This window comes from Nothobranchius furzeri, chromosome 3, assembly GCF_043380555.1.
Source record: "Nothobranchius furzeri strain GRZ-AD chromosome 3, NfurGRZ-RIMD1, whole genome shotgun sequence".
Lineage (NCBI taxonomy): Eukaryota > Metazoa > Chordata > Actinopteri > Cyprinodontiformes > Nothobranchiidae > Nothobranchius > Nothobranchius furzeri.
Genome location: NC_091743.1, coordinates 29,154,476 through 29,298,654, shown reverse-complemented (window position 1 = coordinate 29,298,654; position 144,179 = coordinate 29,154,476).

Below are 144,179 nucleotides of genomic sequence, written 5' to 3'. Positions count from 1 at the left end.
ATGAAACGTTCAGATCACTTACAACTCAATAGATTCTACCTTCTTGTAACGTTTCAGCCTGATTGGACCTTGATTTCACACAAATGGGCACAGAAAGATGTGAAATTGTGCTTCGTGCAACATAACTCTGGGTGCCATTTAAAAACCATAAGTGCTAATGACTCCATTACTTTTTGTGGTTGTAGGGGCTGTTGGTTGGAGTACTCGAAAAAAAACCTGATCTCTCTAGGACATTCAGAAGCCAAGTTATAAGCCCACAAATGTGTAACTGGACTACTTCTTTAAAGTGACACCAGGCCCGGTGACCTTTGGGACATGGTTTGACCCCCTATAGGAATGTGCGATCATCATGAAACGTTCAGATCACTTACAACTCAATAGATTCTACCTTCTTGTAACGTTTCAGCCTGATTGGACCTTGCTTTCACACAAATGGACCCAGAATGATGTGAAATTGTGCTTTGTGCAACATAATTCTGGGTGCCATTTACAAACCATTAGTGCTAATGACTCCATTCCTATTTGTGGTTGTAGGGGCTGTTGAATGGAGTACACTAAAACAAACCTGACCTCTCTAGGACATTCAGAAGCCAAGTTATAAGCCCACAAAGTTGTAACTGGACTACTTCTTTAAAGTGACACCAGGCCCGGTGACCTTTGGGACATGGTTTGACCCCCTATAGGAATGTGCGATCATCATGAAACGTTCAGATCACTTACAACTCAATAGATTCTACCTTCTTGTAACGTTCAGCCTGATTGGACCTTGTTTTCACACAAATGGACCCAGAATGATGTGAAATTGTGCTTCGTGCAACATAATTCTGGGTGCCATTTACAAACCATAAGTGCTAATGACTCCATTCCTTTTATTGGTTGTAGGGGCTGTTGATTGGAGTACTCTGAAACAAACCTGACCTCTCTAGGACATTCAGAAGCCAAGTTATAAGCCCACAAAGGTGTAACTGGACTACTTCTTTAAATTGACACCAGAGCCGATGAACCTTTGGGACATGGTTTGACCCCCTTAGGAAAGTGCTATCATCATGAAACATTCAGATCACTTACAACTCAATAGATTCTACCTTCCTGTAACGTTTCAGCCTGATTGGACCTTGTTTTCACACAAATGAACCCAGAATGATGTGAAATTGTGCTTCGTGCAACATAATTCTGGGTGCCATTTAAAAACCATAAGTGCTAATGACTCCACTCCTTTTTGGGGTAAGGGGGCTGTTAATTGGAGTACTCTAAAACAAACCTGACCTCTCTAGGACATTCAGAAGCCAAGTTATAAGCCCACAAAGGTGTAACTGGACTACTTCTTTAAATTGACACCAGATCCGGTGACCTTTGGGACATGGTTTGACCCCCTTAGGAAAGTGCTATTGTCATGAAACGTTCAGATCAATTACAACTCAATAGATTCTACTTTTCTGTAACGTTTCAGCCTGATTGGACCTTGTTTTCACACAAATGAACCGAGAATGATGTGAAATTGTGCTTCGTGCAACATAATTCTGGGTGCCATTTAAAAACCATAAGTGCTAATGACTCCATGCCTTTTTTTGGTTGTAGGGGCTTGTGATTGGAGTATACTAAAACAAACCTGATCTCTCTAGGACATTCAGAAGCCAAGTTATAAGCCCACAAATGTGTAACTGGACTACTTCTTTAAAGTGACACCAGATCCGGTGACCTTTGGGGCATGGTTTGACCCCCTTAGGAAAGTGCTATCATCATGAAATGTTCAGATCACTTACAACTCAATAGATTCTACCTTCTTGTAACGTTTCAGCCTGATTGGACCTTGTTTTCACACAAATGAACCCAGAATGATGTGAAATTGTGCTTCGTGCAACATAATTCAGGGTGCCATTTAAAAACCATAAGTGCTAATAACTCCATTCCTTTATGGGGTAAGGGGGCTGTTAATTGGAGTACTCTAAAACAAACCTGACCTCTCTAGGACATTCAGAAGCCAAGTTATAAGCCCACAAAGGTGTAACTGGACTACTTCTTTAAATTGACACCAGATCCGGTGACCTTTGGGACATGGTTTGACCCACTTAGGAAAGTGCTATTATCATGAAACATTCAGATCAATTACAACTCAATAGATTCTACTTTTCTGTAACGTTTCAGCCTGATTGGACCTTGTTTTCACACAAATGAACGGAGAATGATGTGAAATTGTGCTTCGTGCAACATAATTCTGGGTGCCATTTAAAAACCATAAGTGCTAATGACTCCATGCCTTTTTTTGGTTGTAGGGGCTTTTGATTGGAGTATACTAAAACAAACCTGATCTCTCTAGGACATTCAGAAGCCAAGTTATAAGCCCACAAATGTGTAACTGGACTACTTCTTTAAAGTGACACCAGATCCGGTGACCTTTGGGGCATGGTTTGACCCCCTTAGGAAAGTGCTATCATCATGAAATGTTCAGATCACTTACAACTCAATAGATTCTACCTTCCTGTAACGGTTCAGCCTGATTGGACCTTGTTTTCACACAAATGGACCCAGAATGATGTGAAATTGTGCTTCGTGCAACGTAATTCTGGGTGCCATTTACAAACCATAAGGCTAATGACTCCATTCCTTTTTGTGGTTGTAGGGGCTGTTGATTGGAGTACACTAAAACAAACCTGACCTCTCTAGGACATTCAGAAGCCAAGTTATAAGCCCACAAAGGTGTAACTGGACTACTTCTTTAAAGTGACACCAGGCCCGGTGACCTTTGGGACATGGTTTGACCCCCTATAGGAATGTGCGATCATCATGAAACGTTCAGATAGCTTACAACTCAATAGATTCTACCTTCTTGTAACGTTTCAGCCTCATTGGACCTTGTTTTCACACAAATGGACCCAGAATGATGTGAAATTGTGCTTTGTGCAGCATAATTCTGGGTGCCATTTACAAATCATAACTGCTAATGACTCCATTCCTTTTTGTGGTTGTAGGGGCTGTTGATTGGAGTACACTAAAACAAACCTGACCTCTCTAGGACATTCAGAAGCCAAGTTATAAGCCCACAAAGTTGTAACTGGACTACTTCTTTAAAGTGACACCAGGCCCGGTGACCTTTCGGACATGGTTTGACCCCCTATAGGAATGTGCGATCATCATGATACGTTCATATCACTTACAACTCAATAGATTCTACCTTCTTGTAACGTTTCAGCCTGATTGGACCTTGTTTTCACACAAATGGACCCAGAAAGATGTGAAATTGTGCTTCGTGCAACATAATTCTGGGTGCCATTTACAAACCATAAGTGCTAATGACTCCATTCCTTTTAGTGGTTGTAGGGGCTGTTGATTGGAGTACTCTGAAACAAACCTGATCTCTCTAGGACATTCAGAAGCCAAGTTATAAGCCCACAAATGTGTAACTGGACTACTTCTTTAAATTGACACCAGATCCGGTGACCTTTGGGACATGGTTTGACCCCCTTAGGAAAGTGCTATTATCATGAAACGTTCAGGTCAATTACAACTCAATAGATTCTACTTTTCTGTAACGTTTCAGCCTGATTGGACCTTGTTTTCACACAAATGGACCCAGAATGATGTGAAATTGTGCTTCGTGCAACATAATTCTGGGTGCCATTTACAAACCATAAGTGCTAATAACTCCATTCCTTTTTGTGTTTGTAGGGGCTGTTGATTGGAGTACACTAAAACAAACCTGACCTCTCTAGGACATTCAGAAGCCAAGTTATAAGCCCACAAAGGTGTAACTGGACTACTTCTTTAAAGTGACACCAGGCCCGGTGACCTTTGGGACATGGTTTGACCCCCTATAGGAATGTGCGATCATCATGAAACGTTCAGATCACTTACAACTCAATAGATTCTACCTTCCTGTAACGTTTCAGCCTGATTGGACCTTGTTTTCACACAAATGGACCCAGAAAGATGTGAAATTGTGCTTCGTGCAACATAGTTCTGGGTGCCATTTACAAACCATAAGTGCTAATGACTCCATTCCTTTTTGTGGTTGTAGTGCCTGTTGATTGGAGTACACTAAAACAAACCTGACCACTCTAGGACATTCAGAAGAAACGTTATAAGCCCACAAATGTGTAACTGGACTACTTCTTTAAATTGACACCAGATCCGGTGACCTTTGGGACATGGTTTGACCCCCTTAGGAAAGTGCTATTATCATGAAACGTTCAGGTCAATTACAACTCAATATATTCTACTTTTCTGTAACGTTTCAGCCTGATTGGACCTTGTTTTCACACAAATGAACCCAGAATGATGTGAAATTGTGCTTCGTGCAACATAATTCTGGGTGCCATTTAAAAACCATAAGTGCTAATGACTCCATTCCTTTTAGTGGTAATGGGGGCTGTGGATTGGAGTACTCTAAAACAAACCTGACCTCTCTAGGACATTCAGAAGCCAAGTTATAAGCCCACAAAGGTGTAACTGGACTACTTCTTTAAAGTGACACCAGGCCCGGTGACCTTTGGGACATGGTTTTACCCCCTATAGGAATGTGCGATCATCATGAAACATTCAGATCACTTACAACTCAATAGATTCTACCTTCTTGTAACGTTTCAGCCTGATTGGACCTTGTTTTCACACAAATGGACCCAGAATGATGTGAAATTGTGCTTCGTGCAACATAATTCTGGGTGCCATTTAAAAACCATAAGTGCTAATGACTCCATTCCTTTTTGTGGTTGGAGGGGCTGTTGGTTGGAGTACATTAAAACAAACCTGATCTCTCTAGGACATTCAGAAGCCAAGTTATAACCCCACAAATGTGTAACTGGACTACTTCTTTAAATTGACACCAGATCCGGTGACCTTTGGGACATGGTTTGACCCCCTTAGGAATGTGCTATCATTAGGAAACGTTCAGATCACTTACAACTCAATAGATTCAACCTTCCTGTAACGTTTCAGCCTGATTGGACCTTGTTTTCACACAAATGAACCCAGAATGATGTGAAATTGTGCTTCGTGCAACATAATTCTGGGTGCCATTTAAAAACCATAAGTGCTAATGACTCCACTCCTTTTTGTGGTTGTAGGGGCTGTTGATTGGAGTATACTAAAACAAACCTGATCTCTCTAGGACATTCAGAAGCCAAGTTATAAGCCCACAAATGTGTAACTGGACTACTTCTTTAAGTTGACACCAGATCCGGTGACCTTTGGGACATGGTTTTACCCCCTTAGGAAAATGCTATCATCATGAAACGTTCAGATCACTTACAACTCAATAGATTCTACCTTCCTGTAACGTTTCAGCCTGATTGGACCTTGTTTTCACACAAATGAACCCAGAATGATGTGAAATTGTGCTTCGTGCAACATAATTCTGGGTGCCATTAAAAAACCATAAGTGCTAATGACTCCATTCCTTTTAGTGGTAATGGGGGCTGTGGATTGGAGTACTCTAAAACAAACCTGACCTCTCTAGGACATTCAGAAGCCAAGTTATAAGCCCACAAAGGTGTAACTGGACTACTTCTTTAAAGTGACACCAGGCCCGGTGACCTTTGGGACATGGTTTGACCCCCTATAGGAATGTGCGATCATCATGAAACGTTCAGATCACTTACAACTCAATAGATTCTACCTTCTTGTAACGTTTCAGCCTGATTGGACCTTGATTTCACACAAATGGACACAGAAAGATGTGAAATTGTGCTTCGCGCAACATAACTCTGGGTGCCATTTAAAAACCATAAGTGCTAATGACTCCATTACTTTTTGTGGTTGTAGGGGCTGTTGGTTGGAGTACTCGAAAAAAAACCTGATCTCTCTAGGACATTCAGAAGCCAAGTTATAAGCCCACAAATGTGTAACTGGACTACTTCTTTAAGTTGACACCAGATCCGGTGACCTTTGGGACATGGTTTTACCCCCTTAGGAAAATGCTATCATCATGAAACGTTCAGATCACTTACAACTCAATAGATTCTACCTTCCTGTAACGTTTCAGCCTGATTGGACCTTGTTTTCACACAAATGAACCCAGAATGATGTGAAATTGTGCTTCGTGCAAAATAATTCTGGGTGCCATTTAAAAACCATAAGTGCTAATGACTCCATTCCTTTTAGTGGTAATGGGGGCTGTGGATTGGAGTACTCTAAAACAAACCTGACCTCTCTAGGACATTCAGAAGCCAAGTTATAAGCCCACAAAGGTGTAACTGGACTACTTCTTTAAAGTGACACCAGGCCCGGTGACCTTTGGGACATGGTTTGACCCCCTATAGGAATGTGCGATCATCATGAAACGTTCAGATCACTTAAAACTCAATAGATTCTACCTTCTTGTAACGTTTCAGCCTGATTGGACCTTGATTTCACACAAATGGACACAGAAAGATGTGAAATTGTGCTTCGTGCAACATAACTCTGGGTGCCATTTAAAAACCATAAGTGCTAATGACTCCATTACTTTTTGTGGTTGTAGGGGCTGTTGGTTGGAGTACTCGAAAAAAAACCTGATCTCTCTAGGACATTCAGAAGCCAAGTTATAAGCCCACAAATGTGTAACTGGACTACTTCTTTAAAGTGACACCAGGCCCGGTGACCTTTGGGACATGGTTTGACCCCCTATAGGAATGTGCGATCATCATGAAACGTTCAGATCACTTACAACTCAATAGATTCTACCTTCTTGTAACGTTTCAGCCTGATTTGACCTTGCTTTCACACAAATGGACCCAGAATGATGTGAAATTGTGCTTTGTGCAACATAATTCTGGGTGCCATTTACAAACCATTAGTGCTAATGACTCCATTCCTATTTGTGGTTGTAGGGGCTGTTGAATGGAGTACACTAAAACAAACCTGACCTCTCTAGGACATTCAGAAGCCAAGTTATAAGCCCACAAAGTTGTAACTGGACTACTTCTTTAAAGTGACACCAGGCCCGGTGACCTTTGGGACATGGTTTGACCCCCTATAGGAATGTGCGATCATCATGAAACGTTCAGATCACTTACAACTCAATAGATTCTACCTTCTTGTAACGTTCAGCCTGATTGGACCTTGTTTTCACACAAATGGACCCAGAATGATGTGAAATTGTGCTTCGTGCAACATAATTCTGGGTGCCATTTACAAACCATAAGTGCTAATGACTCCATTCCTTTTATTGGTTGTAGGGGCTGTTGATTGGAGTACTCTGAAACAAACCTGACCTCTCTAGGACATTCAGAAGCCAAGTTATAAGCCCACAAAGGTGTAACTGGACTACTTCTTTAAATTGACACCAGATCCGATGAACCTTTGGGACATGGTTTGACCCCCTTAGGAAAGTGCTATCATCATGAAACATTCATATCACTTACAACTCAATAGATTCTACCTTCCTGTAACGTTTCAGCCTGATTGGACCTTGTTTTCACACAAATGAACCCAGAATGATGTGAAATTGTGCTTCGTGAAACATAATTCTGGGTGCCATTTAAAAACCATAAGTGCTAATGACTCCACTCCTTTTTGGGGTAAGGGGGCTGTTAATTGGAGTACTCTAAAACAAACCTGACCTCTCTAGGACATTCAGAAGCCAAGTTATAAGCCCACAAAGGTGTAACTGGACTACTTCTTTAAATTGACACCAGATCCGGTGACCTTTGGGACATGGTTTGACCCCCTTAGGAAAGTGCTATTGTCATGAAACGTTCAGATCAATTACAACTCAATAGATTCTACTTTTCTGTAACGTTTCAGCCTGATTGGACCTTGTTTTCACACAAATGAACCGAGAATGATGTGAAATTGTGCTTCGTTCAACATAATTCTGGGTGCCATTTAAAAACCATAAGTGCTAATGACTCCATGCCTTTTTTTGGTTGTAGGGGCTTGTGATTGGAGTATACTAAAACAAACCTGATCTCTCTAGGACATTCAGAAGCCAAGTTATAAGCCCACAAATGTGTAACTGGACTACTTCTTTAAAGTGACACCAGATCCGGTGACCTTTGGGGCATGGTTTGACCCCCTTAGGAAAGTGCTATCATCATGAAATGTTCAGATCACTTACAACTCAAAAGATTCTACCTTCTTGTAACGTTTCAGCCTGATTGGACCTTGTTTTCACACAAATGAACCCAGAATGATGTGAAATTGTGCTTCGTGCAACATAATTATGGGTGCCATTTAAAAACCATAAGTGCTAATAACTCCATTCCTTTATGGGGTAAGGGGGCTGTTAATTGGAGTACTCTAAAACAAACCTGACCTCTCTAGGACATTCAGAAGCCAAGTTATAAGCCCACAAAGGTGTAACTGGACTACTTCTTTAAATTGACACCAGATCCGGTGACCTTTGGGACATGGTTTGACCCCCTTAGGAAAGTGCTATTATCATGAAACATTCAGATCAATTACAACTCAATAGATTCTACTTTTCTGTAACGTTTCAGCCTGATTGGACCTTGTTTTCACACAAATGAACCGAGAATGATGTGAAATTGTGCTTCGTGCAACATAATTCTGGGTGCCATTTAAAAACCATAAGTGCTAATGACTCCATGCCTTTTTTTGGTTGTAGGGGCTTTTGATTGGAGTATACTAAAACAAACCTGATCTCTCTAGGACATTCAGAAGCCAAGTTATAAGCCCACAAATGTGTAACTGGAATACTTCTTTAAAGTGACACCAGATCCGGTGACCTTTGGGGCATGGTTTGACCCCCTTAGGAAAGTGCTATCATCATGAAATGTTCAGATCACTTACAACTCAATAGATTCTACCTTCCTGTAACGGTTCAGCCTGATTGGACCTTGTTTTCACACAAATGGACCCAGAATGATGTGAAATTGTGCTTCGTGCAACGTAATTCTGGGTGCCATTTACAAACCATAAGTGCTAATGACTCCATTCCTTTTTGTGGTTGTAGGGGCTGTTGATTGGAGTACACTAAAACAAACCTGACCTCTCTAGGACATTCAGAAGCCAAGTTATAAGCCCACAAAGGTGTAACTGGACTACTTCTTTAAAGTGACACCAGGCCCGGTGACCTTTGGGACATGGTTTGACCCCCTATAGGAATGTGCGATCATCATGAAACGTTCAGATAGCTTACAACTCAATAGATTCTACCTTCTTGTAACGTTTCAGCCTCATTGGACCTTGTTTTCACACAAATGGACCCAGAATGATGTGAAATTGTGCTTCGTGCAACATAATTCTGGGTGCCATTTACAAACCATGAGTGCTAATGACTCCATTCCTTTTAGTGGTTTTAGGGGCTGTTGATTGGAGTACTCTGAAACAAACCTGATCTCTCTAGGACATTCAGAAGCCAAGTTATAAGCCCACAAATGTGTAACTGGACTACTTCTTTAAATTGACACGAGATCCGGTGACCTTTGGGACATGGTTTGACCCCCTTAGGAAAGTGCCATTATCATGAAACGTTCAGATCAATTACAACTCAATAGATTCTACTTTTCTGTAACGTTTCAGCCTGATTGGACCTTGTTTTCACACAAATGAACCGAGAATGATGTGAAATTGTGCTTCGTGCAACATAATTCTGGGTGCCATTTAAAAACCATAAGTGCTAATGACTCCATTCCTTTTTTTGGTTGTAGGGGCTTTTGATTGGAGTATACTAAAACAAACCTGATCTCTCTAGGACATTCAGAAGCCAAGTTATAAGCCCACAAATGTGTAACTGGACTACTTCTTTAAATTGACACCAGATCCGGTGACCTTTGGGACATGGTTTGACCCCCTTAGGAAAGTGCTATCATCATGAAACGTTCAGATCACTTACAACTAAATAGATTCTACCTTCCTGTAACGTTTCAGCCTGATTGGACCTTGTTTTCACACAAATGGACCCAGAATGATGTGAAATTGTGCTTCGTGCAACATAATTCTGGGTGCCATTTACAAACCATAAGTGCTAATGACTCCATTCCTTTTTGTGGTTGTAGGGGCTGTTGATTGGAGTACACTAAAACAAACCTGACCTCTCTAGGACATTCAGAAGCCAAGTTATAAGCCCACAAAGGTGTAACTGGACTACTTCTTTAAAGTGACACCAGGCCCGGTGACCTTTGGGACATGGTTTGACCCCCTATAGGAATGTGCGATCATCATGAAACGTTCAGATCACTTACAACTAAATAGATTCTACCTTCCTGTAACGTTTCAGCCTGATTGGACCTTGTTTTCACACAAATGGACCCAGAATGATGTGAAATTGTGCTTCGTGCAACATAATTCTGGGTGCCATTTACAAACCATAAGTGCTAATGACTCCATTCCTTTTTGTGGTTGTAGGGGCTGTTGATTGGAGTACACTAAAACAAACCTGACCTCTCTAGGACATTCAGAAGAAATGTTATAAGCCCACAAAGGTGTAACTGGACTACTTCTTTGAAGTGACACCAGGCCCGGTGACCTTTGGGACATGGTTTGACCCCCTATAGGAATGTGCTATCATAATAAAACACAGGAATCATTTACAACTCAATAGATTCTACTTTTCTGTGACGTTTCAGCCTGATTGGACCTTGTTTTCACACAAATGGACCCAGAATGATGTGAAATTGTGCTTCGTTCAACATAATTCTGGGTGCCATTTAAAAACCATAAGTCCTAATGACTCCATTCCTTTTAGTGGTAATGGGGGCTGTGGATTGGAGTACTCTAAAACAAATCTGACCTCTCTAGGACATTCAGAAGCCAAGTTATAAGCCCACAAAGGTGTAACTGGACTACTTCTTTAAAGTGACACCAGGCCCGGTGACCTTTGGGACATGGTTTGACCCCCTATAGGAATGTGCGATCATCATGAAACGTTCAGATCATTTACAACTCAATAGATTCTACCTTCTTGTAACGTTTCAGCTTGATTGGACCTTGTTTTCACACAAATGGACCCAGAATGATGTGAAATTGTGCTTCGTGCAACATAATTCTGGGTGCCATTTAAAAACCATAAGTGCTAATGACTCCAATCCTTTTTGAGGTTGTAGGGGCTGTTGATTGGAGTACACTAAAACAAACCTGATCTCTCTAGGACATTCAGAAGCCAAGTTATAATCCCACAAATGTGTAACTGGACTACTTCTTTAAAGTGACACCAGTTCCGGTGACCTTTGGGACATGGTTTTACCCCCTATAGGAATGTGCGATCATCATGAAACGTTCAGATAACTTACAACTCAATAGATTCTACCTTCTTGCAACGTTTCAGCCTGATTGGACCTTGTTTTCACACAAATGAACCCAGAATGATGTGAAATTGTGCTTCGTGCAACATAATTCTGGGTGCCATTTAAAAACCATAAGTGCTAATGACTCCATTCCTTTTAGTGGTAATGGGGGCTGTGGATTGGAGTACTGTAAAACAAACCTGACCTCTCTAGGACATTCAGAAGCCAAGTTATAAGCCCACAAAGGTGTAACTGGACTACTTCTTTAAAGTGACACCAGGCCTGGTGACCTTTGGGACATGGTTTGACCCCCTATAGGAATGTACGATCATCATGAAACGTTCAGATCACTTACAACTCAATAGATTCTACCTTCTTGTAACGTTTCAGCCTGATTGGACCTTGTTTTCACACAAATGGACCCAGAAAGATGTGAAATTGTGCTTCGTGCAACATAACTCTGGGTGCCATTTAAAAACCATAAGTGCTAATGACTCCATTCCTTTTTGTGGTTTTAGGGGCTGTTGGTTGGAGTACATTAAAACAAACCTGATCTCTCTAGGACATTCAGAAGCCAAGTTATAAGCCCACAAATGTGTAACTGGACTACTTCTTTAAAGTGACACCAGGCCCGGTGACCTTTGGGACATGGTTTGACCCCCTATAGGAATGTGCGATCATCATGAAACGTTCAGATCACTTACAACTCAATAGATTCTACCTTCTTGTAACGTTTCAGTCTGATTGGACCTTGTTTTCACACAAATGGACCCAGAATGATGTGAAATTGTGCTTTGTGCAACATAATTCTGGGTGCCATTTACAAACCATAAGTGCTAATGACTCCATTCCTATTTGTGGTTGTAGGGGCTGTTGAATAGAGTACACTAAAACAAACCTGACCTCTCTAGGACATTCAGAAGCCAAGTTATAAGCCCACAAAGTTGTAACTGGACTACGTCTTTAAAGTGACACCAGGCCCGGTGACCTTTGGGACATGGTTTGACCCCCTATAGGAATGTGCGATCATCATGAAACGTTCAGATCACTTACAACTCAATAGATTCTACATTCTTGTAACGTTTCAGCCTGATTGGACCTTGTTTTCACACAAATGGACCCAGAATGATGTGAAATTGTGCTTCGTGCAACATAATTCTGGGTCCTAGAGAGATCAGGTTTGTTTTAGTATACTCCAATCAACAGCCCCTACAACCACAAAAAGGAATGGAGTCATTAGCACTTATGGTTTTTAAATGGCACCCAGAATTATGTTGCACGAAGCACAATTTCACATCATTCTGGGTTCATTTGTGTGAAAACAAGGTCCAATCAGGCTGAAACGTTACAGGAAGGTAGAATCTATTGCGTTGTAAGTGATCTGAACGTTTCATGATGATAGCACTTTCCTAAGGGGGTCAAACCATGTCCCAAAGGTCACAGGATCTGGTGTCGATTTAAAGAAGTAGTCCAGTTACACAATTGTGGGCTTAAACCTTGGCTTCTGAATGTCCTAGAGCGATCAGGTTTGTTTTAGTGTACTCCAATCAACAGCCCCTACAACCACAAAAAGGAATGGAGACATTAGCACTTATGGTTTTTAAATGGCACCGAGAATTATGTTGCACGAAGCACAATTTCACATCATTCTGGGTTCATTTGTGTAAAAACAAGGTCCAATCAGGCTGAAACAATACAGGAAGGTAGAATCTATTGAGTTGTAAGTGATCTGAATGTTTCAAGATGATCGCACATTCCTATAGGGGGTCAAACCATGTCCCAAAGGTCACCGGGCCTGGTGTCACTTTAAAGAAGTAGTCCAGTTACACCTTTGTGGGCTTATAACTTGGCTTCTGAATGTCCTATAGAGGTTAGTTTGTTTTAGTGTACTCCAATCAACAGCCCCTACAACCACAAAAAGGAATGCAGTCATTAGCACTTATGGTTTGTAAATGGCACCCAGAATTATGTTGCACGAAGCACAATTTCACATCATTCTGGGTCCATTTGTGTGAAAACAAGGTCCAATCAGGCTGAAACATTACAGGAATGTAGAATATATTAAGTTGTAAGTGATCTGAACGTTTCATGATGATAGCACTTCCCTAAGGGGGTCAAACCATGTCCCAAAGGTCACCAGATCTGGTGTCTAAAGAAGTAGTCCAGTTACACATTTGTGGGCTTATAACTTGGCTTCTGAATGTCCTATAGAGATCAGGTTTGTTTTAGTATACTCCAATCAACAGCCCCTACAACCACAAAAAGGAATGGAGTCATTAGCACTTATGGTTTTTAAATGGCACAAAGAATTATGTTGCACGAAGCACAATTTCACATCATTCTGGGTCCATTTGTGTGAAAACAAGGTCCAATCAGGCTGAAACGTTACAAGAAGGTAGAATCTATTGAGTTGTAAGTGATCTGAACGTTTCATGATGATCTCACATTCCTATAGGGGGTCAAACCATGTCCCAAAGGTCACCGGGCCTGGTTTCACTTTAAAGAAGTAGTCCAGTTACACCTTTGTTGGCTTATAACTTGGCTTCTGAATGTCCTAGAGAGGTCAGGTTTGTTTTAGTGTACTCCAATCAACAGCCCCTACAACCACAAAAAGGAATGGAGTCATTAGCACTTATGGTTTGTAAACGGCACCCAGAATTATGTTGCACGAAGCACAATTTCACATCATTCTGGGTCCATTTGTGTGAAAACAAGGTCCAATCAGGCTAAAACTTTACAGGAAGGTAGAATCTATTAAGTTGTAAGTGATCTGAACTTTTCATGATGATAGCACTTCCCTAAGGGGGTCAAACCATGTCCCAAAGGTCACCGGATCTGGTGTCTAAAGAAGTAGTCCAGTTACACATTTGTGGGCTTATAACTTGGCTTCTGAATGTCCTAGAGAGATCAGGTTTGTTTTAGTATACTCCAATCAACAGCCCCTACAACCACAAAAAGGAATGGAGTCATTAGCACTTATGGTTTTTAAATGGCACCCAGAATTATGTTGCACGAAGCACAATTTCACATCATTCTGGGTTCATTTGTGTGAAAACAAGGTCCAATCAGGCTGAAACGTTACAGGAAGGTAGAATCTATTGAGTTGTAAGTGATCTGAACGTTTCATGATGATAGCACCTTCCTAAGGGGGTCAAACCATGTCCCAAAGGTCACCGGATCTGGTGTCACTTTAAAGAAGTAGTCCAGTTACACATTTGTGGGCTTATAACTTGGCTTCTGAATGTCCTAGAGAGGTCAGGTTTGTTTTAGTGTACTCCAATCAACAGCCCCTACAACCACAAAAAGGAATGGAGTCATTAGCACTTATGGTTTGTAAATGGCACCCAGAATTATGTTGCACGAAGCACAATTTCACATCATTCTGGGTTCATTTGTGTGAAAACAAGGTCCAATCAGGCTGAAACGTTACAGGAAGGTAGAATCTATTTAGTTGTAAGTGATCTGAATGTTTCATGATGATAGCGCTTTCCTAAGGGGATCAAACCATGTCCCAAAGGTCACCGGATCTGGTGTCAATTTAAAGAAGTAGTCCAGTTACACATTTGTGGGCTTATAACTTGGCTTCTGAATGTCCTAGAGAGATCAGGTTTGTTTTAGTGTACTCCAATCAACAGCCCCTACAACCACAAAAGGAATGGAGTCATTAGCACTTATGGTTTGTAAATGGCACCCAGAATTATGTTGCACGAAGCACAATTTCACATCATTCTGGGTCCATTTGTGTGAAAAGAAGGTCCAATCAGGCTGAAACATTACAGGAAGGTAGAATCTATTAAGTTGTAAGTGATCTGAACGTTTCATGATGATAGCACTTCCCTAAGGGGGTCAAACTATGTCCCAAAGGTCACCGGATCTGGTGTCTAAAGAAGTAGTCCAGTTACACATTTGTGGGCTTATAACTTGGCTTCTGAATGTCCTAGAGAGATCAGGTTTGTTTTAGTATACTCCAATCAACAGCCCCTACAACCACAAAAAGGAATGGAGTCATTAGCACTTATGGTTTTTAAATGGCACCCAGAATTATGTTGCACGAAGCACAATTTCACATCATTCTGGGTCCATTTGTGTGAAAACAAGGTCCAATCAGGCTGAAACATTACAGGAAGGTAGAATATATTAAGTTGTAAGTGATCTGAACGTTTCATGATGATAGCACTTCCCTAAGGGGGTCAAACCATGTCCCAAAGGTCACCGGATCTGTTGTCTAAAGAAGTAGTCCAGTTACACATTTGTGGGCTTATAACTTGGCTTCTGAATGTCCTAGAGAGATCAGGTTTGTTTTAGTATACTCCAATCAACAGCCCCTAAAACCACAAAAAGGAATGGAGTCATTAGCACTTATGGTTTTTAAATGGCACCCAGAATAATGTTGCACGAAGCACAATTTCACATCATTCTGGGTCCATTTGTGTGAAAACAAGGTCCAATCAGGCTGAAACGTTACAAGAAGGTAGAATCTATTGAGTTGTAAGTGATCTGAACGTTTCATGATGATCTCACATTCCTATAGGGGGTAAAACCATGTCCCAAAGGTCACCGGGCCTGGTTTCACTTTAAAGAAGTAGTCCAGTTACACCTTTGTTGGCTTATAACTTGGCTTCTGAATGTCCTCGAGAGGTCAGGTTTGTTTTAGTGTACTCCAATCAACAGCCCCTACAACCACAAAAAGGAATGGAGTCATTAGCACTTATGGTTTGTAAACGGCACCCAGAATTATGTTGCACGAAGCACAATTTCACATCATTCTGGGTCCATTTGTGTGAAAACAAGGTCCAATCAGGCTAAAACGTTACAGGAAGGTAGAATCTATTGAGTTGTAAGTGATCTAAACGTTTCATGATGATAGCACTTTCCTAAGGGGGTCAAACCATGTCCCAAAGGTCACCGGATCTGGTGTCAATTTAAAGAAGTAGTCCAGTTACACATTTGTGGGCTTATAACTTGGCTTCTGAATGTCCTAGAGAGATCAGGTTTGTTTTAATGTACTCCAATCAACAGCCCCTACAACCACAAAAAGGAATGGAGTCATTAGCACTTATGGTTTGTAAATGGCACCCAGAATTATGTTGCACGAAGCACAATTTTACATCATTCTGGGTCCATTTGTGTGAAAACAAGGTCCAATCAGGCTGAAAAATTACAGGAAGGTAGAATCTATTAAGTTGTAAGTGATCTGAACGTTTCATGATGATAGCACTTCCCCAAGGGGGTCAAACCATGTCCCAAAGGTCACCGGATCTGGTGTCTAAAGATGTAGTCCAGTTACACATTTGTGGGCTTATAACTTGGCTTCTGAATGTCCTAGAGAGATCAGGTTTGTTTTAGTATACTCCAATCAACAGCCCCTACAACCACAAAAAGGAATGGAGTCATTAGCACTTATGGTTTTTAAATGGCACCCAGAATTATGTTGCACAAAGCACAATTTCACATCATTCTGGGTTCATTTGTGTGAAAACAAGGTCCAATCATGCTGAAACATTACAGGAAGGTAGAAACTTTTGAGTTGTAAATGATCCGAACGTTTCATGATGATAGAACTTTCCTAAGGGGGTCAAACCATGTCCCAAAGGTCACCGGATCTGGTGTCAATTTAAAGAAGTAGTCCAGTTACACATTTGTGGGCTTATAACTTGGCTTCTGAATGTCCTAGAGAGATCAGGTTTGTTTTAGTGTACTCCAATCAACAGCCCCTACAACCACAAAAAGGAATGCAGTCATTAGCACTTATGGTTTGTAAATGGCACCCAGAATTATGTTGCACGAAGCACAATTTTACATCATTCTGGGTCCATTTGTGTGAAAACAAGGTCCAATCAGGCTGAAACATTACAGGAAGGTAGAATATATTAAGTTGTAAGTGATCTGAACGTTTCATGATGATAGCACTTCCCTAAGGGGTTCAAACCATGTCCCAAAGGTCACCGGATCTGGTGTCAATTTAAAGAAGTAGTCCAGTTACACATTTGTGGGCTTATAACTTGGCTTCTGAATGTCCTAGAGAGGTCAGGTTTAATTTAGTGTACACCAATAAACAGCCCCTACAACCACAAAAAGGAATGGAGTCATTAGCACTTATGGTTTGTAAATGGCACCCAGAATTATGTTGCACGAAGCACAATTTCACATCATTCTGGGTCCATTTGTGTGAAAACAAGGTCCAATCAGGCTGAAACATTACAGGAAGGTAGAATCTATTAAGTTGTAAGTGATCTGAACGTTTCATGATGATAGCACTTCCCTAAGGGGGTCAAACCATGTCCCAAAGGTCACCGGTTCTGGTGTCTAAAGAAGTAGTCCAGTTACACATTTGTGGGCTTATAACTTGTTTTCTGAATGTCCTAGAGAGATCAGGTTTGTTTTAGTACTCCAATCAACAGCCCCTACAACCACAAAAAGGAATGGAGTCATTAGCACTTATGGTTTTTAAATGGCACCCAGAATTATGTTGCACGAAGCAAAATTTCACATCATTCTGGGTTCATTTGTGTGAAAACAAGGTCCAATCAGGCTGAAACGTTACAGGAAGGTAGAATCTATTGCGTTGTAAGTGATCTGAACGTTTCATGATGATAGCACTTTCCTAAGGCGGTCAAACCATGTCCCAAAGGTCACCAGATCTGGTATCAATTTAAAGAAGTAGTCCAGTTACACATTTGTGGGCTTAAACCTTGGCTTCTGAATGTCCTAGAGCGATCAGGTTTGTTTTAGTGTACTCCAATCAACAGCCCCTACAACCACAAAAAGGAATGGAGACATTAGCACTTATGGTTTTTAAATGGCACCCAGAATTATGTTGCACGAAGCACAATTTCACATCATTCTGGGTTCATTTGTGTAAAAACAATGTCCAATCAGGCTGAAACAATACAGGAAGGTAGAATCTATTGAGTTGTAAGTGATCTGAATGTTTCAAGATGATCACACATTCCTATAGGGGGTCAAACCATGTCCCAAAGGTCACCGGGCCTGGTGTCACTTTAAAGAAGTAGTCCAGTTACACCTTTGTGGGCTTATAACTTGGCTTCTGAATGTCCTAGAGAGGTTAGGTTTGTTTTAGTGTTCTCCAATCAAAAGCCCCTACAACCACAAAAAGGAATGGAGTGTGGGCTTATAACTTGGCTTCTGAATGTCCTAGAGCGATCAGGTTTGTTTTAGTGTACTCCAATCAACAGCCCCTACAACCACAAAAAGGAATGGAGTCATTAGCACTTATGGTTTTTAAATGGCACCCAGAATTATGTTGCACAAAGCACAATTTCACATCATTCTGGGTTCATTTGTGTGAAAACAAGGTCCAATCATGCTGAAACGTTACAGGAAGGTAGAATCTTTTGAGTTGTAAGTGATCTGAACGTTTCATGATGATAGAACTTTCCTAAGGGGGTCAAACCATGTCCCAAAGGTCACCGGATCTGGTGTCAATTTAAAGAAGTAGTCCAGTTACGCATTTGTGGGCTTATAACTTGGCTTCTGAATGTCCTAGAGGGATCAGGTTTGTTTTAGTGTACTCCAATCAACAGCCCCTACAACCACAAAAAGGAATGCAGTCATTAGCACTTATGGTTTGTAAATGGCACCCAGAATTATGTTGCACGAAGCACAATTTCACATCATTCTGGGTCCATTTGTGTGAAAACAAGGTCCAATCAGGCTGAAACATTACAGGAAGGTAGAATATATTAAGTTGTAAGTGATCTGAACGTTTCATGATGATAGCACTTCCCTAAGGGGGTCAAACCATGTCCCAAAGGTCACCGGATCTGGTGTCTAAAGAAGTAGTCCAGTTACACATTTGTGGGCTTATAACTTGGCTTCTGAATGTCCTAGAGAGATCAGGTTTGTTTTATTATACTCCAATCAACAGCCCCTACAACCACAAAAAGGAATGGAGTCATTAGCACTTATGGTTTTTAAATGGCACCCAGAATTATGTTGCACGAAGCACAATTTCACATCATTCTGAGTTCATTTGTGTGAAAACAAGGTCCAATCAGGCTGAAACGTTACAGGAAGGTAGAATCTATTGAGTTGTAAGTGATCTGAACATTTCATGATGATAGCACTTTCCTAAGGGGGTCAAACCATGTCCCAAAGGTCACCGGATCTGGTGTCAATTTAAAGAAGTAGTCCAGTTACACATTTGTGGGCTTATAACTTGGCTTCTGAATGTCCTAGAGAGATCAGGTTTGTTTTAGTGTACTCCAATCAACAGCCCGTACAACCACAAAAAGGAATGGAGTCATTAGCACTTACGGTTTTTAAATGGCACCCAGAATTATGTTGCATGAAGCACAATTTCACATCATTCTGGGTTCATTTGTGTGAAAACAAGGTCCAATCAGGCTGAAACGTTACAGGAAGGTAGAATCTACTGAGTTGTAAGTGATCTGAACGTTTCATGATGATAGCACTTTCCTTAGGGGGTCAAACCATGTCCCAAAGGTCACTGGATCTGGTGTCAATTTAAAGAAGTAGTCCAGTTACACATTTGTGGGCTTATAACTTGGCTTCTGAATGTCCTAGAGAGATCAGGTTTGTTTTAGTGTACTCCAATCAACAGCCCCTACAACCACAAAATGAATGGAGTCATTAGCACTTATGGTTTGTAAATGGCACCCAGAATTATGTTGCACGAAGCACAATTTCACATCATTCTGGGAACATTTGTGTGAAAACAAGGTCCAATCAGGCTCAAACATTACAGGAAGGTAGAATCTATTACGTTGTAAGTGATCTGAACGTTTCATGATGATAGCACTTCCCTAAGGGGGTCAAACAATGTCCCAAAGGTCACCGGATCTGGTGTCTAAAGAAGTAGTCCAGTTACACATTTGTGGGCTTATAACTTGGCTTCTGAATGTCCTAGAGAGATCAGGTTTGTTTTAGTATACTCCAATCAACAGCCCCTACAACCACAAAAAGGAATGGAGTCATTAGCACTTATGGTTTTTAAATGGCACCCAGAATTATGTTGCACGAAGCACAATTTCACATCATTCTGGGAACATTTGTGTGAAAACAAGGTCCAATCAGGCTCAAACATTACAGGAAGGTAGAATCTATTACGTTAAAAGTGATCTGAACGTTTCATGATGATAGCACTTTCCTAAGGGGGTCAAACCATGTCCCAAAGGTCACCGGATCTGGTGTCAATTTAAAGAAGTAGTCCAGTTACACATTTGTGGGCTTATAACTTGGCTTCTGAATGTCCTAGAGAGGTCAGGTTTAATTTAGTGTACTCCAATCAACAGCCCCTACAACCACAAAAAGGAATGGAGTCATTAGCACTTATGGTTTGTAAATGGCACCCAGAATTATGTTGCACGAAGCACAATTTCACATCATTCTGGGTCCATTTGTGTGATAACAAGGTCCAATCAGGCTGAAACATTACAGGAAGGTAGAATCTATTAAGTTGTAAGTGATCTGAACGTTTCATGATGATAGCACTTCCCTAAGGGGGTCAAACCATGTCCCAAAGGTCACCGGATCTGGTGTCTAAAGAAGAAGTCCAGTTACACATTTGTGGGCTTATAACTTGTTTTCTGAATGTCCTAGAGAGATCAGGTTTGTTTTAGTACTCCAATCAACAGCCCCTACAACCACAAAAAGGAATGGAGTCATTAGCACTTATGGTTTTTAAATGGCACCCAGAATTATGTTGCACAAAGCACAATTTCACATCATTCTGGGTTCATTTGTGTGAAAACAAGGTCCAATCAGGCTGAAACGTTACAGGAAGGTAGAATCTATTGCGTTGTAAGTGATCTGAACGTTTCATGATGATAGCACTTTCCTAAGGTGGTCAAACCATGTCCCAAAGGTCACCGGATCTGGTGTCAATTTAAAGAAGTAGTCCAGTTACACATTTGTGGGCTTAAACCTTGGCTTCTGAATGTCCTAGAGCGATCAGGTTTGTTTTAGTGTACTCCAATCAACAGCCCCTACAACCACAAAAAGGAATGGAGACATTAGCACTTATGGTTTTCAAATGGCACCCAGAATTATGTTGCACGAAGCACAATTTCACATCATTCTGGGTTCATTTGTGTAAAAACAATGTCCAATCAGGCTGAAACAATACAGGAAGGTAGAATCTATTGAGTTGTAAGTGATCTGAACGTTTCAAGATGATCGCACATTCCTATAGGGGGTCAAACCATGTCCCAAAGGTCACCGGGCCTGGTGTCACTTTAAAGAAGTAGTCCAGTTACACCTTTGTGGGCTTATAACTTGGCTTCTGAATGTCCTAGAGAGGTTAGGTTTGTTTTAGTGTACTCCAATCAAAAGCCCCTACAACCACAAAAAGGAATGGAGTCATTAGAACTTATGGTTTGTAAATGGCACCCAGAATTATGTTGCACGAAGCACAATTTCACATCATTCTGGGTTCATTTGTATGAAAACAAGGTCCAATCAGGCTGAAACGTTACAGGAAGGTAGAATCTATTATGTTGTAAGTGATCTGAACGTTTCATGATGATAGCACTTCCCTAAGGGGGTCAAACCATGTCCCAAAGGTCACCGGATCTGGTGTCTAAAGAAATAGTCCAGTTACACATTTGTGGGCTTATAACTTGGCTTCTGAATGTCCTAGAGAGATCAGGTTTGTTTTATTATACTCCAATCAACAGCCCCTACAACCACAAAAAGGAATGGAGTCATTAGCACTTATGGTTTTTAAATGGCACCCAGAATTATGTTGCACGAAGCACAATTTCACTTCATTCTGGGTCCATTTGTGTGAAAACAAGGTCCAATCAGGCTGAAACGCTACAAGAAGGTAGAATCAATTGAGTTGTAAGTGATTTGAACGTTTCATGATGATCGCACATTCCTATAGGGGGTCAAACCATGTCCCAAAGGTCACCGGGCCTGGTGTCACTTTAAAGAAGTAGTCCAGTTACACCTTTGTGGGCTTATAACTTGGCTTCTGAATGTCCTAGAGAGATCAGGTTTGTTTTATTATACTCCAATCAACAGCCCCTACAACCACAAAAAGGAATGGAGTCATTAGCACTTATGGTTTTTAAATGGCACCCAGAATTATGTTGCACGAAGCACAATTTCACATCATTCTGGGTTCATTTGTGTGAAAACAAGGTCCAATCAGGCTGAAACGTTACAGGAAGGTAGAATCTACTGAGTTGTAAGTGATCTGAACGTTTCATGATGATAGCACTTTCCTTAGGGGGTCAAACCATGTCCCAAAGGTCACTGGATCTGGTGTCAATTTAAAGAAGTAGTCCAGTTACACATTTGTGGGCTTATAACTTGGCTTCTGATTGTCCTAGAGAGATCAGGTTTGTTTTAGTGTACTCCAATCAACAGCCCCTACAACCACAAAATGAATGGAGTCATTAGCACTTATGGTTTGTAAATGGCACCCAGAATTATGTTGCACGAAGCACAATTTCACATCATTCTGGGAACATTTGTGTGAAAACAAGGTCCAATCAGGCTCAAACATTACAGAAAGGTAGAATCTATTAAGTTGTAAGTGATCTGAACGTTTCATGATGATAGCACTTTCCTAAGGGGGTCAAACCATGTCCCAAAGGTCACCGGATCTGGTGTCAATTTAAAGAAGTAGTCCAGTTACACATTTGTGGGCTTATAACTTGGCTTCTGAATGTCCTAGAGAGATCAGGTTTGTTTTATTATACTCCAATCAACAGCCCCTACAACCACAAAAAGGAATGGAGTCATTAGCACTTATGGTTTTTAAATGGCACCCAGAATTATGTTGCACGAAGCACAATTTCACATCATTCTGGGTTCATTTGTGTGAAAACAAGGTCCAATCAGGCTGAAACGTTACAGGAAGGTAGAATCTACTGAGTTGTAAGTGATCTGAACGTTTCATGATGATAGCACTTTCCTTAGGGGGTCAAACCATGTCCCAAAGGTCACTGGATCTGGTGTCAATTTAAAGAAGTAGTCCAGTTACACATTTGTGGGCTTATAACTTGGCTTCTGATTGTCCTAGAGAGATCAGGTTTGTTTTAGTGTACTCCAATCAACAGCCCCTACAACCACAAAATGAATGGAGTCATTAGCACTTATGGTTTGTAAATGGCACCCAGAATTATGTTGCACGAAGCACAATTTCACATCATTCTGGGAACATTTGTGTGAAAACAAGGTCCAATCAGGCTCAAACATTACAGGAAGGTAGAATCTATTAAGTTGTAAGTGATCTGAACGTTTCATGATGATAGCACTTCCCTAAGGGGGTCAAACAATGTCCCAAAGGTCACCGGATCTGGTGTCTAAAGAAGTAGTCCAGTTACACATTTGTGGGCTTATAACTTGGCTTCTGAATGTCCTAGAGAGATCAGGTTTGTTTTAGTATACTCCAATCAACAGCCCCTACAACCACAAAAAGGAATGGAGTCATTAGCACTTATGGTTTTTAAATGGCACCCAGAATTATGTTGCACGAAGCACAATTTCACATCATTCTGGGTTCATTTGTGTGAAAACAAGGTCCAATCAGGCTGAAACGTTACAGGAAGGTAGCATCTATTGTGTTGTATGTGATCTGCACGTTTCATGATGATAGCCCTTTCCTAAGGCGGTCAAACCATGTCCCAAAGGTCACCGGATCTGGTGTCAATTTAAAGAAGTAGTCCAGTTACACATTTGTGGGCTTAAACCTTGGCTTCTGAATGTCCTAGAGCGATCAGGTTTGTTTTAGTGTACTCCAATCAACAGCCCCTACAACCACAAAAAGGAATGGAGACATTAGCACTTATGGTTTTCAAATGGCACCCAGAATTATGTTGCACGAAGCACAATTTCACATCATTCTGGGTTCATTTGTGTAAAAACAATGTCCAATCAGGCTGAAACAATACAGGAAGGTAGAATCTATTGAGTTGTAAGTTATCTGAACGTTTCAAGATGATCGCACATTCCTATAGGGGGTCAAACCATGTCCCAAAGGTCACCGGGCCTGGTGTCACTTTAAAGAAGTAGTCCAGTTACACCTTTGTGGGCTTATAACTTGGCTTCTGAATGTCCTAGAGAGGTTAGGTTTGTTTTAGTGTACTCCAATCAAAAGCCCCTACAACCACAAAAAGGAATGGAGTCATTAGCACTTATGGTTTGTAAATGGCACCCAGAATTATGTTGCACGAAGCACAATTTCACATCATTCTGGGTTCATTTGTATGAAAACAAGGTCCAATCAGGCTGAAACGTTACAGGAAGGTAGAGTCTATTATGTTGTAAGTGATCTGAACGTTTCATGATGATAGCACTTCCCTAAGGGGGTCAAACCATGTCCCAAAGGTCACCGGATCTGGTGTCTAAAGAAGTAGTCCAGTTACACATTTGTGGGCTTATAACTTGGCTTCTGAATGTCCTAGAGAGATCAGGTTTGTTTTATTATACTCCAATCAACAGCCCCTACAACATCAAAAAGGAATGGAGTCATTAGCACTTATGGTTTTTAAATGGCACCCAGAATTATGTTGCACGAAGCACAATTTCACATCATTCTGGGTTCATTTGTGTTAAAACAAGGTCCAATCAGGCTGAAACGTTACAGGAAGGTAGAATCTATTGAGTTGTAAGTGATCTGAACGTTTCATGATGATAGCACTTTCCTAAGGGGGTCAAACCGTGTCCCAAAGGTCACCGGATGTGGTGTCAATTTAAAGAAGTAGTCCAGTTACACATTTGTGGGCTTATAACTTGGCTTCTGAATGTCCTAGAGAGATCAGGTTTGTTTTAGTGTACTCCAATCAACAGCCCGTACAACCACAAAAAGGAATGGAGTCATTAGCACTTACGGTTTTTAAATGGCACCCAGAATTATGTTGCATGAAGCACAATTTCACATCATTCTGGGTTCATTTGTGTGAAAACAAGGTCCAATCAGGCTGAAACGTTACAGGAAGGTAGAATCTATTGAGTTGTGAGTGATCTGAACGTTTCATGATGATAGCACTTTCCTAAGGGGGTCAAACCGTGTCCCAAAGGTCACCGGATCTGGTGTCAATTTAAAGAAGTAGTCCAGTTACACATTTGTGGGCTTATAACTTGGCTTCTGAATGTCCTAGAGAGATCAGGTTTGTTTTAGTATACTCCAATCAACAGCCCGTACAACCACAAAAAGGAATGGAGTCATTAGCACTTACGGTTTTTAAATGGCACCCAGAATTATGTTGCATGAAGCACAATTTCACATCATTCTGGGTTCATTTGTGTGAAAACAAGGTCCAATCAGGCTGAAACGTTACAGGAAGGTAGAATCTACTGAGTTGTAAGTGATCTGAACGTTTCATGATGATAGCACTTTCGTTAGGGGGTCAAACCATGTCCCAAAGGTCACTGGATCTGGTGTCAATTTAAAGAAGTAGTCCAGTTACACATTTGTGGGCTTATAACTTGGCTTCTGATTGTCCTAGAGAGATCAGGTTTGTTTTAGTGTACTCCAATCAACAGCCGCTACAACCACAAAATGAATGGAGTCATTAGCACTTATGGTTTGTAAATGGCACCCAGAATTATGTTGCACGAAGCACAATTTCACATCATTCTGGGAACATTTGTGTGAAAACAAGGTCCAATCAGGCTGAAACATTACAGGAAGGTAGAATCTATTAAGTTGTAAGTGATCTGAACGTTTCATGATGATAGCACTTCCCTAAGGGGGTCAAACAATGTCCCAAAGGTCACCGGATCTGGTGTCTAAAGAAGTAGTCCAGTTACACATTTGTGGGCTTATAACTTGGCTTCTGAATGTCCTAGAGAGATCAGGTTTGTTTTAGTATACTCCAATCAACAGCCCCTACAACCACAAAAAGGAATGGAGTCATTAGCACTTATGGTTTTTAAATGGCACCCAGAATTATGTTGCACGAAGCACAATTTCACATCATTCTGGGTTCATTTGTGTGAAAACAAGGTCCAATCAGGCTGAAACGTTACAGGAAGGTAGAATCTATTGAGTTGTAAGTGATCTGAACGTTTCATGATGACAGCACTTTCCTAAGGGGGTCAAACCATGTCCCAAAGGTCACCGGATCTGGTGTCAATTTAAAGAAGTAGTCCAGTTACACATTTGTGGGCTTATAACTTGGCTTCTGAATGTCCTAGAGAGGTAAGGATAATTTAGTGTACTCCAATCAACAGCCCCTACAACCACAAAAAGGAATGGAGTCATTAGCACTTATGGTTTGTAAATGGCACCCAGAATTATGTTGCACGAAGCACAATTTCACATCATTCTGGGTTCATTTGTGTGAAAACAAGGTCCAATCAGGCTGAAACGTTACAGGAAGGTAGAATCTATTGCGTTGTAAGTGATCTGAACGTTTCATGATGATAGCACTTTCCTAAGGCGGTCAAACCATGTCCCAAAGGTCACCGGATCTGGTGTCAATTTAAAGAAGTAGTCCAGTTACACATTTGTGGGCTTAAACCTTGGCTTCTGAATGTCCTAGAGCGATCAGGTTTGTTTTAGTGTACTCCAATCAACAGCCCCTACAACCACAAAAAGGAATGGAGACATTAGCACTTATGGTTTTTAAATGGCACCGAGAATTATGTTGCACGAAGCACAATTTCACATCATTCTGGGTTCATTTGTGTAAAAACAATGTCCAATCAGGCTGAAACAATTCAGGAAGGTAGAATCTATTGAGTTGTAAGTGATCTGAACGTTTCAAGATGATCGCACATTCCTATAGGGGGTCAAACCATGTCCCAAAGGTCACCGGGCCTGGTGTCACTTTAAAGAAGTAGTCCAGTTACACCTTTGTGGGCTTATAACTTGGCTTCTGAATGTCCTAGAGAGGTTAGGTTTGTTTTAGTGTACTCCAATCAACAGCCCCTACAACCACAAAAAGGAATGGAGTAATTAGCACTTATGGTTTTTAAATGGCACCCAGAATTATGTTGCACGAAGCACAATTTCACATCATTCTGGGTTCATTTGTGTGAAAACAAGGTCCAATCAGGCTGAAACGTTACAGGAAGGTAGAATCTTTTGAGTTGTAAGTGATCTGAACGTTTCATGATGATAGAACTTTCCTAAGGGGGTCAAACCATGTCCCAAAGGTCACCGGATCTGGTGTCAATTTAAAGAAGTAGTCCAGTTACACATTTGTGGGCTTATAACTTGGCTTCTGAATGTCCTAGAGAGATCAGGTTTGTTTTAGTGTACTCCAATCAACAGCCCCTACAACCACAAAAAGGAATGCAGTCATTAGCACTTATGGTTTGTAAATGGCACCCAGAATTATGTTGCACGAAGCACAATTTCACATCATTCCTGGTCCATTTGTGTGAAAACAAGGTCCAATCAGGCTGAAACATTACAGGAAGGTAGAATATATTAAGTTGTAAGTGATCTGAACGTTTCATGATGATAGCACTTCCCTAAGGGCGTCAAACCATGTCCCAAAGGTCACCGGATCTGGTGTCTAAAGAAGTAGTCCAGTTACACATTTGTGGGCTTATAACTTGGCTTCTGAATGTCCTAGAGAGATCAGGTTTGTTTTAGTATACTCCAATCAACAGCCCCTACAACCACAAAATGAATGGAGTCATTAGCACTTATGGTTTGTAAATGGCACCCAGAATTATGCTGCACGAAGCACAATTTCACATCATTCTGGGAACATTTGTGTGAAAACAAGGTCCAATCAGGCTGAAACATTACAGGAAGGTAGAATCTATTAAGTTGTAAGTGATCTGAACGTTTCATGATGATAGCACTTCCCTAAGGGGGTCAAACAATGTCCCAAAGGTCACCGGAACTGGTGTCTAAAGAAGTAGTCCAGTTACACATTTGTGGGCTTATAACTTGGCTTCTGAATGTCCTAGAGAGATCAGGTTTGTTTTAGTATACTCCAATCAACAGCCCCTACAACCACAAAAAGGAATGGAGTCATTAGCACTTATGGTTTTTAAATGGCACCCAGAATTATGTTGCACGAAGCACAATTTCACATCATTCTGGGTTCATTTGTGTGAAAACAAGGTCCAATCAGGCTGAAACGTTACAGGAAGGTAGAATCTATTGAGTTGTAAGTGATCTGAACGTTTCATGATGATAGCACTTTCCTAAGGGGGTCAAACCATGTCCCAAAGGTCACCGGATCTGGTGTCAATTTAAAGAAGTAGTCCAGTTACACATTTGTGGGCTTATAACTTGGCTTCTGAATGTCCTAGAGAGGTCAGGTTTAATTTAGTGTACTCCAATCAACAGCCCCTACAACCACAAAAAGGAATGGAGTCATTAGCACTTATGGTTTGTAAATGGCACCCAGAATTATGTTGCACGAAGCACAATTTCACATCATTCTGGGTCCATTTGTGTGAAAACAAGGTCCAATCAGGCTGAAACATTACAGGAAGGTAGAATCTATTAAGTTGTAAGTGATCTGAACGTTTCATGATGATAGCACTTCCCTAAGGGGGTCAAACCATGTCCCAAAGGTCACCGGATCTGGTGTCTAAAGAAGTAGTCCAGTTACACATTTGTGGGCTTATAACTTGTTTTCTGAATGTCCTAGAGAGATCAGGTTTGTTTTAGTACTCCAATAAACATTCCCTACAACCACAAAAAGGAATGGAGTCATTAGCACTTATGGTTTTTAAATGGCACCCAGATTTATGTTGCACGAAGCACAATTTAACATCATTCTGGGTTCATTTGTGTGAAAACAAGGTCCAATCAGGCTGAAACATTACAGGAAGGTAGAATCTATTGCGTTGTAAGTGATCTGAACGTTTCATGATGATAGCACTTTCCTAAGGCGGTCAAACCATGTCCCAAAGGTCACCGGATCTGGTGTCAATATAAAGAAGTAGTCCAGTTACACATTTGTGGGCTTAAACCTTGGCTTCTGAATGCCCTAGAGCGATCAGGTTTGTTTTAGTGTACTCCAATCAACAGCCCCTACAACCACAAAAAGGAATGGAGACATTAGCACTTATGGTTTGTAAATGGCACCCAGAATTATGTTGCACGAAGCACAATTTCACATCATTCTGGGTTCATTTGTATGAAAACAAGGTCCAATCAGGCTGAAACGTTACAGGAAGGTAGAATCTATTGAGTTGTAATTGATCTGAACGTTTCATGATGATGGCACTTTCCTAAGGGGGTCAAACCATGTCCCAAAGGTCACCGGATCTGGTGTCAATTTAAAGAAGTTGTCCAGTTACACATTTGTGGGCTTATAACTTGGCTTCTTAATGTCCTAGAGAGGTTAGGTTTGTTTTAGTGTACTCCAATCAACAGCCCCTACAACCACAAAAAGGAATGGAGTCATTAGCACTTATGGTTTGTAAATGGCACCCAGAATTTTGTTGAGCGAAGCACAATTTCACATCATTCTGGGTTCATTTGTGTGAAAACAAGGTCCAATCAGGCTGAAACGTTACAAGAAGGTAGAATCTATTGAGTTGTAAGTGATCTGAACGTTTCATGATGATAGCACTTTCCTAAGGGGGTCAAACCGTGTCCCAAAGGTCACCGGATGTGGTGTCAATTTAAAGAAGTAGTCCAGTTACACATTTGTGGGCTTATAACTTGGCTTCTGAATGTCCTAGAGAGATCAGGTTTGTTTTAGTGTACTCCAATCAACAGCCCGTACAACCACAAAAAGGAATGGAGTCATTAGCACTTACGGTTTTTAAATGGCACCCAGAATTATGTTGCATGAAGCACAATTTCACATCATTCTGGGTTCATTTGTGTGAAAACAAGGTCCAATCAGGCTGAAACGTTACAGGAAGGTAGAATCTATTGAGTTGTGAGTGATCTGAACGTTTCATGATGATAGCACTTTCCTAAGGGGGTCAAACCGTGTCCCAAAGGTCACCGGATCTGGTGTCAATTTAAAGAAGTAGTCCAGTTACACATTTGTGGGCTTATAACTTGGCTTCTGAATGTCCTAGAGAAATCAGGTTTGTTTTAGTGTACTCCAATCAACAGCCCGTACAACCACAAAAAGGAATGGAGTCATTAGCACTTACGGTTTTTAAATGGCACCCAGAATTATGTTGCATGAAGCACAATTTCACATCATTCTGGGTTCATTTGTGTGAAAACAAGGTCCAATCAGGCTGAAACGTTACAGGAAGGTAGAATCTACTGAGTTGTAAGTGATCTGAACGTTTCATGATGATAGCACTTTCGTTAGGGGGTCAAACCATGTCCCAAAGGTCACTGGATCTGGTGTCAATTTAAAGAAGTAGTCCAGTTACACATTTGTGGGCTTATAACTTGGCTTCTGATTGTCCTAGAGAGATCAGGTTTGTTTTAGTGTACTCCAATCAACAGCCCCTACAACCACAAAATGAATGGAGTCATTAGCACTTATGGTTTGTAAATGGCACCCAGAATTATGTTGCACGAAGCACAATTTCACATCATTCTGGGAACATTTGTGTGAAAACAAGGTCCAATCAGGCTGAAACATTACAGGAAGGTAGAATCTATTAAGTTGTAAGTGATCTGAACGTTTCATGATGATAGCACTTCCCTAAGGGGGTCAAACAATGTCCCAAAGGTCACCGGATCTGGTGTCTAAAGAAGTAGTCCAGTTACACATTTGTGGGCTTATAACTTGGCTTCTGAATGTCCTAGAGAGATCAGGTTTGTTTTAGTATACTCCAATCAACAGCCCCTACAACCACAAAAAGGAATGGAGTCATTAGCACTTATGGTTTTTAAATGGCACCCAGAATTATGTTGCACGAAGCACAATTTCACATCATTCTGGGTTCATTTGTGTGAAAACAAGGTCCAATCAGGCTGAAACGTTACAGGAAGGTAGAATCTATTGAGTTGTAAGTGATCTGAACGTTTCATGATGACAGCACTTTCCTAAGGGGGTCAAACCATGTCCCAAAGGTCACCGGATCTGGTGTCAATTTAAAGAAGTAGTCCAGTTACACATTTGTGGGCTTATAACTTGTCTTCTGAATGTCCTAGAGAGGTAAGGATAATTTAGTGTACTCCAATCAACAGCCCCTACAACCACAAAAAGGAATGGAGTCATTAGCACTTATGGTTTGTAAATGGCACCCAGAATTATGTTGCACGAAGCACAATTTCACATCATTCTGGGTTCATTTGTGTGAAAACAAGGTCCAATCAGGCTGAAACGTTACAGGAAGGTAGAATCTATTGCGTTGTAAGTGATCTGAACGTTTCATGATGATAGCACTTTCCTAAGGCGGTCAAACCATGTCCCAAAGGTCACCGGATCTGGTGTCAATTTAAAGAAGTAGTCCAGTTACACATTTGTGGGCTTAAACCTTGGCTTCTGAATGTCCTAGAGCGATCAGGTTTGTTTTAGTGTACTCCAATCAACAGCCCCTACAACCACAAAAAGGAATGGAGACATTAGCACTTATGGTTTTTAAATGGCACCGAGAATTATGTTGCACGAAGCACAATTTCACATCATTCTGGGTTCATTTGTGTAAAAACAATGTCCAATCAGGCTGAAACAATTCAGGAAGGTAGAATCTATTGAGTTGTAAGTGATCTGAACGTTTCAAGATGATCGCACATTCCTATAGGGGGTCAAACCATGTCCCAAAGGTCACCGGGCCTGGTGTCACTTTAAAGAAGTAGTCCAGTTACACCTTTGTGGGCTTATAACTTGGCTTCTGAATGTCCTAGAGAGGTTAGGTTTGTTTTAGTGTACTCCAATCAACAGCCCCTACAACCACAAAAAGGAATGGAGTAATTAGCACTTATGGTTTTTAAATGGCACCCAGAATTATGTTGCACGAAGCACAATTTCACATCATTCTGGGTTCATTTGTGTGAAAACAAGGTCCAATCAGGCTGAAACGTTACAGGAAGGTAGAATCTTTTGAGTTGTAAGTGATCTGAACGTTTCATGATGATAGAACTTTCCTAAGGGGGTCAAACCATGTCCCAAAGGTCACCGGATCTGGTGTCAATTTAAAGAAGTAGTCCAGTTACACATTTGTGGGCTTATAACTTGGCTTCTGAATGTCCTAGAGAGATCAGGTTTGTTTTAGTGTACTCCAATCAACAGCCCCTACAACCACAAAAAGGAATGCAGTCATTAGCACTTATGGTTTGTAAATGGCACCCAGAATTATGTTGCACAAAGCACAATTTCACATCATTCCTGGTCCATTTGTGTGAAAACAAGGTCCAATCAGGCTGAAACATTACAGGAAGGTAGAATATATTAAGTTGTAAGTGATCTGAACGTTTCATGATGATAGCACTTCCCTAAGGGCGTCAAACCATGTCCCAAAGGTCACCGGATCTGGTGTCTAAAGAAGTAGTCCAGTTACACATTTGTGGGCTTATAACTTGGCTTCTGAATGTCCTAGAGAGATCAGGTTTGTTTTAGTATACTCCAATCAACAGCCCCTACAACCACAAAATGAATGGAGTCATTAGCACTTATGGTTTGTAAATGGCACCCAGAATTATGCTGCACGAAGCACAATTTCACATCATTCTGGGAACATTTGTGTGAAAACAAGGTCCAATCAGGCTGAAACATTACAGGAAGGTAGAATCTATTAAGTTGTAAGTGATCTGAACGTTTCATGATGATAGCACTTCCCTAAGGGGGTCAAACCATGTCCCAAAGGTCACCGGATCTGGTGTCAATTTAAAGAAGTAGTCCAGTTACACATTTGTGGGCTTATAACTTGGCTTCTGAATGTCCTAGAGAGGTCAGGTTTAATTTAGTGTACTCCAATCAACAGCCCCTACAACCACAAAAAGGAATGGAGTCATTAGCACTTATGGTTTGTAAATGGCACCCAGAATTATGTTGCACGAAGCACAATTTCACATCATTCTGGGTCCATTTGTGTGAAAACAAGGTCCAATCAGGCTGAAACATTACAGGAAGGTAGAATCTATTAAGTTGTAAGTGATCTGAACGTTTCATGATGATAGCACTTCCCTAAGGGGGTCAAACCATGTCCCAAAGGTCACCGGATCTGGTGTCTAAAGAAGTAGTCCAGTTACACATTTGTGGGCTTATAACTTGTTTTCTGAATGTCCTAGAGAGATCAGGTTTGTTTTAGTACTCCAATAAACATTCCCTACAACCACAAAAAGGAATGGAGTCATTAGCACTTATGGTTTTTAAATGGCACCCAGATTTATGTTGCACGAAGCACAATTTAACATCATTCTGGGTTCATTTGTGTGAAAACAAGGTCCAATCAGGCTGAAACGTTACAGGAAGGTAGAATCTATTGCGTTGTAAGTGATCTGAACGTTTCATGATGATAGCACTTTCCTAAGGCGGTCAAACCATGTCCCAAAGGTCACCGGATCTGGTGTCAATATAAAGAAGTTGTCCAGTTACACATTTGTGGGCTTATAACTTGGCTTCTTAATGTCCTAGAGAGGTTAGGTTTGTTTTAGTGTACTCCAATCAACAGCCCCTACAACCACAAAAAGGAATGGAGTCATTAGCACTTATGGTTTGTAAATGGCACCCAGAATTTTGTTGAGCGAAGCACAATTTCACATCATTCTGGGTTCATTTGTGTGAAAACAAGGTCCAATCAGGCTGAAACGTTACAAGAAGGTAGAATCTATTGAGTTGTAAGTGATCTGAACGTTTCATGATGATAGCAATTTCCAAAAGGGGGTCAAACCATGTCCCAAAGGTCACCGGATCTGGTGTCAATTTAAAGAAGTAGTCCAGTTACACATTTGTGGGCTTAAACCTTGGCTTCTGAATGTCCTAGAGAGATCAGGTTTGTTTTAGTGTACTCCAATCAACAGCCCCTACAACCACAAAAAGGAATGGAGACATTAGCACTTATGGTTTTTAAATGGCACCGAGAATTATGTTGCACGAAGCACAATTTCACATCATTCTGGGTTCATTTGTGTAAAAACAAGGTCCAATCAGACTGAAACAAAACAGGAAGGTAGAATCTATTGAGTTGTAAGTGATCTGAACGTTTCAAGATGATCGCACATTCCTATAGGGGGTCAAACCATGTCCCAAAGGTCACCGGGCCTGGTGTCACTTTAAAGAAGTAGTCCAGTTACACCTTTGTGGGCTTATAACTTGGCTTCTGAATATCCTAGAGCGATCAGGTTTGTTTTAGTGTACTCCAATCAACAGCCCCTACAACCACAAAAAGGAATGGAGTCATTAGCACTTATGGTTTGTAAATGGCACCCAGAATTATGTTGCACGAAGCACAATTTCACATCATTCTGGGTTCATTTGTATGAAAACAAGGTCCAATCAGGCTGAAACGTTACAGGAAGGTAGAATCTATTGAGTTGTAAGTGATCAGAACGTTTCATGATGATAGCACTTTCCTAAGGGGGTCAAACCATGTCCCAAAGGTCACCGGATCTGGTGTCAATTTAAAGAAGTTGTCCAGTTACACATTTGTGGGCTTATAACTTGGCTTCTGAATGTCCTAGAGAGGTTAGGTTTGTTTTAGTGTACTCCAATCAACAGCCCCTACAACCACAAAAAGGAATGGAGTCATTAGCACTTATGGTTTGTAAATGGCACCCAGAATTTTGTTGAGCGAAGCACAATTTCACATCATTCTGGGTTCATTTGTGTGAAAACAAGGTCCAATCAGGCTGAAACGTTACAAGAAGGTAGAATCTATTGAGTTGTAAGTGATCTGAACGTTTCATGATGATCGCACATTCCTATAGGGGGTCAAACCATGTCCCAAAGGTCACTGGGCCTGGTGTCACTTTAAAGAAGTAGTCCAGTTACACATTTGTGGGCTTATAACTTGGCTTCTGAATATCCTAGAGCGATCAGGTTTGTTTTAGTGTACTCCAATCAACAGCCCCTACAACCACAAAAAGGAATGGAGTCATTAGCACTTATGATTTTTAAATGGCACCCAGAATTATGTTGCACGAAGCACAATTTCACATCATTCTGGGTTCATTTGTGTGAAAACAAGGTCCAATCAGGCAGAAACATTACAGGAAGGTAGAATCTATTGAGTTGTAAGTGATCTGAACGTTTCATGATGATAGCACTTTCCTATAGGGGGTCAAACCATGTCCCAAAGGTCACCGGGCCTGGTGTCACTTTAAAGAAGTAGTCTAGTTACACCTTTGTGGGCTTATAACTTGGCTTCTGAATGTCCTAGAGAGGTCAGGTTTGTTTTAGTGTACTCCAATCAACAGCCCCTACAACCACAAAAAGGAATGGAGTCATTAGCACTTATTGTTTGTAAATGGCACCCAGAATTATGTTGCACAAAGCACAATTTCACATCATTCTGGGTTCATTTGTGTGAAAACAAGGTCCAATCAGGCTGAAACGTTACAGGAAGGTAGAATCTATTGAGTTGTAAGTGATCTGAACGTTTCAAGATGATCGCACATTCCTATAGGGGGTAAAACCATGTCCCAAAGGTCACTGGGCCTGGTGTCACTTTAAAGAAGTAGTCCAGTTACATCTCTGTGGGCTTATAACTTGGCTTCTGAATGTCCTAGAGAGATCAGGTTTGTTTTAATGTACTCCAATCAACAGCCCCTACAACCACAAAAAGGAATGGAGTCATTAGCACTTATGGTTTGTAAATGGCACCCAGAATTATGTTGAACGAAGCACAATTTCACATCATTCTGGGTTCATTTGTGTGAAAACAAGGTCCAATCAGGCAGAAACTTTACAGGAAGGTAGAATCTATTGAGTTGTAAGTGATCTGAACGTTTCATGATGATAGCACTTTCCTAAGGGGGTCAAACCATGTCCCAAAGGTCACCGGATCTGGTGTCACTTTAAAGAAGTAGTCCAGTTACACATTTGTGGGCTTATAACTTGGCTTCTGAATGTCCTAGAGGGATCAGGTTTGTTTTAGTGTACTCCAATCAACAGCCCCTACAACCACAAAAAGGAATGGAGTCATTAGCACTTATTGTTTGTAAATGGCACCCAGAATTATGTTGCACGAAGCACAATTTCACATCATTCTGGGTCCATTTGTGTGAAAACAAGGTCCAATCAGGCTGAAACGTTACAAGAAGGTAGAATCTATTGAGTTGTAAGTGATCTGAACGTTTCATTATGACCGCACATTCCTATAGGGGGTCAAACCATGTCCCAAAGGTCACCGGGCCTGGTGTCACTTTAAAGAAGTAGTCCAGTTACACCTTTGTGGGCTCATAACTTGGCTTCTGAATGTCCTAGAGAGGTCAGGTTTGTTTTAGTGTACTCCAATCAACAGCCCCTACAACCACAAAAAGGAGTGGTGTCATTAGCACTTATGGTTTGTAAATGGCACCCAGAATTATGTTGCACGAAGCACAATTTCACATCATTCTGGGTCCATTTGTGTGAAAACAAGGTCCAATCAGGCTGAAACGTTACAAGAAGGTTGAATCTATTGAGTTGTAAGTGATCTGAACGTTTCATGATGATAGCACTTTCCTATAGGGGGTAAAACCATGTCCCAAAGGTCACCGGGCCTGGTGTCACTTTAAAGAAGTAGTCCAGTTACATCTCTGTGGGCTTATAACTTGGCTTCTGAATGTCCTAGAGAGATCAGGTTTGTTTTAATGTACTCCAATCAACAGCCCCTACAACCACAATAAGGAATGGAGTCATTAGCACTTAAGGTTTGTAAATGGCACCCAGAATTATGTTGCACGAAGCACAATTTCACATCATTCTGGGTCCATTTGTGTGAAAACAATGTCCAATCAGGCAGAAACGTTACAGGAAGGTAGATTCTATTGAGTTGTAAGTGATCTGAACGTTTCATGATGATCGCACATTCCTATAGGGGGTCAAACCATGTCCCAAAGGTCACCGGGCCTGGTGTCACTTTAAAGAAGTAGTCCAGTTACCCCTTTGTGGGCTTATAACTTGGCTTCTGAATGTCCTAGAGAGGTCAGGTTTGTTTTAGTGTACTCCAATCAACAGCCCCTACAACCACAAAAAGGAATGGAGTCATTAGCACTTATGGTTTGTAAATGGCACCCAGAATTATGTTGCACGAAGCACAATTTCATATCATTCTGGGTTCATTTGTGTGAAAACAAGGTCCAATCAGGCTGAAACGTTACAGGAAGGTAGAATCTATTGCGTTGTAAGTGATCTGAAAGTTTCATGATGATAGCACTTTCCTAAGAGGGTCAAACCATGTCCCAAAGGTCACCGGATCTGGTGTCAATTTAAAGAAGTAGTCCAGTTACACATTTGTGGGCTTAAACCTTGGCTTCTGAATGTCCTAGAGCGATCAGGTTTGTTTTAGTGTACTCCAATCAACAGCCCCTACAACCACAAAAAGGAATGGAGTCATTAGCACTTATGGTTTTTAAATGGCACCCAGAATTATGTTGCACGAAGCACAATTTCACATCATTCTGGGTTCATTTGTATGAAAACAAGGTCCAATCAGGCTGAAACGTTATAGGAAGGTAGAATCTATTGAGTTGTAAGTGATCTGAACGTTTCATGATGATAGCACATTCCTAAGGGGGGTCAAACCATGTCCCAAAGGTCACCGGATCTGGTGTCAATTTAAAGAAGTTGTCCAGTTACACCTTTGTGGGCTTATAACTTGGCTTCTGAATGTCCTAGAGAGGTTTGTTTTGTTTTAGTGTACTCCAATCAACAGCCCCTACAACCACAAAAAGGAATGGAGTCATTAGCACTTATGGTTTGTAAATGGCACCCAGAAATTTGTTGAGCGAAGCTCAATTTCACATCATTCTGGGTTTATTTGTGTGAAAACAAGGTCCAATCAGGCTGAAACGTTACAAGAAGGTAGAATCTATTGAGTTGTAAGTGATCTGAACGTTTCATGATGATCGCACATTCCTATAGGGGGTCAAACCATGTCCCAAAGCTCACCGGGCCTGGTGTCACTTTAAAGAAGTAGTCCAGTTACACATTTGTGGGCTTATAACATGGCTTCTGAATGTCCTAGAGCGATCAGGTTTGTTTTAGTGTACTCCAATCAACAGCCCCTACAACCACAAAAAGGAATGGAGTCATTAGCACTTATGATTTTTAAATGGCACCCAGAATTATGTTGCACGAAGCACAATTTCACATCATTCTGGGTTCATTTGTGTGAAAACAAGGGCCAGTCAGGCTGAAACGTTACAGGAAGGTAGAATCTATTGAGTTGTAAGTGATCTGAACGTTTCATGATGATAGCACTTTCCTAAGGGGGTCAAACCATGTCCCAAAGGTCACCTGATCTGGTGTCAATTTAAAGAAGTAGTCCAGTTACACATTTGTGGGCTTATAACTTGGCTTCTGAATGTCCTAGAGAGATCAGGTTTGTTTTAGTGTACTCCAATCAACAGCCCCTACAACCACAAAAAGGAATGGAGTCATTAGCACTTATGGTTTGTAAATGGCACCCAGAATTATGTTGCACGAAGCACAATTTCACTTCATTCTGGGTCCATTTGTGTGAAAACAAGGTCCAATCAGGCTGGAACGCTACAAGAAGGTAGAATCAATTGAGTTGTAAGTGATCTGAACGTTTCAAGATGATCGCACATTCCTATAGGGGGTAAAACCATGTCCCAAAGGTCACCGGGCCTGGTGTCACTTTAAAGAAGTAGTCCAGTTACATCTTTGTGGGCTTATAACTTGGCTTCTGAATGTCCTATAGAGGTTAGTTTGTTTTAGTGTACTCCAATCAACAGCCCCTACAACCACAAAAATGAATGGAGTCATTAGCACTTATAGTTTGTAAATGGCACCCAGAATTATGTTGCACGAAGCACAATTTCACATCATTCTGGGTTTATTTGTGTGAAAACAAGGTCCAATCAGGCTGAAACGTTACAAGAAGGTAGAATCTATTGAGTTGTAAGTGATCTGAACGTTTCATGATGATCGCACATTCCTATAGGGGGTCAAACCATGTCCCAAAGGTCACCGGGCCTGGTGTCACTTTAAAGAAGTAGTCCAGTTACACCTTTGTGGGCTTATAACTTGGCTTCTGAATGTCCTAGAGAGGTCAGGTTTGTTTTATTGTACTCCAATCAACAGCCCCTACAACCACAAAAAGGAATGGAGTCATTAGCACTTATGGTTTGTAAATGGCACCCAGAATTATGTGGCACGAAGCACAATTTCACATCATTCTGGGTCCATTTGTGTGAAAACAAGGTACAATCAGGCTGAAACGTTACAAGAAGGTAGAATCTATTGAGTTGTAAGTGATCTGAACGTTTCATGATGATCGCACATTCCTATAGGGGGTCAAACCATGTCCCAAAGGTCACCGGGCCTGGTGTCACTTTAAAGAAGTAGTCCAGTTACACCTTTGTGGGCTCATAACTTGGCTTCTGAATGTCCTAGAGAGGTCAGGTTTGTTTTAGTGTACTCCAATCAACAGCCCCTACAACCACAAAAAGGAATGGAGTCATTAGCACTTATGGTTTGTAAATGGCACCCAGAATTATGTTGCACGAAGCACAATTTCACATCATTCTGGGTTCATTTGTGTGAAACAAGGTCCAATCAGGCTGAAATGTTACAGGAAGGTAGAATCTATTGCATTGTAAGTGATCTGAACGTTTCATGATGATAGCACTTTCCTAAGAGGGTCAAACCATGTCCCAAAGGTCACCGGATCTGGTGTCAATTTAAAGAAGTAGTCCAGTTACACATTTGTGGGCTTATAACTTGGCTTCTGAATGTCCTAGAGAGTTTAGGTTTGTTTTAGTGTACTCCAATCAAAAGCCCCTACAACCACAAAAAGGAATGGAGTCATTAGCACTTATGGTTTGTAAATGGCACCCAGAATTATGTTGCACGAAGCACAAGTTCACATCATTCTGGGTTCATTTGTATGAAAACAAGGTCCAATCAGGCTGAAACGTTACAGGAAGGTAGAATCTATTGAGTTGTAAGTGATCTGAACGTTTCATGATGATAGCACATTCCTAAGGGGGTCAAACCATGTCCCAAAGGTCACCGGATCTGGTGTCAATTTAAAGAAGTTGTCCAGTTACACATTTGTGGGCTTATAACTTGGCTTCTGAATGTCCTAGAGAGGTTTGGTTTGTTTTAGTGTACTCCAATCAACAGCCCCTACAACCACAAAAAGGAATGGAGTCATTAGCACTTATGGTTTGTAAATGGCACCCAGAATTTTGTTGAGCGAAGCTCAATTTCACATCATTCTGGGTTCATTTGTGTGAAAACAAGGTCCAATCAGGCTGAAACGTTACAAGAAGGTAGAATCTATTGAGTTGTAAGTGATCTGAACGTTTCATGATGATCGCACTTTCCTAAGGGGGTCAAACCATGTCCCAAAGGTCACCGGGCCTGGTGTCACTTTAAAGAAGTAGTCCAGTTACACATTTGTGGGCTTATAACTTGGCTTCTGAATGTCCTAGAGCGATCAGGTTTGTTTTAGTGTACTCCAATCAACAGCCCCTACAACCACAAAAAGGAATGGAGTCATTAGCACTTATGATTTTTAAATGGCACCCAGAATTATGTTGCACGAAGCACAATTTCACATCATTCTGGGTTCATTTGTGTGAAAACAAGGTCCAATCAGGCTGAAATGTTACAGGAAGGTAGAATCTATTGAGTTGTAAGTGATCTGAACGTTTCATGATGATAGCACTTTCCTAAGGGGGTCAAACCATGTCCCAAAGGTCACCTGATCTGGTGTCAATTTAAAGAAGTAGTCCAGTTACACATTTGTGGGCTTATAACTTGGCTTCTGAATGTCCTAGAGAGATCAGGTTTGTTTTAGTGTACTCCAATCAACAGCCCCTACAACCACAAAAAGGAATGGAGTCATTAGCACTTATGGTTTGTAAATGGTACCCAGAATTATGTTGCACGAAGCACAATTTCACTTCATTCTGGGTCCATTTGTGTGAAAACAAGGTCCAATCAGGCTGAAACGCTACAAGAAGGTAGAATCAATTGAGTTGTAAGTGATCTGAATGTTTCAAGATGATCGCACATTCCTATAGGGGGTAAAACCATGTCCCAAAGGTCACCGGGCCTGGTGTCACTTTAAAGAAGTAGTCCAGTTACATCTTTGTGGGCTTATAACTTGGCTTCTGAATGTCCTATAGAGGTTAGGTTTGTTTTAGTGTACTCCAATCAACAGCCCCTACAACCACAAAAAGGAATGGAGTCATTAGCACTTATGGTTTGTAAATGGCACCCAGAATTATGTTGCACGAAGCACAATTTCACATCATTCTGGGTTCATTTGTGTGAAAACAAGGTCCAATCAGGCTGAAACGTCACAGGAAGGTAGAATCTATTGAGTTGTAAGTGATCTGAACGTTTCATGATGATAGCACTTTCCTAAGGGGGTCAAACCATGTCCCAAAGGTCACCGGATCTGGTGTCAATTTAAAAAAGTAGTCCAGTTACACATTTGTTGGCTTATAACTTGGCTTCTGAATGTCCTAGAGAGATCAGGTTTGTTTTAGTGTACTCCAATCAACAGCCCCTACAACCACAAAAAGGAATGGAGTCATTAGCACTTATGGTTTGTAAATGGTACCCAGAATTATGTTGCACGAAGCACAATTTCACTTCATTCTGGGTCCATTTGTGTGAAAACAAGGTCCAATCAGGCTGAAACGCTACAAGAAGGTAGAATCAATTGAGTTGTAAGTGATCTGAATGTTTCAAGATGATCGCACATTCCTATAGGGGGTAAAACCATGTCCCAAAGGTCACCGGGCCTGGTGTCACTTTAAAGAAGTAGTCCAGTTACATCTTTGTGGGCTTATAACTTGGCTTCTGAATGTCCTAGAGAGGTCAGGTTTGTTTTAGTGTACTCCAATCAACAGCCCCTACAACCACAAAAAGGAATGGAGTCATTAGCACTTATGGTTTGTAAATGGCACCCAGAATTATGTTGCACGAAGCACAATTTCACATCATTCTGGGTTCATTTGTGTGAAAACAAGGTCCAATCAGGCTGAAACGTCACAGGAAGGTAGAATCTATTGAGTTGTAAGTGATCTGAACGTTTCATGATGATAGCACTTTCCTAAGGGGGTCAAACCATGTCCCAAAGGTCACCGGATCTGGTGTCAATTTAAAAAAGTAGTCCAGTTACACATTTGTTGGCTTATAACTTGGCTTCTGAATGTCCTAGAGAGATCAGGTTTGTTTTAGTATACGCCAATCAACAGCCCCTACAACCACAAAAAGGAATGGAGTCATTAGCACTTATGGTTTTTAAATGGCACCCAGAACTATGTTGCACGAAGCACAATTTCACTTCATTCTGGGTTCATTTGTATGAAAACAAGGTCCAATCAGGCTGAAACGTTACAGGAAGGTAGAATCTATTGAGTTGTAAGTGATCTGAACGTTTCATGATGATAGCACTTTCCTAAGGGGGTCAAGCCATGTCCCAAATGTCACCGGATGTGGTGTCAATTTAAAGAAGTAGTCCAGTTACACATTTGTGGGATTATAACTTGGCTTCTGAATGTCCTAGAGAGGTCAGGTTTGTTTTAATGTACTCCAATCAACAGCCCCTACAATCACAAAAAGGAATGGAGTCATTAGCAGTTATGGTTTGTAAATGGCACCCAGAATTATGTTGCACAAAGCACAAGTTCACATCATTCTGGGTTCATTTGTGTGAAAACAAGGTCCAATCAGGCAGAAACGTTACAGGAAGGTAGAATCTATTGAGTTGTAAGTGATCTGAACGTTTCATGATGATAGCACTTTCCTATAGGGGGTCAAACCATGTCCCAAAGGTCACCGGGCCTGGTGTCACTTTAAAGAAGTAGTCCAGTTACACCTTTGTGGGCTTATAACTTGGCTTCTGAATGTCCTAGAGAGGTCAGGTTTGTTTTAGTGTACTCCAATCAACAGCCGCTACAACCACACAAAGGAATGGAGTCATTAGCACTTATGGTTTGTAAATGGCACCCCGAATTATGTTGCACGAAGCACAATTTCACATCATTCTGGGTCCATTTGTGTGAAAACAAGGTCCAATCAGGCTGAAACGTTACAGGAAGGTAGAATCTATTGAGTTGTAAGTGATCTGAACGTTTCAAGATGATCGCACATTCCTATAGGGGGTAAAACCATGTTCCAAAGGTCACCGGGCCTGGTGTCACTTTAAAGAAGTAGTCCAGTTACATCTCTGTGGGCTTATAACTTGGCTTCTGAATGTCCTAGAGAGATCAGGTTTGTTTTAATGTATTCCAATCAACAGCCGCTACAACCACAAAAAGGAATGGAGTCATTAGCACTTATGGTTTGTAAATGGCACCCAGAATTATGTTGCACAAAGCACAAGTTCACATCATTCTTGGTTCATTTGTGTGAAAACAAGGTCCAATCAGGCAGAAACGTTACAGGAAGGTAGAATCTATTGAGTTGTAAGTGATCTGAACGTTTCATGATGATCACACATTCGTATAGGGGGTCAAACCATCTCCCAAAGGTCACCGGGCCTGGTGTCACTTTAAAGAAGAAGTCCAGTTACACATTTGTGGGCTTATAACTTGGCTTCTGAATGTACTAGAGCGATCAGGTTTGTTTTAGTGTACTCCAAGCAACAGCCCCTACAACCACAAAAAGGAATGGAGTCATTAGCACTTATGGTTTTTAAATGGCACCCAGAACTATGTTGCACGAAGCACAATTTCACTTCATTCTGGGTTCATTTGTATGAAAACAAGGTCCAATCAGGCTGAAACGTTACCGGAAGGTAGAATCTATTGAGTTGTAAGTGATCTGAACGTTTCATGATGATAGCACTTTCCTAAGGGGGTCAAACCATGTCCCAAATGTCACCGGATGTGGTGTCAATTTAAAGAAGTAGTCCAGTTACACATTTGTGGGCTTATAACTTGGCTTCTGAATGTCCTAGAGAGGTCAGGTTTGTTTTAATGTACTCCAATCAACAGCCCCTACAATCACAAAAAGGAATGGAGTCATTAGCACTTATGGTTTGTAAATGGCACCCAGAATTATGTTGCACAAAGCACAAGTTCACATCATTCTGGGTTCATTTGTGTGAAAACAAGGTCCAATCAGGCAGAAACGTTACAGGAAGGTAGAATCTATTGAGTTGTAAGTGATCTGAACGTTTCATGATGATAGCACTTTCCTATAGGGGGTCAAACCATGTCCCAAAGGTCACCGGGCCTGGTGTCACTTTAAAGAAGTAGTCCAGTTACACCTTTGTGGGCTTATAACTTGGCTTCTGAATGTCCTAGAGAGGTCAGGTTTGTTTTAGTGTACTCCAATCAACAGCCGCTACAACCACAAAAAGGAATGGAGTCATTAGCACTTATGGTTTGTAAATGGCACCCCGAATTATGTTGCACGAAGCACAATTTCACATCATTCTGGGTCCATTTGTGTGAAAACAAGGTCCAATCAGGCTGAAACGTTACAGGAAGGTAGAATCTATTGAGTTGTAAGTGATCTGAACGTTTCAAGATGATCGCACATTCCTATAGGGGGTAAAACCATGTTCCAAAGGTCACCGGGCCTGGTGTCACTTTAAAGAAGTAGTCCAGTTACATCTCTGTGGGCTTATAACTTGGCTTCTGAATGTCCTAGAGAGATCAGGTTTGTTTTAATGTATTCCAATCAACAGCCGCTACAACCACAAAAAGGAATGGAGTCATTAGCACTTATGGTTTGTAAATGGCACCCAGAATTATGTTGCACAAAGCACAATTTCACATCATTATGGGTTCATTTGTGTGAAAACAAGGTCCAATCAGGCAGAAACGTTACAGGAAGGTAGAATCTATTGAGTTGTAAGTGATCTGAACGTTTCATGATGATCACACATTCGTATAGGGGGTCAAACCATCTCCCAAAGGTCACCGGGCCTGGTGTCACTTTAAAGAAGAAGTCCAGTTACACATTTGTGGGCTTATAACTTGGCTTCTGAATGTACTAGAGCGATCAGGTTTGTTTTAGTGTACTCCAAGCAACAGCCCCTACAACCACAAAAAGGAATGGAGTCATTAGCACTTATGGTTTTTAAATGGCACCCAGAATTATGTTGCACGAAGCACAATTTCACATCATTCTGGGTTCATTTGTGTGAAAACAAGGTCCAGTCAGGCTGAAACGTTACAAGAAGGTAGAATCTACTGAGTTGTAAGTGATCTGAACGTTTCATGATGATCGCACATTCCTATAGGGGGTCAAACCATGTCCCAAAGGTCACCGGGCCTGGTGTCACTTTAAAGAAGTAGTCCAGTTACACATTTGTGGGCATATAACTTGGCTTCTGAATGTCCTAGAGAGGTCAGGTTTGTTTTAATGTACTCCAATCAACAGCCCCTACAACCACAAAAAGGAATGGAGTCATTAGCACTTATGGTTTGTAAATGGCACCCAGAATTATGTTGCACAAAGCACAAGTTCACATCATTCTTGGTTCATTTGTGTGAAAACAAGGTCCAATCAGGCAGAAACGTTACAGGAAGGTAGAATCTATTGAGTTGTAAGTGATCTGAACGTTTCATGATGATAGCACTTTCCTATAGGGGGTCAAACCATGTCCCAAAGGTCACCGGGCCTGGTGTCAATTTAAAGAAGTAGTCCAGTTACACCTTTGTGGGCTTATAACTTGGCTTCTGAATGTCCTAGAGAGGTCAGGTTTGTTTTAGTGTACTCCAATCAACAGCCGCTACAACCACAAAAAGGAATGGAGTCATTAGCACTTATGGTTTGTAAATGGCACCCCGAATTATGTTGCACGAAGCACAATTTCACATCATTCTGGGTCCATTTGTGTGAAAACAAGGTCCAATCAGGCTGAAACGTTACAGGAAGGTAGAATCTATTGAGTTGTAAGTGATCTGAACGTTTCAAGATGATCGCACATTCCTATAGGGGGTAAAACCATGTTCCAAAGGTCACCGGGCCTGGTGTCACTTTAAAGAAGTAGTCCAGTTACATCTCTGTGGGCTTATAACTTGGCTTCTGAATGTCCTAGAGAGATCAGGTTTGTTTTAGTGTACTCCAATCAACAGCCCCTACAACCACAAAAAGGAATGGAGTCATTAGCACTTATGGTTTGTAAATGGCACCCAGAATTATGTTGCACGAAGCACAATTTCACTTCATTCTGGGTCCATTTGTGTGAAAACAAGGTCCAATCAGGCTGAAACACTACAAGAAGGTAGAATCAATTGAGTTGTAAGTGATCTGAACGTTTCAAGATGATCGCACATTCCTATAGGGGGTAAAACCATGTCCCAAAGGTCACCGGGCCTGGTGTCACTTTAAAGAAGTAGTCCAGTTACATCTTTGTGGGCTTATAACTTGGCTTCTGAATGTCCTATAGAGGTTAGGTTTGTTTTAGTGTACTCCAATCAACAGCCCCTACAACCACAAAAATGAATGGAGTCATTAGCACTTATAGTTTGTAAATGGCACCCAGAATTATGTTGCACGAAGCACAATTTCACATCATTCTGGGTTTATTTGTGTGAAAACAAGGTCCTATCAGGCTGAAACGTTACAAGAAGGTAGAATCTATTGAGTTGTAAGTGATCTGAACGTTTCATGATGATCGCACATTCCTATAGGGGGTCAAACCATGTCCCAAAGGTCACCGGGCCTGGTGTCACTTTAAAGAAGTAGTCCAGTTACACCTTTGTGGGCTTATAACTTGGCTTCTGAATGTCCTAGAGAGGTCAGGTTTGTTTTAGTGTACTCCAATCAACAGCCCCTACAACCACAAAAAGGAATGGAGTCATTAGCACTTATGGTTTGTAAATGGCACCCAGAATTATGTTGCACAAAGCACAATTTCACATCATTCTGGGTTCATTTGTGTGAAAACAAGGTCCAATCAGGCTGAAACGTCACAGGAAGGTAGAATCTATTGAGTTGTAAGTGATCTGAACGTTTCATGATGATAGCACTTTCCTAAGGGGGTCAAACCATGTCCCAAAGGTCACCGGATCTGGTGTCAATTTAAAAAAGTAGTCCAGTTACACATTTGTGGGCTTATAACTTGGCTTCTGAATGTCCTAGAGAGATCAGGTTTGTTTTAGTATACGCCAATCAACAGCCCCTACAACCACAAAAAGGAATGGAGTCATTAGCACTTATGGTTTTTAAATGGCACCCAGAACTATGTTGCACGAAGCACAATTTCACATCATTCTGGGTTCATTTGTATGAAAACAAGGTCCAATCAGGCTGAAACGTTACAGGAAGGTAGAATCTATTGAGTTGTAAGTGATCTGAACGTTTCATGATGATAGCACTTTCCTAAGGGGGTCAAACCATGTCCCAAATGTCACCGGATGTGGTGTCAATTTAAAGAAGTAGTCCAGTTACACATTTGTGGGCTTATAACTTGGCTTCTGAATGTCCTCGAGAGGTCAGGTTTGTTTTAATGTACTCCAATCAACAGCCCCTACAATCACAAAAAGGAATGGAGTCATTAGCACTTATGGTTTGTAAATGGCACCCAGAATTATGTTGCACAAAGCACAAGTTCACATCATTCTGGGTTCATTTGTGTGAAAACAAGGTCCAATCAGGCTGAAACGTTACAAGAAGGTAGAATCTATTGAGTTGTAAGTGATCTGAACGTTTCATGATGATCGCACATTCCTATAGGGGGTCAAACCATGTCCCAAAGGTCACCGGGCCTGGTGTCACTTTAAAGAAGTAGTCCAGTTACACCTTTGTGGGCTTATAACTTGGCTTCTGAATGTCCTAGAGAGGTCAGGTTTGTTTTATTGTACTCCAATCAACAGCCCCTACAACCACAAAAAGGAATGGAGTCATTAGCACTTATGGTTTGTAAATGGCACCCAGAATTATGTGGCACGAAGCACAATTTCACATCATTCTGGGTCCATTTGTGTGAAAACAAGGTACAATCAGGCTGAAACGTTACAAGAAGGTAGAATCTATTGAGTTGTAAGTGATCTGAACGTTTCATGATGATCGCACATTCCTATAGGGGGTCAAACCATGTCCCAAAGGTCACCGGGCCTGGTGTCACTTTAAAGAAGTAGTCCAGTTACACCTTTGTGGGCTCATAACTTGGCTTCTGAACGTCCTAGAGAGGTCAGGTTTGTTTTAGTGTACTCCAATCAACAGCCCCTACAACCACAAAAAGGAATGGAGTCATTAGCACTTATGGTTTGTAAATGGCACCCAGAATTATGTTGCACGAAGCACAATTTCACATCATTCTGGGTTCATTTGTGTGAAACAAGGTCCAATCAGGCTGAAATGTTACAGGAAGGTAGAATCTATTGCGTTGTAAGTGATCTGAACGTTTCATGATGATAGCACTTTCCTAAGAGGGTCAAACCATGTCCCAAAGGTCACCGGATCTGGTGTCAATTTAAAGAAGTAGTCCAGTTACACATTTGTGGGCTTATAACTTGGCTTCTGAATGTCCTAGAGAGTTTAGGTTTGTTTTAGTGTACTCCAATCAAAAGCCCCTACAACCACAAAAAGGAATGGAGTCATTAGCACTTATGGTTTGTAAATGGCACCCAGAATTATGTTGCACGAAGCACAAGTTCACATCATTCTGGGTTCATTTGTATGAAAACAAGGTCCAATCAGGCTGAAACGTTATAGGAAGGTAGAATCTATTGAGTTGTAAGTGATCTGAACGTTTCATGATGATAGCACATTCCTAAGGGTGTCAAACCATGTCCCAAAGGTCACCGGATCTGGTGTCAATTTAAAGAAGTTGTCCAGTTACACATTTGTGGGCTTATAACTTGGCTTCTGAATGTCCTAGAGAGGTTTGGTTTGTTTTAGTGTACTCCAATCAACAGCCCCTACAACCACAAAAAGGAATGGAGTCATTAGCACTTATGGTTTGTAAATGGCACCCAGAATTTTGTTGAGCGAAGCTCAATTTCACATCATTCTGGGTTCATTTGTGTGAAAACAAGGTCCAATCAGGCTGAAACGTTACAAGAAGGTAGAATCTATTGAGTTGTAAGTGATCTGAACGTTTCATGATGATCGCACATTCCTATAGGGGGTCAAACCATGTCCCAAAGGTCACCGGGCCTGGTGTCACTTTAAAGAAGTAGTCCAGTTACACATGTGTGGGCTTATAACTTTGCTTCTGAATGTCCTAGAGCGATCAGGTTTGTTTTAGTGTACTCCAATCAACAGCCCCTACAACCACAAAAAGGAATGGAGTCATTAGCACTTATGATTTTTAAATGGCACCCAGAATTATGTTGCACGAAACACAATTTCACATCATTCTGGGTTCATTTGTGTGAAAACAAGGTCCAATCAGGCTGAAATGTTACAGGAAGGTAGAATCTATTGAGTTGTAAGTGATCTGAACGTTTCATGATGATCGCACATTCCTATAGGGGGTCAAACCATGTCCCAAAGGTCACCGGGCCTGGTGTCACTTTAAAGAAGTAGTCCAGTTACACCTTTGTGGGCTCATAACTTGGCTTCTGAATGTCCTAGAGAGGTCAGGTTTGTTTTAGTGTACTCCAATCAACAGCCCCTACAACCACAAAAAGGAATGGAGTCATTAGCACTTATGGTTTGTAAATGGCACCCAGAATTATGTTGCACGAAGCACAATTTCACATCATTCTGGGTTCATTTGTGTGAAACAAGGTCCAATCAGGCTGAAATGTTACAGGAAGGTAGAATCTATTGCGTTGTAAGTGATCTGAACGTTTCATGATGATAGCACTTTCCTAAGAGGGTCAAACCATGTCCCAAAGGTCACCGGATCTGGTGTCAATTTAAAGAAGTAGTCCAGTTACACATTTGTGGGCTTATAACTTGGCTTCTGAATGTCCTAGAGAGTTTAGGTTTGTTTTAGTGTACTCCAATCAAAAGCCCCTACAACCACAAAAAGGAATGGAGTCATTAGCACTTATGGTTTGTAAATGGCACCCAGAATTATGTTGCACGAAGCACAAGTTCACATCATTCTGGGTTCATTTGTATGAAAACAAGGTCCAATCAGGCTGAAACGTTATAGGAAGGTAGAATCTATTGAGTTGTAAGTGATCTGAACGTTTCATGATGATAGCACATTCCTAAGGGTGTCAAACCATGTCCCAAAGGTCACCGGATCTGGTGTCAATTTAAAGAAGTTGTCCAGTTACACATTTGTGGGCTTATAACTTGGCTTCTGAATGTCCTAGAGAGGTTTGGTTTGTTTTAGTGTACTCCAATCAACAGCCCCTACAACCACAAAAAGGAATGGAGTCATTAGCACTTATGGTTTGTAAATGGCACCCAGAATTTTGTTGAGCGAAGCTCAATTTCACATCATTCTGGGTTCATTTGTGTGAAAACAAGGTCCAATCAGGCTGAAACGTTACAAGAAGGTAGAATCTATTGAGTTGTAAGTGATCTGAACGTTTCATGATGATCGCACATTCCTATAGGGGGTCAAACCATGTCCCAAAGGTCACCGGGCCTGGTGTCACTTTAAAGAAGTAGTCCAGTTACACATGTGTGGGCTTATAACTTGGCTTCTGAATGTCCTAGAGCGATCAGGTTTGTTTTAGTGTACTCCAATCAACAGCCCCTACAACCACAAAAAGGAATGGAGTCATTAGCACTTATGATTTTTAAATGGCACCCAGAATTATGTTGCACGAAACACAATTTCACATCATTCTGGGTTCATTTGTGTGAAAACAAGGTCCAATCAGGCTGAAATGTTACAGGAAGGTAGAATCTATTGCGTTGTAAGTGATCTGAACGTTTCATGATGATAGCACTTTCCTAAGAGGGTCAAACCATGTCCCAAAGGTCACCGGATCTGGTGTCAATTTAAAGAAGTAGTCCAGTTACACATTTGTGGGCTTATAACTTGGCTTCTGAATGTCCTAGAGAGTTTAGGTTTGTTTTAGTGTACTCCAATCAAAAGCCCCTACAACCACAAAAAGGAATGGAGTCATTAGCACTTATGGTTTGTAAATGGCACCCAGAATTATGTTGCACGAAGCACAAGTTCACATCATTCTGGGTTCATTTGTATGAAAACAAGGTCCAATCAGGCTGAAACGTTATAGGAAGGTAGAATCTATTGAGTTGTAAGTGATCTGAACGTTTCATGATGATAGCACATTCCTAAGGGTGTCAAACCATGTCCCAAAGGTCACCGGATCTGGTGTCAATTTAAAGAAGTTGTCCAGTTACACATTTGTGGGCTTATAACTTGGCTTCTGAATGTCCTAGAGAGGTTTGGTTTGTTTTAGTGTACTCCAATCAACAGCCCCTACAACCACAAAAAGGAATGGAGTCATTAGCACTTATGGTTTGTAAATGGCACCCAGAATTTTGTTGAGCGAAGCTCAATTTCACATCATTCTGGGTTCATTTGTGTGAAAACAAGGTCCAATCAGGCTGAAACGTTACAAGAAGGTAGAATCTATTGAGTTGTAAGTGATCTGAACGTTTCATGATGATCGCACATTCCTATAGGGGGTCAAACCATGTCCCAAAGGTCACCGGGCCTGGTGTCACTTTAAAGAAGTAGTCCAGTTACACATGTGTGGGCTTATAACTTGGCTTCTGAATGTCCTAGAGCGATCAGGTTTGTTTTAGTGTACTCCAATCAACAGCCCCTACAACCACAAAAAGGAATGGAGTCATTAGCACTTATGATTTTTAAATGGCACCCAGAATTATGTTGCACGAAACACAATTTCACATCATTCTGGGTTCATTTGTGTGAAAACAAGGTCCAATCAGGCTGAAATGTTACAGGAAGGTAGAATCTATTGAGTTGTAAGTGATCTGAACGTTTCATGATGATAGCACTTTCCTAAGGGGGTCAAACCATGTCCCAAATGTCACCTGATCTGGTGTCAATTTAAAGAAGTAGTCCAGTTACATCTTTGTGGGCTTATAACTTGGCTTCTGAATGTCCTATAGAGGTTAGGTTTGTTTTAGTGTACTCCAATCAACAGCCCCTACAACCACAAAAATGAATGGAGTCATTAGCACTTATAGTTTGTAAATGGCACCCAGAATTATGTTGCACGAAGCACAATTTCTCATCATTCTGGGTTTATTTGTGTGAAAACAAGGTCCAATCAGGCTGAAACGTTACAAGAAGGTAGAATCTATTGAGTTGTAAGTGATCTGAACGTTTCATGATGATCGCACATTCCTATAGGGGGTCAAACCATGTCCCAAAGGTCACCGGGCCTGGTGTCACTTTAAAGAAGTAGTCCAGTTACACCTTTGTGGGCTTATAACTTGGCTTCTGAATGTCCTAGAGAGGTCAGGTTTGTTTTAGTGTACTCCAATCAACAGCCCCTACAACCACAAAAAGGAATGGAGTCATTAGCACTTATGGTTTGTAAATGGCACCCAGAATTATGTTGCACGAAGCACAATTTCACATCATTCTGGGTTCATTTGTGTGAAAACAAGGTCCAATCAGGCTGAAACGTCACAGGAAGGTAGAATCTATTGAGTTGTAAGTGATCTGAACGTTTCATGATGATAGCACTTTCCTAAGGGGGTCAAACCATGTCCCAAAGGTCACCGGATCTGGTGTCAATTTAAAAAAGTAGTCCAGTTACACATTTGTGGGCTTATAATTTGGCTTCTGAATGTCCTAGAGAGATCAGGTTTGTTTTAGTATACGCCAATCAACAGCCCCTACAACCACAAAAAGGAATGGAGTCATTAGCACTTATGGTTTTTAAATGGCACCCAGAACTATGTTGCACGAAGCACAATTTCACATCATTCTGGGTTCATTTGTATGAAAACAAGGTCCAATCAGGCTGAAACGTTACAGGAAGGTAGAATCTATTGAGTTGTAAGTGATCTGAACGTTTCATGATGATAGCACTTTCCTAAGGGGGTCAAACCATGTCCCAAATGTCACCGGATGTGGTGTCAATTTAAAGAAGTAGTCCAGTTACACATTTGTGGGCTTATAACTTGGCTTCTGAATGTCCTAGAGAGGTCAGGTTTGTTTTAATGTACTCCAATCAAAAGCCCCTACAATCACAAAAAGGAATGGAGTCATTAGCACTTATGGTTTGTAAATGGCACCCAGAATTATGTTGCACAAAGCACAAGTTCACATCATTCTGGGTTCATTTGTGTGAAAACAAGGTCCAATCAGGCAGAAACGTTACAGGAAGGTAGAATCTATTGAGTTGTAAGTGATCTGAACGTTTCATGATGATAGCACTTTCCTATAGGGGGTCAAACCATGTCCCAAAGGTCACCGGGCCTGGTGTCACTTTAAAGAAGTAGTCCAGTTACACCTTTGTGGGCTTATAACTTGGCTTCTGAATGTCCTAGAGAGGTCAGGTTTGTTTTAGTGTACTCCAATCAACAGCCGCTACAACCACAAAAAGGAATGGAGTCATTAGCACTTATGGTTTGTAAATGGCACCCCGAATTATGTTGCACGAAGCACAATTTCACATCATTCTGGGTCCATTTGTGTGAAAACAAGGTCCAATCAGGCTGAAACGTTACAGGAAGGTAGAATCTATTGAGTTGTAAGTGATCTGAACGTTTCAAGATGATCGCACATTCCTATAGGGGGTAAAACCATGTTCCAACGGTCACCGGGCCTGGTGTCACTTTAAAGAAGTAGTCCAGTTACATCTCTGTGGGCTTATAACTTGGCTTCTGAATGTCCTAGAGAGATCAGGTTTGTTTTAATGTATTCCATTCAACAGCCGCTACAACCACAAAAAGGAATGGAGTCATTAGCACTTATGGTTTGTAAATGGCACCCAGAATTATGTTGAACGAAGCACAATTTCACATCATTCTGGGTTCATTTGTGTGAAAACAAGGTCCAATCAGGCAGAAACGTTACAGGAAGGTAGAATCTATTGAGTTGTAAGTGATAAGAACGTTTCATGATGATCACACATTCGTATAGGGGGTCAAACCATCTCCCAAAGGTCACCGGGCCTGGTGTCACTTTAAAGAAGAAGTCCAGTTACACATTTGTGGGCTTATAACTTGGCTTCTGAATGTCCTAGAGCGATCAGGTTTGTTTTAGTGTACTCCAAGCAACAGCCGCTACAACCACAAAAAGGAATGGAGTCATTAGCACTTATGGTTTGTAAATGGCACCCCGAATTATGTTGCACGAAGCACAATTTCACATCATTCTGGGTCCATTTGTGTGAAAACAAGGTCCAATCAGGCTGAAACGTTACAGGAAGGTAGAATCTATTGAGTTGTAAGTGATCTGAACGTTTCAAGATGATCGCACATTCCTATGGGGGGTAAAACCATGTTCCAAAGGTCACCGGGCCTGGTGTCACTTTAAAGAAGTAGTCCAGTTACATCTCTGTGGGCTTATAACTTGGCTTCTGAATGTCCTAGAGAGATCAGGTTTGTTTTAATGTACTCCAATCAACAGCCGCTACAACCACAAAAAGGAATGGAGTCATTAGCACTTATGGTTTGTAAATGGCACCCAGAATTATGTTGAACAAAGCACAATTTCACATCATTCTGGGTTCATTTGTGTGAAAACAAGGTCCAATCACGCAGAAACGTTACAGGAAGGTAGAATCTATTGAGTTGTAAGTGATCTGAACGTTTCATGATGATCACACATTCGTATAGGGGGTCAAACCATGTCCCAAAGGTCACCGGGCCTGGTGTCACTTTAAAGAAGAAGTCCAGTTACACATTTGTGGGCTTATAACTTGGCTTCTGAATGTCCTAGAGCGATCAGGTTTGTTTTAGTGTACTCCAAGCAACAGCCCCTACTCCACAAAAAGGAATGGAGTCATTAGCACTTATGGTTTTTAAATGGCACCCAGAATTATGTTGCACGAAGCACAATTTCACATCATTCTGGGTTCATTTGTGTGAAAACAAGGTCCAGTCAGGCTGAAACGTTACAAGAAGGTAGAATCTACTGAGTTTTAAGTGATCTGAACGTTTCATGATGATCGCACATTCCTATAGGGGGTCAAACCATGTCCCAAAGGTCACCGGGCCTGGTGTCACTTTAAAGAAGTAGTCCAGTTACACATTTGTGGGCATATAACTTGGCTTCTGAATGTCCTAGAGAGGTCAGGTTTGTTTTAATGTACTCCAATCAACAGCCCCTACAACCACAAAAAGGAATGGAGTCATTAGCACTTATGGTTTGTAAATGGCACCCAGAATTATGTTGCACAAAGCACAAGTTCACATCATTCTTGGTTCATTTGTGTGAAAACAAGGTCCAATCAGGCAGAAACGTTACAGGAAGGTAGAATCTATTGAGTTGTAAGTGATCTGAACGTTTCATGATGATAGCACTTTCCTATAGGGGGTCAAACCATGTCCCAAAGGTCACCGGGCCTGGTGTCACTTTAAAGAAGTAGTCCAGTTACACCTTTGTGGGCTTATAACTTGGCTTCTGAATGTCCTAGAGAGGTCAGGTTTGTTTTAGTGTACTCCAATCAACAGCCGCTACAACCACAAAAAGGAATGGAGTCATTAGCACTTATGGTTTGTAAATGGCACCCCGAATTATGTTGCACGAAGCACAATTTCACATCATTCTGGGTCCATTTGTGTGAAAACAAGGTCCAATCAGGCTGAAACGTTACAGGAAGGTAGAATCTATTGAGTTGTAAGTGATCTGAACGTTTCAAGATGATCGCACATTCCTATAGGGGGTAAAACCATGTTCCAAAGGTCACCGGGCCTGGTGTCACTTTAAAGAAGTAGTCCAGTTACATCTCTGTGGGCTTATAACTTGGCTTCTGAATGTCCTAGAGAGATCAGGTTTGTTTTAATGTACTCCAATCAACAGCCCCTACAACCACAAAAAGGAATGGAGTCATTAGCACTTATGGTTTGTAAATGGCACCCAGAATTATGTTGCACGAAGCACAATTTCACATCATTCTGGGTTCATTTGTGTGAAAACAAGGTCCAATCAGGCTGAAACGTTACAGGAAGGTAGAATCTATTGAGTTGTAAGTGATCTGAACGTTTCATGGTGATAGCACTTTCCTAAGGGGGTCAAACCATGTCCCAAAGCTCACCGGATCTGGTGTCAATTTAAAGAAGTAGTCCAGTTACACATTTGTGGGCTTATAACTTGGCTTCTGAATGTCCTAGAGCGATCAGGTTTGTTTTAGTGTACTCCAAGCAACAGCCCCTACAACCACAAAAAGGAATGGAGTCATTAGCACTTATGGTTTGTAAATGGCACCCAGAATTATGTTGCACAAAGCACAACTTCACATCATTCTGGGTTCATTTGTGTGAAAACAAGGTCCAATCAGGCAGAAACGTTACAGGAAGGTAGAATATATTGAGTTGTAAGTGATCTGAACGTTTCATGATGATAGCACTTTCCTAAGGGGGTCAAACCATGTCCCAAAGGTCACCGGGCCTGGTGTCACTTTAAAGAAGTAGTCCAGTTACACCTTTGTGGGCTTATAACTTGGCTTCTGAATGTCCTAGAGAGGTCAGGTTTGTTTTAGTGTACTCCAATCAACAGCCCCTACAACCACAAAAAGGAATGGAGTCATTAGCACTTATGGTTTGTAAATGGCACCCAGAATTATGTTGAACGAAGCAAAATTTCACATCATTCTGGGTTCATTTGTGTGAAAACATGGTCCAATCAGGCAGAAACGTTACAGGAAGGTAGAATCTATTGAGTTGTAAGTGATCTGAACGTTTCATGATGATAGAACTTTCCTAAGGGGGTCAAACCATGTCCCAAAGGTCACCGGATCTGGTGTCACTTTAAAGAAGTAGTCCAGTTACACATTTGTGGGCTTATAACTTGGCTTCTGAATGTCCTAGAGAGATCAGGTTTGTTTTAGTGTACTCAAGTCAACAGCCCCTACAACCACAAAAAGGAATGGAGTCATTAGCACTTATGGTTTGTAAATGGCACCCAGAATTATGTTGCACGAAGCACAATTTCACATCATTCTGGGTCCATTTGTGTGAAAACAAGGTCCAATCAGGCTGAAACGTTACAAGAAGGTAGAATCTATTGAGTTGTAAGTGATCTGAACGTTTCATGATGATCACACATTCCTATAGGGGGTCAAACCATGTCCCAAAGGTCACCGGTCCTGGTGTCACTTTAAAGAAGAAGTCCAGTTACACATTTGTGGGCTTATAACTTGGCTTCTGAATGTCCTAGAGCGATCAGGTTTGTTTTAGTGTACTCCAATCAACAGCCCCTACAACCACAAAAAGGAATGGAGTCATTAGCACTTATGGTTTGTAAATGGCACCCAGAATTATGTTGCACGAAGCACAATTTCACATCATTCTGGGTCCATTTGTGTGAAAACAAGGTCCAATCAGGCTGAAACGTTACAAGAAGGTAGAATCTATTGAGTTGTAAGTGATCTGAACGTTTCATGATGATCGCACATTCCTATAGGGGGTCAAACCATGTCCCAAAGGTCACCGGGCCTGGAGTCACTTTAAAGAAGTAGTCCAGTTACACCTTTGTGGGCTTATAACTTGGCTTCTGAATGTCCTAGAAAGGTCAGGTTTGTTTTAGTGTACTCCAATCAACAGCCCCTACAACCACAAAAAGGAATGGAGTCATTAGCACTTATGGTTTGTAAATGGCACCCAGAATTATGTGGCACGAAGCACATTTTCACATCATTCTGGGTTCATTTGTGTGAAAACAAGGTCCAATCAGGCTGAAACGTTACAGGAAGGTAGAATCTATTGAGTTGTAAGTGATCTGAACGTTTCATGATGATCGCACATTCCTATAGGGAGTCAAACCATGTCCCAAAGGTCACCGGGCCTGGTGTCACTTTAAAGAAGTAGTCCAGTTACACCTTTGTGGGCTCATAACTTGGCTTCTGAATGTCCTAGAGAGGTCAGGTTTGTTTTAGTGTACTCCAATCAACAGCCCCTACAACCACAAAAAGCAATGGAGTCATTAGCACTTATGGTTTGTAAATGGCACCCAGAATTATGTTGCACGAAGCACAATTTCACATCATTCTGGGTTCATTTGTGTGAAAACAAGGTCCAATCAGGCTGAAACGTTACAGGAAGGTAGAATCTATTGCGTTGTAAGTGATCTGAACGTTTCATGATGATAGCACTTTCCTAAGAGGGTCAAACCATGTCCCAAAGGTCACCGGATCTGGTGTCAATTTAAAGAAGTAGTCCAGTTACACATTTGTGGGCTTAAACCTTGGCTTCTGAATGTCCTAGAGCGATCAGGTTTGTTTTAGTGTACTCCAATCAACAGCCCCTACAACCACAAAAAGGAATGGAGACATTAGCACTTATGGTTTTTAAATGGCACCGAGAATTATGTTGCACGAAGCACAATTTCACATCATTCTGGGTTCATTTGTGTAAAAACAAGGTCCAATCAGGCTGAAACAATACAGGAAGGTAGAATCTATTGAGTTGTAAGTGATCTGAACGTTTCAAGATGATCGCACATTCCTATAGGGGGTCAAACCATGTCCCAAAGGTCACCGGGCCTGGTGTCACTTTAAAGAAGTAGTCCAGTTACACCTTTGTGGGCTTATAACTTGGCTTCTGAATGTCCTAGAGAGTTTAGGTTTGTTTTAGTGTACTCCAATCAAAAGCCCCTACAACCACAAAAAGGAATGGAGTCATTAGCACTTATGGTTTGTAAATGGCACCCAGAATTATGTTGCACGAAGCACAATTTCACATCATTCTGGGTTCATTTGTATGAAAACAAGGTCCAATCAGACTGAAACGTTATAGGAAGGTAGAATCTATTGAGTTGTAAGTGATCTGAACGTTTCATGATGATAGCACATTCCTAAGGGGGTCAAACCATGTCCCAAAGGTCACCAGATCTGGTGTCAATTTAAAGAAGTTGTCCAGTTACACATTTGTGGGCTTATAACTTGGCTTCTGAATGTCCTAGAGAGGTTTGTTTTGTTTTAGTGTACTCCAATCAACAGCCCCTACAACCACAAAAAGGAATGGAGTCATTAGCACTTATGGTTTGTAAATGGCACCCAGAATTTTGTTGAGCGAAGCTCAATTTCACATCATTCTGGGTTCATTTGTGTGAAAACAAGGTCCAATCAGGCTGAAACGTTACAAGAAGGTAGAATCTATTGAGTTGTAAGTGATCTGAACGTTTCATGATGATCGCACATTCCTATAGGGGGTCAAACCATGTCCCAAAGGTCACCGGGCCTGGTGTCACTTTAAAGAAGTAGTCCAGTTACACATTTGTGGGCTTATAACTTGGCTTCTGAATGTCCTAGAGCGATCAGGTTTGTTTTAGTGTACTCCAATCAACAGCCCCTACAACCACAAAAAGGAATGGAGTCATTAGCACTTATGGTTTGTAAATGGCACCCAGAATTATGTTGCACGAAGCACAATTTCACTTCATTCTGGGTCCATTTGTGTGAAAACAAGGTCCAATCAGGCTGAAACGCTACAAGAAGGTAGAATCAATTGAGTTGTAAGTGATCTGAACGTTTCATGATGATAGCACATTCCTATAGGGGGTCAAACCATGTCCCAAAGGTCACCGGGCCTGGTGTCACTTTAAAGAAGTAGTCCAGTTACACCTTTGTGGGCTTATAACTTGGCTTCTGAATGTCCGAGAGAGGTCAGGTTTGTTTTAGTGTACTCCAATCAACAGCCCCTACAACCACAAAAAGGAATGGAGTCATTAGCACTTATGGTTTGTAAATGGCACCCAGAATTATGTTGCACGAAGCACAATTTCACATCATTCTGGGTTCATTTGTGTGAAAACAAGGTCCAATCAGGCTGAAACGTCACAGGAAGGTAGAATCTATTGAGTTGTAAGTGATCTGAACGTTTCATGATGATAGCACTTTCCTAAGGGGGTCAAACCATGTCCCAAAGGTCACCGGATCTGGTGTCAATTTAAAAAAGTAGTCCAGTTACACATTTGTGGGCTTTTAACTTGGCTTCTGAATGTCCTAGAGAGATCAGATTTGTTTTAGTATACGCCAATCAACAGCCCCTACAACCACAAAAAGGAATGGAGTCATTAGCACTTATGGTTTTTAAATGGCACCCAGAATTATGTTGCACAAAGCACAATTTCACATCATTCTGGGTTCATTTGTGTGAAAACAAGGTCCAATCAGGCTGAAACGTTACAGGAAGGTAGAATCTATTGCGTTGTAAGTGATCTGAACGTTTCATGATGATAGCACTTTCCTAAGAGGGTCAAACCATGTCCCAAAGGTCACCGGATCTGGTGTCAATTTAAAGAAGTAGTCCAGTTACACATTTGTGGGCTTAAACCTTGGCTTCTGAATGTCCTAGAGCGATCAGGTTTGTTTTAGTGTACTCCAATCAACAGCCCCTACAACCACAAAAAGGAATGGAGACATTAGCACTTATGGTTTTTAAATGGCACCGAGAATTATGTTGCACGAAGCACAATTTCACATCATTCTGGGTTCATTTGTGTAAAAACAAGGTCCAATCAGGCTGAAACAATACAGGAAGGTAGAATCTATTGAGTTGTAAGTGATCTGAACGTTTCAAGATGATCGCACATTCCTATAGGGGGTCAAACCATGTCCCAAAGGTCACCGGGCCTGGTGTCACTTTAAAGAAGTAGTCCAGTTACACCTTTGTGGGCTTATAACTTGGCTTCTGAATGTCCTAGAGAGTTTAGGTTTGTTTTAGTGTACTCCAATCAAAAGCCCCTACAACCACAAAAAGGAATGGAGTCATTAGCACTTATGGTTTGTAAATGGCACCCAGAATTATGTTGCACGAAGCACAATTTCACATCATTCTGGGTTCATTTGTATGAAAACAAGGTCCAATCAGACTGAAACGTTATAGGAAGGTAGAATCTATAGAGTTGTAAGTGATCTGAACGTTTCATGATGATAGCACATTCCTAAGGGGGTCAAACCATGTCCCAAAGGTCACCAGATCTGGTGTCAATTTAAAGAAGTTGTCCAGTTACACATTTGTGGGCTTATAACTTGGCTTCTGAATGTCCTAGAGCGATCAGGTTTGTTTTAGTGTACTCCAATCAACAGCCCCTACAACCACAAAAAGGAATGGAGTCATTAGCACTTATGGTTTGTAAATGGCACCCAGAATTATGTTGCACGAAGCACAATTTCACTTCATTCTGGGTCCATTTGTGTGAAAACAAGGTCCAATCAGGCTGAAACGCTACAAGAAGGTAGAATCAATTGAGTTGTAAGTGATCTAAACGTTTCATGATGATAGCACATTCCTATAGGGGGTCAAACCATGTCCCAAAGGTCACCGGGCCTGGTGTCACTTTAAAGAAGTAGTCCAGTTACACCTTTGTGGGCTTATAACTTGGCTTCTGAATGTCCGAGAGAGGTCAGGTTTGTTTTAGTGTACTCCAATCAACAGCCCCTACAACCACAATAAGGAATGGAGTCATTAGCACTTATGGTTTGTAAATGGCACCCAGAATTATGTTGCACGAAGCACAATTTCACATCATTCTGGGTTCATTTGTGTGAAAACAAGGTCCAATCAGGCTGAAACGTCACAGGAAGGTAGAATCTATTGAGTTGTAAGTGATCTGAACGTTTCATGATGATAGCACTTTCCTAAGGGGGTCAAACCATGTCCCAAAGGTCACCGGATCTGGTGTCAATTTAAAAAAGTAGTCCAGTTACACATTTGTGGGCTTATAACTTGGCTTCTGAATGTCCTAGAGAGATCAGATTTGTTTTAGTATACGCCAATCAACAGCCCCTACAACCACAAAAAGGAATGGAGTCATTAGCACTTATGGTTTTTAAATGGCACCCAGAATTATGTTGCACGAAGCACAATTTCACATCATTCTGGGTTCATTTGTATGAAAACAAGGTCCAATCAGGCTGAAACGTTACAGGAAGGTAGAATCTATTGAGTTGTAAGTGATCTGAACGTTTCATGATGATAGCACTTTCCTAAGGGGGTTCAAACCATGTCCCAAATGTCACCGGATCTGGTGTCAATTTAAAGAAGTAGTCCAGTTACACATTTGTGGGCTTATAACTTGGCTTCTGAATGTCCTAGAGAGGTCAGGTTTGTTTTAGTGTACTCCAATCAACAGCCCCTACAACCACAAAAAGGAATGGAGTCATTAGCACTTATGGTTTGTAAATGGCACCCAGAATTATGTGGCACGAAGCACAATTTCACATCATTCTGGGTTCATTTGTGTGAAAACAAGGTCCAATCAGGCTGAAACGTTACAGGAAGGTAGAATCTATTGAGTTGTAAGTGATCTGAACGTTTCATGATGATCGCACATTCCTATAGGGAGTCAAACCATGTCCCAAAGGTCACCGGGCCTGGTGTCACTTTAAAGAAGTAGTCCAGTTACACCTTTGTGGGCTCATAACTTGGCTTCTGAATGTCCTAGAGAGGTCAGGTTTGTTTTAGTGTACTCCAATCAACAGCCCCTACAACCACAAAAAGCAATGGAGTCATTAGCACTTATGGTTTGTAAATGGCACCCAGAATTATGTTGCACGAAGCACAATTTCACATCATTCTGGGTTCATTTGTGTGAACACAAGGTCCAATCAGGCTGAAATGTTACAGGAAGGTAGAATCTATTGCGTTGTAAGTGATCTGAACGTTTCATGATGATAGCACTTTCCTAAGAGGGTCAAACCATGTCCCAAAGGTCACCGGATCTGGTGTCAATTTAAAGAAGTAGTCCAGTTACACATTTGTGGGCTTAAACCTTGGCTTCTGAATGTCCTAGAGCGATCAGGTTTGTTTTAGTGTACTCCAATCAACAGCCCCTACAACCACAAAAAGGAATGGAGACATTAGCACTTATGGTTTTTAAATGGCACCGAGAATTATGTTGCACGAAGCACAATTTCACATCATTCTGGGTTCATTTGTGTAAAAACAAGGTCCAATCAGGCTGAAACAATACAGGAAGGTAGAATCTATTGAGTTGTAAGTGATCTGAACGTTTCAAGATGATCGCACATTCCTATAGGGGGTCAAACCATGTCCCAAAGGTCACCGGGCCTGGTGTCACTTTAAAGAAGTAGTCCAGTTACACCTTTGTGGGCTTATAACTTGGCTTCTGAATGTCCTAGAGAGTTTAGGTTTGTTTTAGTGTACTCCAATCAAAAGCCCCTACAACCACAAAAAGGAATGGAGTCATTAGCACTTATGGTTTGTAAATGGCACCCAGAATTATGTTGCACGAAGCACAATTTCACATCATTCTGGGTTCATTTGTATGAAAACAAGGTCCAATCAGACTGAAACGTTATAGGAAGGTAGAATCTATTGAGTTGTAAGTGATCTGAACGTTTCATGATGACAGCACATTCCTAAGGGGGTCAAACCATGTCCCAAAGGTCACCGGATCTGGTGTCAATTTAAAGAAGTTGTCCAGTTACACATTTGTGGGCTTATAACTTGGCTTCTGAATGTCCTAGAGAGGTTTGGTTTGTTTTAGTGTACTCCAATCAACAGCCCCTACAACCACAAAAAGGAATGGAGTCATTAGCACTTATGGTTTGTAAATGGCACCCAAAATTTTGTTGAGCGAAGCTCAATTTCACATCATTCTGGGTTCATTTGTGTGAAAACAAGGTCCAATCAGGCTGAAACGTTACAAGAAGGTAGAATCTATTGAGTTGTAAGTGATCTGAACGTTTCATGATGATCGCACATTCCTATAGGGGGTCAAACCATGTCCCAAAGGTCACCGGGCCTGGTGTCACTTTAAAGAAGTAGTCCAGTTACACATTTGTGGGCTTATAACTTGGCTTCTGAATGTCCTAGAGCGATCAGGTTTGTTTTAGTGTACTCCAATCAACAGCCCCTACAACCACAAAAAGGAATGGAGTCATTAGCACTTATGGTTTGTAAATGGCACCCAGAATTATGTTGCACGAAGCACAATTTCACTTCATTCTGGGTCCATTTGTGTGAAAACAAGGTCCAATCAGGCTGAAACGCTACAAGAAGGTAGAATCAATTGAGTTGTAAGTGATCTGAACGTTTCATGATGATAGCACATTCCTATAGGGGGTCAAACCATGTCCCAAAGGTCACCGGGCCTGGTGTCACTTTAAAGAAGTAGTCCAGTTACACCTTTGTGGGCTTATAACTTGGCTTCTGAATGTCCGAGAGAGGTCAGGTTTGTTTTAGTGTACTCCAATCAACAGCCCCTACAACCACAAAAAGGAATGGAGTCATTAGCACTTATGGTTTGTAAATGGCACCCAGAATTATGTTGCACGAAGCACAATTTCACATCATTCTGGGTTCATTTGTGTGAAAACAAGGTCCAATCAGGCTGAAACGTCACAGGAAGGTAGAATCTATTGAGTTGTAAGTGATCTGAACGTTTCATGATGATAGCACTTTCCTAAGGGGGTCAAACCATGTCCCAAAGGTCACCGGATCTGGTGTCAATTTAAAAAAGTAGTCCAGTTACACATTTGTGGGCTTATAACTTGGCTTCTGAATGTCCTAGAGAGATCAGATTTGTTTTAGTATATGCCAATCAACAGCCCCTACAACCACAAAAAGGAATGGAGTCATTAGCACTTATGGTTTTTAAATGGCACCCAGAATTATGTTGCACGAAGCACAATTTCACATCATTCTGGGTTCATTTGTATGAAAACAAGGTCCAATCAGGCTGAAACGTTACAGGAAGGTAGAATCTATTGAGTTGTAAGTGATCTGAACGTTTCATGATGATAGCACTTTCCTAAGGGGGTCAAACCATGTCCCAAATGTCACCGGATCTGGTGTCAATTTAAAGAAGTAGTCCAGTTACACATTTGTGGGCTTATAACTTGGCTTCTGAATGTCCTAGAGAGGTCAGGTTTGTTTTAATGTACTCCAATCAACAGCCCCTACAATCACAAAAAGGAATGGAGTCATTAGCACTTATGGTTTGTAAATGGCACCCAGAATTATGTTGCACAAAGCACAAGTTCACATCATTCTGGGTTCATTTGTGTGAAAACAAGGTCCAATCAGGCAGAAACGTTACAGGAAGGTAGAATCTATTGAGTTGTAAGTGATCTGAACGTTTCATGATGATAGCACTTTCCTATAGGGGGTCAAACCATGTCCCAAAGGTCACCGGGCCTGGTGTCACTTTAAAGAAGTAGTCCAGTTACACCTTTGTGGGCTTATAACTTGGCTTCTGAATGTCCTAGAGAGGTCAGGTTTGTTTTAGTGTACTCCAGTCAACAGCCCCTACAACCACAAAAAGGAATGGAGTCATTAGCACTTATGGTTTGTAAATGGCACCCAGAATTATGTTGCACGAAGCACAATTTCACATCATTCTGGGTCCATTTGTGTGAAAACAAGGTCCAATCAGGCTGAAACGTTACAAGAAGGTAGAATCTATTGAGTTGTAAGTGATCTGAACGTTTCATGATGATCACACATTCCTAAAGGGGGTCAAACCATGTCCCAAAGGTCACCGGGCCTGGTGTCACTTTAAAGAAGAAGTCCAGTTACACATTTGTGGGCTTATAACTTGGCTTCTGAATGTCCTAGAGCGATCAGGTTTGTTTTAGTGTACTCCAATCAACAGCCCCTACAACCACAAAAAGGAATGGAGTCATTAGCACTTATGGTTTTTAAATGGCACCCAGAATTATGTTGCACGAAGCACAATTTCACATCATTCTGGGTTCATTTGTGTGAAAACAAGGTCCAATCAGGCTGAACCGTTACGGGAAGGTAGAATCTATTGAGTTGTAAGTGATCTGAACGTTTCATGATGATAGCACTTTCCTAAGGGGGTCAAACCATGTCCCAAAGGTCACCGGATCTGGTGTCAATTTAAAGAAGTAGTCCAGTTACACATTTGTGGGCTTATAACTTGGCTTCTGAATGTCCTAGAGAGATCAGGTTTGTTTTAGTGTACTCCAATCAACAGCCCCTACAACCACAAAAAGGAATGGAGTCATTAGCACTTATGGTTTGTAAATGGCACCCAGAATTATGTTGCACGAAGCACAATTTCACATCATTCTGGGTCCATTTGTGTGAAAACAAGGTCCAATCAGGCTGAAACGTTACAAGAAGGTAGAATCTATTGAGTTGTAAGTGATCTGAACGTTTCATGATGATCGCACATTCCTATAGGGGGTCAAACCATGTCCCAAAGGTCACCGGGCCTGGAGTCACTTTAAAGAAGTAGTCCAGTTACACGTTTGTGGGCTTATAACTTGGCTTCTGAATGTCCTAGAGAGGTCAGGTTTGTTTTAGTGTACTCCAATCAACAGCCCCTACAACCACAAAAAGGAATGGAGTCATTAGCACTTATGGTTTGTAAATGGCACCCAGAATTATGTGGCACGAAGCACAATTTCACATCATTCTGGGTTCATTTGTGTGAAAACAAGGTCCAATCAGGCTGAAACGTTACAGGAAGGTAGAATCTATTGAGTTGTAAGTGATCTGAACGTTTCATGATGATCGCACATTCCTATAGGGGGTCAAACCATGTCCCAAAGGTCACCGGGCCTGGTGTCACTTTAAAGAAGTAGTCCAGTTACACCTTTGTGGGCTCATAACTTGGCTTCTGAATGTCCTAGAGAGGTCAGGTTTGTTTTAGTGTACTCCAATCAACAGCCCCTACAACCACAAAAAGCAATGGAGTCATTAGCACTTATGGTTTGTAAATGGCACCCAGAATTCTGTTGCACGAAGCACAATTTCACATCATTCTGGGTTCATTTGTGTGAAAACAAGGTCCAATCAGGCTGAAACGTTACAGGAAGGTAGAATCTATTGCGTTGTAAGTGATCTGAACGTTTCATGATGATAGCACTTTCCTAAGAGGGTCAAACCATGTCCCAAAGGTCACCGGATCTGGTGTCAATTTAAAGAAGTAGTCCAGTTACACATTTGTGGGCTTAAACCTTGGCTTCTGAATGTCCTAGAGCGATCAGGTTTGTTTTAGTGTACCCCAATCAACAGCCCCTACAACCACAAAAAGGAATGGAGACATTAGCACTTATGGTTTTTAAATGGCACCGAGAATTATGTTGCACGAAGCACAATTTCACATCATTCTGGGTTCATTTGTGTAAAAACAAGGTCCAATCAGGCTGAAACAATACAGGAAGGTAGAATCTATTGAGTTGTAAGTGATCTGAACGTTTCAAGATGATCGCACATTCCTATAGGGGGTCAAACCATGTCCCAAAGGTCACCGGGCCTGGTGTCACTTTAAAGAAGTAGTCCAGTTACACCTTTGTGGGCTTATAACTTGGCTTCTGAATGTCCTAGAGAGTTTAGGTTTGTTTTAGTGTACTCCAATCAAAAGCCCCTACAACCACAAAAAGGAATGGAGTCATTAGCACTTATGGTTTGTAAATGGCACCCAGAATTATGTTGCACGAAGCACAATTTCACATCATTCTGGGTTCATTTGTATGAAAACAAGGTCCAATCAGACTGAAACGTTATAGGAAGGTAGAATCTATTGAGTTGTAAGTGATCTGAACGTTTCATGATGATAGCACATTCCTAAGGGGGTCAAACCATGTCCCAAAGGTCACCGGATCTGGTGTCAATTTAAAGAAGTTGTCCAGTTACACATTTGTGGGCTTATAACTTGGCTTCTGAATGTCCTAGAGAGGTTTGGTTTGTTTTAGTGTACTCCAATCAACAGCCCCTACAACCACAAAAAGGAATGGAGTCATTAGCACTTATGGTTTGTAAATGGCACCCAGAATTTTTTTGAGCGAAGCTCAATTTCACATCATTCTGGGTTCATTTGTGTGAAAACAAGGTCCAATCAGGCTGAAACGTTACAAGAAGGTAGAATCTATTGAGTTGTAAGTGATCTGAACGTTTCATGATGATCGCACATTCCTATAGGGGGTCAAACCATGTCCCAAAGGTCACCGGGCCTGGTGTCACTTTAAAGAAGTAGTCCAGTTACACATTTGTGGGCTTATAACTTGGCTTCTGAATGTCCTAGAGCGATCAGGTTTGTTTTAGTGTACTCCAATCAACAGCCCCTACAACCACAAAAAGGAATGGAGTCATTAGCACTTATGGTTTGTAAATGGCACCCAGAATTATGTTGCACGAAGCACAATTTCACTTCATTCTGTGTCCATTTGTGTGAAAACAAGGTCCAATCAGGCTGAAACGCTACAAGAAGGTAGAATCAATTGAGTTGTAAGTGATCTGAACGTTTCATGATGATCGCACATTCCTATAGGGGGTCAAACCATGTCCCAAAGGTCACCGGGCCTGGTGTCACTTTAAAGAAGTAGTCCAGTTACACCTTTGTGGGCTTATAACTTGGCTTCTGAATGTCCTAGAGAGATCAGGTTTGTTTTAGTGTACTCCAATCAACAGCCCCTACAACCACAAAAAGGAATGGAGTCATTAGCACTTATGGTTTGTAAATGGCACCCAGAATTATGTTGCACGAAGCACAATTTCACATCATTCTGGGTTCATTTGTGTGAAAACAAGGTCCAATCAGGCTGAAACGTCACAGGAAGGTAGAATCTATTGAGTTGTAAGTGATCTGAACGTTTCATGATGATAGCACTTTCCTAAGGGGGTCAAACCATGTCCCAAAGGTCACCGGATCTGGTGTCAATTTAAAAAAGTAGTCCAGTTACACATTTGTGGGCTTATAACTTGGCTTCTGAATGTCCTAGAGAGATCAGGTTTGGTTTAGTATACGCCAATCAACAGCCCCTACAACCACAAAAAGGAATGGAGTCATTAGCACTTATGGTTTTTAAATGGCACCCAGAATTATGTTGCACGAAGCACAATTTCACATCATTCTGGGTTCATTTGTGTGAAAACAAGGTCCAATCAGGCTGAAACGTTACAGGAAGGTAGAATCTATTGAGTTGTAAGTGATCTGAACGTTTCATGATGATAGCACTTTCCTAAGGGGGTCAAACCATGTCCCAAATGTCACCGGATCTGGTGTCAATTTAAAGAAGTAGTCCAGTTACACATTTGTGGGCTTATAACTTGGCTTCTGAATGTCCTAGAGAGGTCAGGTTTGTTTTAATGTACTCCAATCAACAGCCCCTACCATCACAAAAAGGAATGGAGTCATTAGCACTTATGGTTTGTAAATGGCACCCAGAATTATGTTGCACAAAGCACAAGTTCACATCATTCTGGGTTCATTTGTGTGAAAACAAGGTCCAATCAGGCAGAAACGTTACAGGAAGGTAGAATCTATTGAGTTGTAAGTGATCTGAACGTTTCATGATGATAGCACTTTCCTATAGGGGGTCAAACCATGTCCCAAAGGTCACCGGGCCTGGTGTCACTTTAAAGAAGTAGTCCAGTTACACCTTTGTGGGCTTATAACTTGGCTTCTGAATGTCCTAGAGAGGTCAGGTTTGTTTTAGTGTACTCCAATCAACAGCCCCTACAACCACAAAAAGGAATGGAGTCATTAGCACTTATGGTTTGTAAATGGCACCCCGAATTATGTTGCACGAAGCACAATTTCACATCATTCTGGGTCCATTTGTGTGAAAACAAGGTCCAATCAGGCTGAAACGTTACAGGAAGGTAGAATCTATTGAGTTGTAAGTTATCTGAACGTTTCAAGATGATCGCACATTCCTATAGGGGGTAAAACCATGTTCCAAAGGTCACTGGGCCTGGTGTCACTTTAAAGAAGTAGTCCAGTTACACATTTGTGGGCTTATAACTTGGCTTCTGAATGTCCTAGAGAGATCAGGTTTGTTTTAGTGTACTCCAATCAACAGCCCCTACTACCACAAAAAGGAATGGAGTCATTAGCACTTATGGTTTGTAAATGGCACCCAGAATTATGTTGCACGAAGCACAATTTCACATCATTCTGGGTCCATTTGTGTGAAAACAAGGTCCAATCAGGCTGAAATGTTACAAGAAGGTAGAATCTATTGAGTTGTAAGTGATCTGAACGTTTCATGATGATCACACATTCGTATAGGGGGTCAAACAATGTCCCAAAGGTCACCGGATCTAGTGTCAATTTAAAGAAGTAGTCCAGTTACACATTTGTGGGCTTAAAACTTGGCTTCTGAATGTCCTAGAGCGATCAGGTTTGTTTTAGTGTACTCCAATCAACAGCCCCTACAACCACAAAAAGGAATGGAGACATTAGCACTTATGGTTTTTAAATGGCACCGAGAATTATGTTGCACAAAGCACAATTTCACATCATTCTGGGTTCATTTGTGTAAAAACAAGGTCCAATCAGGCTGAAACAATACAGGAAGGTAGAATCTATTGAGTTGTAAGTGATCTGAACGTTTCAAGATGATCGCACATTCCTATAGGGGGTCAAACCATGTCCCAAAGGTCACCGGGCCTGGTGTCACTTTAAAGAAGTAGTCCAGTTACACCTTTGTGGGCTTATAACTTGGCTTCTGAATGTCCTAGAGAGTTTAGGTTTGTTTTAGTGTACTCCAATCAAAAGCCCCTACAACCACAAAAAGGAATGGAGTCATTAGCACTTATGGTTTGTAAATGGCACCCAGAATTATGTTGCACGAAGCACAATTTCACATCATTCTGGGTTCATTTGTATGAAAACAAGGTCCAATCAGACTGAAACGTTATAGGAAGGTAGAATCTATTGAGTTGTAAGTGATCTGAACGTTTCATGATGATAGCACATTCCTAAGGGGGTCAAACCATGTCCCAAAGGTCACCAGATCTGGTGTCAATTTAAAGAAGTTGTCCAGTTACACATTTGTGGGCTTATAACTTGGCTTCTGAATGTCCTAGAGAGGTTTGGTTTGTTTTAGTGTACTCCAATCAACAGCCCCTACAACCACAAAAAGGAATGGAGTCATTAGCACTTATGGTTTGTAAATGGCACCCAGAATTTTGTTGAGCGAAGCTCAATTTCACATCATTCTGGGTTCATTTGTGTGAAAACAAGGTCCAATCAGGCTGAAACATTACAAGAAGGTAGAATCTATTGAGTTGTAAGTGATCTGAACGTTTCATGATGATCGCACATTCCTATAGGGGGTCAAACCATGTCCCAAAGGTCACCGGGCCTGGTGTCACTTTAAAGAAGTAGTCCAGTTACACATTTGTGGGCTTATAACTTGGCTTCTGAATGTCCTAGAGCGATCAGGTTTGTTTTAGTTTACTCCAATCAACAGCCCCTACAACCACAAAAAGGAATGGAGTCATTAGCACTTATGGTTTGTAAATGGCACCCAGAATTATGTTGCACGAAGCACAATTTCACTTCATTCTGGGTCCATTTGTGTGAAAACAAGGTCCTATCAGGCTGAAACGCTACAAGAAGGTAGAATCAATTGAGTTGTAAGTGATCTGAACGTTTCATGATGATAGCACATTCCTATAGGGGGTCAAACCATGTCCGAAAGGTCACCGGGCCTGGTGTCACTTTAAAGAAGTAGTCCAGTTACACCTTTGTGGGCTTATAACTTGGCTTCTGAATGTCCGAGAGAGGTCAGGTTTGTTTTAGTGTACTCCAATCAACAGCCCCTACAACCACAAAAAGGAATGGAGTCATTAGCACTTATGGTTTGTAAATGGCACCCAGAATTATGTTGCACGAAGCACAATTTCACATCATTCTGGGTTCATTTGTGTGAAAACAAGGTCCAATCAGGCTGAAACGTCACAGGAAGGTAGAATCTATTGAGTTGTAAGTGATCTGAACGTTTCATGATGACAGCACTTTCCTAAGGGGGTCAAACCATGTCCCAAAGGTCACCGGATCTGGTGTCAATTTAAAAAAGTAGTCCAGTTACACATTTGTGGGCTTATAACTTGGCTTCTGAATGTCCTAGAGAGATCAGATTTGTTTTAGTATACGCCAATCAACAGCCCCTACAACCACAAAAAGGAATGGAGTCATTAGCACTTATGGTTTTTAAATGGCACCCAGAATTATGTTGCACGAAGCACAATTTCACATCATTCTGGGTTCATTTGTATGAAAACAAGGTCCAATCAGGCTGAAACGTTACAGGAAGGTAGAATCTATTGAGTTGTAAGTGATCTGAACGTTTCATGATGATAGCACTTTCCTAAGGGGGTCAAACCATGTCCCAAATGTCACCGGATCTGGTGTCAATTTAAAGAAGTAGTCCAGTTACACATTTGTGGGCTTATAACTTGGCTTCTGAATGTCCTAGAGAGGTCAGGTTTGTTTTAATGTACTCCAATCAACTGCCCCTACAATCACAAAAAGGAATGGAGTCATTAGCACTTATGGTTTGTAAATGGCACCCAGAATTATGTTGCACAAAGCACAAGTTCACATCATTCTGGGTTCATTTGTGTGAAAACAAGGTCCAATCAGGCAGAAACGTTACAGGAAGGTAGAATCTATTGAGTTGTAAGTGATCTGAACGTTTCATTATGATAGCACTTTCCTATAGGGGGTCAAACCATGTCCCAAAGGTCACCGGGCCTGGTGTCACTTTAAAGAAGTAGTCCAGTTACACCTTTGTGGGCTTATAACTTGGCTTCTGAATGTCCTAGAGAGGTCAGGTTTGTTTTAGTGTACTCCAGTCAACAGCCCCTACAACCACAAAAAGGAATGGAGTCATTAGCACTTATGGTTTGTAAATGGCACCCAGAATTATGTTGCACGAAGCACAATTTCACATCATTCTGGGTCCATTTGTGTGAAAACAAGGTCCAATCAGGCTGAAACGTTACAAGAAGGTAGAATCTATTGAGTTGTAAGTGATCTGAACGTTTCATGATGATCACACATTCCTAAAGGGGGTCAAACCATGTCCCAAAGGTCACCGGGCCTGGTGTCACTTTAAAGAAGAAGTCCAGTTACACATTTGTGGGCTTATAACTTGGCTTCTGAATGTCCTAGAGCGATCAGGTTTGTTTTAGTGTACTCCAATCAACAGCCCCTACAACCACAAAAAGGAATGGAGTCATTAGCACTTATGGTTTTTAAATGGCACCCAGAATTATGTTGCACGAAGCACAATTTCACATCATTCTGGGTTCATTTGTGTGAAAACAAGGTCCAATCAGGCTGAACCGTTACGGGAAGGTAGAATCTATTGAGTTGTAAGTGATCTGAACGTTTCATGATGATAGCACTTTCCTAAGGGGGTCAAACCATGTCCCAAAGGTCACCGGATCTGGTGTCAATTTAAAGAAGTAGTCCAGTTACACATTTGTGGGCTTATAACTTGGCTTCTGAATGTCCTAGAGAGATCAGGTTTGTTTTAGTGTACTCCAATCAACAGCCCCTACAACCACAAAAAGGAATGGAGTCATTAGCACTTATGGTTTGTAAATGGCACCCAGAATTATGTTGCACGAAGCACAATTTCACATCATTCTGGGTCCATTTGTGTGAAAACAAGGTCCAATCAGGCTGAAACGTTACAAGAAGGTAGAATCTATTGAGTTGTAAGTGATCTGAACGTTTCATGATGATCGCACATTCCTATAGGGGGTCAAACCATGTCCCAAAGGTCACCGGGCCTGGAGTCACTTTAAAGAAGTAGTCCAGTTACACGTTTGTGGGCTTATAACTTGGCTTCTGAATGTCCTAGAGAGGTCAGGTTTGTTTTAGTGTACTCCAATCAACAGCCCCTACAACCACAAAAAGGAATGGAGTCATTAGCACTTATGGTTTGTAAATGGCACCCAGAATTATGTGGCACGAAGCACAATTTCACATCATTCTGGGTTCATTTGTGTGAAAACAAGGTCCAATCAGGCTGAAACGTTACAGGAAGGTAGAATCTATTGAGTTGTAAGTGATCTGAACGTTTCATGATGATCGCACATTCCTATAGGGGGTCAAACCATGTCCCAAAGGTCACCGGGCCTGGTGTCACTTTAAAGAAGTAGTCCAGTTACACCTTTGTGGGCTTACAGGTGCTGGCCAGTAAATTAGAATATCATCAAAAGGTTTAAAATATTTCAGTAATTCCATTCAAAACGTGAAACTTGTACATTATATTCATGCAATGCACACAGACCAATGTATTTCCAATGTTCATTACATTTAAATTTGATATTCATAAGTGACAACTAATGAAAACTCCAAATTTGGTATCTCAAAAAATTAGAATATTCTGAAAAGGCTGAATATACAGACACCTGCTGCCACTCTAATCAGCTGATTTACTCAAAACACCTGCAAAGGCCTTTAAAAGGTCCCTCAGTCTTGTTTTGAAGGCACCACAATCATGGGGAAGACTTCTGACTTAACAGCTGTCCAAAAGACAATCATTGACACCTTGCACAAGGAGGGCAAGACACAAAAGGTGATTGCTAAAGAAGCTGGCTGTTCGCAGAGCTCTGTGTCCAAGCACATTAACAGACAGGCGAAGGGACGGAAAAAATGTGGTAGAAAAAAGTGTACAAGCTCTAGGGATAACCGCACCCTGCAGATAATTGTGACGACAAACCCATTCAAAAATGTGGGGGAGATCCACAAAGAGTGGACTGCAGCTGGAGTCAGCGCTTCAAGAACCACCACGAGGAGACTCATGAAAGACATGGGATTCAGGTGTCGCATTCCGTGTGTCAAGCCACTCTTGAACATGAAACAGCGCAAGAAGCGTCTCGCCTGGGCCAAGGACAAAAAGGACTGGACTGATGCTGAGTGGTCCAAAGTTATGTTTTCTGATGAAAGCAAGTTCTGCATTTCCTTTGGAAATCAAGGACCCAGAGTCTGGAGGAAGAGCGGAGAAGCACAGAATCCACGTTGCATGAGGTCCAGTGTAAAGTTTCCACCGTCAGTGATGGTGTGGGGTGCCATGTCATCTGCCGGTGTTGGCCCACTCTGTTTCCTGAGGTCCAGGGTCAATGCAGCCGTCTACCTGGAAGTTTTAGAGCACTTCATGCTTCCTGCTGCTGACCAACTTTATGGGGATGCAGACTTCACCTTTCAACAGGACTTGGCACCTGCACACAGTGCCAAAACCACCAGCACCTGGTTCAAGGACCATGGTATCCCTGTCCTTGATTGGCCAGCAAACTCGCCTGACCTTAACCCCATAGAAAATCTATGGGGTATTGTGAAGCGGAGGATGCAATACGCTAGACCCAACAATGCAGAGGAGCTGAAGACGACTATCAGAGCAACCTGGGCTCTCATAACACCTGAGCAGTGCCACAGACTGATCGAGTCCATGCCACGCCGCATTACTGCAGTTATTGAGGCAAAAGGAGCCCCGACTAAGTATTGAGTGCTATACATGCACATTCTTTTCATGTTCATTCTTTTCAGTTGGCCAACATTAGAGAAACAAAAATTTTTTCATTGGCCTTTAGAATATTCTAATTTTCTGAGATACCAGATTTGATGTTTTCATTGGTTGTCACCTATAAATATCAAAATTAAACGTAATAAACATCGGAAATACTTTGGTCTGTGTGCATTGCATGAATATAATGTACAAGTTTCACGTTTTGAATGGAATTACTGAAATATTTTCAACCTTTTGATGATATTCTAATTTACTGGCCAGCACCTGTATAACTTGGCTTCTGAATGTCCTAGAGAGTTTAGGTTTGTTTTAGTGTACTCCAATCAAAAGCCCCTACAACCACAAAAAGGAATGGAGTCATTAGCACTTATGGTTTGTAAATGGCACCCAGAATTATGTTGCACGAAGCACAATTTCACATCATTCTGGGTTCATTTGTATGAAAACAAGGTCCAATCAGGCAGAAACGTTACAGGAAGGTAGAATCTATTGAGTTGTAAGTGATCTGAACGTTTCATGATGATAGCACTTTCCTATAGGGGGTCAAACCATGTCCCAAAGGTCACCGGGCCTGGTGTCACTTTAAAGAAGTAGTCCAGTTACACCTTTGTGGGCTTATAACTTGGCTTCTGAATGTCCTAGAGAGGTCAGGTTTGTTTTAGTGTACTCCAATCAACAGCCCCTACAACCACAAAAAGGAATGGAGTCATTAGCACTTATGGTTTGTAAATGGCACCCCGAATTATGTTGCACGAAGCACAATTTCACATCATTCTGGGTCCATTTGTGTGAAAACAAGGTCCAATCAGGCTGAAACGTTACAGGAAGGTAGAATCTATTGAGTTGTAAGTTATCTGAACGTTTCAAGATGATCGCACATTCCTATAGGGGGTAAAACCATGTTCCAAAGGTCACTGGGCCTGGTGTCACTTTAAAGAAGTAGTCCAGTTACACATTTGTGGGCTTATAACTTGGCTTCTGAATGTCCTAGAGAGATCAGGTTTGTTTTAGTGTACTCCAATCAACAGCCCCTACTACCACAAAAATGAATGGAGGCATTAGCACTTATGGTTTGTAAATGGCACCCAGAATTATGTTGCACGAAGCACAATTTCACATCATTCTGGGTCCATTTGTGTGAAAACAAGGTCCAATCAGGCTGAAATGTTACAAGAAGGTAGAATCTATTGAGTTGTAAGTGATCTGAACGTTTCATGATGATCACACATTCGTATAGGGGGTCAAACAATGTCCCAAAGGTCACCGGATCTAGTGTCAATTTAAAGAAGTAGTCCAGTTACACATTTGTGGGCTTAAAACTTGGCTTCTGAATGTCCTAGAGCGATCAGGTTTGTTTTAGTGTACTCCAATCAACAGCCCCTACAACCACAAAAAGGAATGGAGACATTAGCACTTATGGTTTTTAAATGGCACCGAGAATTATGTTGCACAAAGCACAATTTCACATCATTCTGGGTTCATTTGTGTAAAAACAAGGTCCAATCAGGCTGAAACAATACAGGAAGGTAGAATCTATTGAGTTGTAAGTGATCTGAACGTTTCAAGATGATCGCACATTCCTATAGGGGGTCAAACCATGTCCCAAAGGTCACCGGGCCTGGTGTCACTTTAAAGAAGTAGTCCAGTTACACATTTGTGGGCTTATAACTTGGCTTCTGAATGTCCTAGAGAGTTTAGGTTTGTTTTAGTGTACTCCAATCAAAAGCCCCTACAACCACAAAAAGGAATGGAGTCATTAGCACTTATGGTTTGTAAATGGCACCCAGAATTATGTTGCACGAAGCACAATTTCACATCATTCTGGGTTCATTTGTATGAAAACAAGGTCCAATCAGACTGAAACGTTATAGGAAGGTAGAATCTATTGAGTTGTAAGTGATCTGAACGTTTCATGATGATAGCACATTCCTAAGGGGGTCAAACCATGTCCCAAAGGTCACCAGATCTGGTGTCAATTTAAAGAAGTTGTCCAGTTACACATTTGTGGGCTTATAACTTGGCTTCTGAATGTCCTAGAGAGGTTTGGTTTGTTTTAGTGTACTCCAATCAACAGCCCCTACAACCACAAAAAGGAATGGAGTCATTAGCACTTATGGTTTGTAAATGGCACCCAGAATTTTGTTGAGCGAAGCTCAATTTCACATCATTCTGGGTTCATTTGTGTGAAAACAAGGTCCAATCAGGCTGAAACGTTACAAGAAGGTAGAATCTATTGAGTTGTAAGTGATCTGAACGTTTCATGATGATCGCACATTCCTATAGGGGGTCAAACCATGTCCCAAAGGTCACCGGGCCTGGTGTCACTTTAAAGAAGTAGTCCAGTTACACATTTGTGGGCTTATAACTTGGCTTCTGAATGTCCTAGAGCGATCAGGTTTGTTTTAGTGTACTCCAATCAACAGCCCCTACAACCACAAAAAGGAATGGAGTCATTAGCACTTATGGTTTGTAAATGGCACCCAGAATTATGTTGCACGAAGCACAATTTCACTTCATTCTGGGTCCATTTGTGTGAAAACAAGGTCCTATCAGGCTGAAACGCTACAAGAAGGTAGAATCAATTGAGTTGTAAGTGATCTGAACGTTTCATGATGATAGCACATTCCTATAGGGGGTCAAACATTGTCCGAAGGGTCACCGGGCCTGGTGTCACTTTAAAGAAGTAGTCCAGTTACACCTTTGTGGGCTTATAACTTGGCTTCTGAATGTCCGAGAGAGGTCAGGTTTGTTTTAGTGTACTCCAATCAACAGCCCCTACAACCACAAAAAGGAATGGAGTCATTAGCACTTATGGTTTGTAAATGGCACCCAGAATTATGTTGCACGAAGCACAATTTCACATCATTCTGGGTTCATTTGTGTGAAAACAAGGTCCAATCAGGCTGAAACGTCACAGGAAGGTAGAATCTATTGAGTTGTAAGTGATCTGAACGTTTCATGATGACAGCACTTTCCTAAGGGGGTCAAACCATGTCCCAAAGGTCACCGGATCTGGTGTCAATTTAAAAAAGTAGTCCAGTTACACATTTGTGGGCTTATAACTTGGCTTCTGAATGTCCTAGAGAGATCAGATTTGTTTTAGTATACGCCAATCAACAGCCCCTACAACCACAAAAAGGAATGGAGTCATTAGCACTTATGGTTTTTAAATGGCACCCAGAATTATGTTGCACGAAGCACAATTTCACATCATTCTGGGTTCATTTGTATGAAAACAAGGTCCAATCAGGCTGAAACGTTACAGGAAGGTAGAATCTATTGAGTTGTAAGTGATCTGAACGTTTCATGATGATAGCACTTTCCTAAGGGGGTCAAACCATGTCCCAAATGTCACCGGATCTGGTGTCAATTTAAAGAAGTAGTCCAGTTACACATTTGTGGGCTTATAACTTGGCTTCTGAATGTCCTAGAGAGGTCAGGTTTGTTTTAATGTACTCCAATCAACAGCCCCTACAATCACAAAAAGGAATGGAGTCATTAGCACTTATGGTTTGTAAATGGCACCCAGAATTATGTTGCACAAAGCACAAGTTCACATCATTCTGGGTTCATTTGTGTGAAAACAAGGTCCAATCAGGCAGAAACGTTACAGGAAGGTAGAATCTATTGAGTTGTAAGTGATCTGAACGTTTCATTATGATAGCACTTTCCTATAGGGGGTCAAACCATGTCCCAAAGGTCACCGGGCCTGGTGTCACTTTAAAGAAGTAGTCCAGTTACACCTTTGTGGGCTTATAACTTGGCTTCTGAATGTCCTAGAGAGGTCAGGTTTGTTTTAGTGTACTCCAGTCAACAGCCCCTACAACCACAAAAAGGAATGGAGTCATTAGCACTTATGGTTTGTAAATGGCACCCAGAATTATGTTGCACGAAGCACAATTTCACATCATTCTGGGTCCATTTGTGTGAAAACAAGGTCCAATCAGGCTGAAACGTTACAAGAAGGTAGAATCTATTGAGTTGTAAGTGATCTGAACGTTTCATGATGATCACACATTCCTAAAGGGGGTCAAACCATGTCCCAAAGGTCACCGGGCCTGGTGTCACTTTAAAGAAGAAGTCCAGTTACACATTTGTGGGCTTATAACTTGGCTTCTGAATGTCCTAGAGCGATCAGGTTTGTTTTAGTGTACTCCAATCAACAGCCCCTACAACCACAAAAAGGAATGGAGTCATTAGCACTTATGGTTTTTAAATGGCACCCAGAATTATGTTGCACGAAGCACAATTTCACATCATTCTGGGTTCATTTGTGTGAAAACAAGGTCCAATCAGGCTGAACCGTTACGGGAAGGTAGAATCTATTGAGTTGTAAGTGATCTGAACGTTTCATGATGATAGCACTTTCCTAAGGGGGTCAAACCATGTCCCAAAGGTCACCGGATCTGGTGTCAATTTAAAGAAGTAGTCCAGTTACACATTTGTGGGCTTATAACTTGGCTTCTGAATGTCCTAGAGAGATCAGGTTTGTTTTAGTGTACTCCAATCAACAGCCCCTACAACCACAAAAAGGAATGGAGTCATTAGCACTTATGGTTTGTAAATGGCACCCAGAATTATGTTGCACGAAGCACAATTTCGCATCATTCTGGGTCCATTTGTGTGAAAACAAGGTCCAATCAGGCTGAAACGTTACAAGAAGGTAGAATCTATTGAGTTGTAAGTGATCTGAACGTTTCATGATGATCGCACATTCCTATAGGGGGTCAAACCATGTCCCAAAGGTCACCGGGCCTGGAGTCACTTTAAAGAAGTAGTCCAGTTACACGTTTGTGGGCTTATAACTTGGCTTCTGAATGTCCTAGAGAGGTCAGGTTTGTTTTAGTGTACTCCAATCAACAGCCCCTACAACCACAAAAAGGAATTGAGTCATTAGCACTTATGGTTTGTAAATGGCACCCAGAATTATGTGGCACGAAGCACAATTTCACATCATTCTGGGTTCATTTGTGTGAAAACAAGGTCCAATCAGGCTGAAACGTTACAGGAAGGTAGAATCTATTGAGTTGTAAGTGATCTGAACGTTTCATGATGATCGCACATTCCTATAGGGGGTCAAACCATGTCCCAAAGGTCACCGGGCCTGGTGTCACTTTAAAGAAGTAGTCCAGTTACACCTTTGTGGGCTTACAGGTGCTGGCCAGTAAATTAGAATATCATCAAAAGGTTGAAAATATTTCAGTAATTCCATTCAAAACGTGAAACTTGTACATTATATTCATGCAATGCACACAGACCAATGTATTTCCAATGTTCATTACATTTAAATTTGATATTCATAAGTGACAACTAATGAAAACTCCAAATTTGGTATCTCAAAAAATTAGAATATTCTGAAAAGGCTGAATATACAGACACCTGCTGCCACTCTAATCAGCTGATTTACTCAAAACACCTGCAAAGGCCTTTAAAAGGTCCCTCAGTCTTGTTTTGAAGGCACCACAATCATGGGGAAGACTTCTGACTTAACAGCTGTCCAAAAGACAATCATTGACACCTTGCACAAGGAGGGCAAGACACAAAAGGTGATTGCTAAAGAAGCTGGCTGTTCGCAGAGCTCTGTGTCCAAGCACATTAACAGACAGGCGAAGGGACGGAAAAAATGTGGTAGAAAAAAGTGTACAAGCTCTAGGGATAACCGCACCCTGCAGAGAATTGTGACGACAAACCCATTCAAAAATGTGGGGGAGATCCACAAAGAGTGGACTGCAGCTGGAGTCAGCGCTTCAAGAACCACCACGAGGAGACTCATGAAAGACATGGGATTCAGGTGTCGCATTCCGTGTGTCAAGCCACTCTTGAACATGAAACAGCGCAAGAAGCGTCTCGCCTGGGCCAAGGACAAAAAGGACTGGACTGATGCTGAGTGGTCCAAAGTTATGTTTTCTGATGAAAGCAAGTTCTGCATTTCCTTTGGAAATCAAGGACCCAGAGTCTGGAGGAAGAGCGGAGAAGCACAGAATCCACGTTGCATGAGGTCCAGTGTAAAGTTTCCACCGTCAGTGATGGTGTGGGGTGCCATGTCATCTGCCGGTGTTGGCCCACTCTGTTTCCTGAGGTCAAGGGTCAATGCAGCCGTCTACCAGGAAGTTTTAGAGCACTTCATGCTTCCTGCTGCTGACCAACTTTATGGGGATGCAGACTTCACCTTTCAACAGGACTTGGCACCTGCACACAGTGCCAAAACCACCAGCACCTGGTTCAAGGACCATGGTATCCCTGTCCTTGATTGGCCAGCAAACTCGCCTGACCTTAACCCCATAGAAAATCTATGGGGTATTGTGAAGCGGAGGATGCAATACGCTAGACCCAACAATGCAGAGGAGCTGAAGACGACTATCAGAGCAACCTGGGCTCTCATAACACCTGAGCAGTGCCACAGACTGATCGAGTCCATGCCACGCCGCATTACTGCAGTTATTGAGGCAAAAGGAGCCCCGACTAAGTATTGAGTGCTATACATGCACATTCTTTTCATGTTCATTCTTTTCAGTTGGCCAACATTAGAGAAACAAACATTTTTTCATTGGCCTTTAGAATATTCAAATTTTCTGAGATACCAGATTTGATGTTTTCATTGGTTGTCACCTATAAATATCAAAATTAAACGTAATAAACATCGGAAATACTTTGGTCTGTGTGCATTGCATGAATATAATGTACAAGTTTCACGTTTTGAATGGAATTACTGAAATATTTTCAACCTTTTGATGATATTCTAATTTACTGGCCAGCACCTGTATAACTTGGCTTCTGAATGTCCTAGAGAGTTTAGGTTTGTTTTAGTGTACTCCAATCAAAAGCCCCTACAACCACAAAAAGGAATGGAGTCATTAGCACTTATGGTTTGTAAATGGCACCCAGAATTATGTTGCACGAAGCACAATTTCACATCATTCTGGGTTCATTTGTATGAAAACAAGGTCCAATCAGACTGAAACGTTATAGGAAGGTAGAATCTATTGAGTTGTAAGTGATCTGAACGTTTCATGATGATAGCACATTCCTAAGGGGGTCAAACCATGTCCCAAAGGTCACCAGATCTGGTGTCAATTTAAAGAAGTTGTCCAGTTACACATTTGTGGGCTTATAACTTGGCTTCTGAATGTCCTAGAGAGGTTTGGTTTGTTTTAGTGTACTCCAATCAACAGCCCCTACAACCACAAAAAGGAATGGAGTCATTAGCACTTATGGTTTGTAAATGGCACCCAGAATTTTGTTGAGCGAAGCTCAATTTCACATAATTCTGGGTTCATTTGTGTGAAAACAAGGTCCAATCAGGCTGAAACGTTACAAGAAGGTAGAATCTATTGAGTTGTAAGTGATCTGAACGTTTCATGATGATCGCACATTCCTATAGGGGGTCAAACCATGTCCCAAAGGTCACCGGGCCTGGTGTCAATTTAAAGAAGTAGTCCAGTTACACATTTGTGGGCTTATAACTTGGCTTCTGAATGTCCTAGAGCGATCAGGTTTGTTTTAGTGTACTCCAATCAACAGCCCCTACAACCACAAAAAGGAATGGAGTCATTAGCACTTATGGTTTGTAAATGGCACCCAGAATTATGTTGCACGAAGCACAATTTCACTTCATTCTGGGTCCATTTGTGTGAAAACAAGGTCCAATCAGGCTGAAACGCTACAAGAAGGTAGATTCAATTGAGTTGTAAGTGATCTGAACGTTTCATGATGATAGCACATTCTTATAGGGGGTCAAACCATGTCCCAAAGGTCACCGGGCCTGGTGTCACTTTAAAGAAGTAGTCCAGTTACACCTTTGTGGGCTTATAACTTGGCTTCTGAATGTCCGAGAGAGGTCAGGTTTGTTTTAGTGTACTCCAATCAACAGCCCCTACAACCACAATAAGGAATGGAGTCATTAGCACTTATGGTTTGTAAATGGCACCCAGAATTATGTTGCACGAAGCACAATTTCACATCATTCTGGGTTCATTTGTGTGAAAACAAGGTCCAATCAGGCTGAAACGTCACAGGAAGGTAGAATCTATTGAGTTGTAAGTGATCTGAACGTTTCATGATGATAGCACTTTCCTAAGGGGGTCAAACCATGTCCCAAAGGTCACCGGATCTGGTGTCAATTTAAAAAAGTAGTCCAGTTACACATTTGTGGGCTTATAACTTGGCTTCTGAATGTCCTAGAGAGATCAGATTTGTTTTAGTATACGCCAATCAACAGCCCCTACAACCACAAAAAGGAATGGAGTCATTAGCACTTATGGTTTTTAAATGGCACCCAGAATTATGTTGCACGAAGCACAATTTCACATCATTCTGGGTTCATTTGTATGAAAACAAGGTCCAATCAGGCTGAAACGTTACAGGAAGGTAGAATCTATTGAGTTGTAAGTGATCTGAACGTTTCATGATGATAGCACTTTCCTAAGGGGGTTCAAACCATGTCCCAAATGTCACCGGATCTGGTGTCAATTTAAAGAAGTAGTCCAGTTACACATTTGTGGGCTTATAACTTGGCTTCTGAATGTCCTAGAGAGGTCAGGTTTGTTTTAATGTACTCCAATCAACAGCCCCTACAATCACAAAAAGGAATGGAGTCATTAGCACTTATGGTTTGTAAATGGCACCCAGAATTATGTTGCACAAAGCACAAGTTCACATCATTCTGGGTTCATTTGTGTGAAAACAAGGTCCAATCAGGCAGAAACGTTACAGGAAGGTAGAATCTATTGAGTTGTAAGTGATCTGAACGTTTCATGATGATAGCACTTTCCTATAGGGGGTCAAACCATGTCCCAAAGGTCACCGGGCCTGGTGTCACTTTAAAGAAGTATTCCAGTTACACCTTTGTGGGCTTATAACTTGGCTTCTGATGTCCTAGAGAGGTCAGGTTTGTTTTAGTGTACTCCAGTCAACAGCCCCTACAACCACAAAAAGGAATGGAGTCATTAGCACTTATGGTTTGTAAATGGCACCCAGAATTATGTTGCACGAAGCACAATTTCACATCATTCTGGGTCCATTTGTGTGAAAACAAGGTCCAATCAGGCTGAAACGTTACAAGAAGGTAGAATCTATTGAGTTGTAAGTGATCTGAACGTTTCATGATGATCACACATTCCTAAAGGGGGTCAAACCATGTCCCAAAGGTCACCGGGCCTGGTGTCACTTTAAAGAAGACGTCCAGTTACACATTTGTGGGCTTATAACTTGGCTTCTGAATGTCCTAGAGCGATCAGGTTTGTTTTAGTGTACTCCAATCAACAGCCCCTACAACCACAAAAAGGAATGGAGTCATTAGCACTTATGGTTTTTAAATGGCACCCAGAATTATGTTGCACGAAGCACAATTTCACATCATTCTGGGTTCATTTGTGTGAAAACAAGGTCCAATCAGGCTGAACCGTTACGGGAAGGTAGAATCTATTGAGTTGTAAGTGATCTGAACGTTTCATGATGATAGCACTTTCCTAAGGGGGTCAAACCATGTCCCAAAGGTCACCGGATCTGGTGTCAATTTAAAGAAGTAGTCCAGTTACACATTTGTGGGCTTATAACTTGGCTTCTGAATGTCCTAGAGAGATCAGGTTTGTTTTAGTGTACTCCAATCAACAGCCCCTACAACCACAAAAAGGAATGGAGTCATTAGCACTTATGGTTTGTAAATGGCACCCAGAATTATGTTGCACGAAGCACAATTTCACATCATTCTGGGTCCATTTGTGTGAAAACAAGGTCCAATCAGGCTGAAACGTTACAAGAAGGTAGAATCTATTGAGTTGTAAGTGATCTGAACGTTTCATGATGATCGCACATTCCTATAGGGGGTCAAACCATGTCCCAAAGGTCACCGGGCCTGGAGTCACTTTAAAGAAGTAGTCCAGTTACACGTTTGTGGGCTTATAACTTGGCTTCTGAATGTCCTAGAGAGGTCAGGTTTGTTTTAGTGTACTCCAATCAACAGCCCCTACAACCACAAAAAGGAATGGAGTCATTAGCACTTATGGTTTGTAAATGGCACCCAGAATTATGTGGCACGAAGCACAATTTCACATCATTCTGGGTTCATTTGTGTGAAAACAAGGTCCAATCAGGCTGAAACGTTACAGGAAGGTAGAATCTATTGCGTTGTAAGTGATCTGAACGTTTCATGATGATAGCACTTTCCTAAGAGGGTCAAACCATGTCCCAAAGGTCACCGGATCTGGTGTCAATTTAAAGAAGTAGTCCAGTTACACATTTGTGGGCTTAAACCTTGGCTTCTGAATGTCCTAGAGCGATCAGGTTTGTTTTAGTGTACTCCAATCAACAGCCCCTACAACCACAAAAAGGAATGGAGACATTAGCACTTATGGTTTTTAAATGGCACAGAGAATTATGTTGCACGAAGCACAATTTCACATCATTCTGGGTTCATTTGTGTAAAAACAAGGTCCAATCAGGCTGAAACAATACAGGAAGGTAGAATCTATTGAGTTGTAAGTGATCTGAACGTTTCAAGATGATCGCACATTCCTATAGGGGGTCAAACCATGTCCCAAAGGTCACCGGGCCTGGTGTCACTTTAAAGAAGTAGTCCAGTTACACCTTTGTGGGCTTATAACTTGGCTTCTGAATGTCCTAGAGAGTTTAGGTTTGTTTTAGTGTACTCCAATCAAAAGCCCCTACAACCACAAAAAGGAATGGAGTCATTAGCACTTATGGTTTGTAAATGGCACCCAGAATTATGTTGCACGAAGCACAATTTCACATCATTCTGGGTTCATTTGTATGAAAACAAGGTCCAATCAGACTGAAACGTTATAGGAAGGTAGAATCTATTGAGTTGTAAGTGATCTGAACGTTTCATGATGACAGCACATTCCTAAGGGGGTCAAACCATGTCCCAAAGGTCACCGGATCTGGTGTCAATTTAAAGAAGTTGTCCAGTTACACATTTGTGGGCTTATAACTTGGCTTCTGAATGTCCTAGAGAGGTTTGGTTTGTTTTAGTGTACTCCAATCAACAGCCCCTACAACCACAAAAAGGAATGGAGTCATTAGCACTTATGGTTTGTAAATGGCACCCAAAATTTTGTTGAGCGAAGCTCAATTTCACATCATTCTGGGTTCATTTGTGTGAAAACAAGGTCCAATCAGGCTGAAACGTTACAAGAAGGTAGAATCTATTGAGTTGTAAGTGATCTGAACGTTTCATGATGATCGCACATTCCTATAGGGGGTCAAACCATGTCCCAAAGGTCACCGGGCCTGGTGTCACTTTAAAAAAGTAGTCCAGTTACACATTTGTGGGCTTATAACTTGGCTTCTGAATGTCCTAGAGAGATCAGATTTGTTTTAGTATACGCCAATCAACAGCCCCTACAACCACAAAAAGGAATGGAGTCATTAGCACTTATGGTTTTTAAATGGCACCCAGAATTATGTTGCACGAAGCACAATTTCACATCATTCTGGGTTCATTTGTATGAAAACAAGGTCCAATCAGGCTGAAACGTTACAGGAAGGTAGAATCTATTGAGTTGTAAGTGATCTGAACGTTTCATGATGATAGCACTTTCCTAAGGGGGTCAAACCATGTCCCAAATGTCACCGGAGCTGGTGTCAATTTAAAGAAGTAGTCCAGTTACACATTTGTGGGCTTATAACTTGGCTTCTGAATGTCCTAGAGAGGTCAGGTTTGTTTTAATGTACTCCAATCAACAGCCCCTACAATCACAAAAAGGAATGGAGTCATTAGCACTTATGGTTTGTAAATGGCACCCAGAATTATGTTGCACAAAGCACAAGTTCACATCATTCTGGGTTCATTTGTGTGAAAACAAGGTCCAATCAGGCAGAAACGTTACAGGAAGGTAGAATCTATTGAGTTGTAAGTGATCTGAACGTTTCATGATGATAGCACTTTCCTATAGGGGGTCAAACCATGTCCCAAAGGTCACCGGGCCTGGTGTCACTTTAAAGAAGTAGTCCAGTTACACCTTTGTGGGCTTATAACTTGGCTTCTGAATGTCCTAGAGAGGTCAGGTTTGTTTTAGTGTACTCCAGTCAACAGCCCCTACAACCACAAAAAGGAATGGAGTCATTAGCACTTATGGTTTGTAAATGGCACCCAGAATTATGTTGCACGAAGCACAATTTCACATCATTCTGGGTCCATTTGTGTGAAAACAAGGTCCAATCAGGCTGAAACGTTACAAGAAGGTAGAATCTATTGAGTTGTAAGTGATCTGAACGTTTCATGATGACCACACATTCCTAAAGGGGGTCAAACCATGTCCCAAAGGTCACCGGATCTGGTGTCAATTTAAAGAAGTAGTCCAGTTACACATTTGTGGGCTTATAACTTGGCTTCTGAATGTCCTAGAGCGATCAGGTTTGTTTTAGTGTACTCCAATCAACAGCCCCTACAACCACAAAAAGGAATGGAGTCATTAGCACTTATGGTTTTTAAATGGCACCCAGAATTATGTTGCACGAAGCACAATTTCACATCATTCTGGGTTCATTTGTGTGAAAACAAGGTCCAATCAGGCTGAACCGTTACGGGAAGGTAGAATCTATTGAGTTGTAAGGGATCTGAACGTTTCATGATGATAGCACTTTCCTAAGGGGGTCAAACCATGTCCCAAAGGTCACCGGATCTGGTGTCAATTTAAAGAAGTAGTCCAGTTACACATTTGTGGGCTTATAACTTGGCTTCTGAATGTCCTAGAGAGATCAGGTTTGTTTTAGTGTACTCCAATCAACAGCCCCTACAACCACAAAAAGCAATGGAGTCATTAGCACTTATGGTTTGTAAATGGCACCCAGAATTCTGTTGCACGAAGCACAATTTCACATCATTCTGGGTTCATTTGTGTGAAAACAAGGTCCAATCAGGCTGAAACGTTACAGGAAGGTAGAATCTATTGCGTTGTGAGTGATCTGAACGTTTCATGATGATAGCACTTTCCTAAGAGGGTCAAACCATGTCCCAAAGGTCACCGGATCTGGTGTCAATTTAAAGAAGTAGTCCAGTTACACATTTGTGGGCTTAAACCTTGGCTTCTGAATGTCCTAGAGCGATCAGGTTTGTTTTAGTGTACTCCAATCAACAGCCCCTACAACCACAAAAAGGAATGGAGACATTAGCACTTATGGTTTTTAAATGGCACCGAGAATTATGTTGCACGAAGCACAATTTCACATCATTCTGGGTTCATTTGTGTAAAAACAAGGTCCAATCAGGCTGAAACAATACAGGAAGGTAGAATCTATTGAGTTGTAAGTGATCTGAACGTTTCATGATGATCGCACATTCCTATAGGGGGTCAAACCATGTCCCAAAGGTCACCGGGCCTGGTGTCACTTTAAAGAAGTAGTCCAGTTACACCTTTGTGGGCTTATAACTTGGCTTCTGAATGTCCTAGAGAGTTTAGGTTTGTTTTAGTGTACTCCAATCAAAAGCCTCTACAACCACAAAAAGGAATGGAGTCATTAGCACTTATGGTTTGTAAATGGCACCCAGAATTATGTTGCACGAAGCACAATTTCACATCATTCTGGGTTCATTTGTATGAAAACAAGGTCCAATCAGACTGAAACGTTATAGGAAGGTAAAATCTATTGAGTTGTAAGTGATCTGAACGTTTCATGATGATAGCACATTCCTAAGGGGGTCAAACCATGTCCCAAAGGTCACCGGATCTGGTGTCAATTTAAAGAAGTTGTCCAGTTACACATTTGTGGGCTTATAACTTGGCTTCTGAATGTCCTAGAGAGGTTTGGTTTGTTTTAGTGTACTCCAATCAACAGCCCCTACAACCACAAAAAGGAATGGAGTCATTAGCACTTATGGTTTGTAAATGGCACCCAGAATTTTTTTGAGCGAAGCTCAATTTCACATCATTCTGGGTTCATTTGTGTGAAAACAAGGTCCAATCAGGCTGAAACGTTACAAGAAGGTAGAATCTATTGAGTTGTAAGTGATCTGAACGTTTCATGATGATCGCACATTCCTATAGGGGGTCAAACCATGTCCCAAAGGTCACCGGGCCTGGTGTCACTTTAAAGAAGTAGTCCAGTTACACATTTGTGGGCTTATAACTTGGCTTCTGAATGTCCTAGAGCGATCAGGTTTGTTTTAGTGTACTCCAATCAACAGCCCCTACAACCACAAAAAGGAATGGAGTCATTAGCACTTATGGTTTGTAAATGGCACCCAGAATTATGTTGCACGAAGCACAATTTCACTTCATTCTGTGTCCATTTGTGTGAAAACAAGGTCCAATCAGGCTGAAACGCTACAAGAAGGTAGAATCAATTGAGTTGTAAGTGATCTGAACGTTTCATGATGATCGCACATTCCTATAGGGGGTCAAACCATGTCCCAAAGGTCACCGGGCCTGGTGTCACTTTAAAGAAGTAGTCCAGTTACACCTTTGTGGGCTTATAACTTGGCTTCTGAATGTCCTAGAGAGATCAGGTTTGGTTTAGTATACGCCAATCAACAGCCCCTACAACCACAAAAAGGAATGGAGTCATTAGCACTTATGGTTTTTAAATGGCACCCAGAATTATGTTGCACGAAGCACAATTTCACATCATTCTGGGTTCATTTGTGTGAAAACAAGGTCCAATCAGGCTGAAACGTTACAGGAAGGTAGAATCTATTGACTTGTAAGTGATCTGAACGTTTCATGATGATAGCACTTTCCTAAGGGGGTCAAACCATGTCCCAAATGTCACCGGATCTGGTGTCAATTTAAAGAAGTAGTCCAGTTACACATTTGTGGGCTTATAACTTGGCTTCTGAATGTCCTAGAGAGGTCAGGTTTGTTTTAATGTACTCCAATCAACAGCCCCTACCATCACAAAAAGGAATGGAGTCATTAGCACTTATGGTTTGTAAATGGCACCCAGAATTATGTTGCACAAAGCACAAGTTCACATCAATCTGGGTTCATTTGTGTGAAAACAAGGTCCAATCAGGCAGAAACGTTACAGGAAGGTAGAATCTATTGAGTTGTAAGTGATCTGAACGTTTCATGATGATAGCACTTTCCTATAGGGGGTCAAACCATGTCCCAAAGGTCACCGGGCCTGGTGTCACTTTAAAGAAGTAGTCCAGTTACACCTTTGTGGGCTTATAACTTGGCTTCTGAATGTCCTAGAGAGGTCAGGTTTGTTTTAGTGTACTCCAATCAACAGCCCCTACAACCACAAAAAGGAATGGAGTCATTAGCACTTATGGTTTGTAAATGGCACCCCGAATTATGTTGCACGAAGCACAATTTCACATCATTCTGGGTCCATTTGTGTGAAAACAAGGTCCAATCAGGCTGAAACGTTACAGGAAGGTAGAATCTATTGAGTTGTAAGTTATCTGAACGTTTCAAGATGATCGCACATTCCTATAGGGGGTAAAACCATGTTCCAAAGGTCACTGGGCCTGGTGTCACTTTAAAGAAGTAGTCCAGTTACACATTTGTGGGCTTATAACTTGGCTTCTGAATGTCCTAGAGAGATCAGGTTTGTTTTAGTGTACTCCAATCAACAGCCCCTACTACCACAAAAAGGAATGGAGTCATTAGCACTTATGGTTTGTAAATGGCACCCAGAATTATGTTGCACGAAGCACAATTTCACATCATTCTGGGTCCATTTGTGTGAAAACAAGGTCCAATCAGGCTGAAATGTTACAAGAAGGTAGAATCTATTGAGTTGTAAGTGATCTGAACGTTTCATGATGATCACACATTCGTATAGGGGGTCAAACAATGTCCCAAAGGTCACCGGATCTGGTGTCAATTTAAAGAAGTAGTCCAGTTACACATTTGTGGGCTTAAAACTTGGCTTCTGAATGTCCTAGAGCGATCAGGTTTGTTTTAGTGTACTCCAATCAACAGCCCCTACAACCACAAAAAGGAATGGAGACGTTAGCACTTATGGTTTTTAAATGGCACCGAGAATTATGTTGCACAAAGCACAATTTCACATCATTCAGGGTTCATTTGTGTAAAAACAAGGTCCAATCAGGCTGAAACAATACAGGAAGGTAGAATCTATTGAGTTGTAAGTGATCTGAACGTTTCAAGATGATCGCACATTCCTATAGGGGGTCAAACCATGTCCCAAAGGTCACCGGGCCTGGTGTCACTTTAAAGAAGTAGTACAGTTACACCTTTGTGGGCTTATAACTTGGCTTCTGAATGTCCTAGAGAGTTTAGGTTTGTTTTAGTGTACTCCAATCAAAAGCCCCTACAACCACAAAAAGAAATGGAGTCATTAGCACTTATGGTTTGTAAATGGCACCCAGAATTATGTTGCACGAAGCACAATTTCACATCATTCTGGGTTCATTTGTATGAAAACAAGGTCCAATCAGACTGAAACGTTATAGGAAGGTAGAATCTATTGAGTTGTAAGTGATCTGAACGTTTCATGATGATAGCACATTCCTAAGGGGGTCAAACCATGTCCCAAAGGTCACCAGATCTGGTGTCAATTTAAAGAAGTTGTCCAGTTACACATTTGTGGGCTTATAACTTGGCTTCTGAATGTCCTAGAGAGGTTTGGTTTGTTTTAGTGTACTTCAATCAACAGCCCCTACAACCACAAAAAGGAATGGAGTCATTAGCACTTATGGTTTGTAAATGGCACCCAGAATTTTGTTGAGCGAAGCTCAATTTCACATCATTCTGGGTTCATTTGTGTGAAAACAAGGTCCAATCAGGCTGAAACGTTACAAGAAGGTAGAATCTATTGAGTTGTAAGTGATCTGAACGTTTCATGATGATCGCACATTCCTATAGGGGGTCAAACCATGTCCCAAAGGTCACCGGGCCTGGTGTCACTTTAAAGAAGTAGTCCAGTTACACATTTGTGGGCTTATAACTTGGCTTCTGAATGTCCTAGAGCGATCAGGTTTGTTTTAGTGTACTCCAATCAACAGCCCCTACAACCACAAAAAGGAATGGAGTCATTAGCACTTATGGTTTGTAAATGGCACCCAGAATTATGTTGCACGAAGCACAATTTCACTTCATTCTGGGTCCATTTGTGTGAAAACAAGGTCCTATCAGGCTGAAACGCTACAAGAAGGTAGAATCAATTGAGTTGTAAGTGATCTGAACGTTTCATGATGATAGCACATTCCTATAGGGGGTCAAACCATGTCCCAAAGGTCACCGGGCCTGGTGTCACTTTAAAGAAGTAGTCCAGTTACACCTTTGTGGGCTTATAACTTGGCTTCTGAATGTCCGAGAGAGGTCAGGTTTGTTTTAGTGTACTCCAATCAACAGCCCCTACAACCACAAAAAGGAATGGAGTCATTAGCACTTATGGTTTGTAAATGGCACCCAGAATTATGTTGCACGAAGCACAATTTCACATCATTCTGGGTTCATTTGTGTGAAAACAAGGTCCAATCAGGCTGAAACGTCACAGGAAGGTAGAATCTATTGAGTTGTAAGTGATCTGAACGTTTCATGATGATAGCACTTTCCTAAGGGGGTCAAACCATGTCCCAAAGGTCACCGGATCTGGTGTCAATTTAAAAAAGTAGTCCAGTTACACATTTGTGGGCTTATAACTTGGCTTCTGAATGTCCTAGAGAGATCAGATTTGTTTTAGTATACGCCAATCAACAGCCCCTACAACCACAAAAAGGAATGGAGTCATTAGCACTTATGGTTTTTAAATGGCACCCAGAATTATGTTGCACGAAGCACAATTTCACATCATTCTGGGTTCATTTGTATGAAAACAAGGTCCAATCAGGCTGAAACGTTACAGGAAGGTAGAATCTATTGAGTTGTAAGTGATCTGAACGTTTCATGATGATAGCACTTTCCTAAGGGGGTCAAACCATGTCCCAAATGTCACCGGATCTGGTGTCAATTTAAAGAAGTAGTCCAGTTACACATTTGTGGGCTTATAACTTGGCTTCTGAATGTCCTAGAGAGGTCAGGTTTGTTTTAATGTACTCCAATCAACAGCCCCTACAATCACAAAAAGGAATGGAGTCATTAGCACTTATGGTTTGTAAATGGCACCCAGAATTATGTTGCACAAAGCACAAGTTCACATCATTCTGGGTTCATTTGTGTGAAAACAAGGTCCAATCAGGCAGAAACGTTACAGGAAGGTAGAATCTATTGAGTTGTAAGTGATCTGAACGTTTCATTATGATAGCACTTTCCTATAGGGGGTCAAACCATGTCCCAAAGGTCACCGGGCCTGGTGTCACTTTAAAGAAGTAGTCCAGTTACACCTTTGTGGGCTTATAACTTGGCTTCTGAATGTCCTAGAGAGGTCAGGTTTGTTTTAGTGTACTCCAGTCAACAGCCCCTACAACCACAAAAAGGAATGGAGTCATTAGCACTTATGGTTTGTAAATGGCACCCAGAATTATGTTGCACGAAGCACAATTTCACATCATTCTGGGTCCATTTGTGTGAAAACAAGGTCCAATCAGGCTGAAACGTTACAAGAAGGTAGAATCTATTGAGTTGTAAGTGATCTGAACGTTTCATGATGATCACACATTCCTAAAGGGGGTCAAACCATGTCCCAAAGGTCACCGGGCCTGGTGTCACTTTAAAGAAGAAGTCCAGTTACACATTTGTGGGCTTATAACTTGGCTTCTGAATGTCCTAGAGCGATCAGGTTTGTTTTAGTGTACTCCAATCAACAGCCCCTACAACCACAAAAAGGAATGGAGTCATTAGCACTTATGGTTTTTAAATGGCACCCAGAATTATGTTGCACGAAGCACAATTTCACATCATTCTGGGTTCATTTGTGTGAAAACAAGGTCCAATCAGGCTGAACCGTTACGGGAAGGTAGAATCTATTGAGTTGTAAGTGATCTGAACGTTTCATGATGATAGCACTTTCCTAAGGGGGTCAAACCATGTCCCAAAGGTCACCGGATCTGGTGTCAATTTAAAGAAGTAGTCCAGTTACACATTTGTGGGCTTATAACTTGGCTTCTGAATGTCCTAGAGAGATCAGGTTTGTTTTAGTGTACTCCAATCAACAGCCCCTACAACCACAAAAAGGAATGGAGTCATTAGCACTTATGGTTTGTAAATGGCACCCAGAATTATGTTGCACGAAGCACAATTTCACATCATTCTGGGTCCATTTGTGTGAAAACAAGGTCCAATCAGGCTGAAACGTTACAAGAAGGTAGAATCTATTGAGTTGTAAGTGATCTGAACGTTTCATGATGATCGCACATTCCTATAGGGGGTCAAACCATGTCCCAAAGGTCACCGGGCCTGGAGTCACTTTAAAGAAGTAGTCCAGTTACACGTTTGTGGGCTTATAACTTGGCTTCTGAATGTCCTAGAGAGGTCAGGTTTGTTTTAGTGTACTCCAATCAACAGCCCCTACAACCACAAAAAGGAAAGGAGTCATTGGCACTTATGGTTTGTAAATGGCACCCAGAATTATGTGGCACGAAGCACAATTTCACATCATTCTGGGTTCATTTGTGTGAAAACAAGGTCCAATCAGGCTGAAACGTTACAGGAAGGTAGAATCTATTGAGTTGTAAGTGATCTGAACGTTTCATGATGATCGCACATTCCTATAGGGGGTCAAACCATGTCCCAAAGGTCACCGGGCCTGGTGTCACTTTAAAGAAGTAGTCCAGTTACACCTTTGTGGGCTTACAGGTGCTGGCCAGTAAATTAGAATATCATCAAAAGGTTGAAAATATTTCAGTAATTCCATTCAAAACGTGAAACTTGTACATTATATTCATGCAATGCACACAGACCAATGTATTTCCAATGTTCATTACATTTAAATTTGATATTCATAAGTGACAACTGATGAAAACTCCAAATTTGGTATCTCAAAAAATTAGAATATTCTGAAAAGGCTGAATATACAGACACCTGCTGCCACTCTAATCAGCTGATTTACTCAAAACACCTGCAAAGGCCTTTAAAAGGTCCCTCAGTCTTGTTTTGAAGGCACCACAATCATGGGGAAGACTTCTGACTTAACAGCTGTCCAAAAGACAATCATTGACACCTTGCACAAGGAGGGCAAGACACAAAAGGTGATTGCTAAAGAAGCTGGCTGTTCGCAGAGCTCTGTGTCCAAGCACATTAACAGACAGGCGAAGGGACGGAAAAAATGTGGTAGAAAAAAGTGTACAAGCTCTAGGGATAACCGCACCCTGCAGAGAATTGTGACGACAAACCCATTCAAAAATGTGGGGGAGATCCACAAAGAGTGGACTGCAGCTGGAGTCAGCGCTTCAAGAACCACCACGAGGAGACTCATGAAAGACATGGGATTCAGGTGTCGCATTCCGTGTGTCAAGCCACTCTTGAACATGAAACAGCGCAAGAAGCGTCTCGCCTGGGCCAAGGACAAAAAGGACTGGACTGATGCTGAGTGGTCCAAAGTTATGTTTTCTGATGAAAGCAAGTTCTGCATTTCCTTTGGAAATCAAGGACCCAGAGTCTGGAGGAAGAGCGGAGAAGCACAGAATCCACGTTGCATGAGGTCCAGTGTAAAGTTTCCACCGTCAGTGATGGTGTGGGGTGCCATGTCATCTGCCGGTGTTGGCCCACTCTGTTTCCTGAGGTCCAGGGTCAATGCAGCCGTCTACCAGGAAGTTTTAGAGCACTTCATGCTTCCTGCTGCTGACCAACTTTATGGGGATGCAGACTTCACCTTTAAACAGGACTTGGCACCTGCACACAGTGCCAAAACCACCAGCACCTGGTTCAAGGACCATGGTATCCCTGTCCTTGATTGGCCAGCAAACTCGCCTGACCTTAACCCCATAGAAAATCTATGGGGTATTGTGAAGCGGAGGATGCAATACGCTAGATCCAACAATGCAGAGGAGCTGAAGACGACTATCAGAGCAACCTGGGCTCTCATAACACGTGAGCAGTGCCACAGACTGATCGAGTCCATGCCACGCCGCATTACTGCAGTTATTGAGGCAAAAGGAGCCCCGACTAAGTATTGAGTGCTATACATGCACATTCTTTTCATGTTCATTCTTTTCAGTTGGCCAACATTAGAGAAACAAACATTTTTTCATTGGCCTTTAGAATATTCAAATTTTCTGAGATACCAGATTTGATGTTTTCATTGGTTGTCACCTATAAATATCAAAATTAAACGTAATAAACATCGGAAATACTTTGGTCTGTGTGCATTGCATGAATATAATGTACAAGTTTCACGTTTTGAATGGAATTACTGAAATATTTTCAACCTTTTGATGATATTCTAATTTACTGGCCAGCACCTGTATAACTTGGCTTCTGAATGTCCTAGAGAGTTTAGGTTTGTTTTAGTGTACTCCAATCAAAAGCCCCTACAACCACAAAAAGGAATGGAGTCATTAGCACTTATGGTTTGTAAATGGCACCCAGAATTATGTTGCACGAAGCACAATTTCACATCATTCTGGGTTCATTTGTATGAAAACAAGGTCCAATCAGACTGAAACGTTATAGGAAGGTAGAATCTATTGAGTTGTAAGTGATCTGAACGTTTCATGATGACAGCACATTCCTAAGGGGGTCAAACCATGTCCCAAAGGTCACCGGATCTGGTGTCAATTTAAAGAAGTTGTCCAGTTACACATTTGTGGGCTTATAACTTGGCTTCTGAATGTCCTAGAGAGGTCAGGTTTGTTTTAGTGTACTCCAATCAACAGCCCCTACAACCACAAAAAGGAATGGAGTCATTAGCACTTATGGTTTGTAAATGGCACCCAGAATTTTGTTGAGCGAAGCTCAATTTCACATCATTCTGGGTTCATTTGTGTGAAAACAAGGTCCAATCAGGCTGAAACGTTACAAGAAGGTAGAATCTATTGAGTTGTAAGTGATCTGAACGTTTCATGATGATCGCACATTCCTATAGGGGGTCAAACCATGTCCCAAAGGTCACCGGGCCTGGTGTCACTTTAAAGAAGTAGTCCAGTTACACATTTGTGGGCTTATAACTTGGCTTCTGAATGTCCTAGAGCGATCAGGTTTGTTTTAGTGTACTCCAATCAACAGCCCCTACAACCACAAAAAGGAATGGAGTCATTAGCACTTATGGTTTGTAAATGGCACCCAGAATTATGTTGCACGAAGCACAATTTCACTTCATTCTGGGTCCATTTGTGTGAAAACAAGGTCCAATCAGGCTGAAACGCTACAAGAAGGTAGAATCAATTGAGTTGTAAGTGATCTGAACGTTTCATGATGATCGCACATTCCTATAGGGGGTCAAACCATGTCCCAAAGGTCACCGGGCCTGGTGTCACTTTAAAGAAGTAGTCCAGTTACACCTTTGTGGGCTTATAACTTGGCTTCTGAATGTCCTAGAGAGGTCAGGTTTGTTTTAGTGTACTCCAATCAACAGCCCCTACAACCACAAAAAGGAATGGAGTCATTAGCACTTATGGTTTGTAAATGGCAACCAGAATTATGTTGCACGAAGCACAATTTCACATCATTCTGGGTTCATTTGTGTGAAAACAAGGTCCAATCAGGCTGAAACGTCACAGGAAGGTAGAATCTATTGAGTTGTAAGTGATCTGAACGTTTCATGATGATAGCACTTTCCTAAGGGGGTCAAACCATGTCCCAAAGGTCACCGGATCTGGTGTCAATTTAAAAAAGTAGTCCAGTTACACATTTGTGGGCTTATAACTTGGCTTCTTAATGTCCTAGAGAGATCAGGTTTGGTTTAGTATACGACAATCAACAGCCCCTACAACCACAAAAAGGAATGGAGTCATTAGCACTTATGGTTTTTAAATGGCACCCAGAATTATGTTGCACGAAGCACAATTTCACATCATTCTGGGTTCATTTGTATGAAAACAAGGTCCAATCAGGCTGAAACGTTACAGGAAGGTAGAATCTATTGAGTTGTAAGTGATCTGAACGTTTCATGATGATAGCACTTTCCTAAGGGGGTCAAACCATGTCCCAAATGTCACCGGATCTGGTGTCAATTTAAAGAAGTAGTCCAGTTACACATTTGTGGGCTTATAACTTGGCTTCTGAATGTCCTAGAGAGGTCAGGTTTATTTTTAATGTACTCCAATCAACAGCCCCTACCATCACAAAAAGGAATGGAGTCATTAGCACTTATGGTTTGTAAATGGCACCCAGAATTATGTTGCACAAAGCACAAGTTCACATCATTCTGGGTTCATTTGTGTGAAAACAAGGTCCAATCAGGCAGAAACGTTACAGGAAGGTAGAATCTATTGAGTTGTAAGTGATCTGAACGTTTCATGATGATAGCACTTTCCTATAGGGGGTCAAACCATGTCCCAAAGGTCACCGGGCCTGGTGTCACTTTAAAGAAGTAGTCCAGTTACACCTTTGTGGGCTTATAACTTGGCTTCTGAATGTCCTAGAGAGGTCAGGTTTGTTTTAGTGTACTCCAATCAACAGCCCCTACAACCACAAAAAGGAATGGAGTCATTAGCACTTATGGTTTGTAAATGGCACCCCGAATTATGTTGCACGAAGCACAATTTCACATCATTCTGGGTCCATTTGTGTGAAAACAAGGTCCAATCAGGCTGAAACGTTACAGGAAGGTAGAATCTATTGAGTTGTAAATTATCTGAACGTTTCAAGATGATCGCAAATTCCTATAGGGGGTAAAACCATGTTCCAAAGGTCACCGGGCCTGGTGTCACTTTAAAGAAGTAGTCCAGTTACACATTTGTGGGCTTATAACTTGGCTTCTGAATGTCCTAGAGAGATCAGGTTTGTTTTAGTGTACTCAGATCAACAGCCCCTACTACCACAAAAAGGAATGGAGTCATTAGCACTTATGGTTTGTAAATGGCACCCAGAATTATGTTGCACGAAGCACAATTTCACATCATTCTGGGTTCATTCGTGTGAAAACAAGGTCCAATCAGGCTGAAGCGTTACAAGAAGGTAGAATCTACTGAGTTGTAAGTGATCTGAACGTTTCATGATGATCGCACATTCCTATAGGGGGTCAAACAATGTCCCAAAGGTCACCGGGCCTGGTGTCACTTTAAAGAAGTAGTCCAGTTACACATTTGTGGGCTTATAACTTGGCTTCTGAATGTCCTAGAGAGGTCAGGTTTGTTTTAATGTACTCCAATCAACAGCCCCTACAACCACAAAAAGGAATGGAGTCATTAGCACTTATGGTTTGTAAATGGCACCCAGAATTATGTTGCACAAAGCACAAGTTCACATCATTCTGGGTTCATTTGTGTGAAAACAAGGTCCAATCAGGCAGAAACGTTACAGGAAGGTAGAATCTATTGAGTTGTAAGTGATCTGAACGTTTCATGATGATAGCACTTTCCTATAGGGGGTCAAACCATGTCCCAAAGGTCACCGGGCCTGGTGTCACTTTAAAGAAGTAGTCCAGTTACACCTTTGTGGGCTTATAACTTGGCTTCTGAATGTCCTAGAGAGGTCAGGTTTGTTTTAGTGTACTCCAATCAACAGCCCCTACAACCACAAAAAGGAATGAAGTCATTAGCACTTATGGTTTGTAAATGGCACCCAGAATTATGTTGAACGAAGCACAATTTCACATCATTCTGGGCTCATTTGTGTGAAAACATGGTCCAATCAGGCAGAAACGTTACAGGAAGGTAGAATCTATTGAGTTGTAAGTGATCTGAACGTTTCATGATGATCGCACATTCCTATAGGGGGTCAAACCATGTCCCAAAGGTCACCGGGCCTGGTGTCACTTTAAAGTAGTCCAGTTACACATTTGTGGGCTTATAACTTGGCTTCTGAATGTCCTAGAGCGATCAGGTTTGTTTTAGTGTACTCCAATCAACAGCCCCTACAACCACAAAAAGGAATGGAGTCATTAGCACTTATGGTTTGTAAATGGCACCCAGAATTATGTTGCACAAAGCACAATTTCACATCATTCTGGGTCCATTTGTGTGAAAACAAGGTCCAATCAGGCTGAAACGCTACAAGAAGGTAGAATCAATTGAGTTGTAAGTGATCTGAACGTTTCATGATGATCGCACATTCCTATAGGGGGTCAAACCATGTCCCAAAGGTCACCGGGCCTGGTGTCACTTTAAAGAAGTAGTCCAGTTACACCTTTGTGGGCTTATAACTTGGCTTCTGAATGTCCTAGAGAGGTCAGGTTTGTTTTAGTGTACTCCAATCAACAGCCCCTACAACCACAAAAAGGAATGGAGTCATTAGCACTTATGGTTTGTAAATGGCACCCAGAATTATGTTGCACGAAGCACAATTTCACATCATTCTGGGTTCATTTGTGTGAAAACAAGGTCCAATCAGGCTGAAACGTCACAGGAAGGTAGAATCTATTGAGTTGTAAGTGATCTGAACGTGTCATGATGATAGCACTTTCCTAAGGGGGTCAAACCATGTCCCAAAGGTCACCGGATCTGGTGTCAATTTAAAAAAGTAGTCCAGTTACACATTTGTGGGCTTATAACTTGGCTTCTGAATGTCCTAGAGAGATCAGGTTTGTTTTAGTATACGCCAATCAACAGCCCCTACAACCACAAAAAGGAATGGAGTCATTAGCACTTATGGTTTTTAAATGGCACCCAGAATTATGTTGCACGAAGCACAATTTCACATCATTCTGGGTTCATTTGTATGAAAACAAGGTCCAATCAGGCTGAAACGTTACAGGAAGGTAGAATCTATTGAGTTGTAAGTGATCTGAACGTTTCAGGATGATAGCACTTTCCTAAGGGGGTCAAACCATGTCCCAAATGTCACCGGATCTGGTGTCAATTTAAAGAAGTAGTCCAGTTACACATTTGTGGGCTTATAACTTGGCTTCTGAATGTCCTAGAGAGGTCAGGTTTGTTTTAATGTACTCCAATAAACAGCCCCTACAATCACAAAAAGGAATGGAGTCATTAGCACTTATGGTTTGTAAATGGCACCCAGAATTATGTTGCACAAAGCACAAGTTCATATCATTCTGGGTTCATTTGTGTGAAAACAAGGTCCAATCAGGCAGAAATGTTACAGGAAGGTAGAATCTATTGAGTTGTAAGTGATCTGAACGTTTCATGATGATCGCACATTCCTATAGGGGGTCAAACCATGTCCCAAAGGTCACCGGGCCTGGTGTCACTTTAAAGAAGTAGTCCAGTTACACCTTTGTGGGCTTATAACTTGGCTTCTGAATGTCCTAGAGAGGTCAGGTTTGTTTTAGTGTACTCCAATCAACAGCCCCTACAACCACAAAAAGGAATGGAGTCATTAGCACTTATGGTTTGTAAATGGCAACCAGAATTATGTTGCACGAAGCACAATTTCACATCATTCTGGGTTCATTTGTGTGAAAACAAGGTCCAATCAGGCTGAAACGTCACAGGAAGGTAGAATCTATTGAGTTGTAAGTGATCTGAACGTTTCATGATGATAGCACTTTCCTAAGGGGGTCAAACCATGTCCCAAAGGTCACCGGATCTGGTGTCAATTTAAAAAAGTAGTCCAGTTACACATTTGTGGGCTTATAACTTGGCTTCTTAATGTCCTAGAGAGATCAGGTTTGGTTTAGTATACGCCAATCAACAGCCCCTACAACCACAAAAAGGAATGGAGTCATTAGCACTTATGGTTTTTAAATGGCACCCAGAATTATGTTGCACGAAGCACAATTTCACATCATTCTGGGTTCATTTGTATGAAAACAAGGTCCAATCAGGCTGAAACGTTACAGGAAGGTAGAATCTATTGAGTTGTAAGTGATCTGAACGTTTCATGATGATAGCACTTTCCTAAGGGGGTCAAACCATGTCCCAAATGTCACCGGATCTGGTGTCAATTTAAAGAAGTAGTCCAGTTACACATTTGTGGGCTTATAACTTGGCTTCTGAATGTCCTAGAGAGGTCAGGTTTATTTTTAATGTACTCCAATCAACAGCCCCTACCATCACAAAAAGGAATGGAGTCATTAGCACTTATGGTTTGTAAATGGCACCCAGAATTATGTTGCACAAAGCACAAGTTCACATCATTCTGGGTTCATTTGTGTGAAAACAAGGTCCAATCAGGCAGAAACGTTACAGGAAGGTAGAATCTATTGAGTTGTAAGTGATCTGAACGTTTCATGATGATAGCACTTTCCTATAGGGGGTCAAACCATGTCCCAAAGGTCACCGGGCCTGGTGTCACTTTAAAGAAGTAGTCCAGTTACACCTTTGTGGGCTTATAACTTGGCTTCTGAATGTCCTAGAGAGGTCAGGTTTGTTTTAGTGTACTCCAATCAACAGCCCCTACAACCACAAAAAGGAATGGAGTCATTAGCACTTATGGTTTGTAAATGGCACCCCGAATTATGTTGCACGAAGCACAATTTCACATCATTCTGGGTCCATTTGTGTGAAAACAAGGTCCAATCAGGCTGAAACGTTACAGGAAGGTAGAATCTATTGAGTTGTAAGTTATCTGAACGTTTCAAGATGATCGCACATTCCTATAGGGGGTAAAACCATGTTCCAAAGGTCACCGGGCCTGGTGTCACTTTAAAGAAGTAGTCCAGTTACACATTTGTGGGCTTATAACTTGGCTTCTGAATGTCCTAGAGAGATCAGGTTTGTTTTAGTGTACTCAGATCAACAGCCCCTACTACCACAAAAAGGAATGGAGTCATTAGCACTTATGGTTTGTAAATGGCACCCAGAATTATGTTGCACGAAGCACAATTTCACATCATTCTGGGTTCATTCGTGTGAAAACAAGGTCCAATCAGGCTGAAGCGTTACAAGAAGGTAGAATCTACTGAGTTGTAAGTGATCTGAACGTTTCATGATGATCGCACATTCCTATAGGGGGTCAAACAATGTCCCAAAGGTCACCGGGCCTGGTGTCACTTTAAAGAAGTAGTCCAGTTACACATTTGTGGGCTTATAACTTGGCTTCTGAATGTCCTAGAGAGGTCAGGTTTGTTTTAATGTACTCCAATCAACAGCCCCTACAACCACAAAAAGGAATGGAGTCATTAGCACTTATGGTTTGTAAATGGCACCCAGAATTATGTTGCACAAAGCACAAGTTCACATCATTCTGGGTTCATTTGTGTGAAAACAAGGTCCAATCAGGCAGAAACGTTACAGGAAGGTAGAATCTATTGAGTTGTAAGTGATCTGAACGTTTCATGATGATAGCACTTTCCTATAGGGGGTCAAACCATGTCCCAAAGGTCACCGGGCCTGGTGTCACTTTAAAGAAGTAGTCCAGTTACACCTTTGTGGGCTTATAACTTGGCTTCTGAATGTCCTAGAGAGGTCAGGTTTGTTTTAGTGTACTCCAATCAACAGCCCCTACAACCACAAAAAGGAATGGAGTCATTAGCACTTATGGTTTGTAAATGGCACCCAGAATTATGTTGAACGAAGCACAATTTCACATCATTCTGGGCTCATTTGTGTGAAAACATGGTCCAATCAGGCAGAAACGTTACAGGAAGGTAGAATCTATTGAGTTGTAAGTGATCTGAACGTTTCATGATGATCGCACATTCCTATAGGGGGTCAAACCATGTCCCAAAGGTCACCGGGCCTGGTGTCACTTTAAAGTAGTCCAGTTACACATTTGTGGGCTTATAACTTGGCTTCTGAATGTCCTAGAGCGATCAGGTTTGTTTTAGTGTACTCCAATCAACAGCCCCTACAACCACAAAAAGGAATGGAGTCATTAGCACTTATGGTTTGTAAATGGCACCCAGAATTATGTTGCACAAAGCACAATTTCACATCATTCTGGGTCCATTTGTGTGAAAACAAGGTCCAATCAGGCTGAAACGCTACAAGAAGGTAGAATCAATTGAGTTGTAAGTGATCTGAACGTTTCATGATGATCGCACATTCCTATAGGGGGTCAAACCATGTCCCAAAGGTCACCGGGCCTGGTGTCACTTTAAAGAAGTAGTCCAGTTACACCTTTGTGGGCTTATAACTTGGCTTCTGAATGTCCTAGAGAGGTCAGGTTTGTTTTAGTGTACTCCAATCAACAGCCCCTACAACCACAAAAAGGAATGGAGTCATTAGCACTTATGGTTTGTAAATGGCACCCAGAATTATGTTGCACGAAGCACAATTTCACATCATTCTGGGTTCATTTGTGTGAAAACAAGGTCCAATCAGGCTGAAACGTCACAGGAAGGTAGAATCTATTGAGTTGTAAGTGATCTGAACGTGTCATGATGATAGCACTTTCCTAAGGGGGTCAAACCATGTCCCAAAGGTCACCGGATCTGGTGTCAATTTAAAAAAGTAGTCCAGTTACACATTTGTGGGCTTATAACTTGGCTTCTGAATGTCCTAGAGAGATCAGGTTTGTTTTAGTATACGCCAATCAACAGCCCCTACAACCACAAAAAGGAATGGAGTCATTAGCACTTATGGTTTGTAAATGGCACCCCGAATTATGTTGCACGAAGAACAATTTCACATCATTCTGGGTCCATTTGTGTGAAAACAAGGTCCAATCAGGCTGAAACGTTACAGGAAGGTAGAATCTATTGAGTTGTAAGTGATCTGAACGTTTCATGATGATAGCACATTCCTATAGGGGGTAAAACCATGTTCCAAAGGTCACCGGGCCTGGTGTCACTTTAAAGAAGTAGTCCAGTTACATCTCTGTGGGCTTATAACTTGGCTTCTGAATGTCCTAGAGAGATCAGGTTTGTTTTAATGTACTCCGATCAACAGCCCCTACAACCACAAAAAGGAATGGAGTCATTATCACTTATGGTTTGTAAATGGCACCCAGAATTATGTTGAACGAAGCACAATTTCACATCATTCTGGGTTCATTTGTGTGAAAACAAGGTCCAGTCAGGCAGAAACGTTACAGGAAGGTAGAATCTATTGAGTTGTAAGTGATCTGAACGTTTCATGATGATAGCACTTTCCTAAGGGGGTCAAACCATGTCCCAAAGGTCACCAGATCTGGTGTCACGTTAAAGAAGTAGTCCAGTTACACATTTGTGGGCTTATAACTTGGCTTCTGAATGTCCTAGAGAGATCAAGTTTGTTTTAGTGTACTCCAATCAACAGCCCCTACTACCACAAAAAGGAATGGAGTCATTAGCACTTATGGTTTGTAAATGGCACCCAGAATTATGTTGCACGAATCACAATTTCACATCATTCTGGGTCCATTTGTGTGAAAACAAGGTCCAATCAGGCTGAAATGTTACAAGAAGGTAGAATCTATTGAGTTGTAAGTGATCTGAACGTTTCATGATGATCACACATTCGTATAGGGGGTCAAACCATGTCCCAAAGGTCACCGGGCCTGGTGTCACTTTAAAGAAGAAGTCCAGTTACACATTTGTGGGCTTATAACTTGGCTTCTGAATGTCCTAGAGCGATCAGGTTTGTTTTAGTGTACTCCAAGCAACAGCCCCTACAACCACAAAAAGGAATGGAGTCATTAGCACTTATGGTTTTTAAATGGCACCCAGAATTATGTTGCACGAAGCACAATTTCACATCATTCTGGGTTCATTTGTGTGAAAACAAGGTCCAATCAGGCTGAAACGTTACAGGAAGGTAGAATCTACTGAGTTGTAAGTGATCTGAACGTTTCATGATGATCGCACATTCCTATAGGGGGTCAAACAATGTCCCAAAGGTCACCGGGCCTGTTGTCACTTTAAAGAAGTAGTCCAGTTACACATTTGTGGGCTTATAACTTGGCTTCTGAATGTCCTAGAGAGGTCAGGTTTGTTTTAATGTACTCCAATCAACAGCCCCTACAACCACAAAAAGGAATGGAGTCATTAGCACTTATGGTTTGTAAATGGCACCCAGAATTATGTTGCACAAAGCACAAGTTCACATCATTCTGGGTTCATTTGTGTGAAAACAAGGTCCAATCAGGCAGAAACGTTACAGGAAGGTAGAATCTATTGAGTTGTAAGTGATCTGAACGTTTCATGATGATAGCACTTTCCTATAGGGGGTCAAACCATGTCCCAAAGGTCACCGGGCCTGGTTTCACTTTAAAGAAGTAATCCAGTTACACCTTTGTGGGCTTATAACTTGGCTTCTGAATGTCCTAGAGAGGTCAGGTTTGTTTTAGTGTACTCCAATCAACAGCCCCTACAACCACAAAAAGGAATGGAGTCATTAGCACATAGGGTTTGTAAATGGCACCCAGAATTATGTTGAACGAAGCACAATTTCACATCATTCTGGGTTCATTTGTGTGAAAACATGGTCCAATCAGGCTGAAACGTTACAGGAAGGTAGAATCTATTGAGTTGTAAGTTATCTGAACGTTTCAAGATGATCGCACATTCCTATAGGGGGTAAAACCATGTTCCAAAGGTCACCGGGCCTGGTGTCACTTTAAAGAAGTAGTCCAGTTACACATTTGTGGGCTTATAACTTGGCTTCTGAATGTCCTAGAGAGATCAGGTTTGTTTTAGTGTACTCAGATCAACAGCCCCTACTACCACAAAAAGGAATGGAGTCATTAGCACTTATGGTTTGTAAATGGCACCCAGAATTATGTTGCACGAAGCACAATTTCACATCATTCTGGGTTCATTCGTGTGAAAACAAGGTCCAATCAGGCTGAAGCGTTACAAGAAGGTAGAATCTACTGAGTTGTAAGTGATCTGAACGTTTCATGATGATCGCACATTCCTATAGGGGGTCAAACAATGTCCCAAAGGTCACCGGGCCTGGTGTCACTTTAAAGAAGTAGTCCAGTTACACATTTGTGGGCTTATAACTTGGCTTCTGAATGTCCTAGAGAGGTCAGGTTTGTTTTAATGTACTCCAATCAACAGCCCCTACAACCACAAAAAGGAATGGAGTCATTAGCACTTATGGTTTGTAAATGGCACCCAGAATTATGTTGCACAAAGCACAAGTTCACATCATTCTGGGTTCATTTGTGTGAAAACAAGGTCCAATCAGGCAGAAACGTTACAGGAAGGTAGAATCTATTGAGTTGTAAGTGATCTGAACGTTTCATGATGATAGCACTTTCCTATAGGGGGTCAAACCATGTCCCAAAGGTAACCGGGCCTGGTGTCACTTTAAAGAAGTAGTCCAGTTACACCTTTGTGGGCTTATAACTTGGCTTCTGAATGTCCTAGAGAGGTCAGGTTTGTTTTAGTGTACTCCAATCAACAGCCCCTACAACCACAAAAAGGAATGGAGTCATTAGCACTTATGGTTTGTAAATGGCACCCAGAATTATGTTGAACGAAGCACAATTTCACATCATTCTGGGCTCATTTGTGTGAAAACATGGTCCAATCAGGCAGAAACGTTACAGGAAGGTAGAATCTATTGAGTTGTAAGTGATCTGAACGTTTCATGATGATCGCACATTCCTATAGGGGGTCAAACCATGTCCCAAAGGTCACCGGGCCTGGTGTCACTTTAAAGTAGTCCAGTTACACATTTGTGGGCTTATAACTTGGCTTCTGAATGTCCTAGAGCGATCAGGTTTGTTTTAGTGTACTCCAATCAACAGCCCCTACAACCACAAAAAGGAATGGAGTCATTAGCACTTATGGTTTGTAAATGGCACCCAGAATTATGTTGCACAAAGCACAATTTCACATCATTCTGGGTCCATTTGTGTGAAAACAAGGTCCAATCAGGCTGAAACGCTACAAGAAGGTAGAATCAATTGAGTTGTAAGTGATCTGAACGTTTCATGATGATCGCACATTCCTATAGGGGGTCAAACCATGTCCCAAAGGTCACCGGGCCTGGTGTCACTTTAAAGAAGTAGTCCAGTTACACCTTTGTGGGCTTATAACTTGGCTTCTGAATGTCCTAGAGAGGTCAGGTTTGTTTTAGTGTACTCCAATCAACAGCCCCTACAACCACAAAAAGGAATGGAGTCATTAGCACTTATGGTTTGTAAATGGCACCCAGAATTATGTTGCACGAAGCACAATTTCACATCATTCTGGGTCCATTTGTGTGAAAACAAGGTCCAATCAGGCTGAAACGTTACAGGAAGGTAGAATCTATTGAGTTGTAAGTGATCTGAACGTTTCATGATGATAGCACATTCCTATAGGGGGTAAAACCATGTTCCAAAGGTCACCGGGCCTGGTGTCACTTTAAAGAAGTAGTCCAGTTACATCTCTGTGGGCTTATAACTTGGCTTCTGAATGTCCTAGAGAGATCAGGTTTGTTTTAATGTACTCCGATCAACAGCCCCTACAACCACAAAAAGGAATGGAGTCATTATCACTTATGGTTTGTAAATGGCACCCAGAATTATGTTGAACGAAGCACAATTTCACATCATTCTGGGTTCATTTGTGTGAAAACAAGGTCCAGTCAGGCAGAAACGTTACAGGAAGGTAGAATCTATTGAGTTGTAAGTGATCTGAACGTTTCATGATGATAGCACTTTCCTAAGGGGGTCAAACCATGTCCCAAAGGTCACCAGATCTGGTGTCACGTTAAAGAAGTAGTCCAGTTACACATTTGTGGGCTTATAACTTGGCTTCTGAATGTCCTAGAGAGATCAAGTTTGTTTTAGTGTACTCCAATCAACAGCCCCTACTACCACAAAAAGGAATGGAGTCATTAGCACTTATGGTTTGTAAATGGCACCCAGAATTATGTTGCACGAAGCACAATTTCACATCATTCTGGGTCCATTTGTGTGAAAACAAGGTCCAATCAGGCTGAAATGTTACAAGAAGGTAGAATCTATTGAGTTGTAAGTGATCTGAACGTTTCATGATGATCACACATTCGTATAGGGGGTCAAACCATGTCCCAAAGGTCACCGGGCCTGGTGTCACTTTAAAGAAGAAGTCCAGTTACACATTTGTGGGCTTATAACTTGGCTTCTGAATGTCCTAGAGCGATCAGGTTTGTTTTAGTGTACTCCAAGCAACAGCCCCTACAACCACAAAAAGGAATGGAGTCATTAGCACTTATGGTTTTTAAATGGCACCCAGAATTATGTTGCACGAAGCACAATTTCACATCATTCTGGGTTCATTTGTGTGAAAACAAGGTCCAATCAGGCTGAAACGTTACAGGAAGGTAGAATCTACTGAGTTGTAAGTGATCTGAACGTTTCATGATGATCGCACATTCCTATAGGGGGTCAAACAATGTCCCAAAGGTCACCGGGCCTGGTGTCACTTTAAAGAAGTAGTCCAGTTACACATTTGTGGGCTTATAACTTGGCTTCTGAATGTCCTAGAGAGGTCAGGTTTGTTTTAATGTACTCCAATCAACAGCCCCTACAACCACAAAAAGGAATGGAGTCATTAGCACTTATGGTTTGTAAATGGCACCCAGAATTATGTTGCACAAAGCACAAGTTCACATCATTCTGGGTTCATTTGTGTGAAAACAAGGTCCAATCAGGCAGAAACGTTACAGGAAGGTAGAATCTATTGAGTTGTAAGTGATCTGAACGTTTCATGATGATAGCACTTTCCTATAGGGGGTCAAACCATGTCCCAAAGGTCACCGGGCCTGGTGTCACTTTAAAGAAGTAATCCAGTTACACCTTTGTGGGCTTATAACTTGGCTTCTGAATGTCCTAGAGAGGTCAGGTTTGTTTTAGTGTACTCCAATCAACAGCCCCTACAACCACAAAAAGGAATGGAGTCATTAGCACACAGGGTTTGTAAATGGCACCCAGAATTATGTTGAACGAAGCACAATTTCACATCATTCTGGGTTCATTTGTGTGAAAACATGGTCCAATCAGGCTGAAACGTTACAGGAAGGTAGAATCTATTGAGTTGTAAGTTATCTGAACGTTTCAAGATGATCGCACATTCCTATAGGGGGTAAAACCATGTTCCAAAGGTCACCGGGCCTGGTGTCACTTTAAAGAAGTAGTCCAGTTACACATTTGTGGGCTTATAACTTGGCTTCTGAATGTCCTAGAGAGATCAGGTTTGTTTTAGTGTACTCAGATCAACAGCCCCTACTACCACAAAAAGGAATGGAGTCATTAGCACTTATGGTTTGTAAATGGCACCCAGAATTATGTTGCACGAAGCACAATTTCACATCATTCTGGGTTCATTCGTGTGAAAACAAGGTCCAATCAGGCTGAAGCGTTACAAGAAGGTAGAATCTACTGAGTTGTAAGTGATCTGAACGTTTCATGATGATCGCACATTCCTATAGGGGGTCAAACAATGTCCCAAAGGTCACCGGGCCTGGTGTCACTTTAAAGAAGTAGTCCAGTTACACATTTGTGGGCTTATAACTTGGCTTCTGAATGTCCTAGAGAGGTCAGGTTTGTTTTAATGTACTCCAATCAACTGCCCCTACAACCACAAAAAGGAATGGAGTCATTAGCACTTATGGTTTGTAAATGGCACCCAGAATTATGTTGCACAAAGCACAAGTTCACATCATTCTGGGTTCATTTGTGTGAAAACAAGGTCCAATCAGGCAGAAACGTTACAGGAAGGTAGAATCTATTGAGTTGTAAGTGATCTGAACGTTTCATGATGATAGCACTTTCCTATAGGGGGTCAAACCATGTCCCAAAGGTCACCGGGCCTGGTGTCACTTTAAAGAAGTAGTCCAGTTACACCTTTGTGGGCTTATAACTTGGCTTCTGAATGTCCTAGAGAGGTCAGGTTTGTTTTAGTGTACTCCAATCAACAGCCCCTACAACCACAAAAAGGAATGGAGTCATTAGCACTTATGGTTTGTAAATGGCACCCAGAATTATGTTGAACGAAGCACAATTTCACATCATTCTGGGCTCATTTGTGTGAAAACATGGTCCAATCAGGCAGAAACGTTACAGGAAGGTAGAATCTATTGAGTTGTAAGTGATCTGAACGTTTCATGATGATCGCACATTCCTATAGGGGGTCAAACCATGTCCCAAAGGTCACCGGGCCTGGTGTCACTTTAAAGTAGTCCAGTTACACATTTGTGGGCTTATAACTTGGCTTCTGAATGTCCTAGAGCGATCAGGTTTGTTTTAGTGTACTCCAATCAACAGCCCCTACAACCACAAAAAGGAATGGAGTCATTAGCACTTATGGTTTGTAAATGGCACCCAGAATTATGTTGCACAAAGCACAATTTCACATCATTCTGGGTCCATTTGTGTGAAAACAAGGTCCAATCAGGCTGAAACGCTACAAGAAGGTAGAATCAATTGAGTTGTAAGTGATCTGAACGTTTCATGATGATCGCACATTCCTATAGGGGGTCAAACCATGTCCCAAAGGTCACCGGGCCTGGTGTCACTTTAAAGAAGTAGTCCAGTTACACCTTTGTGGGCTTATAACTTGGCTTCTGAATGTCCTAGAGAGGTCAGGTTTGTTTTAGTGTACTCCAATCAACAGCCCCTACAACCACAAAAAGGAATGGAGTCATTAGCACTTATGGTTTGTAAATGGCACCCAGAATTATGTTGCACGAAGCACAATTTCACATCATTCTGGGTTCATTTGTGTGAAAACAAGGTCCAATCAGGCTGAAACGTCACAGGAAGGTAGGATCTATTGAGTTGTAAGTGATCTGAACGTGTCATGATGATAGCACTTTCCTAAGGGGGTCAAACCATGTCCCAAAGGTCACCGGATCTGGTGTCAATTTAAAAAAGTAGTCCAGTTACACATTTGTGGGCTTATAACTTGGCTTCTGAATGTCCTAGAGAGATCAGGTTTGTTTTAGTATACGCCAATCAACAGCCCCTACAACCACAAAAAGGAATGGAGTCATTAGCACTTATGGTTTTTAAATGGCACCCAGAATTATGTTGCACGAAGCACAATTTCACATCATTCTGGGTTCATTTGTATGAAAACAAGGTCCAATCAGGCTGAAACGTTACAGGAAGGTAGAATCTATTGAGTTGTAAGTGATCTGAACGTTTCAGGATGATAGCACTTTCCTAAGGGGGTCAAACCATGTCCCAAATGTCACCGGATCTGGTGTCAATTTAAAGAAGTAGTCCAGTTACACATTTGTGGGCTTATAACTTGGCTTCTGAATGTCCTAGAGAGGTCAGGTTTGTTTTAATGTACTCCAATAAACAGCCCCTACAGTCACAAAAAGGAATGGAGTCATTAGCACTTATGGTTTGTAAATGGCACCCAGAATTATGTTGCACAAAGCACAAGTTCATATCATTCTGGGTTCATTTGTGTGAAAACAAGGTCCAATCAGGCAGAAATGTTACAGGAAGGTAGAATCTATTGAGTTGTAAGTGATCTGAACGTTTCATGATGATAGCACTTTCCTATAGGGGGTCAAACCATGTCCCAAAGGTCACCGGGCCTGGTGTCACTTTAAAGAAGTAGTCCAGTTACACCTTTGTGGGCTTATAACTTGGCTTCTGAATGTCCTAGAGAGGTCAGGTTTGTTTTAGTGTACTCCAATCAACAGCCCCTACAACCACAAAAAGGAATGGAGTCATTAGCACTTATGGTTTGTAAATGGCACCCCGAATTATGTTGCACGAAGCACAATTTCACATCATTCTGGGTCCATTTGTGTGAAAACAAGGTCCAATCAGGCTGAAACGTTACAGGAAGGTAGAATCTATTGAGTTGTAAGTGATCTGAACGTTTCATGATGATAGCACATTCCTATAGGGGGTAAAACCATGTTCCTAAGGTCACCGGGCCTGGTGTCACTTTAAAGAAGTAGTCCAGTTACATCTCTGTGGGCTTATAACTTGGCTTCTGAATGTCCTAGAGAGATCAGGTTTGTTTTAATGTACTCCGATCAACAGCCCCTACAACCACAAAAAGGAATGGAGTCATTATCACTTATGGTTTGTAAATGGCACCCAGAATTATGTTGAACGAAGCACAATTTCACATCATTCTGGGTTCATTTGTGTGAAAACAAGGTCCAGTCAGGCAGAAACGTTACAGGAAGGTAGAATCTATTGAGTTGTAAGTGATCTGAACGTTTCATGATGATAGCACTTTCCTAAGGGGGTCAAACCATGTCCCAAAGGTCACCAGATCTGGTGTCACGTTAAAGAAGTAGTCCAGTTACACATTTGTGGGCTTATAACTTGGCTTCTGAATGTCCTAGAGAGATCAAGTTTGTTTTAGTGTACTCCAATCAACAGCCCCTACTACCACAAAAAGGAATGGAGTCATTAGCACTTATGGTTTGTAAATGGCACCCAGAATTATGTTGCACGAAGCACAATTTCACATCATTCTGGGTCCATTTGTGTGAAAACAAGGTCCAATCAGGCTGAAATGTTACAAGAAGGTAGAATCTATTGAGTTGTAAGTGATCTGAACGTTTCATGATGATCACACATTCGTATAGGGGGTCAAACCATGTCCCAAAGGTCACCGGGCCTGGTGTCACTTTAAAGAAGAAGTCCAGTTACACATTTGTGGGCTTATAACTTGGCTTCTGAATGTCCTAGAGCGATCAGGTTTGTTTTAGTGTACTCCAAGCAACAGCCCCTACAACCACAAAAAGGAATGGAGTCATTAGCACTTATGGTTTTTAAATGGCACCCAGAATTATGTTGCACGAAGCACAATTTCACATCATTCTGGGTTCATTTGTGTGAAAACAAGGTCCAATCAGGCTGAAACGTTACAGGAAGGTAGAATCTACTGAGTTGTAAGTGATCTGAACGTTTCATGATGATCGCACATTCCTATAGGGGGTCAAACAATGTCCCAAAGGTCACCGGGCCTGGTGTCACTTTAAAGAAGTAGTCCAGTTACACATTTGTGGGCTTATAACTTGGCTTCTGAATGTCCTAGAGAGGTCAGGTTTGTTTTAATGTACTCCAATCAACAGCCCCTACAACCACAAAAAGGAATGGAGTCATTAGCACTTATGGTTTGTAAATGGCACCCAGAATTATGTTGCACAAAGCACAAGTTCACATCATTCTGGGTTCATTTGTGTGAAAACAAGGTCCAATCAGGCAGAAACGTTACAGGAAGGTAGAATCTATTGAGTTGTAAGTGATCTGAACGTTTCATGATGATAGCACTTTCCTATAGGGGGTCAAACCATGTCCCAAAGGTCACCGGGCCTGGTGTCACTTTAAAGAAGTAATCCAGTTACACCTTTGTGGGCTTATAACTTGGCTTCTGAATGTCCTAGAGAGGTCAGGTTTGTTTTAGTGTACTCCAATCAACAGCCCCTACAACCACAAAAAGGAATGGAGTCATTAGCACATAGGGTTTGTAAATGGCACCCAGAATTATGTTGAACGAAGCACAATTTCACATCATTCTGGGTTCATTTGTGTGAAAACATGGTCCAGTCAGGCAGAAACCTTACAGGAAGGTAGAATCTATTGAGTTGTAAGTGATCTGAACGTTTCATGATGATAGCACTTTCCTAAGGGGGTCAAACCATGTCCCAAAGGTCACCGGATCTGGTGTCACTTTAAAGAAGTAGTCCAGTTACACATTTGTGGGCTTATCACTTGGCTTCTGAATGTCCTAGAGAGATCAGGTTTGTTTTAGTGTACTCCAGTCAACAGCCCCTACAACCACAAAAAGGAATGGAGTCATTAGCACTTATGGTTTGTAAATGGCACCCAGAATTATGTTGCACGAAGCACAATTTCACATCATTCTGGGTCCATTTGTGTGAAAACAAGGTCCAATCAGGCTGAAACGTTACAAGAAGGTAGAATCTATTGAGTTGTAAGTGATCTGAACGTTTCATGATGATCACACATTCCTATAGGGGGTCAAACCATGTCCCAAAGGTCACCGGGCCTGGTGTCACTTTAAAGAAGAAGTCCAGTTACACATTTGTGGGCTTATAACTTGGCTTCTGAATGTCCTAGAGCGATCAGGTTTGTTTTAGTGTACTCCAATCAACAGCCCCTACAACCACAAAAAGGAATGGAGTCATTAGCACTTATGGTTTTTAAATGGCATCCAGAATTATGTTGCACGAAGCACAATTTCACATCATTCTGGGTTCATTTGTGTGAAAACAAGGTCCAATCAGGCTGAAACGTTACAAGAAGGTAGAATCTATTGAGTTGTAAGTGATCTGAACGTTTTAGGATGATAGCACTTTCCTAAGGGGGTCAAACCATGTCCCAAATGTCACCGGATCTGGTGTCAATTTAAAGAAGTAGTCCAGTTACACATTTGTGGGCTTATAACTTGGCTTCTGAATGTCCTAGAGAGGTCAGGTTTGTTTTAATGTACTCCAATAAACAGCCCCTACAATCACAAAAAGGAATGGAGTCATTAGCACTTATGGTTTGTAAATGGCACCCAGAATTATGTTGCACAAAGCACAAGTTCATATCATTCTGGGTTCATTTGTGTGAAAACAAGGTCCAATCAGGCAGAAATGTTACAGGAAGGTAGAATCTATTGAGTTGTAAGTGATCTGAACGTTTCATGATGATAGCACTTTCCTATAGGGGGTCAAACCATGTCCCAAAGGTCACCGGGCCTGGTGTCACTTTAAAGAAGTAGTCCAGTTACACCTTTGTGGGCTTATAACTTGGCTTCTGAATGTCCTAGAGAGGTCAGGTTTGTTTTAGTGTACTCCAATCAACAGCCCCTACAACCACAAAAAGGAATGGAGTCATTAGCACTTATGGTTTGTAAATGGCACCCCGAATTATGTTGCACGAAGCACAATTTCACATCATTCTGGGTCCATTTGTGTGAAAACAAGGTCCAATCAGGCTGAAACGTTACAGGAAGGTAGAATCTATTGAGTTGTAAGTGATCTGAACGTTTCATGATGATAGCACATTCCTATAGGGGGTAAAACCATGTTCCAAAGGTCACCGGGCCTGGTGTCACTTTAAAGAAGTAGTCCAGTTACATCTCTGTGGGCTTATAACTTGGCTTCTGAATGTCCTAGAGAGATCAGGTTTGTTTTAATGTACTCCGATCAACAGCCCCTACAACCACAAAAAGGAATGGAGTCATTATCACTTATGGTTTGTAAATGGCACCCAGAATTATGTTGAACGAAGCACAATTTCACATCATTCTGGGTTCATTTGTGTGAAAACAAGGTCCAGTCAGGCAGAAACGTTACAGGAAGGTAGAATCTATTGAGTTGTAAGTGATCTGAACGTTTCATGATGATAGCACTTTCCTAAGGGGGTCAAACCATGTCCCAAAGGTCACCAGATCTGGTGTCACGTTAAAGAAGTAGTCCAGTTACACATTTGTGGGCTTATAACTTGGCTTCTGAATGTCCTAGAGAGATCAAGTTTGTTTTAGTGTACTCCAATCAACAGCCCCTACTACCACAAAAAGGAATGGAGTCATTAGCACTTATGGTTTGTAAATGGCACCCAGAATTATGTTGCACGAAGCACAATTTCACATCATTCTGGGTCCATTTGTGTGAAAACAAGGTCCAATCAGGCTGAAATGTTACAAGAAGGTAGAATCTATTGAGTTGTAAGTGATCTGAACGTTTCATGATGATCACACATTCGTATAGGGGGTCAAACCATGTCCCAAAGGTCACCGGGCCTGGTGTCACTTTAAAGAAGAAGTCCAGTTACACATTTGTGGGCTTATAACTTGGCTTCTGAATGTCCTAGAGCGATCAGGTTTGTTTTAGTGTACTCCAAGCAACAGCCCCTACAACCACAAAAAGGAATGGAGTCATTAGCACTTATGGTTTTTAAATGGCACCCAGAATTATGTTGCACGAAGCACAATTTCACATCATTCTGGGTTCATTTGTGTGAAAACAAGGTCCAATCAGGCTGAAACGTTACAGGAAGGTAGAATCTACTGAGTTGTAAGTGATCTGAACGTTTCATGATGATCGCACATTCCTATAGGGGGTCAAACAATGTCCCAAAGGTCACCGGGCCTGGTGTCACTTTAAAGAAGTAGTCCAGTTACACATTTGTGGGCTTATAACTTGGCTTCTGAATGTCCTAGAGAGGTCAGGTTTGTTTTAATGTACTCCAATCAACAGCCCCTACAACCACAAAAAGGAATGGAGTCATTAGCACTTATGGTTTGTAAATGGCACCCAGAATTATGTTGCACAAAGCACAAGTTCACATCATTCTGGGTTCATTTGTGTGAAAACAAGGTCCAATCAGGCAGAAACGTTACAGGAAGGTAGAATCTATTGAGTTGTAAGTGATCTGAACGTTTCATGATGATAGCACTTTCCTATAGGGGGTCAAACCATGTCCCAAAGGTCACCGGGCCTGGTGTCACTTTAAAGAAGTAATCCAGTTACACCTTTGTGGGCTTATAACTTGGCTTCTGAATGTCCTAGAGAGGTCAGGTTTGTTTTAGTGTACTCCAATCAACAGCCCCTACAACCACAAAAAGGAATGGAGTCATTAGCACATAGGGTTTGTAAATGGCACCCAGAATTATGTTGAACGAAGCACAATTTCACATCATTCTGGGTTCATTTGTGTGAAAACATGGTCCAATCAGGCAGAAACCTTACAGGAAGGTAGAATCTATTGAGTTGTAAGTGATCTGAACGTTTCATGATGATAGCACTTTCCTAAGGGGGTCAAACCATGTCCCAAAGGTCACCGGATCTGGTGTAACTTTAAAGAAGTAGTCCAGTTACACATTTGTGGGCTTATCACTTGGCTTCTGAATGTCCTAGAGAGATCAGGTTTGTTTTAGTGTACTCCAGTCAACAGCCCCTACAACCACAAAAAGGAATGGAGTCATTAGCACTTATGGTTTGTAAATGGCACCCAGAATTATGTTGCACGAAGCACAATTTCACATCATTCTGGGTCCATTTGTGTGAAAACAAGGTCCAATCAGGCTGAAACGTTGCAAGAAGGTAGAATCTATTGAGTTGTAAGTGATCTGAACGTTTCATGATGATCACACATTCCTATAGGGGGTCAAACCATGTCCCAAAGGTCACCGGGCCTGGTGTCACTTTAAAGAAGAAGTCCAGTTACACATTTGTGGGCTTATAACTTGGCTTCTGAATGTCCTAGAGCGATCAGGTTTGTTTTAGTGTACTCCAATCAACAGCCCCTACAACCACAAAAAGGAATGGAGTCATTAGCACTTATGGTTTTTAAATGGCATCCAGAATTATGTTGCACGAAGAACAATTTCACATCATTCTGGGTTCATTTGTGTGAAAACAAGGTCCAATCAGGCTGAAACGTTACGGGAAGGTAGAATCTATTGAGTTGTAAGTGATCTGAACGTTTCATGATGATAGCACTTTCCTAAGGGGGTCAAACCATGTCCCAAAGGTCACTGGATCTGGTGCCAATTTAAAGAAGTAGTCCAGTTACACATTTGTGGGCTTATAACTTGGCTTCTGAATGTCCTAGAGAGATCAGGTTTGTTTTAGTGTACTCCAATCAACAGCCCCTACAACAACAAAAAGGAATGGAGTCATTAGCACTTATGGTTTGTAAATGGCACCCAGAATTATGTTGCACGAAGCACAATTTCACATCATTCTGGGTTCATTTGTGTGAAAACAAGGTCCAATCAGGCTGAAACGTTACAAGAAGGTAGAATATATTGAGTTGTAAGTGATCTGAACGTTTCATGATGATCACACATTCCTATAGGGGGTCAGACCATGTCCCAAAGGTCACCGGGCCTGGTGTCACTTTAAAGAAGAAGTCCAGTTACACATTTGTGGGCTTATAACTTGACTTCTGAATGTCCTAGAGCGATCAGGTTTGTTTTATTGTACTCCAATCAACAGCCCCTACAACCACAAAAAGGAATGGAGTCATTAGCACTTATGGTTTTTAAATGGCACCCAGAATTATGTTGCACGAAGCACAATTTCACATCATTCTGGGTTCATTTGTGTGAAAAGAAGGTCCAATCAGCCTGAAACGTTACAGGAAGGTAGAATCTATTGAGTTGTAAGTGATCTGAACGTTTCATGATGATAGCACTTTCCTAAGGGGGTCAAACCATGTCCCAAAGGTCACCGGATCTGGTGTCAATTTAAAGAAGTAGTCCAGTTACACATTTGTGGGCTTTTAACTTGGCTTCTGAATGTCCTAGAGAGATCAGGTTTGTTTTAGTGTACTCCAATCAACAGCCCCTACAACCACAAAAAGGAATGGAGTCATTAGCACTTATGGTTTGTAAATGGCACCCAGAATTATGTTGCACGAAGCACAATTTCACATCATTCTGGGTCCATTTGTGTGAAAACAAGGTCCAATCAGGCTGAAACTTTACAAGAAGGTAGAATCTATTGAGTTGTAAGTGATCTGAACGTTTCATCAAGTTATAAGCCCACAAATGTGTAACTGGACTACTTCTTTAAATTGACACCAGATCCGGTGACCTTTGGGACATTGTTTGATCCCCTTAGGAAAGTACTATGATCATGAAACGTTCAGATCACTTACAACTCAATAGATTCTACCTTTCTGTAACGTTTCAGCCTGATTGGACCTTGTTTTCACACAAATGAACCCAGAATGATGTGAAATTGTGCTTCGTGCAACATAATTCTGGGTGCCATTTAAAAACCATAAGTGCTAATGACTCCATTCCTTTTTGTGGTTGTAGGGGCTGTTGATTGGAGTATACTAAAACAAACCTGATCTCTCTAGGACATTCAGAAGCCAAGTTATAAGCCCACAAATGTGTAACTGGACTACTGCGTTAAATTGACACCAGATCCGGTGACCTTTGGGACATGGTTTGACCCCCTTAGGAAAGTGCTATCATCATGAAACGTTCAGATCACTTACAACTCAATAGATTCTACCTTCTTGTAACGTTTCAGCCTGATTGGACCTTGTTTTCACACAAATGGACCCAGAATGATGTGAAATTGTGCTTCGTGCAACATAATTCTGGGTGCCATTTACAAACCATAAGTGCTAATGACTCCATTCCTTTTTGTGGTTGTAGGGGCTGTTGATTGGAGTACATTAAAACAAACCTGATCTCTCTAGGACATTCAGAAGCCAAGTTATAAGCCCACAAATGTGTAACTGGACTACTTCTTTAAATTGACACCAGATCCGGTGACCTTTGGGACATTGTTTGATCCCCTTAGGAAAGTACTATGATCATGAAACGTTCAGATCACTTACAACTCAATAGATTCTACCTTTCTGTAACGTTTCAGCCTGATTGGACCTTGTTTTCACACAAATGAACCCAGAATGATGTGAAATTGTGCTTCGTGCAACATAATTCTGGGTGCCATTTAAAAACCATAAGTGCTAATGACTCCATTCCTTTTTGTGGTTGTAGGGGCTGTTGATTGGAGTATACTAAAACAAACCTGATCTCTCTAGGACATTCAGAAGCCAAGTTATAAGCCCACAAATGTGTAACTGGACTACTGCGTTAAATTGACACCAGATCCGGTGACCTTTGGGACATGGGTTGACCCCCTTAGGAAAGTGCTATCATCATGAAACGTTCAGATCACTTACAACTCAATAGATTCTACCTTCTTGTAACGTTTCAGCCTGATTGGACCTTGTTTTCACACAAATGGACCCAGAATGATGTGAAATTGTGCTTCGTGCAACATAATTCTGGGTGCCATTTAAAAACAATAAGTGCTAATGAGTCCATTCCTTTTTTAGGTTGTAGGGGCTGTTGATTGGAGTACACTAAAACAAACCTGATCTCTCTAGGACATTCAGAAACCAAGTTATAAGCCCTCAAAGGTGCAATAAGACTACTTCTTTAAAGTGACACCAGGCCCGGTGACCTTTGGGACATGGTTTTACCCCCTATAGGAATGTGCGATCATCACGAAACGTTCAGATCACTTACAACTCAATAGATTCTACCTTCTTGTAACGTTTCAGCCTGATTGGACCTTGTTTTCACACAAATGGACCCAGAATTATGTGAAATTGTGCTTCGTGCAACATAATTCTGGGTGCCATTTACAAACCATAAGTGCTAATGACTCCATTCCTTTTTGTGGTTGTAGGGGCTGTTGGTTGGAGTACATTAAAACAAACCTGATCTCTCTAGGACATTCAGAAGCCAAGTTATAAGCCCACAAATGTGTAACTGGACTACTTATTTAAATTGACACCAGATCCGGTGACCTTTGGGACATGGTTTGACCCCCTTAAGAAAGTGCTATCATCACGAAACGTTCAGATCACTTACAACTCAATAGATTCTACCTTCCTGTAACGTTTCAGCCTGATTGGACCTTGTTTTCACACAAATGAACCCAGAATGATGTGAAATTGTGCTTCGTGCAACATAATTCTGGGTGCCATTTAAAAACCATAAGTGCTAATGACTCCATTCCTTTTTGTGGTTGTAGGGGCTGTTGATTGGAGTATACTAAAACAAACCTGATCTCTCTAGGACATTCAGAAGCCAAGTTATAAGCCCACAAATGTGTAACTGGACTACTTCTTTAAATTGACACCAGATCCGGTGACCTTTGGGACATGGTTTGACCCCCTTAGGAAAGTGCTATCATCATGAAACGTTCAGATCACTAACAACTCAATAGATTCTACCTTCTTGTAACGTTTCAGCCTGATTGGACCTTGTTTTCACACAAATGGACCCAGAATGATGTGAAATTGTGCTTCGTACAACATAATTCTGGGTGCCATTTACAAACCATAAGTGCTAATGACTCCATTCCTTTTTGTGGTTGTAGGGGCTGTTGGTTGGAGTACATTAAAACAAACCTGATCTCTTTAGGACATTCAGAAACCAAGTTATAATCCCTCAAAGGTGTAATTGGACTACTTCTTTAAAGTGACACCAGGCCTGGTGACCTTTGGGACATGGTTTGACCCCCTAAAGGAATGTGCGATCATCATGAAACGTTCAGATAACTTACAACTCAATAGATTCTACCTTCTTGTAACGTTTCAGCCTGATTGGACCTTGTTTTCACACAAATGAACCCAGAATGATGTGAAATTGTGCTTTGTGCAACATAATTCTGGGTGCCATTTAAAAACCATAAGTGCTAATGACTCCATTCCTTTTTGTGGTTGTAGGGGCTGTTGGTTGGAGTACATTAAAACAAACCTGATCTCTTTAGGACATTCAGAAACCAAGTTATAATCCCTCAAAGGTGTAATTGGACTACTTCTTTAAAGTGACACCAGGCCCGGTGACCTTTGGGACATGGTTTGACCCCCTATAGGAATGTGCGATCATCATGAAACGTTCAGATCACTTACAACTCAATAGATTCTACCTTCTTGTAACGTTTCAGCCTGATTGGACCTTGTTTTCACACAAATGAACCCAGAATGATGTGAAATTGTGCTTCGTGCAACATAATTCTGGGTGCCATTTAAAAACCATAAGTGCTAATGACTCCATTCCTTTTTGTGGTTGTAGGGGCTGTTGATTGGAGTATACTAAAACAAACCTGATCTCTCTAGGACATTTAGAAGCCAAGTTATAAGCCCACAAATATGTAACTGGACTACTTCTTTAAATTGACACCAGATCCGGTGACCTTTGGGACATGGTTTGACCCCCTTAGGAAAGTGCGATCATCTTGAAACGTTCAGATCACTTACATCTCAATAGATTCTACCTTCTTGTAACGTTTCAGCCTGATTGGACCTTGTTTTCACACAAATGAACCCAGAATGATGTGAAATTGTGCTTCGTGCAACATAATTCTGGGTGCCATTTAAAAACCATAAGTGCTAATGACTCCATTCCTTTTTGTGGTTGTAGGGGCTGTTGATTGGAGTATACTAAAACAAACCTGATCTCTCTAGGACATTCAGAAGCCAAGTTATAAGCCCACAAATGTGTAACTGGACTACTTCTTTAAATTGACACCAGATCCGGTGACCTTTGGGACATGGCTTGACCCCCTTAGGAAAGTGCGATCATCTTGAAACGTTCAGATCACTTACAACTCAATAGATTCTACCTTCTTGTAACGTTTCAGCCTGATTGGACCTTGTTTTCACACAAATGGACCCAGAATGATGTGAAATTGTGCTTCGTGCAACATAATTCTGGGTGCCATTTACAAACCATAAGTGCTAATGACTCCATTCCTTTTTGTGGTTGTAGGGGCTGTTGATTGGAGTACATTAAAACAAACCTGATCTCTCTAGGACATTCAGAAGCCAAGTTATAAGCCCACATATGTGTAACTGGACTACTTCTTTAAATTGACACCAGATCCGGTGACCTTTGGGACATTGTTTGATCCCCTTAGGAAAGTACTATCATCATGAAACGTTCAGATCACTTACAACTCAATAGATTCTACCTTTCTGTAACGTTTCAGCCTGATTGGACCTTGTTTTCACACAAATGAACCCAGAATGATGTGAAATTGTGCTTCGTGCAACATAATTCTGGGTGCCATTTAAAAACCATAAGTGCTAATGACTCCATTCCTTTTTGTGGTTGTAGGGGCTGTTGATTGGAGTATACTAAAACAAACCTGATCTCTCTAGGACATTCAGAAGCCAAGTTATAAGCCCACAAATGTGTAACTGGACTACTTCTTTAAATTGACACCAGATCCGGTGACCTTTGGGACATGGTTTGACCCCCTTAGGAAAGTGCTATCATCATGAAACGTTCAGATCACTTACAACTCAATAGATTCTACCTTCTTGTAACGTTTCAGCCTGATTGGACCTTGTTTTCACACAAATGGACCCAGAATGATGTGAAATTGTGCTTCGTGCAACATAATTCTGGGTGCCATTTAAAAACCATAAGTGCTAATGACTCCATTCCTTTTTGTGGTTGTAGGGGCTGTTGATTGGAGTATACTAAAACAAACCTGATCTCTCTAGGACATTCAGAAGCCAAGTTATAAGCCCACAAATGTGTAACTGGACTACTTCTTTAAATTGACACCAGATCCGGTGACCTTTGGGACATGGCTTGACCCCCTTAGGAAAGTGCGATCATCTTGAAACGTTCAGATCACTTACAACTCAATAGATTCTACCTTCTTGTAACGTTTCAGCCTGATTGGACCTTGTTTTCACACAAATGGACCCAGAATGATGTGAAATTGTGCTTCGTGCAACATAATTCTGGGTGCCATTTACAAACCATAAGTGCTAATGACTCCATTCCTTTTTGTGGTTGTAGGGGCTGTTGATTGGAGTACATTAAAACAAACCTAATCTCTCTAGGACATTCAGAAGCCAAGTTATAAGCCCACAAATGTGTAACTGGACTACTTCTTTAAATTGACACCAGATCCGGTGACCTTTGGGACATTGTTTGATCCCCTTAGGAAAGTACTATCATCATGAAACGTTCAGATCACTTACAACTCAATAGATTCTACCTTTCTGTAACGTTTCAGCCTGATTGGACCTTGTTTTCACACAAATGAACCCAGAATGATGTGAAATTGTGCTTCGTGCAACATAATTCTGGGTGCCATTTAAAAACCATAAGTGCTAATGACTCCATTCCTTTTTGTGGTTGTAGGGGCTGTTGATTGGAGTATACTAAAACAAACCTGATCTCTCTAGGACATTCAGAAGCCAAGTTATAAGCCCACAAATGTGTAACTGGACTACTTCTTTAAATTGACACCAGATCCGGTGACCTTTGGGACATGGTTTGACCCCCTTAGGAAAGTGCTATCATCATGAAACGTTCAGATCACTTACAACTCAATAGATTCTACCTTCTTGTAACGTTTCAGCCTGATTGGACCTTGTTTTCACACAAATGGACCCAGAATGATGTGAAATTGTGCTTCGTGCAACATAATTCTGGGTGCCATTCAAAAACAATAAGTGCTAATGAGTCTATTCCTTTTTTAGGTTGTAGGGGCTGTTGATTGGAGTACACTAAAACAAACCTGATCTCTCTAGGACATTCAGAAACCAAGTTATAAGCCCTCAAAGGTGCAATTAGACTACTTCTTTAAAGTGACACCAGGCCCGGTGACCTTTGGGACATGGTTTTATCCCCTATAGGAATGTGCGATCATCACGAAACGTTCAGATCACTTACAACTCAATAGATTCTACCTTCTTGTAACGTTTCAGCCTGATTGGACCTTGTTTTCACACAAATGGACCCAGAATGATGTGAAATTGTGCTTCGTGCAACATAATTCTGGGTGCAATTTACAAACCATAACTGCTAATGACTCCATTCCTTTTTGTGGTTGTAGGGGCTGTTGGTTGGAGTACATTAAAACAAACCTGATCTCTCTAGGACATTCAGAAGCCAAGTTATAAGCCCACAAATGTGTAACTGGACTACTTCTTTAAATTGACACCAGATCCGGTGACCTTTGGGACATGGTTTGACCCCCTTAAGAAAGTCCTATCATCATGAAACGTTCAGATCACTTACAACTCAATAGATTCTACCTTCCTGTAACGTTTCAGCCTGATTGGACCTTGTTTTCACACAAATGAACCCAGAATGATGTGAAATTGTGCTTCGTGCAACATAATTCTGGGTGCCATTTAAAAACCATAAGTGCTAATGACTCCATTCCTTTTTGTGGTTGTAGGGGCTGTTGATTGGAGTATACTAAAACAAACCTGATCTCTCTAGGACATTCAGAAGCCAAGTTATAAGCCCACAAATGTGTAACTGGACTACTTCTTTAAATTGACACCAGATCCGGTGACCTTTGGGACATGGTTTGACCCCCTTAGGAAAGTGCTATCATCATGAAACGTTCAGATCACTTACAACTCAATAGATTCTACCTTCTTGTAACGTTTCAGCCTGATTGGACCTTGTTTTCACACAAATGGGCCCAGAATGATGTGAAATTGTGCTTCGTGCAACATAATTCTGGGTGCCATTTACAAACCATAAGTGCTAATGACTCCATTCCTTTTTGTGGTTGAAGGGGCTGTTGGTTGGAGTACATTAAAACAAACCTGATCTCTCTAGGACATTCAGAAGCCAAGTTATAAGCCCACAAATGTGTAACTGGACTACTTCTTTAAATTGACACCAGATCCGGTGACCTTTGGGACATGGTTTGACCCCCTTAAGAAAGTGCTATCATCATGAAACGTTCAGATCACTTACAACTCAATAGATTCTACGTTCCTGTAACGTTTCAGCCTGATTGGACCTTGTTTTCACACAAATGAACCCAGAATGATGTGAAATTGTTTTTCGTGCAACATAATTCTGGGTGCCATTTAAAAACCATAAGTGCTAATGACTCCATTCCTTTTTGTGGTTGTAGGGGCTGTTGATGGGAGTATACTAAAACAAACCTGATCTCTCTAGGACATTCAGAAGCCAAGTTATAAGCCCACAAATGTGTAACTGGACTACTTCTTTAAATTGACACCAGATCCGGTGACCTTTGGGACATGGTTTGACCGCCTTAGGAAAGTGCTATCATCATGAAACGTTCAGATCACTTACAACTCAATAGATTCTACCTTCTTGTAACGTTTCAGCCTGATTGGACCTTGTTTTCACACAAATGAACCCAGAATGATGTGAAATTGTGCTTCGTGCAACATAATTCTGGGTGCCATTTAAAAACCATAAGTGCTAATGACTCCATTCCTTTTTGTGGTTGTAGGGGCTGTTGATTGGAGTATACTAAAACAAACCTGATCTCTCTAGGACATTCAGAAGCCAAGTTATAAGCCCACAAATGTGTAACTGGACTACTTCTTTAAATTGACACCAGATCCGGTGACCTTTGGGACATGGTTTGACCCCCTTAGGAAAGTGCTATCATCATGAAACGTTCAGATCACTTACAACTCAATAGATTCTACCTTCTTGTAACGTTTCAGCCTGATTGGACCTTGTTTTCACACAAATGGGCCCAGAATGATGTGAAATTGTGCTTCGTGCAACATAATTCTGGGTGCCATTTACAAACCATAAGTGCTAATGACTCCATTCCTTTTTGTGGTTGAAGGGGCTGTTGGTTGGAGTACATTAAAACAAACCTGATCTCTCTAGGACATTCAGAAGCCAAGTTATAAGCCCACAAATGTGTAACTGGACTACTTCTTTAAATTGACACCAGATCCGGTGACCTTTGGGACATGGTTTGACCCCCTTAAGAAAGTGCTATCATCATGAAACGTTCAGATCACTTACAACTCAATAGATTCTACGTTCCTGTAACGTTTCAGCCTGATTGGACCTTGTTTTCACACAAATGAACCCAGAATGATGTGAAATTGTTTTTCGTGCAACATAATTCTGGGTGCCATTTAAAAACCATAAGTGCTAATGACTCCATTCCTTTTTGTGGTTGTAGGGGCTGTTGATGGGAGTATACTAAAACAAACCTGATCTCTCTAGGACATTCAGAAGCCAAGTTATAAGCCCACAAATGTGTAACTGGACTACTTCTTTAAATTGACACCAGATCCGGTGACCTTTGTGACATGGCTTGACCCCCTTAGGAAAGTGCGATCATCTTGAAATGTTCAGATCACTTACAACTCAATAGATTCTACCTTCTTGTAACGTTTCAGCCTGATTGGACCTTGTTTTCACACAAATGGACCCAGAATGATGTGAAATTGTGCTTTGTGCAACATAATTCTGGGTGCGATTTACAAACCATAAGTGCTAATGACTCCATTCCTTTTTGTGGTTGTAGGGGCTGTTGATTGGAGTACATTAAAACAAACTTGATCTCTCTAGGACATTCAGAAGCCAAGTTATAAGCCCACAAATGTGTAACTGGACTACTTGTTTAAATTGACACCAGATCCGGTGACCTTTGGGACATTGTTTGATCCCCTTAGGAAAGTACTATCATCATGAAACGTTCAGATCACTTACAACTCAATAGATTCTACCTTTCTGTAACGTTTCAGCCTGATTGGACCTTGTTTTCACACAAATGAACCCAGAATGATGTGAAATTGTGCTTCGTGCAACATAATTCTGGGTGCCATTTAAAAACCATAAGTGCTAATGACTCCATTCCTTTTTGTGGTTGTAGGGGCTGTTGATTGGAGTATACTAAAACAAACCTGATCTCTCTTGGACATTCAGAAGCCAAGTTATAAGCCCACAAATGTGTAACTGGACTACTTCTTTAAATTGACACCAGATCCGGTGACCTTTGGCACATGGTTTGACCCCCTTAGGAAAGTGCTATCATCATGAAACGTTCAGATCACATACAACTCAATAGATTCTACCTTCTTGTAACGTTTCAGCCTGATTGGACCTTGTTTTCACACAAATGGACCCAGAATGATGTGAAATTGTGCTTCGTGCAACATAATTCTGGGTGCCATTTAAAAACCATAAGTGCTAATGAGTCCATTCCTTTTTTAGGTTGAAGGGGCTGTTGATTGGAGTACACTAAAACAAACCTGATCTCTCTAGGACATTCAGAAACCAAGTTATAAGCCCTCAAAGGTGCAATTAGACTACTTCTTTAAAGTGACACCAGGCCCGGTGACCTTTGGGACATGGTTTTACCCCCTTAGGAAAGTGCTATCATCATGAAACGTTCAGATCACTTACAACTCAATAGATTCTACCTTCTTGTAACGTTTCAGCCTGATTGGACCTTGTTTTCACACAAATGGACCCAGAATGATGTGAAATTGTGCTTCGTGCAACATAATTCTGGGTGCCATTTACAAACCATAAGTGCTAATGACTCCATTCCTTTTTGTGGTTGTAGGGGCTGTTGATTGGAGTATACTAAAACAAACCTGATCTCTCTAGGACATTCAGAAGCCAAGTTATAAGCCCACAAATGTGTAACTGGACTACTTCTTTAAAGTGACACCAGATCTGGTGACCTTTGGGACATGGTTTGACCCCCTTAGGAAAGTGCTATCATCATGAAACGTTCAGATCACTTACAACTCAATAGATTCTACCTTCTTGTAACGTTTCAGCCTGATTGGACCTTGTTTTCACACAAATGGACCCAGAATGATGTGAAATTGTGCTTCGTGCAACATAATTCTGGGTGCCATTTACAAACCATAAGTGCTAATGACTCCATTCCTTTTTGTGGTTGTAGGGGCTGTTGGTTGGAGTACATTAAAACAAACCTGATCTCTTTAGGACATTCAGAAACCAAGTTAAAATCCCTCAAAGGTGTAATTGGACTACTTCTTTAAAGTGACACCAGGCCCGGTGACCTTTGGGACATGGTTTGACCCCCTATAGGAATGTGCGATCATCATGAAACGTTCAGATCACTTACAACTCAATAGATTCTACCTTCTTGTAACGTTTCAGCCTGATTGGACCTTGTTTTCACACAAATGAACCCAGAATGATGTGAAATTGTGTTTCGTGCAACATAATTCTGGGTGCCATTTACAAACCATAAGAGCTAATGACTCCATTCCTTTTGTGGTTGTAGGGGCTGTTGATTGGAGTACATTAAAACAAACCTGATCTCTCTAGGACATTTAGAAGCCAAGTTATAAGCCCACAAATGTGTAACTGGACTACTTCTTTAAATTGACACCAGATCCGGTGACCTTTGGGACATGGTTTGACCCCCTTAGGAAAGTGCTATCATCATGAAATGTTCAGATCACTTACAATTCAATAGATTCTACCTTCCTGTAACGTTTCAGCCTGATTGTACCTTGTTTTCACACAAATGAACCCAGAATGATGTGAAATTGTGCTTCGTGCAACATAATTCTGGGTGCCATTTAAAAACCATAAGTGCTAATGACTCCATTCCTTTTTGTGGTTGTAGGGGCTGTTGATTGGAGTATACTAAAACAAACCTGATGTCTCTAGGACTTTCAGAAGCCAAGTTATAAGCCCACAAATGTGTAACTGGACTACTGCGTTAAATTGACACCAGATCCGGTGACCTTTGGGACATGGTTTGACCCCCTTAGGAAAGTGCTATCATCATGAAACGTTCAGATCACTTACAACTCAATAGATTCTACCTTCTTGTAACGTTTCAGCCTGATTGGACCTTGTTTTCACACAAATGGACCCAGAATGATGTGAAATTGTGCTTCGTGCAACATAATTCTGGGTGCCATTTAAAAACCATAAGTGCTAATGAGCCCATTCCTTTTTTAGGTTGTAGGGGCTGTTGATTGGAGTACACTAAAACAAACCTGATCTCTCTAGGACATTCAGAAACCAAGTTATAAGCCCTCAAAGGTGCAATTAGACTACTTCTTTAAAGTGACACCAGGCCCGGTGACCTTTGGGACATGGTTTTACCCCCTATAGGAATGTGCGATCATCACGAAACGTTCAGATCACTTACAACTCAATAGATTCTACCTTCTTGTAACGTTTCAGCCTGATTGGACCTTGTTTTCACACAAATGGACCCAGAATGATGTGAAATTGTGCTTCGTGCAACATAATTCTGGGTGCCATTTACAAACCATAAGTGCTAATGACTCCATTCCTTTTTGTGGTTGTAGGGGCTGTTGGTTGGAGTACATTAAAACAAACCTGATCTCTCTAGGACATTCAGAAGCCAAGTTATAAGCCCACAAATGTGTAACTGGACTACTTCTTTAAATTGACACCAGATCCGGTGACCTTTGGGACATGGTTTGACCCCCTTAAGAAAGTGCTATCATCATGAAACGTTCAGATCACTTACAACTCAATAGATTCTACCTTCCTGTAACGTTTCAGCCTGATTGGACCTTGTTTTCACACAAATGAACCCAGAATGATGTGAAATTGTGCTTCGTGCAACATAATTCTGGGTGCCATTTAAAAACCATAAGTGCTAATGACTCCATTCCTTTTTGTGGTTGTAGGGGCTGTTGATTGGAGTATACTAAAACAAACCTGATCTCTCTAGGACATTCAGAAACCAAGTTATAATCCCTCAAAGGTGTAATTGGACTACTTCTTTAAAGTGACACCAGGCCCGGTGACCTTTGGGACATGGTTTGACCCCCTATAGGAATGTGCGATCATCATGAAACGTTCAGATCACTTACAACTCAATAGATTCTACCTTCTTGTAACGTTTCAGCCTGATTGGACCTTGTTTTCACACAAATGAACCCAGAATGATGTGAAATTGTGCTTCGTGCAACATAATTCTGGGTGCCATTTAAAAACCATAAGTGCTAATGACTCCATTCCTTTTTGTGGTTGTAGGGGCTGTTGGTTGGAGTACATTAAAACAAACCTGATCTCTTTAGGACATTCAGAAACCAAGTTATAATCCCTCAAAGGTGTAATTGGACTACTTCTTTAAAGTGACACCAGGCCCGGTGACCTTTGGGAAATGGTTTGACCCCCTATAGGAATGTGCGATCGTCATGAAACGTTCAGATCACTTACAACTCAATAGATTCTACCTTCTTGTAACGTTTCAGCCTGATTGGACCTTGTTTTCACACAAATGAACACAGAATGATGTGAAATTGTGCTTCGTGCAACATAATTCTGGGTGCCATTTAAAAACCATAAGTGCTAATGACTCCATTCCTTTTTGTGGTTGTAGGGGCTGTTGATTGGAGTATACTAAAACAAACCTGATCTCTCTAGGACATTCAGAAGCCAAGTTATAAGCCCACAAATGTGTAACTGGACTACTTCTTTAAATTGACACCAGATCCGGTGACCTTTGGGACATGGTTTGACCCCCTTAGGAAAGTGCGATCATCTTGAAACGTTCAGATCACTTACAACGCAATAGATTCTACCTTCTTGTAACGTTTCAGCCTGATTGGACCTTGTTTTCACACAAATGAACCCAGAATGATGTGAAATTGTGCTTCGTGCAACATAATTCTGGGTGCCATTTAAAAACCATAGTGCTAATGACTCCATTACTTTTTGTGGTTGTAGGGGCTGTTGATTGGAGTATACTAAAACAAACCTGATCTCTCTAGGACATTCAGAAGCCAAGTTATAAGCCGACAAATGTGTAACTGGACTACTTCTTTAAATTGACACCAGATCCGGTGACCTTTGGGACATGGCTTGACCCCCTTAGGAAAGTGAGATCATCTTGAAACGTTCAGATCTCTTACAACTCAATAGATTCTACCTTCTTGTAACGTTTCAGCCTGATTGGACCTTGTTTTCACACAAATGGACCCAGAATGATGTGAAATTGTGCTTCGTGCAACATAATTCTGGGTGCCATTTACAAACCATAAGTGCTAATGACTCCATTCCTTTTTGTGGTTGTAGGGGCTGTTGATTGGAGTACATTAAAACAAACCTGATCTCTCTAGGACATTCAGAAGCCAAGTTATAAGCCCACAAATGTGTAACTGGACTACTTCTTTAAATTGACACCAGATCCGGTGACCTTTGGGACATTGTTTGATCCCCTTAGGAAAGTACTATCATCATGAAACGTTCAGATCCCTTACAACTCAATAGATTCTACCTTTCTGTAACGTTTCAGCCTGATTGGACCTTGTTTTCACACAAATGAACCCAGAATGATGTGAAATTGTGCTTCGTGCAACATAATTCTGGGTGCCATTTAAAAACCATAAGTGCTAATGACTCCATTCCTTTTTGTGGTTGTAGGGGCTGTTGATTGGAGTATACTAAAACAAACCTGATCTCTCAAGGACATTCAGAAGCCAAGTTATAAGCCCACAAATGTGTAACTGGACTACTTCTTTAAATTGACACCAGATCCGGTGACCTTTGGCACATGGTTTGACCCCCTTAGGAAAGTGCTATCATCATGAAACGTTCAGATCACTTACAACTCAATAGATTCTACCTTCTTGTAACGTTTCAGCCTGATTGGACCTTGTTTTCACACAAATGGACCCAGAATGATGTGAAATTGTGCTTCGTGCAACATAATTCTGGGTGCCATTTAAAAACCATAAGTGCTAATGAGTCCATTCCTTTTTGTGGTTGTAGGGGCTGTTGATTGGAGTATACTAAAACAAACCTGATCTCTCTAGGACATTCAGAAGCCAAGTTATAAGCCCACAAATGTGTAACTGGACTACTTCTTTAAATTGACACCAGATCCGGTGACCTTTGGGACATGGTTTGACCCCCTTAGGAAAGTGCTATCATCATGAAACGTTCAGATCACTTACAACTCAATAGATTCTACCTTCTTGTAACGTTTCAGCCTGATTGGACCTTGTTTTCACACAAATGGACCCAGAATGATGTGAAATTGTGCTTCGTGCAACATAATTCTGGGTGCCATTTACAAACCATAAGTGCTAATGACACCATTCCTTTTTGTGGTTGTAGGGGCTGTTGGTTGGAGTACATTAAAACAAACCTGATCTCTTTAGGACATTCAGAAACCAAGTTATAATCCCTCAAAGGTGTAATTGGACTACTTCTTTAAAGTGACACCAGGCCCGGTGACCTTTGGGACATGGTTTGACCCCCTATAGGAATGTGCGATCATCATGAAACGTTCAGATCACTTACAACTCAATAGATTCTACCTTCTTGTAACGTTTCAGCCTGATTGGACCTTGTTTTCACACAAATGAACCCAGAATGATGTGAAATTGTGCTTCGTGCAACATAATTCTGGGTGCCATTTAAAAACCATGAGTGCTAATGACTCCATTCCTTTTTGTGGTTGTAGGGGCTGTTGATTGGAGTATACTAAAACAAACCTGATCTCTCTAGGACATTCAGAAGCCAAGTTATAAGCCCACAAATGTGTAACTGGACTACTTCTTTAAATTGACACCAGATCCGGTGACCTTTGGGACATGGTTTGACCCCCTTAGGAAAGTGCGATCATCTTGAAACGTTCAGATCACTTACAACTCAATAGATTCTACCTTCTTGTAACGTTTCAGCCTGATTGGACCTTGTTTTCACACAAATGGACCCAGAATGATGTGAAATTGTGCTTCGTGCAACATAATTCTGGGTGCCATTTACAAACCATAAGTGCTAATGACTCCATTCCTTTTTGTGGTTGTAGGGGCTGTTGATTGGAGTATACTAAAACAAACCTGATCTCTCTAGGACATTCAGAAGCCAAGTTATAAGCCCACAAATGTGTAACTGGACTACTTCTTTAAATTGACACCAGATCCGGTGACCTTTGGGACATGGTTTGACCCCCTTAGGAAAGTGCGATCATCTTGAAACGTTCAGATCACTTACAACTCAATAGATTCTACCTTCTTGTAACGTTTCAGCCTGATTGGACCTTGTTTTCACACAAATGGACCCAGAATGATGTGAAATTGTGCTTCGTGCAACATAATTCTGGGTGCCATTTACAAACCATAAGTGCTAATGACTCCATTCCTTTTTGTGGTTGTAGGGGCTGTTGATTGGAGTACATTAAAACAAACCTGATCTCTCTAGGACATTCAGAAGCCAAGTTATAAGCCCACAAATGTGTAACTGGAGTACTTCTTTAAATTGACACCAGATCCGGTGACCTTTGGGACATGGTTTGACCCCCTTAGGAAAGTGCTATCATCTTGAAACGTTCAGATCACTTACAATTCAATAGATTCTACCTTCCTGTAACGTTTCAGCCTGATTGTACCTTGTTTTCACACAAATGAAACCAGAATGATGTGAAATTGTGCTTCGTGCAACATAATTCTGGGTGCCATTTACAAACCATAAGTGCTAATGACTCCATTCCTTTTTGAGGTTGTAGGGGCTGTTGAATGGAGTACACTAAAACAAACCTGATCTCTCTAGGACATTCAGAAACCAAGTTATAAGCCCTCAAAGGTGTAATTGGACTACTTCTTTAAAGTGACACCAGGCCAGGTGACCTTTGGGACATGGTTTGACCGCCTATAGGAATGTGCGATCATCATGAAACGTTCAGATCACTTACAACTCAATAGATTCTACCTTCTTGTAACGTTTCAGCCTGATTGGACCTTGTTTTCACACAAATGAACCCAGAATGATGTGAAATTGTGCTTCGTGCAACATAATTCTGGGTGCCATTTAAAAACCATAAGTGCTAATGACTCCATTCCTTTTTGTGGTTGTAGGGGCTGTTGGTTGGAGTACATTAAAACAAACCTGATCTCTTTAGGACATTCAGAAACCAAGTTATAATCCCTCAAAGGTGTAATTGGACTACTTCTTTAAAGTGACACCAGGCCCGGTGACCTTTGGGAAATGGTTTGACCCCCTATAGGAATGTGCGATCATCATGAAACGTTCAGATCACTTACAACTCAATAGATTCTACCTTCCTGTAACGTTTCAGCCTGATTGTACCTTGTTTTCACACAAATGAAACCAGAATGATGTGAAATTGTGCTTCGTGCAACATAATTCTGGGTGCCATTTACAAACCATAAGTGCTAATGACTCCATTCCTTTTTGAGGTTGTAGGGGCTGTTGAATGGAGTACACTAAAACAAACCTGATCTCTCTAGGACATTCAGAAACCAAGTTATAAGCCCTCAAAGGTGTAATTGGACTACTTCTTTAAAGTGACACCAGGCCAGGTGACCTTTGGGACATGGTTTGACCGCCTATAGGAATGTGCGATCATCATGAAACGTTCAGATCACTTACAACTCAATAGATTCTACCTTCTTGTAACGTTTCAGCCTGATTGGACCTTGTTTTCACACAAATGAACCCAGAATGATGTGAAATTGTGCTTCGTGCAACATAATTCTGGGTGCCATTTAAAAACCATAAGTGCTAATGACTCCATTCCTTTTTGTGGTTGTAGGGGCTGTTGGTTGGAGTACATTAAAACAAACCTGATCTCTTTAGGACATTCAGAAACCAAGTTATAATCCCTCAAAGGTGTAATTGGACTACTTCTTTAAAGTGACACCAGGCCCGGTGACCTTTGGGAAATGGTTTGACCCCCTATAGGAATGTGCGATCATCATGAAACGTTCAGATCACTTACAACTCAATAGATTCTACCTTCTTGTAACGTTTCAGCCTGATTGGACCTTGTTTTCACACAAATGAACCCAGAATGATGTGAAATTGTGCTTCGTGCAACATAATTCTGGGTGCCATTTAAAAACCATAGTGCTAATGACTCCATTCCTTTTTGTGGTTGTAGGGGCTGTTGATTGGAGTATACTAAAACAAACCTGATCTCTCTAGGACATTCAGAAGCCAAGTTATAAGCCGACAAATGTGTAACTGGACTACTTCTTTAAATTGACACCAGATCCGGTGACCTTTGGGACATGGCTTGACCCCCTTAGGAAAGTGAGATCATCTTGAAACGTTCAGATCACTTACAACTCAATAGATTCTACCTTCTTGTAACATTTCAGCCTGATTGGACCTTGTTTTCACACAAATGGACCCAGAATGATGTGAAATTGTGCTTCGTGCAACATAATTCTGGGTGCCATTTACAAACCATAAGTGCTAATGACTCCATTCCTTTTTGTGGTTGTAGGGGCTGTTGATTGGAGTATACTAAAACAAACCTGATCTCTCTAGGACATTCAGAAGCCAAGTTATAAGCCCACAAATGTGTAACTGGACTACTTCTTTAAATTGACACCAGATCCGGTGACCTTTGGGACATGGTTTGACCCCCTTAGGAAAGTACTATCATCATGAAACGTTCAGATCACTTACAACTCAATAGATTCTACCTTCTTGTAACGTTTCAGCCTGATTGGACCTTGTTTTCACACAAATGGACCCAGAATGATGTGAAATTGTGCTTCGTGCAACATAATTCTGGGTGCCATTTACAAACCATAAGTGCTAATGACACCATTCCTTTTTGTGGTTGTAGGGGCTGTTGGTTGGAGTACATTAAAACAAACCTGATCTCTTTAGGACATTCAGAAACCAAGTTATAAGCCCTCAAAGGTGCAATTAGACTACTTCTTTAAAGTGACACCAGGCCCGGTGACCTTTGGGACATGGTTTTACCCACTATAGGAATGTGCGATCATCACGAAACGTTCAGAGCACTTACAACTCAATAGATTCTACCTTCTTGTAACGTTTCAGCCTGATTGGACCTTGTTTTCACACAAATGGACCCAGAATGATGTGAAATTGTGCTTCGTGCAACATAATTCTGGGTGCCATTTACAAAGCATAAGTGCTAATGACTCCATTCCTTTTTGTGGTTGTAGGGGCTGTTGATTGGAGTATACTAAAACAAACCTGATCTCTCTAGGACATTCAGAAGCCAAGTTATAAGCCCACAAATGTGTAACTGGACTACTTCTTTAAATTGACACCAGATCCGGTGACCTTTGGGACATGGTTTGACCCCCTTAGGAAAGTGCTATCATCATGAAACGTTCAGATCACTTACAACTCAATAGATTCTACCTTCTTGTAACGTTTCAGCCTGATTGGACCTTGTTTTCACACAAATGGACCCAGAATGATGTGAAATTGTCCTTCGTGCAACATAATTCTGGGTGCCATTTACAAACCATAAGTGCTAATGACACCATTCCTTTTTGTGGTTGTAGGGGCTGTTGGTTGGAGTACATTAAAACAAACCTGATCTCTTTAGGACATTCAGAAACCAAGTTATAATCCCTCAAAGGTGTAATTGGACTACTTCTTTAAAGTGACACCAGGCCCGGTGACCTTTGGGACATGGTTTGACCCCCTATAGGAATGTGCGATCATCATGAAACGTTCAGATCACTTACAACTCAATAGATTCTACCTTCTTGTAACGTTTCAGCCTGATTGGACCTTGTTTTCACACAAATGAACCCAGAATGATGTGAAATTGTGCTTCGTGCAACATAATTCTGGGTGCCATTTAAAAACCATGAGTGCTAATGACTCCATTCCTTTTTGTGGTTGTAGGGGCTGTTGATTGGAGTATACTAAAACAAACCTGATCTCTCTAGGACATTCAGAAGCCAAGTTATAAGCCCACAAATGTGTAACTGGACTACTTCTTTAAATTGACACCAGATCCGGTGACCTTTGGGACATGGTTTGACCCCCTTAGGAAAGTGCGATCATCTTGAAACGTTCAGATCACTTACAACTCAATAGATTCTACCTTCTTGTAACGTTTCAGCCTGATTGGACCTTGTTTTCACACAAATGGACCCAGAATGATGTGAAATTGTGCTTCGTGCAACATAATTCTGGGTGCCATTTACAAACCATAAGTGCTAATGACTCCATTCCTTTTTGTGGTTGTAGGGGCTGTTGATTGGAGTACATTAAAACAAACCTGATCTCTCTAGGACATTCAGAAGCCAAGTTATAAGCCCACAAATGTGTACCTGGAGTACTTCTTTAAATTGACACCAGATCCGGTGACCTTTGGGACATGGTTTGACCCCCTTAGGAAAGTGCTATCATCTTGAAACGTTCAGATCACTTACAATTCAATAGATTCTACCTTCCTGTAACGTTTCAGCCTGATTGTACCTTGTTTTCACACAAATGAAACCAGAATGATGTGAAATTGTGCTTCGTGCAACATAATTCTGGGTGCCATTTACAAACCATAAGTGCTAATGACTCCATTCCTTTTTGAGGTTGTAGGGGCTGTTGAATGGAGTACACTAAAACAAACCTGATCTCTCTAGGACATTCAGAAACCAAGTTATAAGCCCTCAAAGGTGTAATTGGACTACTTCTTTAAAGTGACACCAGGCCAGGTGACCTTTGGGACATGGTTTGACCGCCTATAGGAATGTGCGATCATCATGAAACGTTCAGATCACTTACAACTCAATAGATTCTACCTTCTTGTAACGTTTCAGCCTGATTGGACCTAGTTTTCACACAAATGAACCCAGAATGATGTGAAATTGTGCTTCGTGCAACATAATTCTGGGTGCCATTTAAAAACCATAAGTGCTAATGACTCCATTCCTTTTTGTGGTTGTAGGGGCTGTTGGTTGGAGTACATTAAAACAAACCTGATCTCTTTAGGACATTCAGAAACCAAGTTATAATCCCTCAAAGGTGTAATTGGACTACTTCTTTAAAGTGACACCAGGCCCGGTGACCTTTGGGACATGGTTTTACCCCCTATAGGAATGTGCGATCATCACGAAACGTTCAGAGCACTTACAACTCAATAGATTCTACCTTCTTGTAACGTTTCAGCCTGATTGGACCTTGTTTTCACACAAATGGACCCAGAATGATGTGAAATTGTGCTTCGTGCAACATAATTATGGGTGCCATTTACAAACCATAAGTGCTAATGACTCCATTCCTTTTTGTGGTTGTAGGGGCTGTTGATTGGAGTGTACTAAAACAAACCTGATCTCTCTAGGACATTCAGAAGCCAAGTTATAAGCCCACAAATGTGTAACTGGACTACTTCTTTAAATTGACACCAGATCCGGTGACCTTTGGGACATGGTTTGACCCCTTTAGGAAAGTGCTATCATCATGAAACGTTCAGATCACTTACAACTCAATAGATTCTACCTTCTTGTAACGTTTCAGCCTGATTGGACCTTGTTTTCACACAAATGGACCCAGAATGATGTGAAATTGTGCTTCGTGCAACATAATTCTGGGTGCCATTTACAAACCATAAGTGCTAATGACACCATTCCTTTTTGTGGTTGTAGGGGCTGTTGGTTGGAGTACATTAAAACAAACCTGATCTCTTTAGGACATTCAGAAACCAAGTTATAATCCCTCAAAGGTGTAATTGGACTACTTCTTTAAAGTGACACCAGGACCGGTGACCTTTGGGACATGGTTTGACCCCCTATAGGAATGTGCGATCATCATGAAACGTTCAGATCACTTACAACTCAATAGATTCTACCTTCTTGTAACGTTTCAGCCTGATTGGACCTTGTTTTCACACAAATGAACCCAGAATGATGTGAAATTGTGCTTCGTGCAACATAATTCTGGGTGCCATTTAAAAACCATGAGTGCTAATGACTCCATTCCTTTTTGTGGTTGTAGGGGCTGTTGATTGGAGTATACTAAAACAAACCTGATCTCTCTAGGACATTCAGAAGCCAAGTTATAAGCCCACAAATGTGTAACTGGACTACTTCTTTAAATTGACACCAGATCCGGTGACCTTTGGGACATGGTTTGACCCCCTTAGGAAAGTGCGATCATCTTGAAACGTTCAGATCACTTACAACTCAATAGATTCTACCTTCTTGTAACGTTTCAGCCTGATTGGACCTTGTTTTCACACAAATGGAACCAGAATGATGTGAAATTGTGCTTCGTGCAACATAATTCTGGGTGCCATTTACAAACCATAAGTGCTAATGACTCCATTCCTTTTTGTGGTTGTAGGGGCTGTTGATTGGAGTATACTAAAACAAACCTGATCTCTCTAGGACATTCAGAAGCCAAGTTATAAGCCCACAAATGTGTAACTGGACTACTTCTTTAAATTGACACCAGATCCGGTGACCTTTGGGACATGGTTTGACCCCCTTAGGAAAGTGCGATCATCTTGAAACGTTCAGATCACTTACAACTCAATAGATTCTACCTTCTTGTAACGTTTCAGCCTGATTGGACCTTGTTTTCACACAAATGGACCCAGAATGATGTGAAATTGTGCTTCGTGCAACATAATTCTGGGTGCCATTTACAAACCATAAGTGCTAATGACTCCATTCCTTTTTGTGGTTGTAGGGGCTGTTGATTGGAGTACATTAAAACAAACCTGATCTCTCTAGGACATTCAGAAGCCAAGTTATAAGCCCACAAATGTGTAACTGGAGTACTTCTTTAAATTGACACCAGATCCGGTGACCTTTGGGACATGGTTTGACCCCCTTAGGAAAGTGCTATCATCTTGAAACGTTCAGATCACTTACAATTCAATAGATTCTACCTTCCTGTAACGTTTCAGCCTGATTGTACCTTGTTTTCACACAAATGAAACCAGAATGATGTGAAATTGTGCTTCGTGCAACATAATTCTGGGTGCCATTTACAAACCATAAGTGCTAATGACTCCATTCCTTTTTGAGGTTGTAGGGGCTGTTGAATGGAGTACACTAAAACAAACCTGATCTCTCTAGGACATTCAGAAACCAAGTTATAAGCCCTCAAAGGTGTAATTGGACTACTTCTTTAAAGTGACACCAGGCCAGGTGACCTTTGGGACATGGTTTGACCGCCTATAGGAATGTGCGATCATCATGAAACGTTCAGATCACTTACAACTCAATAGATTCTACCTTCTTGTAACGTTTCAGCCTGATTGGACCTTGTTTTCACACAAATGAACCCAGAATGATGTGAAATTGTGCTTCGTGCAACATAATTCTGGGTGCCATTTAAAAACCATATGTGCTAATGACTCCATTCCTTTTTGTGGTTGTAGGGGCTGTTGGTTGGAGTACATTAAAACAAACCTGATCTCTTTAGGACATTCAGAAACCAAGTTATAATCCCTCAAAGGTGTAATTGGACTACTTCTTTAAAGTGACACCAGGCCCGGTGACCTTTGGGAAATGGTTTGACCCCCTATAGGAATGTGCGATCATCATGAAACGTTCAGATCACTTACAACTCAATAGATTCTACCTTCCTGTAACGTTTCAGCCTGATTGTACCTTGTTTTCACACAAATGAAACCAGAATGATGTGAAATTGTGCTTCGTGCAACATAATTCTGGGTGCCATTTACAAACCATAAGTGCTAATGACTCCATTCCTTTTTGAGGTTGTAGGGGCTGTTGAATGGAGTACACTAAAACAAACCTGATCTCTCTAGGACATTCAGAAACCAAGTTATAAGCCCTCAAAGGTGTAATTGGACTACTTCTTTAAAGTGACACCAGGCCAGGTGACCTTTGGGACATGGTTTGACCGCCTATAGGAATGTGCGATCATCATGAAACGTTCAGATCACTTACAACTCAATAGATTCTACCTTCTTGTAACGTTTCAACCTGATTGGACCTTGTTTTCACACAAATGAACCCAGAATGATGTGAAATTGTGCTTCGTGCAACATAATTCTGGGTGCCATTTAAAAACCATAAGTGCTAATGACTCCATTCCTTTTTGTGGTTGTAGGGGCTGTTGGTTGGAGTACATTAAAACAAACCTGATCTCTTTAGGACATTCAGAAACCAAGTTATAATCCCTCAAAGGTGTAATTGGACTACTTCTTTAAAGTGACACCAGGCCCGGTGACCTTTGGGAAATGGTTTGACCCCCTATAGGAATGTGCGATCATCATGAAACGTTCAGATCACTTACAACTCAATAGATTCTACCTTCTTGTAACGTTTCAGCCTGATTGGACCTTGTTTTCACACAAATGAACCCAGAATGATGTGAAATTGTGCTTCGTGCAACATAATTCTGGGTGCCATTTAAAAACCATAGTGCTAATGACTCCATTCCTTTTTTGTGGTTGTAGGGGCTGTTGATTGGAGTATACTAAAACAAACCTGATCTCTCTAGGACATTCAGAAGCCAAGTTATAAGCCGACAAATGTGTAACTGGACTACTTCTTTAAATTGACACCAGATCCGGTGACCTTTGGGACATGGCTTGACCCCCTTAGGAAAGTGAGATCATCTTGAAACGTTCAGATCACTTACAACTCAATAGATTCTACCTTCTTGTAACATTTCAGCCTGATTGGACCTTGTTTTCACACAAATGGACCCAGAATGATGTGAAATTGTGCTTCGTGCAACATAATTCTGGGTGCCATTTACAAACCATAAGTGCTAATGACTCCATTCCTTTTTGTGGTTGTAGGGGCTGTTGATTGGAGTATACTAAAACAAACCTGATCTCTCTAGGACATTCAGAAGCCAAGTTATAAGCCCACAAATGTGTAACTGGACTACTTCTTTAAATTGACACCAGATCCGGTGACCTTTGGGACATGGTTTGACCCCCTTAGGAAAGTACTATCATCATGAAACGTTCAGATCACTTACAACTCAATAGATTCTACCTTCTTGTAACGTTTCAGCCTGATTGGACCTTGTTTTCACACAAATGGACCCAGAATGATGTGAAATTGTGCTTCGTGCAACATAATTCTGGGTGCCATTTACAAACCATAAGTGCTAATGACACCATTCCTTTTTGTGGTTGTAGGGGCTGTTGGTTGGAGTACATTAAAACAAACCTGATCTCTTTAGGACATTCAGAAACCAAGTTATAAACCCTCAAAGGTGCAATTAGACTACTTCTTTAAAGTGACACCAGGCCCGGTGACCTTTGGGACATGGTTTTACCCACTATAGGAATGTGCGATCATCACGAAACGTTCAGAGCACTTACAACTCAATAGATTCTACCTTCTTGTAACGTTTCAGCCTGATTGGACCTTGTTTTCACACAAATGGACCCAGAATGATGTGAAATTGTGCTTCGTGCAACATAATTCTGGGTGCCATTTACAAAGCATAAGTGCTAATGACTCCATTCCTTTTTGTGGTTGTAGGGGCTGTTGATTGGAGTATACTAAAACAAACCTGATCTCTCTAGGACATTCAGAAGCCAAGTTATAAGCCCACAAATGTGTAACTGGACTACTTCTTTAAATTGACACCAGATCCGGTGACCTTTGGGACATGGTTTGACCCCCTTAGGAAAGTGCTATCATCATGAAACGTTCAGATCACTTACAACTCAATAGATTCTACCTTCTTGTAACGTTTCAGCCTGATTGGACCTTGTTTTCACACAAATGGACCCAGAATGATGTGAAATTGTCCTTCGTGCAACATAATTCTGGGTGCCATTTACAAACCATAAGTGCTAATGACACCATTCCTTTTTGTGGTTGTAGGGGCTGTTGGTTGGAGTACATTAAAACAAACCTGATCTCTTTAGGACATTCAGAAACCAAGTTATAATCCCTCAAAGGTGTAATTGGACTACTTCTTTAAAGTGACACCAGGCCCGGTGACCTTTGGGACATGGTTTGACCCCCTATAGGAATGTGCGATCATCATGAAACGTTCAGATCACTTACAACTCAATAGATTCTACCTTCTTGTAACGTTTCAGCCTGATTGGACCTTGTTTTCACACAAATGAACCCAGAATGATGTGAAATTGTGCTTCGTGCAACATAATTCTGGGTGCCATTTAAAAACCATGAGTGCTAATGACTCCATTCCTTTTTGTGGTTGTAGGGGCT